At 37.5% G+C, this 144,179-nt stretch overlaps 1 protein-coding gene across 16 annotated transcripts; it reads left to right on the top strand.

The window, feature by feature from the left end:
• Positions 1 to 56,246: 56,246 nt before the first annotated feature.
• ATP6V0D2 (ATPase H+ transporting V0 subunit d2) lies at positions 56,247 to 125,513 on the top strand. 16 transcript variants are annotated; one of them, XM_072852270.1, is made up of 8 exons: positions 105,728 to 105,857; positions 112,577 to 112,748; positions 114,647 to 114,825; positions 117,575 to 117,654; positions 119,523 to 119,600; positions 122,924 to 123,100; positions 124,479 to 124,556; positions 125,086 to 125,513. In XM_072852270.1, exons 1-8 carry the CDS (start codon positions 105,728 to 105,730, stop codon positions 125,245 to 125,247), a joined length of 1,056 nt encoding a protein of 351 aa, XP_072708371.1. In that variant the 3' UTR covers positions 125,248 to 125,513. The 16 variants fall into 16 exon arrangements, 1 of the variants encoding a protein (XP_072708371.1); XR_012040820.1 differs by lacking the exons at positions 105,728 to 105,857; positions 114,647 to 114,825; positions 117,575 to 117,654; ... (2 more) ...; positions 124,479 to 124,556; positions 125,086 to 125,513 and adding exons at positions 56,247 to 56,478; positions 61,585 to 61,677; positions 62,800 to 62,891; positions 92,292 to 92,425 and having other exon boundaries at positions 112,577 to 112,712; XR_012040812.1 differs by lacking the exons at positions 105,728 to 105,857; positions 114,647 to 114,825; positions 117,575 to 117,654; ... (2 more) ...; positions 124,479 to 124,556; positions 125,086 to 125,513 and adding exons at positions 56,249 to 56,478; positions 61,585 to 61,677; positions 62,748 to 62,891; positions 92,292 to 92,425 and having other exon boundaries at positions 112,577 to 112,712.
• Positions 125,514 to 144,179: the final 18,666 nt, after the last annotated feature.

Below are 144,179 nucleotides of genomic sequence, written 5' to 3'. Positions count from 1 at the left end.
AAGACAAAGTTCAATGCAATGATAAACTAGGCCTGCAGTCCCAGAAATTCAACAGTGTAGCATATACAACATAAACCACCACTACTTCATAATCATGTATAACAAGGTACAGTCTTTGATTTCTAGCAGATTAGCAGCTCCTACTGCTTGTTCTCCACTTGCCGTTGGACTCTTGTCTGATCTAATTGGCTTTTGCAATAGCAACAACAGAGTTAGAGTCTGAACTCCAGGGATCTGTGTTAATAAAACAGGATTATGATCTTTACGGACCTCAGTCAAAAGCTGGGGATTACAACTTCAGATATAAACAGCATGCACAGATGAACTGTTCAAAAGCAAAATTTCTGTTGGTAATTGCTTTTAGCAATGAAAAAAAAGGAGAAGAAAATTACATGCCAAGGTGTCTGCAAGCAGAATGTTTCTCTCCGGCATTACCAGCCAAAGTTGTGTAGATGCTTCATTAAAAATTTAGAAAAAGCTATATAAATATTTTGTATATGAAACCACAGCTAATGTTACAGAGTTTAACTGTTATTGCCCAGCTCGCTGCTAGGGGTAATCAGCTAGACTTTCTCCTCATGGATGAGGGCTCCAAGTAGGGGCCCCAGCCCCTACTGAGCAGAGCAGGCAGGACAGGAGTCACCCCTTTCCCTATACCATGCTACCAATGACCAGCTCTTTGAGGTCACTTAGATAAATTATGTATCCTCTTGTGTACAGGAAAAGAAGGGGAACTGATGCCTGGCTCAGAAGCATCAAATCCAACTGAAAGCAGTGGGAGTTCAGGGGCTGGGCTCAGCAGAGAGTTCTGAAGAGCCTCCTTCGAGGTGTAAAAGGGTATTTAGCCAGAATTATGCGCCTATGGGATGAAAAGGGGTTCAGAAAGATTCTCTACAGCTCTCAACATGCCTAAACTCATCAGGGTTAATCTTTTGGCCTGCACGTTCCTCACACTGTCAGCTTCCCTCACCAATTTGCAAGGGCAAATAACGCGCTTTCTGCTGACGCCCTGCAACACCCTGCTAGGGCCAGGGGTTTAGGGCTTCTCTCTGGGTCTTGTCCTGCGTAATTTATCTTTGGTAATGCAGATAAAGCAGGAAACAGCATCCAGAAATACAGCAGCTAGTGATTTGGGGATTCTCCATTTTGAGTCCTGAAAGTCAGTAATCAGTGATCACAAGCTGAATATTTATCATCAGGAATTGCTTTTGAAAACTTGGCTTGCTCTTTTTTTTCTCCCTTTATGACTCATGCTCAGTCCTGCCTTCCTTTGCTAATACAAAAAAAAAAAAACAACCCACAGATCACCATTAAAAATCTGAAATGATCCTAAAGAACTTTTTTTTAATAGCTTCACAATGTTAATATACATTGTGGCAGATAAATTATAACAAGCATTCACTTGCCAGCATGCTCCAAACTAAGTAATCAAAAAATGTCCCCTGTCTTGATGCTAATTGCTTTATTTATTTGCTGACTAAAATCAGTTGTGCTGACATTAAGACAAGACAGAGACATGAGCTTCTCTGATGCTCTCTGCCCAGAAGAACAGTGAAAGTTTGTCTGAACATAGAGCTCTGTGTCTGAGCAGTGCAATGGGTCAGAAGAAGGCAGAAAGTAGCTATTCTAAAAATATGTATGTATGTGTCGTTAATAAAAACCACAAACAAGACGGCCTTTTCTACCAGCATTGAAAAAATATGTGAAAAAATATTGAAAAAATATTGAAAAAGTAATTTTTCCGTTGATCCTCATTAGATGCCGTGAGCAGTTGCTGCACTTACAGAAAAAGGTTTCTTCTCTGTATAAGAAGAAGTTGTGTGTGGAAAGCAGCGATAAAGCCTGAGGTACTTCTTTCTGAGTGCTTTTGCAAGTAGCTCAGTGGAGCTCACAAATGCCCCTTTAAACTATTTCAGCTTTGAAGACTCAGCAGGAGAATCTTAAAATCAGAAAACAAGCTACTGGACTGAATCTTTTTGAATGAGGGATTGGAAGCATATGACCACATGGGATTTTAAATTGCATTAAAATTACAGTATTGATGTAACTGTCCTTCCTGTCATTTTTTCAGACCTCCAGTATTGTTTCAGAGAAATAGTCCTACACAATGCATAATAATGCATCACAGGACCCTGTTCCCATAGATCTGAAATTTCTTAGTTTAATCTTCACCTAAACAAATATTCCCTTAAATAAAATAGAATAATATTCTCAGTGGCATATGCTGAGTATTTTCAGTCACTTGGAAGAGTAAACAGAGCCCCCCTGCCTCTTCCTGCTTCCTTTGACTCCTGCTTCCTTTCCCATGTGCTTTATTTCTCTAACTGTTTGACCCATGCCTGGGCCTTGCAGGTTCCATCTTCCTTTCTGAGCTCTAACAGCACCGCGGCACTGCGCGGCTAATGAGCCATGGAAACGAGCTTTGCCGCCTTTATTGGGAAAGTTTTCCACTTTATGGGAAATGATTCTATGTGGGTGTCAGAGAGGCACTGGACCCTCTCCACACAACAACACATTGCTTCTCTTATCTTGACCTTTCTGCCTCTTCTTTAACTCCCTGCATTTTTTTCTGAACTACTGGATTCTTGGCTAGTTTTACTGTTTGCTACAGAATATGCGTGTCTTAAGATTTGTTTTTTTAACTGACGTATTCTGAGGAAAGAAATGTTTATTTCAGTCAAGATATGAGCTAGTCTAAAAGAAAAATGTTCCTTTTGATTCACACCCCTCAAGCCCCTAAATCCAGACATCGTTTCTGAAAGCAGCTTTTCAAGAGAAAATCTATTAAAAATATGGTAGTTCAGAAAATTCTTCTCAGCTTGATTGCTGCTTAGATGATGTGTAAAATAAGTATTTAAAAATACAACAATGCCACACTTAGAGGAATTGTTCTACTTTGAAGCTGTATCTAGCTGGCACCTGTTTTGGTGTCATTGATGTCACAGCAGAATATCAGCTATGTTTCTCTTTTCCCTTATCCCACCTCTTTACCAAAACAGTATGATGTTCAGTACTCCCTACCCTACTTTAAATAAATTTTCACTACTATATACATCTGCCAAGGGTTTATGGTGAATATTAAACAGTTGAACATTAAATTAATATTAAATATTGAATGGCAAGTGTTAAACAGGTGAATATTAAACAGTTCAAGAATTATGCAGGAAGAAATGTCTTGTTGATGATAACTGATCATAACAATATGGCAAAAATCACAAATAGTAATTACTCCTTTGCATCTGAATACACATTATTAAAAAGGTCTTCAGAAATGACAAAGCCTTTTTGCGATATTCTGTGATTTTAAACATGCATGGGCCATGATACCAACTACTCTGAGACATACCATAGTTTATAACGTCTTCTCTACATCATCCAACAAGCTAAGAACATACTGATTTTTGCTCTGATTTTATTTACTGGGGCAGAAAGCCTACTGATTGGACCCTAGTAGCAGCCACATTCTAGTAGCTTCTGTTATGCCATTTTACAAATTCTTTTGATTTGTGAACTCCTACATATTTCTGATAGAGATGTGAATCCACACAGCAGTGTTACTACCAGAAGTGTTTGCATACCTGCCGTAGCATATGTGAATTTGCTTTTCTTGCTTTTAAAGACCTCCTAAGGAATAGTCCACAGAACTCAAGGATTTCCAGAGAGTAGGCTGAAAATCCCTGTTCTACAATATATCCTTTTGGGTATTCCCTCCTCTCCTGAATTAGACGTACTTCACAAATGCAGGGTATGATTATTTCAAGCCTGAAATAGAAACTAACACCTAGAATGGGGATGACCTAAAAAGCTGAAATGGCAATAAAGCCCACCAAGTTGATCAGAAAGTAAGAGGTTACAGCCCTCCACATGCAGAATGAATACCTGGTCCTGCTGAACTGCAGGATTCACAGAAAAGGTTGAATTTATCTAGCTTAATTACATCAAGAATAAGAAGAAATTGCAGTGGACAGCGATATCTAGGCTTTCCAGAAACCTGGAAAGACTTGTATTTGATTAGGAATTCTCTATTTGAAACTGGAACTATGCTTCTCGCTCTTTAGGCATGGGACACTGACTCACATTTATAGAGTAACCAGGGTCAGCATGAGACACCATGTTAACATTAACAATGGATAGTTAATATGAGATTGGGAAATCTTCTTTATAGCCACTATCCAAAACTCCCTGATTGGTGTCTGTCTAAGCAAAATCCATGGCAAAAGAAAGTCCTACACAAAAGTTTGTAACTACCTTTGGATTGGACCTTGTCAGCAGAAAAGCAAAGAAGAAAGATACTTCCTTTGAAAATTGCAGTTGGCCACAAGCAACACCTACAGACATGATTACCTGCTCATCTGTTGTCATGTCAGCTAATTATTGGTGCAACTAAGGTCAGGATAAGAAAAGAGGTGCTCAGTTTTGCAATAATAGCATGCTGCTAAGACAATTTCACGGGTGAATTTTGGATAAAGAAGGAAGAGGCCTCATGGTGTGCTTCTTTTAAGATCTCAGTGAAGGAGAAACAGGTGCTTGTCCCTCTCAACAAATCACTTTTAGTTTTGGTGGTCTGCGAGGAGCTAGTGAAAAGCAATTTAAGACATACTTGATGATGCCATCGTTCTTATTTAATAAGATACAGGCATTTGTTTAGAGGCTGAGGATAACAGAAATGTTTAACTAAGCACGCGAAACTAAGTAATGTTGCTGAAACCAAAGGCAACCATGAATCCGTTTTGGCACATTCCTGGGTAACCATCCATGCCTGCACACATCTATTATTAACCATTGCAGTTTTTTAAAAGGTACAGTTATTGATCTCAATTCACAACACTGCAAAGAAGTGAATGCACTAAGTGGAATAAACACTAGCAGGGAGACACCGACTCTGAACATCTTGCCTGTCTTTTCGAAGTAGTGGAGAAAGGCATTATAATCTGATCTGACCACACAGTGCCCAAATAGCCAAACAACTTCTGAAATGCCCAGTAAATTCTTTTGGCTTTACTGCACATTAATTTAGGAACTTTAAAAAAAGACTTTAAGGGTTTCCAAAGCTATGGCACAGCTAATTCAGTTCATCAGTTGTCATTGAGAAATATGGTGGGCAGTGAGCACCAGCAGCAAAGCAGGGATGAAGGCCTCTGCATTATGGAGAGGAAGCAAAAGCCCCCTCTGAGAGCTGATAGCATCAATTAGGTAGAGGAGTCACTTCCCGAGTGGAAGCTGAAATCAGATATAATTCTAACAATATCCACCAGGAAATCACAAAAATCTGCAGGATTCATTAGTTTCCCAGAAGACGTAGATGTTTCTCTAAATCTCAAAAGTTAATGTACATGGTATTTGTTTTCAGCAAGTTCAACAAGGAGTATGACAAAGATCCTGTTGTCCTTGCCTCCAAACTTATTCATGTTTCTTTATAAGTTGCTACCTGATGAACCATTTATATAACCGTGTCCCAAGTTATTTCCTCTGCTGTCTCTGCACCAACAATGTGTAATCTGACTTTGCTTCCTATGATTCTTATCCAGTGCTGCATTTAAATGTCAACATCCAGTCCAAAAATCAAAGTAAAACAAAAACAACCTGTGTCACCTAATATTTCTATGAATTATTATAATGTCAATAGTTGTTAATATAAATCTGGCTATGACAGCTCCCTTTCTGAGACATATTATTCTCTGTTGTTCACTACATCAAAGTTTTGGTCCTTAGTATAGTTGTGGCTCTCCCTACGTACCCAGCTTTTCCACCCTTTTCCTCCCTCCCACCTACACTGCCAACTACTCTTTCTCTTGATCCCCCCTGCTGCCTCTTTCTCTGCTTACATGCCAACCAGGAAATATTGTGCTACTAAAGAAATAATTTGGAGATCTTGAATGAAAGACCATATCACTTCAAGCATCTCAGAGTTTCCACTGTCCTCAGAATGATCACTGTCTTACAAGATCAGGTAGAAACTGTCAGGAGCCAATACGTGGTGTTTATGCCACCACTATTGTTTCACATAATCCTAACTTGTCTAATATCTAAATGAATTTCTTGTCCATTTCATGCAATGCTGTTATATCAGGAAATTGTTGGTACAATCATTATAGCTCCTCCCAATCCTGTGCATGATTTTTGCTCACATGAACTAGAATTAGGATGACAATGCACTCTGGTGAAGCAACACACACAATGGGTAGCTATGGTCCCAAACCAAGATATTATTTCTATTTACTTATTAATTGATAAGTGAACAGTAAATGTGGGAAGGGAGACACTTACTTAGGAGGCTTACTTATGGTAATGAGTCACTCTATAAATCGGTACAATTAGGACTAGCTACATAGAAACAGTGCTTTCCACCATGTAAATCTCTGCCAGTGTTCATTGTAGGGCAAAGGCATACTAAGCTAAGGATCATATTAGCAATCTTCACACCAACTTGAGAGCTGCACTTAATTTGTACAGTAGGGAAAAAGGTGCAGGAGTGTCTGCCTCAAGAGGATGATGTTGAAGTGGAAAGGATACTGAATTTAGCCAAATAAGTTAACCAGTTGGTCTCTTTAAACGTTCACTGTAAGCAATGGAGAGATTCCTCCAGAAAGTGATGCAGGGGATGTAAATTAAGTTCCTGAAGTAGGTCCCATTTAGAAGAGCTCCTAGCTCTTCATTGGCTCTTCAGGGAGTCTGTTTGGCTAGTTTACCTAGCCAAAGTTGGAGGGTATTAGTAAGTCTCTCACCTCAGCTGCCTTCTTCCCTCCCTCTGTTATGTCAGTAGCTGCCATTGACAGTGTTCAAGCTTCAGGCATCATCAGGCCCGTCATTAAAGACCCCAAAGTGCTGACTGCACTGTGTTTCCCTGCAAAGCTTTGTTTGCCCTGTGAGCTCCGTTTTGGCTGCTGATAGAGGTGTTTTCAAATAATTTCCAAGTCAAAAGATAGATATTTTCCAAGACCACAAGTTATAGAAACTCTTCTGAAGTCTTGTGCTGAATTTCTGTTTTCTAATATCAGCCTTCTTCTGGAACCATATGATCTATACTTTTTCACAGAAATATTGGTACTTCCTGAATAAATTTTTATTTCCTCTAATACAAAGTGTTTCTTTATTGTCATAAAACTTAGTTGTTCTCATCACACCTCACTGATTGTACATGCAGTAGTCCCAGAGTTCACTGATCCATGAGTGACCATAGGTGTAATGACCCCAATTGCCTGCACATCAGTGTGCTCAAACACACAAAGACAGGATTTGCATCCAAATGGATTTGGAAGAATACTTCATAGGCCATAATGAAGCTATATTGTTGTGTAACCACTGTTAATGTGCTTTTGTAATTGGTTTTGAAACTGTATTTGAGCATTTCAGAATCAATTAGGTGGAAGAATTCAAAACTTTTAGAAAGGTGCAATTCACAGCTGATGTCTAATTTAAGGTCTCCGAAGAAAAGGTGAAGCACTTGTCATCCCTTGTAACAGAACTTTGCACAAGGTATTGCTTTTTAGGTTTTGGACAGACTTATATATTGTTCTTTTTACATGAAAGCACTAATTTTCATATAAATCTGAGGTTATAATTTTCATAAGATCATCTCATTTTTGATTTAAATTTGGAATTGGGAAAGTATTACAAAGTTGGCTTTTCCTGGATTTAGTAAGGTAATACTTCTGAATGTCAGTTCTGAAACTCTACCCTCTGAAAGCCTTTCCACATGGTAATTATCCTGTTATTAAAAATTTTTGCAAGGCTTCAATTCTGGCAGTAGAAACATCAATCATATAGGTATACACTACTTTTATGCACCTGGGTTTCTCCTTTGCATTCAGTAGAGCTGCTTTTGTAGCTAAAGTTGCACCTGTGCATAATATGGATGAGGGTAAATGTCAGTGAATGATAAACACATCCTACATCTGAAAGCTAAAAACTTGAGCTGTAGGGAGTTTCTTATCTGTTATATTCTGTATATCTATCAAATACCTGACGAGCAGAAATGGAAATTTCCTAGAGAAAGGGTCTTCCTTCTGCTTCATGAAAGCAAGAATTCAAAACAGAGTTAAGTCCTGGATCTGTTAAATTCAATGCAGCTCGACTGCAACAATAACTTCCTGTGAAAAAGTGACTCAGGTCTATCCCCCCATCATTTTTTTACTTAAAGTTGCTCTATGAAATCCACCAAAATGAATTTAAGCAAACTGATTTTAGATTCATATTACCCTATGCTCAACAGTGAAATTTGTTTCCACGTAAAATTTGTTGTGTTCTTTGAAAGTTTACTGTTAACTAATTGTACTTTTATTACAAAATTCATCATAAGAGTTATCAGATTGTCACCAGTTTTCACAGAAATATTAGGAAACTTCATGAGTAACTGGCTTGTGACACTACTGGAAATCATATAGGGATTAAGGAAAGCAGCAATTACCTTAGGCTTCAGTCCAGTACAGCATTTAGGTAAATGAAAACTGCCATTACCTTCAACAGAGCTGTAGATATTACTACAGAAAGCAAGATTTACACACACACATAGATCATAGTCCAAGATCTTATTCATTTATACTGGACATAAGGATTGCATGAGCATTTCTAACTTTCTTAAATTTGGATATTACCATATAAATGACTTACATTTCAGCAGTCTAAGGAAGTGAAGTATACTAACATGAGTGATAAGGCTGACTGGAGGCTGCGACGCTAAGTACAAGCTAAATACAGTCTGCCCTCTTTTAAAGGTGATTCACTGTCTCCAACATGAGTATGGGCTGTTGGCACCCAGACTGTTGCTCAATTATGTTGCTTCCTGCAACTGCCTGAGCTATCTGCATAGACTCTGTGTGTGTGTGTGCGTGTATTTTTATCACAAACATCGGGCTATGTTAGTTCATCCAGCTTTAAGGAAAAAACATTATATTCTTTGGTGGGGTCTAAAATTAAATTAATTTAGCTGCTGGAACAGTACTTAAAGGATGCTTTTCTATGGGCTTGTTTAATGAACAGGTGCTTCCTATTAAGGGGTGGGTCGATCCCCTTTTTACATTTTACAAAGGAAACTTAAGATTAATTAGGGCAATTAATCTACACAATAATAGTATCTTTTGGAATTTTCCACATCCCTACGAGTTTGCAAGTCAGCTTTCATGCTCCCAAACATGGTCTCTCTCCTTTCCTTGTCATTGGTTTCAAAGCGAAAGCTGAGTGAATTCTTATTGCTCACTCTGCAAACAGAAGGATACACAAAAGAATAAGTTGAGCAAATCATATTAACAGAAATGGTCTTGCATAAAATGAGAATATCTTACTCTCAGAGTCATATTATAGTCAGATTGGTGAGTTAAAGTTATAACAGAAGTAATAGTTTAATGCCTGCAGAGCTGAACTGACATTTCCTTTCATTTGAACACACCAGACAAGTCCTTGTGAAAAGCGAAGCCTCGCTACCTTTTGAGCTGACTAAACAGGCCTTAAGGCTTGCATCTGCTTTATATTTAATTGTTCTTTAGAAATAATGCTATTTTTAATAAATCACCTTCAATAATTATGAAAGACTAATACATTTGGTTTTTTTAATTGCCCCAATACAGCTAATTGGAACAGTTGTTGCTGTGATAGTTATATTTTTTTTCCTACATATCTATACTACATTTGCTTTCTTGCATTTTGTCACTCTTAAGTCCTACTGATAGTTTGGTTAGAAAGCTTCCTGTGTGTCCATTTTAAAAGGACTATGCCAAATGGAGAGGATTACCTCTAGAAAAGCAGGGAAAGGAACACTGTCTTCCTCAAGAGTGAAGACCTTTCTGGCAGGTCATGCTTCAGTCAAGTAGAAGTTGAGCTCAGCCTGCTGAGTAAAAAGTCTGAGGATAGTGTTATACCATTATAATATCTAACGGTCCATTCCAGCTTTAAAAAGCTACACAACCATGTAACGTTCCTTCCATTGAAACAAGTGTTTCAATATCAGCCACATAATCTCCTTAGAAATTTTAAATAGCAAATGTGATAATTTACATTAATACTGTTGAGACTAAAATTAAATAGATTTGGTTTTCAAATCCAACAGGCGCCATTTGGACAGGTTGGAAAGGAGCAAAGTGGGACTTTGGAGACAGAGGACCTTAGGAGGTCCTATTCAGGCTTCAGGCCATAGAGAGACAATAGGTATTATTATAACCCCTTCACTGCAGTTTTCTACTCCTCTTCTCTCAGGGGTATTAGGATGTGGGCGGGAAGAGGGGAACTGCACAGTGCTCACATTATGGGACCACATGCTCAAAGGAGTCACCACTCAATGTTTAACGAGAAAAATTGTAGTTCCTCAGTCTCCCTGTAAAACATTATTTGCAACCCCTGTAGACTATGAGCTTGAGCAGTGTGATTGACTCCATCTCCTGGGCAGGTCTCACAGGCTCTTTTGGAGCTAGAGACTGTCCTGGAGGAATACTGAGAAGGCAAGTGCTGAATGGAGAATAGCTGCAAATCCAGCTGTCTTTTACAGGACCTTGTTAGAGGATGGGAATTTTTTAGAGACATCATCTTGTTTCTCTGGGCTCAGAGTACCAGCCCTTCCCCTCACTACTACCAAAAAAAAGTGAGAAGTTGTCAAAACTTCAGTTTGACTATAATAGCAAACAGGTTTGATCTGATCTGCATTCTGACTCCAAAGTGATGCTGTCCTTGGGCCCTCAAACACATGATTAATTTTGAGAAGTGTACTTAAACATCCACTAGTATTGTTTTTAAACTTTATTGTTTAAAAACTTTCTATATTTGTTTCACGGGAAGAAGAAAGCTCAGGTCTCTCTACAGGAAAGTGGTTGTCCTTAGCAGTCCACCACTTATGCAGCCCTCTAGACAAACAAAACTAAACTGGAAGGGGAGCAGGGAGAGTGCTCCCTGTTTCAAAGGATTTTCTGTTTTCTCTTCTCCTTCTTTCCTTTCTATTGTTCTGCCTGATTTTCACTGTTCTCGGTAGTGGCATTTCCTTAAGGTCAATCTATTGTTATTTAGGAGTGTGATAGAGATATCAGGCCGAGTCATGCAATATTTGCCAGCTCCACACCTTTCAGCATTCTGCTGCTGAGAGTGGAGGTAAAATAGCTGTTTGTGATTACTATTGTTTCCTAAATTAAAGCTGTTTTTTTGAAGAAAATTAGTAAGAAAAGGAGTTCAAAAAAGAAAATTACTTTTTAATGCATTTTCTTAGGGTTTTCATAAGCCTGCAATGAAACTGAAGCTGCCCAGGGCCAACAGCATTCACAAATAATGCTTAGTAACACATCTCTGTAGGTCTAAGAGAGAGAAACAGGAGAAGGAATTCAACAAAGAAGCATATTTTAAAGTCACTGAGGATTCACTAAGAATCAATGAAAAAAAAAGTCTTCCTAAAAATTCTGATAGATTAGTGAAAATCTGTTTTTCATTTCACAAATAGAATTTTACATTGATCATATGCAAAAAACCTCTTACCTGGAAATGAAAAAGTCTACATAAAGCCTACTGTGTGTGAAACATATCTGATGTGAGCCATTACGTAAAACACTAACCTTAATTTTCTTTGCAGCAATCTTGTACTTCAAATTATTGTGCATTTGCCTTTAACAATTTCTAACAACTGCATAAAACATCTGTATTGCAGCCTAAACACTCAAAAGGGGCATCCTGAGATAGTTGCACATGTGGTGAGATACTTGTTAATTCTAAATTTCTCCACTTGGCTGTCTTTAAGAAACGATTACAAACAAAATATGTTATACTTCTGATACGGGACAATGCTGCAGAGCTGCTACTGAATGAACTAAAGCTCTGACTAGATACATAGGCGTGTGTTTACATTTGCACCTTAGCTCCACAAAGCAAATTTTGATAAGTAAATCCAAACAGAATATTTTATTTGGTTTTTTCTTCCTTCCAGATTTGCCCTTGCAGTCATTGCTCAACATTTTCCCTCCTCCCTGACATAGTACAGGGATGCAGTTTTCTGGGCTATTCACGCCCTGCTATTTTAGGTGAGGTGCGTCAGCACTCAGAGCGCTTCCCATTTGCTGGGAAGGGGAGCAGCAGGAGTAACTCTACATAAAACGTAACCGCTTTCAAACTGGATGAATTCTGGTATCAAGACAGGAAAAATGTTGACCTAACGCTTCAGTCTGCAGCTGTCATGTTGAGACTTTGTTAAATCTGAGACAAATATCTTTCAAAATATGTAGGTTCAGACTACCTGCATTACTATTTCTATAAAATTAATGAATATAATAACTAATGATTTGCCAAAAAGGTCATGTTGGCCCATCTTGAGTGACTTATCACACAATGTAGCTGTAGATTTCACATAATAATTCCCACCTCAACCTAAATAGCTTGAAACTGAGCTATAGCTTCCAACTGAAATACAACATGCCTTTCAGAAAAAAATATACAGGCTTCTCCAGCTCATGGGAAATTCACCATGAGCCTCAGGAGTCTCTCCCAGGTGTTAACTAACTTAATCAACTGCAGTGCATTTCCAGTTTTGCCATTTTTCAGCTTTATTGGCCCAAGCCAGTCAATTTTGCTATGTCAGGTGAACCAGCGATCAAGGATTTTCTTCTCTAAGCGCCAAGTATGGAACTCACCCACACTCTCCCAATCTTTGTTCTCTAAAAGTTGGACTTCTAACTTAAATAAGTTGTATAGCCTCCTTTTCTAGCTTGTGAAAAGACATACACAGTTCATTTGATCAGTCTTAGACATCTAAACTAGGGCTGGATAAAGAGAAAGAGGCTGTTGCAGGACTCTATAGAGAAAACGTGGGCAGTTGAATTGGAGGCCACTTTTTAGGCCACTAAAATTATGAGGTGAGCGGCCAAAGTGGTCATGAGTCAGAGTTACCTCCTTGTCTTTGAAAAGCTGTACCATCTGAATTTCCTTATTCTCTCACTGTGTGCCTGCTTCCTAAATCATAGCCAGTTCTTGTGGGTTTTCTCTGAATTGTGTTTTGCCCTTCAAGCCCACTATGAAAAGCAACTTCTCAAGCAACAACAGAGTTTTTTTTCCTACAGGGAGAGCTCTCCTCTCCACTAGCAACCTCTTTTCTTTTCCTGAAACTTTTAAGGGTATACTTTTTTAAGAGACAGCTACTCTTCTGACATATTTGGTCACAACTGGCCAACGGGTTAGTAGTCCTTGGTTAGGCACACAAGTGTATGGATATGCACACCCATATGCATGCACATGCCCTCCACCCTGCCCCTGCACATACAAGTGATATAAGCTTGATTTCCCCATCTAGCAATTTTAAATGAAGACTGCAAGTTAATATTTGGGGGTAAAAATAAGTGCATGTTCTTGCGTTCACTGAGCAGCTGAGAAACATGAAATGACTGACTGGTAATGGGAAAGCTCTATATTTTCCAGAGTTTGAAAGCTGAGTCATAAGTCACACTGATTTAGATAAAAGTGTCCAGTGAGGTGCCTTCTACGATTGCTTCCCTTTAATTGATTTATTTCCTTTCATATTAATTGCCTCAATGACTTCTGTCTACTATACCTTTCTCATTGCTGTTAATGACCCCTGTAGACTACAGGGTTTTGCTCTCAACAACACTAAGTTTGTGTGAAGTTATCCTGAAGGAATCTATTCTGATAATAGAATGGAATTTCTGCCCTAAACCAGGGAAGATTAGGAAGAATAATTCTGTTTTTCTGGACAGAATACTCTTTCCACAACAGGAAACTAAATTCAGTGTTCAGCCTTCCATGTATAGCTCAAAAATAGCTTTGTGCAATACCTTAAGTTACATTTCACCAGCTAATAAATACTTGGATGGAGGACTTCTCAGGATGTGGTGGGGCTGACCACACAGTGGCATCTTGCTTCGGTAAGCACCAAAGTATGAGCATTTGCTTACTGAATATACTATGATGCTCTTGAAACTTAAGGATGTTTAAAATCCCATTGTTCTTTATATAAGAATAAGCTTTTAAAACACAGTGATGAAATTTTACCTTGGCAAATTAAACTTCCTATAGAATTTCTGCCTGATGAGAGAATCTTCAGTGTCCCATCCTACACCATTGTATATTGTTGGATGTTGATAAAAAGTTGCCAGGTTCCTTATGTGTAAGCAGCTACATTTCAGTGGTGATGTATTATATGTGTGAGGGTAAGTAAAACATTTGGGAATTCTTCTGTGTTACTTGCTAGGTTTTTGTTGTAGCAACATTGGTTTGTAGCAGCTGAGAAGCTTCTGGGGTTTGTTAATAAAAGAACACATAGACATAAGAATGGAAAGACTTGATGAGAGAAGTAAAATTAAACTAGCACTTGTACAATGATTGGGGACCAATTACTTTACTTTTAAATTTTTTTTACTTTTTTTTTCAGATTTTTTCTCTTTTCTGTGTTCTATTAAATGATTCTATTCTGTTAGCTCCATATAATCTGTGTGAAAAAGTTGCTTTTCTATATACAATTACACATTCACTTGCTGCCCCCACCCCATACAAATATACATGTTACTCTAAGACGGATATGTAATGGAGCTATGCCTATTTGCACCATATGAAATTCTAACACAGTACCTGAAACCTTTCAAGATGCTATGATCTTAAAAAAAGAAAAGTGTACGAACTATCTACAGCAGAGTAAATAATGTAAACAAACTGCTCTGAATATTCATTATAATTCTGAAGATTTTTTTTTTTGCCAATTGCCATCACTTTAATGTGTTCTTCCAACAGTTGTGTTCTGCTAAGAAATAAAGCTATGGAAGATGAATTTCATGGATTCACGCTAGGAAGATTCACATTGGAGTAGATGTATTAACATTCAATACTGTACTCTGCAAGAAATTCCAGTGACTGCATTAGGGATATTCATGACATGAGATGTAAAACATCATGGTTGTCAAAATATGTCCCTAATCTGGCATGCTCACGTAAATATGGAGAATGAATTAGTCCTTGCTTTTTAAAAGTATTCAAAAAGAAATGTGATGAAGAACAAGTTTGTTCAAGACTTGTTTTTTATATCTGCATTGAATTCTACCCACATCAATAAGTCCTTGTCAGGGAAAGTAAATGTTTCACAGACTGGATCAAACACTGGTTAATAAGTTATTTGAGAATCAATCTGTATTTATCCAGGTTCTGCCTGTTAATACACATTGTGGATTATTTTCGCTTTTAACTCCTCTACAGTTCTCTGTGGGTTTATCACTGAGTATTCCAAAAGCAGGGTGGTAAAATGCTCTAGTTGAAAAAACAAAACGGATTGGAAAAAGAAAAACGCAATAGATCTGGAAAGCTCATTTGAAATGTATGAGGGATTTGAATTTGAATATCTGAATTTGCCAGTCCACAAAGGAAGAAAGTAGGAGGCTGCGAGTGAAGAAGTTTCCTGTGGTTCTTCCTTTATAACAAGCCACAAAGGAAAGAACTCTGTACTCAAGCAGGCTTTGTAAAGCTGTTCAGGCTGTGCCTACATCAAGACAGCCGTCAGGATGGTGATGCAGCTCGGGAAAGCTTTCCGGGCATTAACTTGCCTTGCTCTTACATCTCTTCACACATCCACAGCATAAGGACCCTGTCCACTGACCTGCAGCTTCAAGAAAACAGAAAGGGTTTGGTACACTGTGTGTTCAAATAAATTGTAAGATCTTTTCTCATAGGATGCAGTTTGACAGTCTCTTTCAGTATTTGCTGTTGGAGGTAACTATATATAATGCATCCAAGACAGTTTTGCATAAACCAGGGGTTCTCAGTTTCCATAATGTGGATGACATCCAAACAGAGGGACTCCTTTTTAGTCTCAAATACCACATTCAGTCTTACAGGCAAATAACAATCCTACAACATCATTTTTTTAGAAGGAGTAAAATAAAAATATATTTTCACGATAATAAGCTAAAAAACAGGCAATAATACCTAGAACAAGGCAATCCAACAGACTGTTTCTTACAGAACACAGAAGTGCTGACTACTGTGTGAATTGTTCATGGTCTGTGGACCATGAATCATTGCATCCTTCATAAAAATAGACCTTGGAAACCTACATATCTGAATACAATTGGTATGTGCAAATAAGGACTGTATGTAGGGTAAGAAGGCAAAAGGACACAGAAGAGCTTTCAGACAGAATGATTGAGTTCAGGGAAGTTTTGTGACTCACGGAGTGGGATGCTGTTTTACTGAAGAGCATGTGTGTGCTTCTATGACAGTCGTAGACTAGGGAGAGCACTGTTTTTTGAAAGACACGAAAGTAGGTTTTTAGCCATTTGGGTGCTAAGAGCTCTCTTGATGTAGAAAACTGGGAAAATAAACCCACTTCTTAGAACTGGGGAAGCAACTTTAGGGAGGAGCTAGGGAACTGGAAAGAGCAGGTTTGAAGAGGAAGATTAACTCCCTGGAACTGTCAAGCTTGAGCTAGACGCTGAAATAAATAAGTATGAAAGCAATAGCTTCTGGCTAAAAACCCCTACTCTGTCTCTTTGGTGCTGCTCCAGAAAAAAAGCATAGAAGCCTGTCTGAGAAGATAGGTTGCCTTTGTCACGTCTTAGTGGTAAAGTTTGAAAAACAGACAATGCTGGCTCTTAGACAGCCAGCATAAAGAGCAGGGATGGAAGGACCTGTGCTGGCACAATGCCTCTTTTTGGCTGTGAAATGGTAACTATGACATGTTTCCTCAGGTTGGTTTAACTTCTAAGAGATAAACTGACCTAGTAGAGAGTGAAAGGAAATCAATATAGTTTATGACTGAGGACATGTCTTTTTTTTTGCAGGAAATGAAGAAGTAAGCAGCATACTTTTGAATTTGGAATAAATCCGAGTTCAGTGAACTGATACCTGGAAGGCTGGTGACATTCATGCTTTACACAGTGTATTAATTCAAAGGAAACCACTAGCAGCCTGAGGCCGGAATAGGTGCTTTTAACTCAAGTAATTTAATTCATTAAATTAACAAATGATGAGACTACAACAATAGAGCTGAGAGGAAATGAAGACATGATTATGAGGGTCAACATAGCATTGGCTAAGATAAAGCACAACACAGATGGCTTTTCAGAGATGACAGGCTGAAGGATTGCTGACATGGAAGATACAACAAAAAAGAAGTGAATTTAACAGTAGAGCCATATTGTTTTTCCATGGCCTTGAACTTTCTCTTCTTAAGCAATCAAAATTTGGCAGAGATTTTTAATAGCACTCATAGGTACCTGTTATGTTTCTTAATGCTTCTACTAAAAGAATGCTTCTACTACATATATTAAAATGTTTATAGTTTTGCACTTTTGCATAATTATATCTGTCTCATCAGAAAAATTTCTGGGCCACCAGGTGCTGTCACAGTTAGTGACAACAACTCTGATTAGGATCCACTAGTTACTGAAGTTAATGAAGAGTACCTGCTAATCAAGAAGTATCATTGGTATTTTTAGGGGGTTTTTTAAAGCTCTGTAAGGATGACTGAACTTTTCTGCTAAAGGAGCAATGCAGATGAAAACTAAGCATTACAGGAAAATGTACTGTCAGCAGTATTGGAGATTTTAACGTACGCATTCAAATTGTTAATTTACTAAAGGAGTTTAAATCTCATTCCACCTTGTTTTCATGGAAGACTTCAAACCATGTTTTCAACAAGCTGAGCTGTAAGATCAGCCTTGTATCATATGATGTGGGGATAGCAAATCATGAGCTTGAAAAAGGGAAGTGTAGAGCTGCTGTACAATTAACCATTTCCTCTTTTATATTTTGTGCATACATCTGAATAATGACTGACTGTAAATTCCACTACTTCCAATGGAAAACTAACACTAAATTTAAAAGACAATTTTTCTGCACCATGTTTGTTCCTGGCTTCTGTCACATTTACTAAATTTTCACATATCTATCTGTGCCTTAGGAGACCCACCCACCTTTACAAAAATGTATTTTTGAAAATAAGCCTTAAGAACCTTCCAAACTCAAGAGTAGAAAAGGAAGGAAAATCAGAATTAAGACAAGGTATGTGCTGGAGAGAAGAGGGAGTCTTCTGGGAGACCATAAATTTATCTTCATTTTACCAACATAGATTCATGTTGGTAATCCACATGGTTGCTGAATCATAGATTTATTTTACAAGTAACCTGTAGGTCTTGAAAATAAAAATTCAATGGTGTAAAATCATTGTATGGTCACATAAGACCTGAATGAATCACACATGTTTCAAATCTTCTGGTCCTGGAGGTGAGCAGCACAGAATCTGCAGATAAAAGCAATGACATCCAAAATATCATCACTTTTGGGTCTGTGGAGACAGTGGTGGGGATGTGATGTACTGGGGGCTAGAATGGTAATTTTCCATATGTTCAATGTTAAACAAGTCATTAAATCAAGGAGCCAGGGAGTAATTTTTCCTGTGTTCATTGTGGGGGACAGTAAGTGAAGCTTGTCTTCATAACATGTGAATGATTCATATTTTAGGCATTTTCACCATGTCGAAGATCTCACTTGCCTCTTCCCAATACAACCAGTACTCTAGAGTTTTGTACTGTAAGTAAAAAGCTTATGAAAAGGAGTTAAGATGATTTTGTGATTTATGAGAGTTAGTGACAAGTGTGGAATGGATGTGCTGTGACATCTTCGAAACATAATTCATCACCTGTGACCACAGCAGACCATTCTTGGTGATTACATTGTCCCTCCCAGTCCTCTCATCTATTTTTGTCCTGTGCCCACCAATGCTAGAGGCTGTGAAAAGCTGGTGTCTGTTTGCTGTCTTTAGGAAAATCTGTGGATTTCATACTTGTTTCACAGACATCTATGTTGCACCACTGATGATGCTAATTTACAAAGACAGCTAATACTGAGGGCTATCAGTGTATCTACTGATCATATGCATCTGGAGACTAAGAAAACATCTTCACAAGATGGAGAGAAGCAGTTTTCCATTTCCACCAGTGTGACTCAGTCCTGAATATATGGGATTTTTGCTTCACAGTTCAGCATCTGTGCTGCTTGCTGCATCTGAAGACAGTAAATACAGTCAAAAGTCAGCAAGAAATCTCCCAGCAACGTCAAGAGCAAAGAGAAAAGGTGCTGAACTACCACATATCATTCTCCCAATTCAGGGTTAAGCAACACAGTCAAAAAGAGGCAACTACCCTTGCCCATTTCATATTCTGTGCAGAGAGAATTTTTGTCTCCTGATCTCTTAATCTAGTTCTTATCAGTGTCTCCTTTCACTGAAAAAAAACAAACCACAGACAAACATATATCAGACTTAGCAATATACTTAAATGGACAGAGGAAAAAATTGTCATTTATAGCTGCCCATTTATCAGCATCTTTGTCATTCTGAGAAATAGAGATGAGAGGTTAACATCAGTGCATTTTAACTCTGCCATTCCTAGGATTATTCCTTCAGTGTGTACTTCTCTGCCTTGCAGGGTAAACACATAAAGCAATGAATAGACAAGAAGCACTTCCAGCAAAAGAGAATTTACAAATCTTCAAACGATGTTGAATGCAAGACCATGACAAAATGTTCACACCTCTTCATCAAATCTAACTAGTTTACCACTACATATTTATGCTATAAACTGTGAACTGGAGTTCCTCTGTGGGAGAGTAACCCAAATGAAATGACAGAAAGCAAAAAGACAACTGCTTTCGCAGGTAAGGTATAGGGCAGGATTTGCTGGTTCCCAATTCTGTTTATTTAATTGGAAAAGTCTTTAAGAATCCATTTCCATCATCATTTTTTTAAACGGAATCCTAATTTACTCTGAGAATTAGTTACATTTATTCTGGAAATACAATCAGTGAAATAACATCTTTAATCTTTGCCCTTTTTGAAATGGAGTAATAATTCTGCCTGTCTCAGTTACAGGTTGTGAGCTAAAACTGTGCGTGTATGAAAGTGTGTGTATTCCACAGTGGTGGGTACTAGTTCAGGAATGATGTGTTTTATGATCTTTAGACAGAAGTATCTTCAGAAGAAGATTTTTTTTTGTTAAAAGTAGCAGTACCATTACTTCTTGTGCTGATAATAAACTAATTTATGGTCATAGTAGTGCAAAACTTTCAAGATTTTCCAGTGCAGCAGGTTTGACTTTGAAATGCAAAGCATAGACATTTTATTTGTAAATCACTGTCTAATATTTACATAGAGATATTCTACCAAGACATCTCAATAGCATCTACTGTGTGGTTTTGCAGTAGTCATGCAGAAAAATGCTGACTGTTTAAAAACACAGTTATTGATTGTTATGATTCATTACTGTGTAGACTATCAGTCTGATAAATTTAAAATATTTTTGACAAGACAAATTCGATATTCAAGAGGTGATTGCAAACATGGATTCATCAACATAAGGGATCAGACAGAAATTTATTCCTTCACTTATAGCACCCTTGGCTGGCTTTCAGTTTCTTAGAAGTCAGCACTTGTTAGGTCGAACCAGTTTTGGGCCCCCAAGACAGGAAAGACACTGATAAGCTGGAGCAGTTGAGCAGAGGGTCCCCAAGGTGTTTAGGGCTGGAGCACTTGTCCTGTGAAGAGAGGCTACAGGAGCTGGGCTTATTCAACCTGGAGAAGAGATGGCTTGGGTGGGGGCTCACAGCAGCCCCCAACACCTACAGGGAAGGGACCGAGGAGTTGGAGCCAGGCTCTTCACAGCAGTGCATGGTGGGAGGAGATGAGACTATGGGCAGATGTTGAAAGACTGGAGATAAGGAGACCCTTTCACCCTGGGGACAGCTGGGCAGGGGTGCAGGCTGTCCAGGGAGGCTGTGCCAGCTCCATCCTTGGAAGCTTCCAAGCCCTGAGAGGGCACAGCCCTGAGCAGCCTGGTCTGAGCTCAGAGCTGATCCTGCCTGAGTGGGAGGCTGCTCTGGAGACCTCCTGACCTCCCTTCCCACCTGGGTTATCCTGTGATCCTGTGTTGGCAACTGTCAGGAGACTGCCCACCCATATGGACATGCATGGCAATGAGCCAGACCACACAGCCAGATCCTATATGCCACTGTTCCTAGGAGAGCCTGAGTGAAATTCTAACATCACCTAGGTCAAGAGCAAAATTCCCAGTGATTTGCCAGGATATCACCCATTGTATTTTGTCTTTACATACGGAGAAGAAACACTGGAGTTTTGCCATCAGATTCAGAGAGGTCATGTCACGCCGGATGAATAAGGGTGTCCAGCCCTGAGCTCACCAGGGAGCCTGGGCCAGCTGGAAGCTGCACTCAGCTCTTAGCTAAGTACCTAAAATTAGATGGACTGAATCCAGTCATGAGAGTTAAAACAACATTGAATATTTGGTTTTCTTTTTTTTTCACATGTACCTAAGTTGAGGTTGGGCACAGCTCACTTTTCCTAGGTAGCAAATATGTATGACTGATACTCAGTTTTCAAAGTTAAGCATGTACAATGTGTACATACATACATTTGCCTAAAGTGTGTGGTTGCCAGACCGTGAATACAACTGATCTAATTTTACCTGCTGACACACAGTTAGACATAGTCTTGTGTCCATAAAGAACTCCAGTCAGTGCTCAGATTAAATTCATAGCTTCTTGCATTGCTGTAGGAATGTAATACATATATATGAGACTTGAATGTGTGTCTGAAGTTTCCTCTGCTTCTCACTTAGAGAAAGTTAAAGTACAAAGTATTTGAGATCTAAATACTGCCATTACCTAAACTATTTATTACTTTAGAACACTAAATGAAATAATTCTGTGTTTGTCATCCTGCCCAGTCCCTGATGTGTGCTGATATATACCAGACTCAGTCACCCCCTACACTTCTGCACTCAGTCTCTCAGAACATGACTTTTTTTCTGGGAAGGCTAATTAAAAGGCAAAGGCATTAGATCAATGAAACACAAGGAAAATTGCTGTAAACATGTTGAGAATGTTAAGTCTGCCTATTGGCATTTTAACCTTTGGGGAATTGCTCTGGGTAGGAGCTTCTTTCTCAAGCTTCTCACCTCAGCTGGATCAGTTTCTGTATTTGCCCAGTTAGAGGTGCGTGTCTTTTGCTACCCTTTTTTCAATTACATCATTTGATTTAAACATTGTTGCACCAGAATGATTGACATACAAATTTGGCCTTCAATAAAAATCTGTTGCAGTGATGAAACATTTCTTACATGTCATTGTGTTATGTTATGAACCACTTATGCAAAGAACTCCAACAAATTTTACACTGACTAGGCAAAAATCTATGGCCTGATGAGGGCTACAGAAATACTTGGGGTTACATAGTTGAGAACCTTCTTTTTGTCAACATGCATTGTAAAAATTCTTAATTTTTGGAACTCCGAGAAGAGGTCTCTTTTGTATCATCTTAGACACATAGATTTATTTAACTTCAGGTGTAATGAGAGGTTTCAGTATCAAAACTGTCTTTTAAGAAGGTAAGTCTTCATTTTGAATGGCAGTGATAAACATGAATTTAAAATACACCACATTCTAGTTAAAAAAACAAAACAACAACAAACAACAAACAAAAATCCAAGAAAAAATATCTACTTTTCAAGATGTCTCCATAATTAAAGCTAATTTTACTTTCTGGTCTCTATATTACTATAACTGGATCTTTAGTCCCACACCCCTGTTTACAGTTCTTGCCGGCCTTTTGTTCTGCCAACAGTTTTTTTGAGGAAAATTACAGGACTGGCATGCTTATAGTTCCTCATGAATAAAGACCAATTCCTGCCTAGAAAAGATATATCTGGCTAAACAGTTATCAAGTGGTGAGGGTTTGGCATGCTTCATCTGCATTGTTGGCTCACATCTACTTTCTCTTCTATCCACAGGGTACTCCCATAACGAGGCAAAAAAGAGGCGAATATATTTACAGTTCTTTCACTGCTCCAAAGAAAGTTCACCAAGATGCTACCAGAGGTTAAAAATAAATGAAAATGTATAGCCATTTCCAAAAGCATACAATGAATAAGATTTTAAACATCACAATGTATGGATTTTCTCACTGCAGTAGTGCTTCTCCTACATGCAGGTGCAGGATATCAGTATTTGAATTCTGTCCTATGCTTCTTTTCAAGGGTTGAAGGAGTTGCAGATATGGGTGAAAACTGAACTCTGCTGAAAAGGATCTGAAAGTACTCACTGGTTCCAATGGGATTTGAATTTGGGCCCTAGTGCTGGTATCTGGACTTCCAGAAAATTTCCAGACGTAATTGGAATGGTCACCCTATTACCACCACAGCCAGAAAGATGGCACCCGCCTAGCCAGAGCATTTTGACTTCTTTCATTACAGATTACAATGGGATATTCATTCTGAGGGTCTCCGGCATCCTGTTCTTTAATAATGAAGTCCAAGTTTGTACATGTAGAGGCAGTTCAAAATCAATACCATGCAACTTACCAGTGAGTCCCAGCTAGGACACTGGAAGGGATGAGGAGCCTGGGTGGGATGGATGAAAGAGGCCAGGGACAGTCCCAAGTCCTGGGCCTATCTAGTGTGCACAGCCCTGCCATGGCACGGTGCCAACAAGGTTTCTGTAATCACCTGTCATTATGCAACTTCTGAATGGGTGTAAATTTGAGTCTGAGAAATGTAAACTTCGTCATCATAATGATTAAGTGAAGAGGAAGCTTTCCCTGGTAAATGTGTGCCTCAGATAAACAGAAAATGACTCGCATACGTGCGTTGCCTTGGCTGCTGGAACAGGCTGCTAAATGGCACCATTGCCAACTAAAAATTTGCACAAAATTTTGTAAAATATTTTAATGCTGTGTCTTTTAGCCGTAAAGCTTTATTTTGTGTTTGTTTGTTTGTCTTTAAAATAGCAGTCTGCAGAAACTCATGCTTGTAGTTTATTCCTCAGGCCATGATTTCACCCTTTTTTTCCATTAAATAATCTGCAGTCATCTTCCTTTACAGGTGCCAGGGTATCTTTTCAACTGAAACACATGTTGTTCTGAGAGATAGGACAGGTCACTCACGGTAACATTACCGAGTAGCCTTATCAGGGGAAAAAACCAGCTTGCCTGACATTTAGAGACTTCTGTTCCTCTGTGGGCTGTGGTAGAGATGTGGCTGGTACAGTGATTTCATACTTTTTCAGGTCAGGAGGGTTAGATTATTACTCAAATCTAAAGCAATGAAGTAAACATTTACAAATTCCTACTTTGCTGAAGTTTAATTTGAGTGGGAAGATGGTGAATATACCCAGAACGTGTGTTGCTCTACATGTTCTGGCTTCAGTGCTCACGCATAAGACCCGTGAATCACAGGCAGTTGTAAAAACTGTCTCAGGGAACAAGTTAACTTTAAATAAATAGTATCCTTTTTAAGGGCTTTGCTGAACTGAAGCCAGGAGGATTAGCTGCAGGATATTAATAGGAAGCAAAAAAAAAAAAAAAAAAAATTAGAATAAATATATTTTTTTCTGTGCTATATAACTTCATGAGGCATTTGTCATCAAAATTAAACAGGTCATGGGGAGAGGACAGCGCTGAATCCTGGCCTGTAAATGCCATTTATTACCACACTGATGAGGGAAAAGGAAAACAACTGCATTTCTTCTCCTAGAGTCTGTTGAAAAAGGTCCTCTTCATGATTTTATTGGTAATTTTTAATTGTACAGAAATGCTGCTTCTTACTGAGAGCCATACAAGTTTTTATAGGTGCTAATCTAACACAGTGGTACAAAGCCAGGTGACAGCTTTATCACTTCCTATGACTTCCATTTGCAAAACCAATTCATAAAGTAGTTCAAAAGCAATTTACAGTGCACTCGTAGTTGTGTCAGCAAGAAAGGACCAGAGAGCCGTTCCATGGAAAAGCTTGTGGGCTACTGTAGTTTCAAACAGCCCATTTTCTGCCACAGTTCACAAGAAGATGTACAATAAGCCAGGTAACCTGTAATGCTCTGGATTAGCTGTGTCTGTTTTTCGGTTGCAAAAAGAAGATCTTTCCCTCCCGATTACCACAGTTCTCTACAAACCAGAGGCAGTGTCTGGGAATCTCTGCTGAAGAATCATCTTCATTATACATGAAAATTGACTTGAAATTTGACTTTTATGCTGGCCCATCTCAGACTAGGTCTGAGTCCAGACTGACATCCAAAAATAGACAAGTGTTTTGAACAAGTGTCATTTTACTGATTAATATCCAGAACTTGAATTTATGCCTCTCCACTTTGCTTACAATTTCCAGGATAAAAGAGAACAACCAAAGCTCTAATCATGCCAGATGCCGATCATTCTCTGGGGGGCACCCCCCTCCTCTTTGGAGGCCAGTTACTGAATTTGCAGTTGTGATTTTTGATTGCTCCATTTGGGAGCCTGTAGGAGCAGACTATTCTCTTAGGAAGAAGTCAAACAAAACTCTGAGTTTATCTCTGATTCAGATAAACTGTGTTGTATTCTTAATTGACTCTCAGTGATACTAACTTCTATTTATGCCCAGAGCTTGATGAACACAAAATAGTGTCAACACATCCTAGGCTTCCTTCCACTAAGCTGGCAGAGGGTAATCAGTCCAACAAACTGTTTCTGTAACCTTGAGTTTTTCTCAAGAGGAACTGCTCTGTCTGTACTTGGATAAACACAAAAGTAAACTCACAGGCAACTGAATTTTAACAGAAAAAGTGCAATGTAACCATATCAATATAGTAGGATTATTTAGCCCCAGTCTCATTTTTTAAGTTAAATATCTGTATAAAATATAGAAATTCATATATATTTTCTCACCTAGAGATTAAATTATTCTAACAGATCCAAAGACATTGTAGTCTTTGCATTGTGAAAAAGAGGCAATGAGATTGGAGAACATTTTGTGCATCCAAAAGTATCCAGAGTATCACATAAATTTAAGATGCAAATACGTTACAGAGAGCTTTGCATCAGGGAATGAGTGCAGAAGCTGCCTTCTGGTACCACTATCCCTTGGGGCACCCTGCACATTCAAAGCACCGTCCAGGATGTTAATACTGGTTTCCCAATTGCCATGATTTACGTGCAACTGTCTTCATTGCCCTTCTCCCTTAGGTTCCAGGGAGACCAGAGCTGTAGCCAGCAAGGTACTGATGACAGAGGCTGGAGGCATAGCAGTTCCCTGCTGGAGGAAAGTAAGAAATGTGATGGGTTTTGTGTTAAACTTTCAGTCAATAAGAAGGGAGTTATCCTTGTTGGTAGAAATCACCAGTGGCAAGGAAAAATAAAGGTTCTACCCTGATGTACACAAGAATGCGGGTTTTGTCACCACCCAAAACACAAGCCAGTATGGAGGGCAGTGTACTGATTTCCACTAGCAGAGACTGAAGGGGGGAGTTATAGGAATCGCTGTGTTTATCAATACAGGGCACAACCTTGCTGCCCTGAAGGGTTAAAAAGTCCCTGGCATATTCACTGGTATACTGAGCACACCCAGCAAGGGTGACCCAAGCAGACAGGTGATCTCCTCACATCACGTCCTAGAACAGCATGGCTTGCTTCTTACTTAATGGTCCTCTTTCTGCCACACTCTGCCTGTGCTGTCCCTGTTCCTACTTCTCATTTGTAGTATCAAGAATAATCATTATAATCACCACCATTTCACTATTTGCTTTCTACTTTTCTGGTATTCTTCTATTTGCTGTCTGGTTTTCTACTTTCTGCTCTTATTTTTTGGTTCTTCCTCATGCATATCAAACTGAAACAGTGCAGAGGTGCTGACAGAGGTGGCAGAACTTTACTGAATGCTTTATGAGCAAAGGAGAAACACTCATGTTTGTCAGTGGCCACCTTAACCTGCATTCCCGTACACATCAACTGCTTTATAGGCTTGTAGATGACCTACTGCGATGGAATCAGAGGCGATCATAGGGGTTGTTCTAATGCAATATCCACAAGTCCAGGAGTACATCTGCATGTGCACAGGACGTCTGAGATAAGGCTCGGCAGTGAATAATGGGGAATGACAATAAGGAGCAATAAATAACCTGGACTTGGTTTCAGACAGACTTCTCTGGATGAGGTCTGTGGGCATAATTGCCAAGCACTGAGAGCTGCTGTGCTCTCCTAGATGCAAACTGTAGCTGCCTTTTCACCTAAAAATTAAAATAATCTTCAGTGTGGAGCATTGTGTTATCTTTTAACTATAATGAGAGTTTAGGTACTACTGGGTGTGCGAACAACAGCAGGTAGTTGCTTTAGTCTCAAACTGAACCCCTTGTTCTCTAGTTCTCAGAATACATGGCAGAAGAAATTAAAAACTCCTAAAGTTGCAGCACAAGATCCCACAGACATGTGAGCAAGATTATTACTGTTTTACCCCTAAACAGGATTACAAAGAGAATTCAGGGCAAAGCAAGTAAAATTAGTGACCTTCTAAAGAGTATAAGGAACCAAAGTAACCTTGCTTAAAGTAATTGGCACTCGAATAGTTCTCTAATGCCAGGGTCTAACTGTGCCTGGCTGTTCATTTTATATACACCTACATTGCTCTAAGACAATTTGCAAACAGTATGACAGAATGGAGGATTTCCTACTCTTGAAGTGCTCTATTATTAATGAACTCACAGCAGCTCTGTACCGCATTTCAGGATAGGAAGAGAGGAATACCATGTGCAAGTGAAACTGTAGGCTTGTTTGAGTAAGCAGCATGTAATTATCCAGACTGGAAGGTGGCCAGTGCACTGAAGCTGACACTCTAACACTAACCTCGCAGCATTCAGAACCCAGCATATTTGCAAACTGTTTGCTGCAGTTCATTTTCCAAGGTTCAGCATTAGACAGGAATATATTCTCTATTATATTCTGATGGCAGCACATCCTCCTCCTGATTATAGTCCCACAATCTACTTTTGCTGCCTAGCTCTAATTCTGATATCTTTAATTTTTCACTATTAGGGAAATGGAAGAATGAGAACAATAGCTTATTCCTTCCTTTCCAACAGCCTAGATACATTTAAGTGGCAGTGGAAAATTACTCCCCAGAGCCTTCTCTCAGGTCCAGACAACACAGGTCTCAAAATGGTGAGAGTCATGCACGTCAGGATGAAGGTCATGCACGTCAGGATGAGGGTCATGCACATCACGAGCACTTCACAAACAAAGACACTCTCTACTGTGTCCCAGGGAGTACGAGATATCTTTGAAATCACAACCATTAGCAAGCCAGCCAAATTTTGCTTATTTTTAATTTATCTGGTAAGCTGCTGTCAAAAGCAACGTTCTCTCTTTCCTCATTCCTCAGACAATATCAAATGACTAAAGAAGGAAGCTCAACAAGTCGCTACATGGAACAACTGGGAGGGAGTAACATTCAGTTTGTGCTGAGGTGGTAGCAGGAGCCAGTTCAGCTATGGGGTTTGTTTTGGAATGATGTGAAATGGGTGGGAGGTGCAGAGATTTGCCAAGACAAAGGTTGGTACCCGCAAGGAAAAGGCTATATAGGCTTGTTGGCAGAACTCAGTTTACAGGAACAAAATCTTTTATGAAGCATGCCTTACAAACTCTGCCACCTGGGATTCAGGCAGGGATGCCTAGTTCAATGGAAATATCATGCTTCCAGATATTGCATCAGCATCTGGAACCGGAACCAAACAATGGGTCTTCTAATAATCAAAATATTTCTATTATGAGCTACTTAGTTACTCAGCTTTGCATTTTCCCATAACAGCAAGGCTTTGAGCCCTGATGATTACATTTTCCAGAGGGACAGAACAAATTCACACAGTTTTTGATCTTATGTGTGTGGGAGGGGAGAGTGAGCCCCTTGCTGGCTGGCTCCAAGCCAGAGGAGCCAGCACCTAATTATAAAGCAAAATTGCAAAAAAACAGATCTAGCCATAGAAAGGAACACAGACCCCATTGTTCTTCTGAGCACTTTTCTACAGCAGGTAGAACACAGTAATGCCTCATGATTTAAATCTGTAGAACAGAATGACTGCTCGTTTGTTGTTTGTATTTAGCTAACTGATGGACACGCCATGATTTTATGTCAGGCAAAGTGTAATGCTTTTTTTTAATAGAACTGGCTCCTCAGAATAGTAATTTTTTTTTCATTAAGGCTTGTCCTGGGCATTTTCACAAAGTTGTGCTTTGGACACTTTTTTCATGCACCGTTGAAATTGTTGACATCTTTACTGAGCTCAGCCAAACAATAGAATAATTTTGTACTTCATAAATACTAGTGAGGAGGCTCACTAGACAGTGCCAGAACATTTTTGAAGACTAACTGTCCCAGAGCTGTCTACAGATGTTTATTTAACTAACTACTCCACCACTGAGATTTTGTCTTGCCTTATGTAACGATGTCAGCGTTGACTTCAAGACATATTGAACAATAAAGCTTTTTATCATCATTACTTCTACTTTAGGACCTTCTAAGCATTTATATTCCAGTGTTTCTACTGCCAAAGTGTTTTTGTACTATCTCCTTCTTCTGTGGCTGAGGCCTTTGTGAAAAAGCTTTAATTAAATGTTCCACTCACATTCTCAGTGACAGCAAGTGCTCATATTTTTTGCTTCTCCACACTCTTTATCTTTCTTCAAAGTGTGCTCTGTTCACCTTTATGTTGTTTCTCTATTAAACCAACTGTTTGGAAAGCTGTTACAGAAGGAAGTGTTTGGTGAACTCCTGTAGCAGTAATTTGACCTAAATAGCTAGAGATTTCCACTCAAAGGCATAATTGTAATAGCTTAATAATGAGAATATAAGTGACTACAGCTGCTTAGCATTAGCTGATGTAGTAGCTTGTTAGTTCATTGATCCCAGCACTGTTAAAACTAGAATTTATCATGGGATTTTTTTCTTTCTAAGATTCAATCTTACATGTAATGTTTCTACTTTTAACTTTATGAGTTTCTCTATAGCTAGATAAACATACTCATAGTATAGTCCTGACACTTGAAGTCTCTGTCAGGAACTAGCTTTTGAGGTGAACAGGTTGAACTTTCTAAAATGTCCACAGGGTTGAAAGTTTGCTGTTTTAGAAAACCACTTTTCTGTCTTGTCCAACCTCAAAAAGCACTTATAAACTCTAATATAACTCCTCAGAATGTAATTGAATATTAATATATTATACATTACATAAAATATTATTATGTATTTATATTCTGATCAAAATTAACACTATACAAATAACATTTGAGACATTATTTCAAATGGCCACGAAAGAACCATAAAATAAAACAAATGGTATAAATAATGGTATAAAATGCTATAAAAACAAATGGTATAAAAAACAAATGGCTAAATAAAATGAACTGCAATCAAAATGGTATTAAGTACTTTGTAAACAGGACAATAGTGTTGATTAACATCAGCAGGAATTACAGAGATAATGGGAAGGTCTACAGAGCTCTAAAATGGTTTTTGGTGTTCCGATCTGAAATAATCTACTGTGACAGAAACAGATCTCACACCATTTAGTCAGATCAGCTTTCTACATTGACTTGAGCTAGTGTGTTTTCCTCTATGGAAAGCACATGCCATGACGAAAAATAGAATATGAAAATTCAAAGCTTATTGAAAATTACTTTTCACTATTTCCTTTTTATTGGTTGTGGCAGTGAGAGTTAATAACAATAGCGTAATATAGGAGACTTGTATTTGCTTAGCAACCAGTAAGTATCCTTGAAAAGAGATAAAAGGATCTTGTAGGCTATTGCAAAGAAAAGTAAAGGTTAAAAGGGGGTTAATTTGGTGATAATACACTGAACATTACAAAGCATACAAATGCTGGTGCAGTATATAATTTTATTTTATAAAATGGAGTTTTTCTTTATGTGTTTATCAACCAGGCATCTGTTTATTAAAACTACTCAAGTTCAATTTCTAATGGACCTTTTAAATTTCCTATAAAGTGGGGTGACCTCCTTAGTAGTAATGAACATATGGGCAGCGTGACACAGTTCCTCAGACGTCAGAATGGGCTTTGCTTACCAGGGTGGATCTCAGCTATGCCTGGGTATGAAGTGGAACAATTACATACTGGGAACATATTGTAGAGGCAGATTTACTAATTCAGTCATCAAAATTATGAGCAAAATATTTACAGTTAAATTAAGGTCAGAAGTGTGAAACAAATGAACCCCTGCTGAATTCATTTTCAAAAGTACAGAATAAGATGACAGTGTTTCAGTTCTCAAGGTCAAAATATGAGCCTTATATCTGAAATACTGTGCCTTTCTCTTGTTTACCTCATAATAAAAAATGAACTATAACCTCTCCCTTTTATGCTTTTCCCTCCTTCCCTTTACACAAGGGCAATGGGAATTATAACCCTATCAAAACTACATAAAGAAAATAGCGTAGGGTAAAGTTTATCCTTTAGCTACAGCTGTTGAACTCATTAGTTCCATGGGACTAGGAAGATCCAGCAGAACAAAGAATTTGTCTCAGGGGGTTTAACTGAAGGGTCTAAGAAGGTCTGATCCAGCTCTCAGAGAAATCAATGTGAACTTTTCCAGTGATTTCAGAGAAAACTGGAGCAGATCCAACAGTCAGAGAATTCTGAGTTAAAGCTGAAATTTTTCCCATTTAGTCTTATGTGCTATTTCAGCTCCCTCCCCAGTCAAAAACTGCCAGAGTAAATGAGAAATTACAGAACAAAGCTTGGCTTAATATTGCTTAATCTGTGTTTTCCCACAGCTACTCCTGCATACCCTATTATCCTGAAAGACACAAAATGAAACAGATAAATATATAAAGTTCACTGTACACACAGTTGTTTGTTATAAATACAAGCCAGTTCCTAATGGGGACAATACAGATAAGGGGAAATGCATCTGTGTTTTAAAATCCGGTTTTCATATGCAAATAATTTTATTGAAAATAATTACTATTGTAACTTGAAATCAAAGTTATCAAAAATATTGCTGAAATTAATTCCCTGACTTTTATGGATGTTGATTTTAATGGAACTAGTTGGAAATCAGTGTTTTCTAAAGACAAACATCTGGCAAAGACCTTTAGTTCCTTTTTAGTTACCTAATTTCAGTTACACCAAATGAAGAAAGCTGAGGGTATATAAAAGCTATACTGATAACCTTCAGAAATATTACAGCATTAGTTCTATAGTGTGGGTATGCAATTGCCCTCCCTCAACCCTACAGATATTTTCCTTCACGTTTTCTGTTCTAACAGTACATACGACCTGTCCTTCAAATATCTTTTTAAAAGAAATATTAGTACTGGCAGCCAGTATGTTGTAGATGGACCTTGGCAGAACAGAAGTATCTTGCTTTAAAAAGTACCTGCCCTGGAGCATTTAACAAGAATGTCAAACCCTAAACTAGGTCAGCCTTGTAATTCTGAGCAGTCTTCTCGTGACAAGAGCAATGTAAACAACGTGCTAAGTTTTTCTGTGCAGTTATCACCCTCATGTTTCCCATATGTCTCTTGGCCTGTTTTTATAATTTTTTTGTTGCCATTGTTTGGTACCCAAAGCTTTTATTCATGGACACCGAAAAGTTAGAAGGAACTCAGAGCTGGCAGATGTGTCCACTCTGGCCACAACAGGCAAGAGATGCAGGAGGGCAGTTCTCTGGGTCACAGCCAGCAAAGTTCATCCTTGTCCAAAAAGGCATATCACTTGCATTCCTAGAATAACTTCACCCCAAATCTCAGGATTCCTTACAGGTTTTCTTCCTTTACAGCGAATGTTATTTACTTTAAAAGAGTCCAGAGGAATATGAATGCTTTAAGAGGCTCAGTACACTCTCTGGTGGTAGAGGTGGCTTTTGGGTGACAGCAGCCAGGAGCCTGGTGAATGGCTGAGTCCAGTGCAAGAAGCAAATTTTGGGACTGGAACGAGGACTGATAGGTGACATGTTTCCTTCTCTTTCCCTCCATGGGACATTTCCATTCTGGAAAATGGAATATGTCCATTTTCTTGGGACAAAGTCACTAAAGAACAATTACAAGTGTTCCAATTTTATCAGGATATATATAGCAATCTTAGCCAGATATTTAAGCAGGACTCAGATGCGGCATTGCAGCGGCAAGGGCAAGCAACTCTGCTGAATGGAAATAAAAAGCAACAAAGTTAGAAACAAGGAAGAATGCTTTATTTTAAGTAAGAGGGTAGGAAAACAATTCCTCTTAGAGTAGCAAGTATTTTTCTTTGAAGTGCGTATATCTCGAATAAACAGTTCATTGTCATATGCCACAAGGTGTTCTTTAAAATGGCTCTTATGAAGAGGTGTACTACATTTCAGCACACATTTGGGGATGTGTTTATTTTTTTTTTCATCTGTACAGCTGACATTTATTCAAAACGGACACACAGGACAATTAATACTAAGTAGATTCCTGCAATCTATTAAGTATGTTTGTACTAAAAATATTTTAGAGAGAAAAATATTAGTTTGCTCTGATCATAGCTGATTTCAACAAATGACAACCGAATTCATTTAAGAAGGTAAAGTAATGTCTAGATGTAACCAACCTTTTATTGGCCATTGGAACATTGTGCTCTGTAATTCTGCTGTCCTGAGTGTATTTTCATTTGCTATCAATAATTGACATTTTGTCTATGAAAGAGAACACATCATCGCAGCACACCTGTTAACGACATCAATGAAAAAAATAAACTGGCAATAAGCTTCCAAGTAAACACAGTTATTATTTAACGAGCAACCTCCCATTACTCCCATTACTAACCTCCTTAGTACTTAGTCTAATTATGTCACTGGAATGCATACTTAACATCACTCATAACAGTTAATGAGCTGATTCTTCCAAAGTCACCTGCTCCTATTAACCCATAATCTAATCAGGCTAACCCCTACATTTCAGGGAATAACCAATAAAGAAGGCAGCAGGTAGTTGTGAACTCTGCAGCCCTACTTTGACGCTCATTAATATTAGACTTGTGAACTAGCAGACCACCTGCCAGTACAAATTTAATCTAGATCAGGCATAAATCCATAATCACATTTCTGTCAAAATAACCAGAGCACACGATATGGTGTTTTGTCACCTTTTTGTTTGCTGCACAGGGATAAATAGTACTAATCAGGCATAAGGTCTGATAGAATGAAATTAAACTTTTACTTTCTTGTGTGTAATTATTTTACATCACACTTGAACCAGGAGAATGAATTTATTCCTGTTCAATTCTTAACGCATGTGGCCACACCATTTTTCACCCCAAAGACCATCAAAGTAACTGTTGCCCCAGAAGGTATGAGATTAAATTGGCCAGGTTTAGTTAGTAAGGACAGAGAAGGAATTGGGAGGGACATTTTGTGCCTCACTCAGTTTATGCTGCTGCACATGACAAAATGAGCAGACGTCAAAATAATTCAAGTGGAAACCCAAAAGCAGTGCAGTGAATTCTGCCCAGCAAGCATAGCCAATGCATTTCTCTGACATGTGGGTGGTGGCAAGGCAACAAAGCGGTGTCTGTAGCAGCTTAGCGGTCTGAGGGTGTGATCACTATGTGGGATGTTTGCATTCCTGTGATAGTTAATTGCAGTGCATCAGTTACAAATGAAGGACTCCATCAGAAAATAGAACTGGTGGTCAGGAAAGGACATCCAAAGTATGGTGCGGAGAAGCTGGCTGCCCTCTCATGTAAATAATTTTCACACAGGTATTCTTCAATCCAAACACGTGTCATTTGAACGATCTCTTATTTCAATGGGGACTCAGCTGTTTTACAGGTAGGCAGGGTGTACAATTTCATACTCACTAACTGCACAGATTGGGAAGGCAGATATATTTAAATTTTGAATTGTAGATTTCCATTTAAAAAAACAGGCAGAGAATGACCCAAAACCTGCAAGCTGTGCATTGCTAGATTTGTTTTAAGTCACTGGAATTAGAGGCAAAGTTTACAAGACAAAATAAGCAGTCAAACCTGTTCTTAGGAAGAACAGTGTTTCCTCATTTTTGCTTTCTTTGTGCAGTTACCTAGAAAGTTGTCTGTAATGGACGTATAAATGTGGTTCAAATATCCCCTCAAACAGCTTTCAGAAGGCAGATTGCTGTCAGCTATTGTATAGTACCTTCTTTGTATATATACATTGATATATTTCTACCAGTTATGTGGGGTTCTTCATATTAGCTCTTGTTCAAATCATAGTTTAGTCTTGACAACATATTGCAGGTTGCACTGGTTTATTCCCTGATGTGACATTCCTGTCACTCAATGACTGTCCAGGAGAAACAAAATATACTGAAGTGAAGTGGAAACAGAGACTGGAAATGAAGCCGAGTGCCAGAGAAATGGAAAAGCACAGATGAGGAAAGTAATTTTCACCACAATCTTCCACCAAGCTGTGTATTTTTTAGGTATTTTTGATTTTTATTTTTAAATATAAGAAGAAATGAAAGACTCTCCATTTAAAATAAAAGAAAACCAGGTCTTCCTTATTGTAACGTTGCTTTTATACCAAAAGAAAGATCTCATTACCATGACAAGATTTGCCATCACCTATTTTCTCCTTCTATAAGTGGAGAAACACAGATTTAGGTCATCTGCTAATAAAACACAAGGATTGTGACCCTGCTCTTAGTCTCAGCCTTACACTACTGTTTCTGATATGAATATCATGGATGTGCTTTAGATGAAAATTATCTCAAAAGTATTTATTTTTTCATATTTTAATGTGAAGCAGACCTGGTGTCTCAGATCATAAAAAGGAGTAAGAAGTAATCTAAAAAGTCAAATAATTGGAATTCGCTTCATTAAAACGGCGATATTACAGAGGCAGCAGGAACAAGTGCAAAAATGGGCTTATAGATAAAAAACTGACCAATCTTGTCATTTGGACTCATTATATTCTGAACAAGAACATACTTTCTTCAAATTTCAGAGTTACAGAGAGAATTAGCTTCTCTATCTCTGCAGCTAAGATAAATTCTGGAGACGGTAATGCCATGTCATAATGTGTTATTAATAGTGTAATCATTACAAAATATTTGCAATGAATTTCTAATCTTCAAAAAAATTGATCAAATGGGAAATATGTTCTATGCTTTACCTATCTGTGTTAGGTAAATAACCAATCCCTTCCCTGACCACATAATAACTGACTAAGAAAAATGCAGGCTCAGAAAGCTACGCTTGTCTTGCTCGGGGGTCAGCTGAGCATCAAAGTGCTGCCTGTCCTGTTAAATAGTTTGTTCAGTCCCAGGTTGCCTTTGCATTGCATTAACTAGCTCTCCTCAAGACAGATTTATTAGAGAAGGGGCTAGTCCAAAGAAGGGTGGACTTCATCACTTGGTGCTATTGGAAGCCAGATATCAGCCCTTCTCCTAGAGCTCTTTAAGGTGGTTCCACTCCTAAGTTGCCAGGTCAAACACACTTAAATTAACCCAGACAGATATTTATCTCAGCTTTTATTTAAAGCTTCAATTTCTGTGATTCCAATTCCAGCACTTCAAAGTTCTCATATTTAATAATTCAGATTTTTTAAAAATATCCAAACTACCTACTGAAAATTAGATTACTTCATTCATTTCTTCCTCAGCCAACATTTGGAACTGTTGATCCCATCCATTCTATAAACAACCCTTTACATATATAAAAGACCCTCTCACTCTATACTTTTTCTTTTCTAGGTTGAGCAAGCCTCATTTTTTCAACTTTTCTTCACATTTTATGTTTTCATAACTTTTTTCTGGTCTCTTTTCAATTTATTCCCCTCATACACTTTCAAAGTCTGGTAGATAAAAGCCAATGTGATTTTCAAGTGAAGAACTAGGCCTCACCAATGTCAAACAGACTGTAGTCATTTTTACCCCAGATATAACACACAACACTTATTAATTAACTAAGAGCTAAAATTAGCCTTTGTTGTTGGTTTGTCTTGAAAATCATAATATTGCTGGCTCAAGTTCAATTTGAGGAGCATAAAGGATTAGTTTGATATGTTTTGTTCTTGACATCCATAGTGCTTGCTGCTTAGCATTACACTTTCCCCTGAAAGCTTGCAAGTTTATCACTTAGTAATTTGTTACAGATTCTTCCCTGGAGCACCTTTTGTCTTCTGTGAAAAAATAGGTAGTATACTTGTCCTTCATGTACCCTGTGATGTTACCCTTCATTGTTAGTGGTACAGGCGCTGTGGTGACTAGTTCCTGAAGTATTTTAGCATGAAGTTTATTAGTTGCTACTGATTTGTGTATATCTTGCTATTAAATAAATGGTTTTTAGTAAGTCAGCTTGGGCCAAAACCAAGGAAACACAATAACCATTATTCAAAACACTCGTTTTGATTCCAAAGTGACAGAAACAGTTTTAGTCATTTTATGAACAACACTGAGCAATATCTTCAGCGTTTTCAAAAGTATCTGGTGAATTTGGGGGCTCCCTACGTAGCAGTCAAGCAAGTTCCATCACAAGGAGTGTAAACACCATGTAAAGAAAGAGGGAGAGAGAGCGAACTGTTTACAAAAATCGCACATAGGGAATTAGGTAATTCAAAATTGTAATCATCTTATGCTGTGTCTGTAGAAGTAAATTAAGCGTTGCGGGGGAAACAATTCTGGGCACTTGATTTTGTATACTGTATTTTGGCATGTTTTAGCCAGTCCAATTTATAGTCTCCCAGAGTATTTATGGTGATGGTTCAGGGATTAGCATAAGCCAAAGGCATTCTTGGTTGGCAATTGGCATGGAGCTACACTATTTGTTGGCTAAGAGTATGGCTGTAGCTATTTTATGCCAGAGCTAAAGAGCAATCAAATGCTTCCTTAGTTTATTATAATACATGTACCTATGTTATACCAAGAAGTTAAGACGTGGATTCAACCTTCTCCAAAGTTCTGTTTAGATTTGGGGAGTTTTGCTGCATTTTAATTTACTAATTTATTTGAGGACACACTGTCCAACCGGTTAGTTAAACCCACATCAAAGAATCACTGAGCCTCCAAAGTTTGTGTACATATGTAAACTGCAAATACACACAGAGAGACACATATACAGACAGAAAGTGCAGATAAAACTTGTTTAACGCAAACATTCAAGGTGTGTTTTTTGGAGAGCTTGCTATGTGTGTCTGGTAATATTTTCACCAAGGATGACTTTTGTTCAACAAAATTCCTTTAAACTTGGCTGGGAAAGAAAACATAATGAAACTTTGATGGCACCTGGACCAATATAGCAACAGAAAATCATGATTTTGATAATGGTAGGAGAGAACAAAGGCATTGAAACCCCAAGTAAATTTGACAGATTTTTCTTCTGTTGTGGGTTTTTTTTAGCACAAAAACATAGCAAATGTTGAGGGAAAGTGCAAGCAAAAATGAAGTAATGATCAAGCTCTGTTCTAAAATAATTAGAAATACAAAAAGATTTGTAAATTATATGTTTAATGTCTGAAGATGAAGTCCTTAGATTTACAAAAATTTCACTGTTCTCAGATAGGGAGTTGTCCCTGAGAAAAGGATGCAGGAAGGAGGTTACATCCCTGTGATCCCTTTTATTCTTATTAGAGAAGGCTAATAATTATCAGAAGAGTTACACACACACATATACACACACACACACAGAGTCTCAGTCTCCAGGATTCCTACAACAGAAGTTTGAAATCCACTTAAATAAACAGCAGAGCGTCAAATACCCCTTTCCTCACATACCAATGACCTGTCACAGACTCTTCTCTGCATTGCTCGGGTAAACAGAGGAATCGGGCAGATTGCTTTGAAGGGAACTGCACCTGAGCTGTGCTGGACCAGAGATAAAGTTTGTGTAGAGTATGGAGTCCCTTACTCACTGACCTCTGTTGTGAGCTCCCTCCGGGTGTTGCATATGCAGGATGTGAAAAGAAGGGAGACCCCTGACATAGTAAAATACCAACTATTCCAGGGCTTCATCAACCAAAACTCTTACTTTGGATTCAACCAGGAAATCTCAGGTTCCCGTTACAAACCATGAAGGACTGGGAATAAGGAGAAGGTAAGGTGATGAAACTGTGATTACTTTCATAGAGAGGATACATTTGATAATCATAGAGTCTTCAATTTACAGGTGAATGCAAGGTCAAAATACTGAAAGCTGGTGCTGGGCTGTAAATCTAACAACAGACTCAAAACAATGGAAATTAAACTGTGAAACAACTAAACACATAAAGAATGTGGTTGGTTCTCCTGTGCCATTTAAAAATCTAATTGAATAGATTTTAAAAGATATGCTCTGCCTCACACAGGAATTAGCTCAAGGAATTCCTATTCCTACAAGGTCAGACACAGATGATCACAAAAGTCCTTTCAGTTCTTATAGTACCTGAATCCCTGTTTCTCCATGAAGCAGTATTTCTTAATTCATCTCACCTAACTTAACCATCTACAAGAGAAGCATCTAGCCCTAACTGGACATTGGGAATCCCTCTACAATCTCTGGAGAGAGACAGGAGTCCTTAGAGGGCAGTTTAGCCTGTCTTTCTCCATAGACATCGGGAAGATGAAACTTATCTTTCATGCTGGTATTTTTTGAAGTAGAGGTTAGGAAACAACTTTTTCATCCAGAAATTGACAATTTTTTCCATTTGAAAAACAAAAGACTCTTTGATACAGGAGACATATTATAAGCAAACTCATACGGAGTTTGTAAACCTTCTTCCAAAACTCAGAATCCACATCCTTTCACATTTCACAGTCCCTTACCTTTCTTTCTTTCAGGCAACTACTTCATATCTTGTTTTAGTAAAAATTAAAAAAAGAAGTACCAAAACTCTGAGATGGCAACATTTGCAGCACATTGTAAGTCAGAATGTCCCAGAACTTGCAACAGATAAGTTTCTCAGTCAAAAACTTATCAAACATATTCCGATAGTTTTTTTGTTGAGTATCTGAGTGACTACACACAGTTTCAAACCATGGGAGCTTAGGTTTTCTCCAGTGACAGTTGTTTCTGCTAGTACATTAATTAAAAAAAAAAAAAAAAGAAAAAGTACTACTTTTTTTCTCAGTATTATTGAGCATCACTGGTGCCCTATGTGCTGTGTATACCCTAGTGAATATTCACTTTAAGAGCTGCAGATGTCAATTTTCTGGCTGGTAGGCAAGCAGACAGATATCATACATACACAAAAGAGACCAGTTGAGCACCGAGACAGCAGGGAGGCCTTGAACACTTGATCTCAAACAATTAGAGGAAAGCAGTAGCTGAAAGCATAGAATTAGGCTCTTTGAATTAAAGGATAGTGTTTCCAGTGAGAGATAAAATTCCAGCTTTAGATTCATTAGATGTTATTTGTGTTTCAAAACAAACTACATTCTGAATTTAATTGAAGCATATGGGGCTCCACATTTGTTTAACAGTCAGGCCTTACTAATCTGATTGCAGGATCAATGGCATAGTTTGCATGAGTCTCTGAAATCCAAGTAAAATTTACAGTAAGTTATTGAATCAGAAAAGAGCCTGTGTCAAACAAAAACCTGTACCGACTAGACAAACTAAGTTGTCTAAGTAGTTGGCCTATTTGAACAATTCTCTATTTGCTCTTTCTGTCTATGTTACTATTGGCCTAATTTAAGCTTTGATGTAAAACAGTACTGAAATAACCGATCTTTTTAGATTTTACAGGCTAAGACTTTTTTTTGTGCCTGTAGGCATCTTACGTCAATTATGGCTGGGGAGTATCCACAATTCCTCTTGATTCCAAAGCACTAAGGGAAGTCAGGTCTGGGCGATTTCTAAAAAAAATTCCTAAAAATGCATTTACCATAACATCCTTCAGAGTATCTGAGTTCTTCGGAAGAAAAATAACCGATATTCCGTGAGACTCTCATGATCAGTCACCTATATCACAGTCAAAATCACCATGATCACAGGGAAATCTTCTTATAGTTACACTTGCAGGGGGAGAATGCAATGGAAACTGGTTTGTTTGCTCTTATATTTTCTACATTTTAGCAATAAAACTAATAGAAATACTTATATCAGAATGTGTAAGATACTGGTGGCTGTTACTCAGAATGGAAAATTACAGATAGTACAATTGATGATGGTGTTGCCAGCAAGTGAAGAGTTACTAAACTCTGCTAAAATGCCCTGAAATGGGAAACTCACAGACTGGCTAAATCCTAAGTATTCCCAAAAGGAAGGTTTAAAAAAAAAGCAATTTAAAGCTCTGTAAAATTAGGTCTACTTTGCCTATATAATAAATATTCTGAAAGCAGGTTGAAAAAGTTAAATATAATATGGCCACCAAAAGGAGAAGAATGACCTAGTAGGCTGTAATAATGCATGAACTGTTGTGTTATTCTGTCAAAATATTTTCAGTAAATGCAGTAGCAGAACTAGCATCTCCTTTATGATTTATATGGATTTTTGTTAATCTGTAATGAGTTATTAAAATCTGAGACACAATGTAATTAATAGCAACAATAACAATAGTGCTTAGTTGCAATGTGGTAATTTTTCAGAATAAATTTCCTGGTATTTAATTGAAGAAACCACCATAGTAAATGGGCTCAGTAGAACTAATCTTATAGTAAAATCTTATTCTGATGTAGATTACTGTCAAATTAAATCATGACCAGCTATCCTTAGAAAACAGACAATAAATTGTATTGATTCTTTCAACTGAGTTTTGATTCTTCAAATGCTTGAGGCAAGTGGTACAGAAATAACTTTATTAATCAATAAGCTGTGTTTAAAGGGCAGTTCCAGATCCTAATAACTGGTTGCCCCCAATTGTACTGCTATTCTTCCTCTATGGAAAACAATATAACTGCTCTGGATCTACACCCTGTGAGTGCAAAAAAGCATTTGTCTCACTGACTACAATATTACTTTCCTCATAACAGCAAAGGCCAAACATTATGATTACCAGCCCTGAGCTATTGCTTTATGCTTGAATCATAGAACCATAGAACAGTTTGGGTTGGAAGGCACCTTTAAAGATCATCTAGTCCACCCCCCTGCCGTGGCCAGGGACATCTTCCACTAGATTAGGTTGCTCAAAGCCCCACCCAACCTGACCTTGAACACTGCCTTGAACACTGTCTTTAAGTCCAGGAGTTTATTTAGGGCTACATTTAATAATTTCTCCCTTAATGCTCCAAAAAATTTTTGGAGCTTAATGCTCCAAAAAAAGTTTATTTTCTCCTTTCTTGCCAGAGCACACGTACATTTTTAAACATATATTTTTCAATGGTTGCATTCATTCTAAAATGTTACCCAAAGCCCAATATTAAGCAAAAAAGAACTTCCCATAGGTTGGAATCAGTCTCTATTATTATCGGTACTTTCTTTGATGAACGAGATGAAACAATGGAAAAGAAGGAGGGCCTTCATAGCTAGAATGCCAGCCTGAGTCTAATGAAATATAATTTCAATACACTGATCTCCACCAATCCTTTTCTAAAAGCTTGGATATTGCTGTCTGACAGTATTTCCCTACCTCACAGGAGTATTATGAAGATAATTACATTAAAAGTGTTGAGCCAAAGGGCATCATGTATATAAATATTTTAGATAACTAGGGTTTACATGATATTCTTCATTAATAAGAAAATTATATTGGTATGTCTGGTTTGAATAAATGCCCAAAGAATTAATATACAGTTTACATCCATTAACCTAGTGAGGTTTGTATACTTAAGACACTTTAAGATATTGCTGATCCTTTTTGTGTCTGATTGGATCCTGAATACCATGATCATAGATCACCTCACCACACATCACATTTTACTTCCACATAAATGCAGCCAAGGGGCAAAGAAAAATGAAAAAGTCTGGCAAATAATTATGGCTAGGGTAGTTTATGCCAAGGAAGGACTTATTTCTACATCTGCCACTGTTCCTAATCTATTTTTGGGCCACATATTCCTTCAGAAAGAAATAAAGCGCAGCATTTGGCCATCTGGGCTTCCTAGCATTACTCAGATTATCATTCCTAGCATTACTCAGATTATCAACTACACCACTGGACACTATAATTCCTGACGAGCAGAGCTGGCATCTAAACAAGCAGTGTTACCAAAAAGCACTTGAGCCCTGAGACCTCAAGATAGACCATAGTCTTTCCTTTTAGTTTGTTTTATAATAAGATGCAACTCTAGCGTGACTGTAATACCTAGTCCTGATACATTCATGATCTTAAAGCATATATCTTTTTATCTTCATTTGTATGTAGGATTAGAGAGGTGAAACAATGGTCATCCACAGACTAGCTAGAGCTAGATTGCAAAGTATCCAGAAGATCAACTATTGCTCTATCTACTAAGCTGATGCATTTTTCACTGACTATAGAAATTGTTATATTTAATTTGTATTTGTGTAAGGAATCTGTATTCCTTTTCTGTGGATAAAAATGCATTTTTAGCTAGCATCATGTATTTCCTAACTGCCCATTTGAGCTGTTCCCAAGCACAAAGACATGTTTTTAAATAAGAAAACCTTATCTACCTTATCAATCATGAAAATCTGATAGCAAATATTTAGTTACTTAATGGCAAAACAAATATCCCTGTGTTTATTTTAAATGTGATGTAATTCTGCTTCCTGTACACAGAATGTAAGTGAAAAAACCATAAAGTCTCTGGAAACTATTAAGACCAAGTAAAATGTCAGCAGTGGTTACCTTGGGAATTGGTTCCTCAAACGCATGGAAAAAAGTATGGGCAGAAGGCACGTTTGATAAGTTACATCATCCTAGCTTACAAATAAAAATCTAAAGCTTATTAACAAAACTTATTCTGCTACCTCTTGTTGTTGGCCATGTCCAGTGATTGCTTGCATGGCTAACTAGTATCTTTTATTAACAATGCATCACAAAATTACTATTATTTGCCATCCATTATAACAATCAAAACCCAAATTTTTGAGACCTGTTATAATTTGAAACTAGTTGTTACAATGGTTTCCTCTAACAATCCGTATATTATCCTGTTTTATCAAAATGAACATTTGCTAATCAAGTCAACAAAGACTGGATAATTTCATATATTCAATAACAGATATTATTAGTAATAAAACTCTGAGTATTGAAATGTTTTGATGCATTTCAGAAAATTTAGTGATGTTTTATGGACTGAGAATGATGATACAGTCAAGCACAGAAGTACATTTTAAACATGAATATATTTTGTCCTTGTGCAGATCTCTTGATACAAAGCCATCAACTACTTAAGGAAGTGGTGGATTTTCTGCAGACCAGGATGGATGTGTTTGCTACATGCTGAAAGTCTCTACCTCTCTCTCTGACAGCTAATGGCAGATTAAGGCTAAAGATAGACTCTTGTTTTGTAGCTAGGTGTGCAGACTGCAGACAAACCCCCATTTCCCCAGGTTATTTGTTTCTCTCTCTTTGATGGAGGCCATTGTCCCAGCGTTCAGCTGGCTGAAGGACTATGTGTGTGTGTGTCCAGCTCACTTCAGACAATCTCAGATAGGTTTAACCTGGTGATAATGGTGAATAAGACCCTATTTTTTTGTATGAAGAACCTATGCAACCTTATACGAGCCCTTCAAGGCTCAGGAAAACAGGAACACTGTTTATAGCAGAAAACAGCTGGAAAAGATATGACCTTGCTCTGGCGACCTCACATCCCAAAGAGGACAGCAGCTTCCTCAACGCTGTCTGGCCAAACTCATGAAACTTGCCTTCTGCCTCTCTGATTTCTTCCTTGCAAGTAAAGGAGGAACAGATTGCCAAAGCAGCTCCTGCTGATAGTTTGCCTGGCCTTAATAGTTTCTAGAGACCATTTTGTCTTTTCCACGTGTGTTCAGTTAGATACCCTGCAATGTTAAATAGATTGGCGAACATACATATGGATGAACACTTTGGGAGCAACCTATACTAGCAGAAGTCTTACAAATGTAATAGCAATCACCAGGACTGGCTGTCATTACTCTCAGAGTACACAGAGGCTTTTATGTCTGGGAGGTTCTCAAACAACAGGTGCTTCCCAATATGGCCTATGAACAAGTTAACCAGTAGGTAAACCAGAATATGGATTTTCAGCATGTTTGCTCTTTTATATGAATGCTTTTACCACAGCTAAAGCAATTCAGATCGCACAGCACCTGTTCTCCGTGTAACTCAGGGAGCAGCCTTGGAGACCTGCCACGCTAGTAAATGTCATCCCAGAGGGAGGAGCACTCATGGGCCTGCAGAGCCGTTCACTTGAGTCTGCTTGAACTCAGTGTAATGAAATATTAAAAAGCTGGTCTGAGGGACATTAGGATTTACTGTATCCAAAGAGAAAAACCCAGGCACAGAGACAACAGCATGTGCTGCATTGTAAATTTGGGATTTTCTCCTTCCCTTAAGCCAAATAAAATGTAGTTCTCTACTTGCAACATAGAGTTTGGAGTCATTGTCTTCAGATTTCAATCTCTATTCAGAATTCCCAACAGATGAGAGTTTACAATTAGGGATGCACCATGTTATTCACGCTCACGGGAATGTCTTTATATATATATCACCTTCTTCATGCTCACGGGAATGTCTGCATATATATCACCTTCCTGCAGTAAAAGTACACAATATTGTCAATAACGATACCACTGGGCACAATTCAGTTACCCAAAGATAGTCCTTTATCACTAAAGATCCCTAGGGTTTCTTACCTGGTCTTCAGCTGTTGTTCCAGAAGGGCATGTGTCTTCTGAAGACCCTGTGTGACACAACTACTACTGTTGATGTCTCAAACATCCTAAGGCATCTCAGATGGCACAGGAATAATCAGTCTTTAGTTATTACTACAAAATCCATTACTGACCACCTGTCAAAATATGAGACACCACTGATCAATATGTAAGTAAACAGCCTTTCGTAAGTCATCTAAGAGCAAAGGATTTTATGAACAGCTGGTCCTCCTGTGAGGATTATGTCAAGCCTTCCTTTGCAGTCTTAAACTTGTGAGGCTTCTCCTTTATTTTTCTGCATTAGCCTAAAATAAACCTTGCCATCTACTGCTCACTGCTAAAGACAGTTACCTGCAGTGCAAAGGTTCTGCATAGCTGCATTTCACTCCAAAACAAGTGACATACATCGTGTACGTTACACCATGATCCAGAAATTGTGATTTAGCTTGACAAAGCTGGAATATTTGCCCGTGGATAAAATTTTTCCCTTTTGGGGGGGAAAATAACATTTAAAGGCAGCTAGTAATCTATCATTTCCATGTCATTGACTGAAACTTTCCAGAAATAACAGAGAGGTAAGGCACATACTATAAGTACTGCAGTAAAAGTGCAGAGAGATGACAATGTAATGAAGAAATCAATTCCCCAAAACAAACAGAAACCCACAAAGCATTCAGAGTGGATTTTAATTATGCCCCATTTTCATAACCATGTTGAATTGACATATTTCTAGGATAGATTCTTACCTTACTACTAAGCCCCCAGATTCTTGTTTTAACAGCAATTTTTAGTAGTTAAATAAAATCTTAAGTATTTCACTGCCTAAAGTAGGCAGTAACATGTGAATGCTGGAATCTAGGCTTTGCTATCATTTACATTAGTTTGTAATGCTTAACATTTTCTTTTTAAAATGATCACATAGAAAAAGCCAGTCCTCAAGTACAAATGCATGCAACACATGATTTTGATGGGATGACAGGAACATCCAAGAAACAAACACTTTGTAATGAATACGCATACCATCCAGTCCTGCAATGGTAACCACCACTGCAGCAGCTTGCTCTCTCATTGAGCCCCACGGACTCCCCAGTGCCTTGGGAGAGTGCATTTGGTTATGGTGCAGGCAACCTCCTTAACATCCAGCCCAAAGGGACAGCGTTTATTTGCTCTGCACTTGCTCCTACAGTCATCAGTCCAGGGGCTCTGGAAAACTCAGCATTCTGTTAATCCATTTGTGCCATTTACAGTTCAAATCAATGAGCCAGCAATGAATTTCTTTCTGTGGTTTCCCATCCCACTCGGTGCACTCTCCTGCTCAGTCCCTCCCCATGAGCAGCTCTGGGGTTTTGCTCTCGGCAGCAAGTGACATGCAACTGACAGCAACACTCAGCTTTTCTGCTCCCAGGCTTTTCAGCTCCTCAGCACATTTCTAATCCAGCCTCTGAGCTCTCAGGAGACATGTTTGGCCTCGCTGTCTGCCCTTGGCTTTCTGTAGACCTTAGCCCTTTCTTCTAGATGATCAAATACTTTTCATGGGAGAGTACTCCTTGGCATCTGCCAGCTCCATTCTTCTCACAACCTGTTCTTGCATGATTTAGGACTATAATCTTGTTCCAATAAACTAAAATTGACATTATTTACTGTTGCCAGTACTGCAGCAGCTGCAGCACAGAACAATTCCTGATGGGAATCACCAAGAACCTCCCAGCTAAACGTGACTATTTCCTTACCTGCAGTTTACTTGCTTTCTTGTCAGGAGTCTGAGCTTACAAACATGGGAGAACAACGAAAGATTTCAGACAAGAATCCACAGCAGTCCTATGAGCAGTAAACTGACAAGTCTTCTACATGTCTTTTCTCCATAATTTGGCTCTTTGCAAGGCAAATTATTTGTGACAAAGAAGGATTTCCTATATGAACTTGAGTCATGCACACCCACAACGTTGTACGAGTCATTCAATGTACAAAGTATTCTGAATAATAAGGAAAACAGATTCAAACTGAAAATCACTGCTCTCCAGATTATGAGGAGCTTGGTTGTAATCACGCCTTCCTGCTCATGTTGGTATATGACCTGGCTAGACAGGAGAAGGGTCTCCAGGTACAAAAGAGGCTGAGAACCTCTGCTCCAAACAAAACAAATCTTTCTATACCCAGCACATCACTGCTTCTTTCAGAGCAAGTCAGACACACTTCCAAAGAACTGAAGATTTATAATCTCCTTTTTCATGATCTCTGCACTTCTTTCTCTGCCTTTCACAGCTATTTGAAGATCATTGTTGGACTTAAAAATATGTATACATGTAAAAGCCTTTTTTTCTCAACTGACCTAAATCAGCCCTTTCAAGCACAGCACCTGGGTTTTTAGAGGCCAATCTTTGCTCTGGGGAGAATGGCCGAGTGGACCTACTGAGAAAGTAGAGACAACTGTAGGAATCTCAAACCCATACAAAGGGACTGGGTTTGAAAGAACACAGCACTTTCATTGCTTCTAGGACTTTGCTTTGATCTTTTTCAGGTCATTGGCAATAGAAAGTTACTCACTTCTGATGGTTCTGTGGCAACTCACAAAAGGGAATGTGGCCTGTTTATTCCACTTATCATGGGCTGATAACCATATTGCAAAGCCATAATTAGCAGTAATGATTAAAGTCTCAGCAGCCATACTTAAGGCTGAAATGGCTGGTGAATGAACTCTCTGTATGTTACCCTGCTGTGTCAAGGTTAGATCATGCTATTGGATGATCTGTCCCTGCTCCATGGACAGAACTCACCAGGGCTGCTAATCAACACATTTCATAGGCTCTATCTGCCCACGCAATTTCTCTTTAATCTCTTATTCCAGGACTGACAGACTTAATAGTTGTTTTTAAAAATGGAGGGAACACGTAGAAAGACCTATTTTCTAGCATGCATTATATATAAAAATATCAGTGTCAGCTGGCAGGCAACCTTTCCTTTCAAAAATACAGCTTTGCAAGCTAAAACCCAGCTGGGATAAAAGGCAACTTTACATAAAGGCAGTGCTGCTCTGCCTATCATTCTCTCCACTCTCTAAGTAGTGAGGGCTGCTCCCCACCTCATCTAGACCTGCCAGAAAGAAAGGAAGAAAGGAAGAAAGAAGGAAAGAAGGAAAGAAAGAAAGAGAAGTTGCTCACAAGCATTAACTGATGCCAAAGGAAGTTGCTCAGGATAATCCCTGTGCTTCGAAGCATAAGAATGACAATCACCAAGATTTGTTACTGTTGTGGGGTTTACTGGGAGATGCATCCTGTTGAGGCCTCTGGAAGCACAGGTTCTGCAGAGGTTACGTGCATGGCTACTCAGGCTTCAAAACATGGGCACTTCTCATGCTCCATTGTTCGATGATTTTCAAAAGTGTGTTTGGGCTGTATCAGTTCTTTGGTCTTTGGATAGGTTTGCAGTATCCAAGTTCAGCTCAAATGAGACAAAGGTCCTCTTACTTGCACATTTTTCTTTTCTTTTTCTTTCTTTCTTTCTCAGCAGCCCAGCTTCTGGAATTTATTTATTTGATTATTATTTTATATGATGTGTTAAACAATTCAAGGAATTAATTTAAGTTGCTCTCCTTCATTTAAACTTAAATCAAAAAACCTTGTGGTCAGTTTAGTCCAGAAGGACTGTTATTCTATCTAGTCCTGACCAAGTGTATCTATCTTCATTGTTTTCTCATTTGGAGTCCTCCATTTGGAGTGTTTGATCTCTCTTGTTTTCAAGTAAAGGTTTGAATTTTCACCATGGAGAATTTCTCCTAGTTTGTTTAAGATTAGGAAATTTAACATGAAGGCATCCATTATCAGAAGCTGTTTGACAACTACAAAATGTGCTTTTAATTCAATAATCAGGTTAAAATCAAGCTCCAGTCAGCAGGAGAACAATGTTCCATCAACAAATGCAGCACAGAGGGGTTTACTGTTCTCCACTTTTTTCCTAAATATATTCAGCTCTGAGGTAAAGCTTTACATAAACCTTGTAAAGAAAAAACCTCTGAAGGATCTGAATTCCTATCCTGCTAAGCACAGAAAGCGCTGATGAGTCACTGCAAAGCTTTTCCAAACTTATCTGAACACGTCTGATGTGGGATTTGGGTTGGGGATGCACAGGAGCAAGTGCACTCAAAGCATATCCTGGAGTTTCTGGCTGCAATCTAGTTGGAAGCATCTTAAAGCAGCTTTCTTTGGGGCTGCCTAGGGTTCCATCAGGCAGAAACAAGCACGTAGCTTTGCAAACCCTACTAAAAGCCAAGCCACTTCAGACGCTAAGTGTTTTGGGGTTTGGCTCATTTGTATTTCTAGTGAAGAATCATAATAATATCAGAGCATACAGCTTCCAGCTCAGTTGCAAAACTTGCCCATGACGCAGTGGGAAAGAGGTTGGCGGGTTTTGGCCCCATTTGTCTGCACCTTCTCTGCTCCCCCCGGGAAAGTGATGCTTCAGTGCCGCCTCATGGCTTCTTCCTCCACAGAGAGGGGCCTCCAGCAAGATACGGTACCACTGCTACCTTCCATTTGCTCTGTGGTATTGAACAACTATTCTGTTCTTTCAATATCATAAACATAGAGCTCTGGAAATGAGTTTGTGATTAGAGATAGTGCTTAGATCGGATAAACAGCTATGGCACAGCCACTGCTGAGCTCACTACAGTGCACCTGATGCCCCTGGATGGGGTTAGGCAGCTGTCCCAGAGAGACCAGCTTTGAGACAGTCAGTAAGGTAAGTGCAAGCATATGTCCTCAGCTTTCCCTTCTCTCCAGCTACAGCATCTTCGCCAGGTGCCAGCAGGTGCCTCCGTTCACTCAGGACTGATCCTTCTGCTAAGAACAGGCACCTGCAAAGGCCACGGGAGGAGGGAGAGGCACAGCCAGCCACCTCTTGCACAACAGGATGTCATGGATGTACGATAATAGGATGTAGGATATCATCTTGCACAATCATACTGAAGTGTCATGACAAAGGTGCAGTACTAGTGATGAATGGGGACAGGCAGCCAGAACAACCACCCCCTACTCTCTTCTTAGACATAGTCAAAATTATAGAGCCATACTTGTGTTTATGGAGTCTCCTCTCAGACCCCATTAATCTTCCATGTTTAGCTGAAACTGCAATGGCACACACCACCTCCCATAGCCTCTGCTAGCCTGGGGTAGCCTAGGGTAGAATAGCTCTACCTTAGCATACTCCGCTGGGAATAGCGAGGAAGAGGGACACACACGTGAGTTTTAACCTTTGAGGAGTGGCACATGTAACTCTAGTCAAAGGTCTACTTTAGTCCTCTAAAACGTTCTTTTCCTAAACTGGAACTCAATGAAGACTTCCGAGCGTTTCAAACTGTGTGAGGCTTTGCCCTACTTGGCTTCTACTTCTGTATTGAGCTCCAGGTACCAGGCAGGGCAACTCAAACTACTCTGACTCCCAGTACAAATCCAGGAAATATTGACTACTTCAGAAAAAAAGCACAAAAGGTCAGATGTGGCATTATTCAGACTAAAAAGATCTTGCTAAATTTTGAACTGTTTGTGTCTGTGGTGTCATTATGTGTATTATAACCTGCCTTTTTTAAACGAACATGAAACACCATCACTCTTTGGCAATGTCTGCTGGGAAGACGAGTTTGAGAAAAGCTGCTGCCACAAGCATTTTTAGGGATTTAATTGCCTGCTCTGGCAGCCAATCCAAAGTCTTGATTTAATTTCTTGTACTTTGTCAAGGTTATAATTAGCTTTGAACTTGTGACGAAGACCTGCAAAGCTGAGGTAAGCAAGTTGTTTGTAGCTGAGACCACAGTTTTGCTGGGTATCCCATCCCAAATCCTCCCAGAGACCTTGCCTATACAGTGACTTACTGTAATCTTCCCTGTGATAAAAATAAATTACAAAGGCCTAGCATCAATTAGTCACTAAAACGCCTAGGTTTTCCTTTCCTGTTTGCTATTTAACAGAGTCCTTCTAACATCCAATGCAGATACAGCTTGATTTTAGATCCCAGGATGTTAAAAACTGTCCTTCATCTCCTTTCCTAATCACAAGCATTTGTAACATGCCAGCCTGCTCCCAAACTCCACACAAACACTGTATTTTGAAGCTGTGAATTTCTGTACAACTCATTTCCCGCAAACTCGGTCAGACTCTAGGACGTGAAACTTGCTTAAAACTGCAGTGGATGTGTTTTATGTCAATATGTTTACACATCAAACAAAACTGAAATGTTATCTTGCTTGGGAAAATATATTCCAACTCAATTTACCAGGGAAATGTCATAGGTAAATATCACAGCACAACCTCTACACAAATGTACTTTTTTCCTTCAGTGACATGTTTGAGATTGAGCATTCTTTTGGGAAATGGTATTTCTCGACATGCTTGGTATCTAGAAATGATGCTTCTTGTCAAATAGTAATACTTTATTTCTGCTATTCAGCTATGGGTTTCTCTTGCAATGGGAGGCACAATAGAATGGTCTTCTCTGTGGTCTTCTGAAAAAAAAAAAAATCAGAAAAAAAAAAACAGTTTGCAGAGTTTACCATGACTATTAAGAAAATACATTTTAAGTATGACAAAGAGCTATGTAAAGATATTAACAACACAAAATGTAATTGAAGAGATTAAAAAAGCATAAATTTTTTTTTCTGCTTTCTTTCTGGTTTTGGTATCTTTTTGTTGTTTGCTTACTTTGCCACTATTTTAAAATGCCACCTATATCAGAGACCTTTCTCCAGGGAACATTAAGGAACCCTTTCTGCCACCCTAATGACAATAATTTCTATCCCTGTAGGTATCCTGAAACAATGTGCTAGGATTATTCATGGAGTTCCAGGGTGAAAAATAGGAATAAAAATATGAAAACTCTTCTGACTTCTCTTTGTGTTAACTCTGCTGTTTTTAAACACCGTGAGTGAGGAATCTTGTTTTATATCATATCTTGGCAGTATGAAAGAGAGGAGGTTGAGAAGAACACTACCTTGGGACTTACTTGCTTCTGTCAGTTTATGTCACAACACTACATTTATTTTAATGAGGGGTTGTTACTTTTCATGTCTGCCTATGATAACTAGATTAAAACAAATGGAAAAAGACATGAAAGCCAGCAACTTCTAAAGCATTAGACATTTTTATAGCTAATGAGACCACTTTATTAAATTAGAAAAGGTAATCTATTAAATTAGAAAAGATAAACACAGTTGCTTTATAAAAAATAAAATTAAAAAAAATAATCTTCATTAATCAGTTATAAACCAAGCCATGTTGGTTAAAGGTAGACAGAAGTGTTTATTCCTCCTCAGAATTTCCCTGAAGAATTTCCTCCGAAGTTTCTGGTGCTGGTTGCTAGCAAAGAAGACACATAAAGTCAAACAGGCCAATAACATGCTCTAGGTTGGTAGCTTTCATGCTTCCTTGTGAGAATGGCATGAAGAAATTTCAATACACTACCTATATTGTTAAGGAAAAAGATACTTTTAGCTGCTGAACAATACAGTCCTGGAGTTTACCCTCTCATCCAAGCCGTGTGTACAACTGTTGTTTGAGCAGAGAGTACTGTGCAATGCCATGCAGTGCATGTTATATTCTATTACGTCCCTACAGTGTTGGCAATTCTTGACTTACAATGTCTCCTTCTATCCTCCTGTAGCAGGGACTGAAAGGAAAGACAGCTGCCCGCTACTGTCTTTTAACCCAAACAAACTAAAAGGGGTTACATAGATGCCTTTGCTTCCATCTGACAGAAGGGAAAGAGCCATCTGTTTCCTTGGGACTGTATTTATCCCCAGATAAGAACTGTCAAAGAAAAGCTTTTTTTCTATTGTTAAACTTTGTTGTTAGACTGCATAACAGAGTGAAAAACAGAACAAAAGCAGGAGGAATAGGACATTGCTCCAGGTTACCCTTCGTACTGAATTTAGAGGATAAAAAAATTAAATCACAACTTGCTGTGAGACAAACTAATGCTACATAACAATTTTAAACTAAATACCACCCAGGCCATCATTCTTATGGCTTGATGTGACATATTAAAAACTACAGCTGGTAAAAAGATAATGATTTGAATTCAGATAAAGGATACAGAAAAATAATTTCCACTCAATCCTCTATCAACTTTTGCTTCATTCTATATTTCATAATTTATTTTTCCCTCAGCAAAATTATTTTCTTCATAGGTAAGGCAATTCACTCTTCACCTGGGCAAATAAAATTGCATGCATATGTATTCACTCATTAGATTTTTATATTGCTAAATGAGCTATTCAACACTTTTCAAACAACCCAATTAACATACTTGCTTTATTAAAATTCATTTATTTTTATATTTGCTTTATAAATCTGCCACCTGTACACCATTTGTTTATGGAAAAACTGTGAGGGATTTTAGTATAAACAAGACATGTGACTCTAATCTTTCATTCTTCATTTTCATCTCTCTCCTTGATAATTTTGCATCAAAGTGCTAATAACATCTTTCTGTTCTTCATCACGAACTCAAATACCACTTAGTTCTCTTTCCACCTAATCACATTGTTTATTCTTTTAAAAAAGAATATTTACATTATATGATGCCTTTTAATCTGTCAAATCATTCTTCTGTTCTACTGCTAACTTCTGTGAACTGTTAGCTGTATGTGTTTCTGGAAGAGTATGAACCATCATGTGAGATGTGACTCTCTCATAACCACCTGAAGACAACTCGACACATAGGTATATCATGGGTAGAGCTATACATGCTAACCAGCTCTATTAACCTAGCATTGTTAAGACTGTTAGCACTGTTGCCTGAATTTGTCCTCTAGTTAATCTCCCTAACTCTTGTTCCAAGCTTCAAACCAGATCCAAAGGCTTTAGGTTAAGCTGAGAAAAAAACAACAACCTTTTCTTCCAGGCACAGAATTTCCACCCAACACTGCCCACACTGCCATAGCATAAGGTCTGGAATGGGTACAATTCACTCACAGAGAAAAATTTCCTACATATAAGAAAGGCATGACTAGTCTGAGATTTTCTGTTCTTGGAAATCTAGAAGGAAGCCAGTGGCCTGGAGTCCACTCCATTCAATTCAAACTCATTTGTACAGCAGGTCCTGTCAAAGGTTTTCTTGGGCTGTGTCATGATTTCATAAATTCTTCTATGCTTCCTGTTTCCTAAAAAAAGGCAGAAAGAGTCTTGGCATAACTAATAGCCATGGTATAGCTGAATAAGACAGAGAGGACATCCTGGTCTCAGCCACTTGTCCAGCAATAAAACTGAGCAGTGTGAGGAGACCATGGTTCACATGGCCATAATGCGCTCTCTGCTCTTCATTGACTACCAAAAGCTTTGATTTCTCTAGCAGTGAAAGTGAGGACAGAAAGAGTCACCAGTTGTTTCAGAGTGTGAAATAATTATCAGGTGTTCATGCTCAAGTCCAACACTGGCTGTACACTTTGCCCCCAGGTTGCTCTGCAGTACAGCAGGGTCAACAACTCACCCTCCTTCAACATATTTCATTGATTTTTAGCTGCACACACTCCCTTTTGGTAGGTGCACCACAGCTTGAGACAAAGACCTCCATAGCACTATGTGCTGCAAGACATGGGACAAACGGAGGTTGGTGCTGTCGAGGAATGAACATTTTATTTTTCTTTCAGAATAGCTAATGCACTCTCTCAAGGAAACTTCCAGCTGCTCCGTTCCTGCTGTTTTACCCTTTGGAAGGATTCATATGTAACTTGAATCTTAAAATTGCACAGACCCATTTGGTTTAATTCATTGATAAAGTAAGTCTTTGGTGGAGCATTTTCTTTGAAGTTTCCATTGATTTCTACATTTGAGTTTCCAGTAACTGAAATTTATGTGCCAGGTATGCACACTCTGTCAAGATATAAATTTTGGTTAAAAAAAATCCAAACTAATAACTGTGTCATGTTTCATACTTGCTACATGACCTCTATGGCGCTCTCACCTCTATGTCTCTCTCTACGGCACATTAGTTTCTCTACATTTTATCTGAAGGAAATAAAAATAGATCTAGTCTCTCATAAAACTCCCTAGGCATGAATCAGTGCAGGGCCTCCTCCAAAGTCTAGTCAGGATGACATACAAGATCCACGGTGTATGTCACCTCAATCTGCAGAGACACAGAAATAACAGCTTTGGTAGAAAGCCAAGACAGCTACTCACTAAGCAAAACCTGCTAATTTTATCGTTTCGTTCTTTTCTCATTTCTTTTATTCAACCCCCATCTTTCACTGTGTCTTGTGATTCCCAAACCTATTAACTGCTTAGATTGGATATCACTACTTTTTTTACTACATTTGTACAATGGATTCTTCTATAAAAGGAAGCGTTTGGAGTGTTTTAGTCTTTTCTGACAAGGAAGCACAGGAACAAGATGTACGATAACTGTCTGAGCCACCAGAAAGTACAAATGCTGCCTCCAGAAAGCACGACTGTTTTACCATCCACACCGCACCTGTGATTTGGGACACCACACAACTTAGGGAAAATTTTCTCGAGGCAACATCCAAGTCACTTAGATTTCAAATAAGAAATATGTTGCTTGCATAGGCATTTCCTTCCTAGCTGACCACCATTAGGAGGTGTCTCTGCCATGTGTTATTCTGAAGGTTTGGCTTAAGCATGCTCTGTCCCTTGTAAGTGAACTGACACATGAGTATTCATGGCTCTTAACGGATGCAAGTCACACCAGCAATCTTCTGAAATACATTTCTAAGGCTGGCTCTCAGGAGTAGAGCTCTGTGGGGTGGTAGAGACCGAGGCATAACATGGACTCGGTGTCTGGGAGAACTGCCCAGTTTCCTGCTATCACTCGTCTCCAGCCGATCCATGTATCAGCAGCGCTGGCAGGAGTTTGCCTGTTCTCTGCTTGGAGATAACACACACCTCTGGGCGACATCCGCTGGCAGCCATGCCATCCCCAGCCAAGCACTCACACAACAAGGCAGCGAGGACTCGAGCTGGGGAAGAAGCCTGCTCTCCTCCAAATGACGGATAAAGAAGTCCTTGGGCATTACACTGAATGGTGAGGTTTTTATTTTCTTTTGTTGTTTTTTTAATCTGGCAAAGAATAGTTAACAACTGGAAACTGGCTGTGTAGCTCAGGCATGCACAGAGCATTATGGAGAGCTCAGGCACTGAAAAATTCAAAGCAGAAATGAGTAATTTACTAGGACCATTTTTAAGATGGCAGAAATACATATTTACACTATCTAGAATTTAATCAGTGGTTTAATCAGTCACAGATTTTCCACATTTTTCATGAGAGTTGACCTTTGTTCTTTCCCTGGTTTTAATTTTGCATCTTTTAATTCTTTGTTTGTGAAGCAAGATGTCTTTTGCCATGTGTTTTTTCTCCATGTCATTGTCTCCCTTGACATTTACCTGCTCAACACATCTTGAAAACTTTAGATCACTGCTTTCTCTAAGTCTTTTTATCTCTGCCAGTTGGCTTTTAAGAGACCCATCAACTAGTGTAGTGTTACCAATCGCCCATAGAGGTGATACATATTTTACAGTCACCTCTGGGTTTTTTGGACACGACTAATCTATTTCTTCTTTTAATTTTGTTTTTAATTCACTGTCCTTTACCCAGCATAGGATTTTGCCACTTCTTTTTTTGACACATTTTCTCTGGAGCTGAGGTTTGCTTTGGCTAGTTTCACACGGTTACAGGTATAACCATGTGTAAGTGTAGTTATTCCAGTATCTGCGATACTGCCAACAGAAAGGGCCATGACACATTCACTTCTGATCCTCACATCAACTAAAATGCATTTTTCACTTCTGTATCAAATTATTGATTTATTATCTGCTCTTTTATATACTTCGTAGGTATCCTTTTGAGAATGCTACTAACCCACCCATTAAAATCGCTGATACCAGGAGGGGGACTGGCTTGCTTTGGGGTGGTTGGGGCTCCTTACTCCCGATGGTCTCACAGTAATTCCTTTCCCTAGGTCGGGTAAGGCTCTGCTCCTATATCACTGCCATTTGCAGATAGGCTTATAATGGTACACCGGCACAAATTTCAGGTTACCTAAAGAAGCAAAATTGTAAATTTTGCTGGCTAAAATATTTTGCATGGGCAGCTGAGCCATCCATGCAGAAGGGGTAAGAAACTGCAAGAAAGGCATGGGGCAGAGAGCTGGGGGAAGGGAGCACTATTGTAGCTACTCTATAACCTGTCTTTGCTTGGGGATGTGAAACTGAGTTCTTCCCCTGTTTTGACTCCAGGATCCACAATTGTGCTCCTTTGTTATATCTCCATTTAATATTGCCCTTCCTAGCCTTGGCACTGCAGTCATCCATTACCAAACTGATGTCCTATTTTGTAGTACTTCAGTGAAAGTTTGTAGGCAGTAGTGGAACTGACTTTGACAATGATCTGTTAAATGTTTGGCAGTCCATAAGTGATTGTTCTGCTTTGGAAGGCATAATTAATACTGCTCCAAATGTGTGGGAGCTGTCTCACCTTCCTGAATATATTAAGACATTATATTTTCATGTTCAAACTTTTATTATCAGTTTCTGCCTATCAGTGTTGCTTCCATCAAGTATTTCCCACCAGATTACAAGCAAAATAAGTAATTACCTTTTCCTGTTATTCCAGCGTCATTTCTAATTCTTCTCCTCTGAAATCCCTTATTTTCACCACAGTTCACAATCTTTTCACTGTTTTTTTTCCATCACATGACAATCTTCCAACGAAGCTCTGAAGTTGGGCTACCTAAAACAAACAAGTCATGCAATACAGAATAAGTTTCACAATATCTATAGAGTATGAATCTATACCAGCCTCTGTTTACAGAGTCTTCCTCTGCTTCATATCTTCATTTTCATATATTTGCCTTGCTTTGGCTTTTAGGATCCCAATCCCAATCTTGAAGAACACATATGGTCTGAATCAAATCGGTGAGGTCTCATCCTTACAGTTAATTATGAATACAGATATTTATGAATTTTGTGCCATTGAAGAGCAGTTTGGGGGTTTGGTTTTGTATTTTTTTTCCAAAGAGCTACGAAAATGTATTGAATTGTGTAATAACAAATAAATAAATACATAAAGAGATGGGTAAAACCTCTGGCAGTATAAGGCTCACATCTCCAGAGAAAGCATCTTATGTGGGTTTCTTTGGTCACAGGAAATAAGACATGGAAAATCTTGGGAACTACAAACCAGCTTGCTAATATTTCTGCTGAGAATCTGACTATATTCAGTGTATCAAATGATTTAGAGTCTTTTCCCCACTTGTATAGAGAGGACTTCTGACATTCATTTACACTTTAGCCCTTTGGCTTGAAATACAGGTTTCAAATACTAAATTCAACAGAATATCACACTTCTGTTATATATATTTGACAGGATTAGATCTTTCCCAAGAGCAAAACAAAACCAAAGAAATATCCCTGAATCCCTCAGAGTGACATTTTCACTAGACATATTTTTCTGCTTAACACACATACTTTCAACAACATCATGCTTCAGCCATGAGAGAAGTGTGGTCTCCCAAAAAGTTAAGCCACTGAACTTTTATAGAAATAAAGGATTTTCTTTTCTTTTAAATAACATAAGAGCACTTATTTACTACACAGAAACAATTCGCTTTGAATTTGCATGCATGGTAACCAGACCTGCTGCTTTATTTATTTTTTAGTTTATTTATTGTTACAATTTTTAAAAGATTAAAAAATAAAAGATAAATTAAGATAAAAAATATTCAAAAAAATCTGATTAAGGTTGTATGGTATGTGTAATTGAATAGACAAAAGTATTGGTCTCTGGTCAAAACTATGTTTCATCAAATTTGAAAGCTTAGAATGTCACAGAGTTTGAACCATTCTGTGTTTCTAAAGTATTATAATATGGTTTTCTTTCAAATATTAGATTTTTTCCAGTTGTTTATATACAAGCAATTTTGACACAAAGTTTCACACATGCACAAACACACTAGGAGGCTCAATTTGTTCATCCTGCTCTAGTAGAAAGCTACAAGAAGACATGGCTAGGAGTGATTGGGCCAGATTACCGTACTCTTTTGTATAAAGATTATTTGTGTTGGACAGACACAGATTCTTTATGCAATATTTCATCTCTATAATGCACATAATGAGAGTGGTAACCATTGTAAAATGAGTGTTCAGTGCATCAGGATGTGTCAGCTATTCTGATTGATGGTCTCTCAGGCTGTGGTACAGGGAGAGTAGTCTAAGGTACTAAGGTTGGTACAATTATCCTGAAACATATTAAAGCTTCTCAGTTTAACAGTAGTTGCTCCTATGCCAGCCCTGAATTTTTGAAAGAAGAGAATAATATAAAGGCTCCAAGGTGCAGACAGAGGACTACATCAGAGTCACTGAGTGATGCCCTAATAGCCAAACTTTGAGATCAGTGAATTTTGCAGCTGGTCATCTCCTAGAAGCAGAACCCCAGAGCAGGTAATTCCTGAGATTACCGTTCTTCAGAATAAGTCCTCCCTGTTGATATTCCTGTTGGCATTATGTGGCAACTGGGATTGCCCCAGCTCATTTAGTTATTCATATCCCTTAAGCCCTAGAAAATATTACAGAATTGTACATGTCAGTATTTTAAATCCAATGTACTTCACTGTTTGCTGACAGTGCTGCTATTTCACATCTTGAATGCATGACTGGTTCTGTAGTCACGTAAAGTTGGTGCCCACTTTTCAAGGCAACAGAAATTTCAGCAGCCTGCAAATGTTTCTTCACCAGGAAGCATGCAGAGACAATAGATACCTAACTTGGGTTTTAGCCACAGAAATCATTATATCTAAGGTAGCTCTAGGGATTCTGGGTAGATGCAGAGTGTTTAGCATCTAGACATAACAATGCTGCCAGTTCCTGTAAGTTTTTATTAAGTTCTCTTTTATATCTCTATTTCCCATTGTGTTTTCCCTCCTTTCCTCTATTAGGGATGTAATTCATTGCCCATTTGAGAGAAATCATGTCATGACTTTCACGTCTGCAGTTACTGGCAGAAGGTATGAAGGGTACCCACACAGCAGCCTGGTCTGCAGAGGCATTGGCTGTATACAACTACACACATACTAGTGAACTAAAGAGGAACAGGGCATGGTCTTTGTTTCTGGCAAAGGGGCACAGCACGGCTCATGTCTATGCAGCTAAACCTTCCTCCTCCTCAAAACACACTGGTCTCATCCATACCATCTACTCTGTGTAATCCCTGCCTTGCAGTACTGTTGAGTACTTGTACTGTTGAGGACCTCAATTCAAGCATCCAAATTAATTTCAGGGGCAGTCAAAACACTTCTTTGCTTTCCTCCCTCCCCCCCGTCTTGATGTTTAAAATAATACATAATTCCCACATGCTTGTTCCTATCATGGTGTTTGGGAAATGAATGAGAAACAACAGGTAGCTGAATGGCATTTTAGAAAACCCCACTTTACTTTGGAGAATTCATTAATCTAAAAGTTTCACAAAGCTACTTAGAATTCTGATTATCACCTTGCTTCCCTCTTAGATATAATTCATTAATAATGATAGAGCTTTATATAGAGAGCTTTCCCTCCAAGGTTGTAACTAGTAATGATGGATGAATGTCTGCACCACCCCTCTTGTACTGGAGATTATTCATTTCACTTCACTCTGCTTTCTACCACTTCTACCTCTGCATCCCCATTTTTAAAGAAGAAAAGGAGTGAGTGCAGAGCAACAGAGTAATTTACAAGAGAGTAGAAAGCACGTGGCAGAGGTGAAAATACAGGAGTCTAAATAGAGCAAAAAGATAAGGATGAAAAACTCATACAGTGCAATAAAGGCAAAGAATTAAGTTTGTTCTTCAATATGAAGTAAGGTTTTCAAGACTGACAAAATATGGGAGAGTAACAACCAAGTACTCATTTCATAATATCTGAAGTTCTTTGCCTTTTTAAGTTATTCAGTGAATATATGCTAACCAAAAAAGAGAACCAAATAACTCACTTTCCAGAAGACCTTACCCTAACAGATTGCAAGTAAAACACAAAGACTTATAACATTTTGCAGATTGTGACAAAGATTTTCCTGAATCTTTTACAGATGTTCATCCCCATTGCCAGTTTTAAGTCTATAAATTCTAACATGAAAATGTCATGCCTTGCTTTTTTGTAGTAATAAGAGCCTCAATTCATGAAAATTCCTGAAGCACTGTGCTAGAAAAGAGAGTGCAGGAGAGCTCCAAGGCTTGTACAATAGCTCAGCAAGGTGAGTGGAGATCACAGAAGAACGTGTAAGTCAGTGTACTGTGTCAGAGTGAATGTGACAACTTGGCTTTGGGTCCCATGCTCATTCTTTTTCTGTCTGTGCTTGCCTCTATCCACTCAGCTCACCCCACATCTGTTCTTGTTCCCAGACCCAGGCTCATCACAACTGAGATCTGATCATTGCCTCTTCCCTGTCAGTCAAAGCTATCCTTAGTCTTATCCTTATCCTGAAGATAACAGGTCCGCTGAACTCTGCTGCTGTCTGCTACCAACCCATATCTACCCTGCCATCTGCTTTATACTAATCTAATCTAATCATCTAATCTAATCTAATCCTCAAAAAAAACCCCTTTTGCAAATTCCTGTTCTATTGCTCATGTGATTGCTAATGCAAAATCCAAGAATGTTTCTCCTGTCAGTCAAACCTTGGTACTGTTTGAAGGGGCTTCTCTTCTGACCTGCCAGCAAGGCTAGTCCTGGACTGGGTATAACTAAAAATATGTGTTAGAAAGGAATTAGCTTCCTGGCAAATGGTAGTTATATGATAATGGGACTTGAGTAAAGTCATGGTGGGGAGGGGAGGCTTTCTCTATGGAGAACTTCTGAAGGGGCGTGAATTAACTTTAGGCTACTTGTTTCTGAAGAAAATTGAGCATTGCTCTTTAGACACGTGAAATGAAAGCATAACTACATTGTGTATTTAGAACTTACTGAAATGTTTAGGTGTGATTGGTGAGTACTTCTCTCACCACTGTGTTTTGAGGAGTTCCTCAGCTACTTTGCAAAAGCAGAAAGTTGTCCCTTATAGCCCACTGAAATTACTCCAACTAAAAACTCTAAAGATACTCTGCAACAAGGTCAGAACTCAGCTCCATCCATAGCACTATGACAGCTACAGTGACAAACATGTTGTTTTGTGGTGCCAAGTCTTCCCTCACCCTCCATGGCACTTTCCTTCCTTCTACTCCCCAAAAGCTTCCACCACCTCTGCCCCCTCTTTGAAGGTGCTCCAGTCTTAATCACCTTTTTTTGTCTCCACCTTATTTCTGTTCGTCTCATTCAAAAACGTAGGTCAAGTGTTACCTGTACGCTACTTACACTGAGATCGACTTCTTTACTCCAGATTTGTCTCCTCGTATGCCAAGAAAAATGTTATACAATCTTTCTGACATCTCCTCATGTTTTTGAAAGAAGTTCAGGAGGCAGCAAGAAAAGGTACAATTTCATTGCATTTGGTTCCTGGTTATAAAAGTGTCTGGGTCTCCTTCTTATGTGACCAAGGATTGTGCATTTGGTCCATCGTGTCATCCCACAGTGTCCCCAACGTCAGCCTTGACACAGTTCCAGAATTGCTCCGGTACCTTTAAGAGCTTGAGGAAGCCGAAGAGGGCAGGCAGGCAGCAGGGAAGGGTGTTGATTAGATAAAATCAGTGCTCTGCACCTGAGCTGGAGGCCTTCTTTAAATATATCACAATACAGCATCCATTCCTTTCTAAATGAAAGCTCATTTTCAATTGTTACAGATTTGTATGAGATACAAACTATCCTTTCATTTTACTGGAGAATAATGTAGCTGAATATTAAGTTTAATTAATAAAATATATTCTTAATTTTCTAGTCTGTTATGTTTTATAGTTTAAAATAACTGATGATACCCAGAATTGCAGGGGCTAGCAATCTTCTTTGAGACAAATGCAAGTTACAGACTTTCTCTGGCTTCATTGCCTGAATTTAAAATGCTGCATTTAAGGTTTTCTCTCTATTATGCTTACCTCTATTAATATTAATTTAATGTTATCTGTTAATATTAATATATGTTGACATTTAAATATTTTTCTGTACTATTAGTATGCTCTTCCCTTTGCTGAAAGATGTAACTTGTTCAATGATTTCAACAGAAACTGCGTTTTTTTGTCAGGTAGCAAATTCACTACAAATGGCTAGTTATCCTTGGTATATTTTTAAAAAAGTAATGTCAAAGCAAAACTGGCTGAGGGAGAATTTCTTAGCATGCTCAGACCTCCCAATTTGACTGCCTGCCTTATCACGCTAGCACCGACTCCTTCCTGCTGCACCACTGTGCTGAACCTTGACCTCTAGAGATTAGCTCACCCTAGAGAAAGGGCTAAAGGGTAGTTTGGCCTCCCAGCCCTTTTGATCTAATCTTTTCTTCTCAGACTTTCAGGGGGATTACCAGAAAATCTAGAGTCTGCTAGTACTTTGGTGATTTTTTTGTATTTTATACTTGTTTTTTCCTCCAATAAAATAGTATTAAATGATACCTTCTGGAATGTGAAACAGTATTATTGGATTGTAACTGTTGATATGGTACTAGAAGATAATCAGCTGTCATTGAAGTTAAAACATTTGTTAAACTGATGGCAAAACTACAAGGGCATTACTGTACATTCTGAACGTACATAATCAAAAGACACCAGCATAACTGAGGACTTTAAATTGAACACGAAATCAGGTAATAATGCAACAAAACTGCTTGAAAAGAATCACGCAGATCAATAAAAGACCTTTTATTTCTCTGCCTTATATCTAATATTGCCATCCATTCAGGTACCAGTTATTCCCTTCTGGCTACAATGGAACACACTTTGATGTTCGCATGTAGTGAATGAAAGGATCATATTTATCACAGCAGTGGCAAGTACTTCAATGGAATGCTTTTGCCCAAAGCTACACAAAACTGTAAAAGAATAGGACAAAAGTAAATTACTTACAGAACAACAGGATCTGACACTCTTTGGATTCCAATTGTATATAAGAAAGATAAATTAGACTTTGCTGTTCTGAATGACTTTTAAATAAACATGGTGGATCCTACCTATATGCACTTACATCAGTGTGGATATACTTACTTGATTTCAAGAGAAATAAAACTGAGCCCTGACTGATGGAGCACGAGCAAAACTATGTGCCATTTTCTCACTTCCTTCGAACATCAGATTTGAACTTTTCCAGATTTTATTCACCAAAAGGGTAGATTTACTCCTTTTTTCATTTGCTAATAGGCTTACAAGTTTGCAAAAAGTAGGTTTTATTCCTCAAGAGGAACACAGAGGCCAATAGGTTATATGGTCATACAGGAAATCACCAGCAGAGCCCAAGGCAATGCCTACAAGATCTAATCCCATGTACAATATGCTAACCAACAAACCCCCATTTGAACCATAATCTCATTTCTGTGCAGTTTCGTAAGCAGTATAAGCACAAGATGCTCCCAAGCTCATCTGTATTCTAATGCCTATTTATCTCTTGTGGAGATGCTCAGACTGATGTATCCTCCTCCTAAACCTAACAGAATATTATTTAGCCCTCTTCTACCCCGATACCTGCACACACATTTCACTTTTGCACCCACTTCTGTTCAATCATTGTCATCTAATTATTCACCCAGTTCTGTAGGTTCAAACTCTCAACAGGTTTGAAAGTTACAAAGCACTGAACGCATCCTTTTGGCTACTTGCCCTTTTAAAATCCAGGTTGTGAACTGATTATCTCAGTCTGACCTTGATAAAATCCATGCAGCTGTGAGCCACAGCACCAGCTAATGGAGACGAATACCTCCCAGTTGCTCAGGTGACTTCTCATATGTCATAAACAGACAACACTGTTTATCACATATATTAACCTACCTTGCATTTTATCTAACAGTTTAACTGTGAATCAACAAAACATACATTTCTAGGAGGTGTTTGGGCCTCTAAGTATTTGCCAATTAATTACAATCTGCATGTACCATATTGTGCTCTGAATTCAAACATCTGCTCTGTGTTCTAGATGTTCTAGAAATCGTGTATTTTTAGTTTGCATTGTCACCCACCTAAGCAAAAGCAATGCCATGCCAGGACTCACAAGATTCCCAGACTTGGGCATTCAACTTTCTGTCAGGACAAATATACATACGTCCTCAATATCTGCGTGTGGGAGCCGAACCTTTCGTCAGACATACAGTTTCCTTTAATAAGGCTCTGAACCAGCTGACTTGACAAAGCTAATTGTTAAGTCTCCTCTCCACAAATAAAACGCTTTGCATTTTACCTTAGCTACAGTATTGTCCAGTGACTAAATGTGAATAGCTGTTATAATAAGCTATTATTTCTGCAGAGACTATTTGAAGTTTATCTTGTGCAGAACACCAGAATAGAGGGCTGCATGTGCTTTGTTTTACTGAAGCTTTTAAGTTGCTCAGTGAACTGTGATCTTTAAAGAAGCTTGACTTTGATAGCTTCATGTCCTATTGGATTTTCATCAAAACCAGTGCTAAGCAAGGATCCCATTACTGTTCAAATAGCTGTGTTCATGAATTATAAGCAATAAGAGATGACATGGCTGTGTCCCACCATTTTTTCCTTTTCTTCAAAGCTCAGTCTTCATTCCTTCTCCTGAAGGCCATCTGCAACTCCAAAGCCTTTGGTTAGCAAAGGGAATTCCAAAAGGATACCCCAATGTCACACTTCCTCAGGTTCATCCCCATCATTAGAGGACTCAGCCTCTGGCCAACAGTGATACCAGTTTGTACTCGCATTTGCAAAATTTAGAATTGTAGGGTTTTTGCAAGCTGGATTTTCAATGTGCTAAATTTGCTAGAAGGCAGCAGGACGAGATGGATTCTGGACTGGCCTTTGTGTCTGACTGGGCTTGTAATAGCCTTTCATTCATTTGGAAATTAGTACCATGAAATACCAGGGGTGCGGGGCAGGGTGTGTGTGTGTGACAGGGAGGGAGAAGGATGTAAATCTCCATAGAACATATTTGAAATGCAGGGTTAAGAACAAAAACCATGAACAGTTAAAATCAAAGGATGTGTCTGAATATGAAAAAAGATCGTTTCAAAAAACCCCACAAAAAATAAGGTTCTTTTTGGTCTTAGGTGGGTCGTTTAGGGCATAGAAGGAAACTTGCAAAGATCATAACACTTATCACAGTGAGTTCTCTGACAAGCATCTGTGGCTTTGTGAAACAGGCCATTTTTCACTGATGAAAATCTGCTGCTCTGATTCATCGCTGTGTAATGCGCTCCATCCTGTTTAAATACAGTTATTATCAAAAGTACAGTCTTAAGGTGGAGTTCTGTAGTGCCTAGAAGCTGGTACTGCAGGGTCCAGGCATGGCTTTGCACTCTTTCCAGCTGCCAAAGGGAACAGGGAACCAGATGCTGGGACATGGATTCTCTAGTGTTCAGCAAAAGGGAAATTAGCACATCCAGCCACAACTGATGTGTTTTCTTTGTCATTTCAGAAGATAACTTTGCATTTTTAGCTCTGAATTTGGTGATGTTCAATATTAGAGAGGACTTCCAACAGATCTCCTCCAAGAAGCTTGTTCTCAAAAAGCGTCAATGAGCAAAACAACACTGAAAGAGTATTTTTAAAATACTGAGCCCAGAGAGTTCACTCTAGAATAATCTAATAGAGAGTCTTTCCAACAGTCATATCCTTGTTGTCCAATTCAGCTGCAAATTTCAATATACTATAGAGTTGCAGTAGGCGAAGTTATCAATTAACCTACCCATTCCTTGCTCTATCACTCTTTTCACTAAATCAAATTTACTTTGGACACAATTATGAAACAAAATTATCTCAGGTGCAAACAATCCAGCCTTAGTGAGAAATGAACACACCAGTGTTAGCCAGGGAAAGGGCGAGGTTGGAGAGTACATGATAAAGAGTGAAAAGTTAGTCAGAACAGGGGTTGAAATTAAAACACAAGCCCAAAGACAAATAACAAATTCAGCAGAACAAAAATAACTAGTTTGACTACGTTACTGCAAGCGCAGGTCACCTTCTAACCTTTCTATCAATTGGCTAAGCTATGTGGCTTTCTCTCTAATGGAATGTTAATCTGGTTTAGTTGTAATTAGCAAAACCAGTCATCATTTAAATAAAAAACATGTAAGATAACTCTCAAAAGGGCTTGCATTTGGCCTTCTAATTACATCAATGAACTTGCACAGCTCTCCTTAATGGCAGCTGAAACTATTATTCAACAAGGTTTTAAAGAAAACATTAATAGGCAACCCATGCATGCCATCAACCACGTGCACTCTCACAGGTACAGCCTGAAGGTCATTTGGAACATCAGGTTTGTTTTTTTAATCAATATCTCAAAGGGCTTGTAACTCGTTGGCTTCCCTATCAGCAGAGCTAGCTGGGGCTGTGCTTTGTTCCCATGTTCTCTGGTGTGCCTCATGGTGAAAGCAGGCAGCATTGCCCAGCCAAACCTGATGAGTGCTGGACACCAAATATATACTCAGATCATTTTCTCAATTGCAAGAGTCCAGCACAGGCTCTCTGCCTCTGTTTTGTTTTTTTTTTTTCCTAGTGAGGGCATACCAAATGCTCTCTCAGAATGATGAGATCTTTATGGCTTAAAATAATTATGCACTAGTCTCTGGAGCTTAATACGTACTATTTAATAGTACCTTACTCCTTGCCTTCTGGCCACAATGGGTCTACAGTGACCCCCTCATGGCAGAGTGCTGTAGACATTCATTTTAACAGCACAACTCTTACACATTACATAACCTACATTATTCTCAGCAGTGTCCCATGAAATTAACTGCCTGGATAATTGCAATATTGCATGGAGTCATTAAAGTTCAGTTTAAATCAGTTAAATCAATACATAGTTTCACTGGGAGAAGTGGAATATTAGTCCAAGACCTGAAGTCTCTGAAGAACTTGTCAGCCACTCCCATGCCTTGTGTCCAGTAAAAATTAATTTTGTCACTTTGAAAACTAATGCTCACTGATAGCCTTGGAAGATTAAAATCCAGATTGCCAACCAAGCTTCAGCTATATTCCTGGAGACCCACTCTTCAATACTGCAGTCCAGAAGGTACTGAACAGCATCTTACCATACTTTATGTATCTAGATACCAGACAGATATAAGCAATAGTGAAAACCTATTGTATGTCCAGAGCTCCAATCCCACTAATATTTTTTGTTACATGTATTAAAAATTCAGAATAAGCTACAGCTCATTGCCAGGTTTCTGCTGCTTAAAAATAAAGATCAATGGCAAGAATCATAGGGAGGAAGAGAGGGAGGAAGGAAGGAAGGACTGTTCAGTGGATCAGAATAGAATAATTTCTGTGTTTAGTCTTCCTATTGGCAAGTAATTACAGATGACTAGAAATATTTCCACAAAAGAAAATTTCATTTAAAATGTCCCCACATCAAGCATGAGAGAATTTGCTCAAATATATTCACTAGCTCATAGGTGATGGATTTTACTAATGGTAAAAGGGAGATAAACTCTTTTGGTACATGCACCTTTTAATCATATGAATTTGAAAATATTTGAATCCACCACCTCGAAGCACAGGTCATGGCACACAACAAGTGTGTGTAGTAAGGGAGGCTCAGTTCTTGTTCCAAAGTCCATGGCTTAGGCCCTCAATGCTGAAGGTGTAAGAGTGCGGTAAGAGCAGAAGAACAAACAAAATTCCCATAAAACTTTATTACATACCTTGTTTTGGCTACAGTGAACTTTGGTAAAGGGTGACAGTAATAATCTGTTCCTTGGGCCACATTGTATTTACACATTTTTCATCTCACTTTTCCCTCCTTCCTCTCTGGAAATACTCCAGTAAGCATAATGAAAGATGTTCAGCAATTTTAAGAGTGATGAGTTACTCTTATCTGATGTGAAGACACAAAGTATCAACCCAAGACACTTTCTCAGCTGTGAAGAGAGAAAAGCTGAAACATAGGAGAAGATGCTGGTAAATACAAAACATTCATACAGTCCTATAAATTTGCATGATGCTTTTTGCAGAGACATGACAGACCATAGCTTTGCAGTGGGATCAGGAAGGGCTGGGTAGGCAGCAGTACGGTGCAGCTGGGTGCTAGCACTGACAGAGACACTTATGCTGACATACATTAGTACCTCTCATATCAAAGTGCGAAAGGCTTCAGGATTACAGAGATCTCCAGTCTGCTGCCCTGTAGTCCTTTTCCAAAATCTCTTCTCGCAGCAGGAAGAACTATAGCTAGATTTGCAGAAAAGAATACAGACATATCCTATTTTATAGTTACCTTTTCTAAGAACAGGTCAACATCCCACAAAACCTGAGATCCTACCAACATTCAGCTTTGAGAAAACTGAACTTAACCTAGATTTTGTCTAGGTTTAAGGGGGGATGCTGGTAACATCTGATTCTGGGTAGGTAAAACTTACACAGAGAAATGAACTCAGACACACTTTAAAGGGGCAGATAATTACTATTTCTGTGATATATTAGATTTGGCCACATCGACAGAACCAAAAGTGGCCATTTAATCAACATGAAGTCACACAGTTTTACAGTTTTAACTGAAATTATGCATGGAAACAACATTTCTCAAGAAAGTTTGTTCTTAACGCTATTTAAATAACTTGTGGTAACACAAAGTAAATCCTCAAGAATAAAAGCTATAGTGTTAATACAGATTGGCATGCTAAGAATAATGCTATAATTTTCATTAGCTCTGTTATTCTATTAGAAGACAACAGATTGTTGTGACTACATTAGCAAAGCATTATTTGAAAGGAGATATCTTTCTTTTAGCCAACTGATGTAACTGGGAGAAAAAAACCAACCAAACAGGTACACTTCAGGCAAAACTGCAACCTTCAGTTTAGCACAGATTGAAAAAAAATCTGCAGTGAGTTTAACTAGGTTATGTTAATGAGCTAGACAATCTGAAAGAGAAGATGCTGACGTCCGTAGAGAACAGTGGAGTTTAAGAAGAGATCTTGAGATTTCTTCTCTCAAGATCCTGAGAGATCTTGAGAAAGAGGGAAAAATCATGATCTTCAGTGGAACCTTGAAGTGCTTGTGGGCAGATGGGATGGGGAGGCTATGATGTACCACAGAAGCAATAGCCCTCCTCTGTGATTTTGAATCCCATCAGAATAATGATTTTTTTTCTTCCTAGATTCATCTCTGGAAGGTGCTTCATGTCTCCCTTCAGGACCAGAAGCAGTTGAGAGATGTTGTGTTTTGTCTGTGAAAAATGCAAGACTTTATGTCACAGTATTTATAAAACATTAGTTATCTATCTCAACTTTTCCTACTGGAGAAAAGCCTGATCAAATCAAATCAAATCAAATTCAGTGATAAATGCTCTGTTAAAAAACACTGAACTGAGTAAAATATCAAAGGCAACCTGAAACTGGCTGATCCTGGGGATTCATGTATCAATGCAAATTATTTACTGTGTTACAGCTGGAAGGTTATTTCACAATATCTCAGTGATGTGATATCTCAGTCTACATGATACTCACTAACGGGTAAATACCGGTACAGAATTCATGATGAATACCCAACATGGCTGGTTAAAACCTAGCCCAGGCATGGCAGCGCCAGGCTGAATTCACCACGGTTATCTTACCCTTACTCACATTCCAGTAAAATCTGTGAAGCATTGCCTAGCCTAGCTCACATTTGGGTGGAGGCTTTTTTTCCCTCTTGAAGCAATGTTAATACAGAACATGATTTCCAAAAGTAGCTTGTGAGATACAGTCCTAGGTGACCCTAAGACAAAAGGATAGGAGCCATATTTAGCCTCCAGTTCTTGAGTCAAAGGGAAGTCACAGCAGAAGTGTGAGAGTGATAACAATTTGACTGTGCAGGGAAGGATGGAGTGGTACCTCTCTCAATAGTTTTGCAAGTTCCATTCAGGAAATCCCTACTCTCTGAGATGAAACATCATCACTCGCTGAACTACAAAGTTAGTTTTCCAATATAGTGCCGGATATCCTATATGAAGATATCCTGTGGAAGCAGGATGAGCCTGGAAGAAACGGAGTGAACATTAAGTCTGTTTGACTTCACCTTGGAGTCACCCTTTACAAAATATTGCAGTTCGGAGAATGTTTCTAATGGGCTACATGGGAACAATCAGTACTTGACAGCATAGTATTTACGGAATGATCTAATTAATCTGCAGGTAATAGAGAATGTTTCTTCTAGTATAACAGTAAGGATTTAGAAACCAATGCTACTTACAATTACCTTCACAAGGAGTATAATTTTAACAAGCATTTAAACCTGCACACACACACATAAAATAGAACATATTTAGATCCAAGCTACTCACTCTCAAGAATTGAATTAATCTGAAAACATGGTATTCCTGACTTCCTAAAAATAAAACCTGACATTTAACTTCCCCCCCCGCCTTTTTTTTTTACTCCAGGAGATTGTTATAGACTCAACATCTCCACACACTGGTAATTAGAACTAGGAGCAAAATGTACCTCTCTTTTCCTTTTTCCTGAGAAAATAGATCACACTAAACTGTTTTGAAATAGGTAATAACATGTTGCTATTATTCTTTACATCGCATAAATACTTGCTCTGCTATGCCATATTTTAAAGTGATTTTCCAGGTGAGAGCATTGGTAGCAAACAAACATCAGCAGGTTTCCTGTATGGAATCGCTGTCATACACAAAACAGAATAAAACTGGTGAGGTTTAAATAATGATACAACTTGCTTAAGGAAAGCAGATGAATTGGATATTTTATTTGTGTTTTGGGGGACTCTTTTCAGTTGTCTTTTGTGCAGAAATTTTTCTTGTGAAGAAAAAAATCCTGAAATAAAGCTTTTGTCTTGTCTCCAGACCTCAGTCTCCCATGTTGGTGCCAATTTGAAAGTAAAGTACAGAAGAATTTTCTTCTAAAACCCCTGTTTGTCAAGTATTTTCATAGGTATATTAGCACTTGTTTTCTATAAGCAACGTATTTTTTTTGCACATCATTTCTGAGAAGTAGCCAAGTCAAGTGGCTGAAAAGTGCCATCTGCTGCCTCCAGGAGAAATAGCTGAAGCTGAGCAGTTGCACCATGACTGGAAGAGCAAAAGAAGTTCTGGCATGGTCCTTGTCAGGCCACTACAAGAAAGATTAGGAACTTGGGAAGAGACAACAGCAATTTCTCCCTTAATTTTTGTGCTATATCAGACCCATAGGTTTTTATTTGTAGCAGCAATAAGATGTTTTCCACTTGGAGAAATGCACAGTGGCCTTTTTCATAGAGCACGTCATCTGGTACATCATGATTATGGCTTTAAAACCCACTAATGCATATAGTTAGCTCTATTTTGTATGTACATATATACCTACGTATTGGTATATACGCATAGATCATCCACTATGTTGCTTTTTTGGCCTTGGCATACTGGAAATAATTTCATATGCACTTCCTTAACAGCATAGTTTAATTTAAGTCAGTTGTCAGACATTAAAATTATGGATATAAAGCTGGTTTCTACAGCTGTTTCCTTATTCTTTTTGCTCTAAAACTCCTTCTCTCTAATGACTTTCAGACCCCATTTCCACACAGCAGACAAAAAACCGTAGCTCATATCCCTTTGACCTTCAGAGGAGTTATCCCAGTATGGCTGTCCCAGTTCATTCAGAGAGTACCTCTACCTGTGGTTGTTTTTGCTGCTCTATTCCTGCTAGTGTACTGACATCCTAAATCTGCAAAAAACCACTTTTCCTTCTTATTCCAAGAAGAACTGGTATCTCCTAAAATAGAAGATGTATTGCGTGCAGATTTTGTGAAGGCTGGGTGGCAGCGCATTAAACCACTGCAGTTATAATAGTCTTTCCCAGCTCCTTGAAAGCTGGAGGACTTTCCAATTCCTAAGGATGGTAAATGAGAAGAGGGGGAAGCAAAAGAAGAAACAGAGGAAATGATGCTGGGTTCAGCATTGCTGCAGGACCTAACGAAGGAACCTTAAGACTCCAAATTAGCTATGAAAGTGTTGAAACAGACGTAAATCCACCAAATTTGTGTACTTGTCTTTTGTCAATGGTTTATTTTTAGCCACTCTAAACATATATTAAGTCTCAAAGAGATATGGTTGACAATTAGTTGCTAACAGGAACATATTTATCATGGGAAAAAAGGGTCTGAAGAGGACCGACTCTATGAAAAAACTTAATGAGAAATTTTGGCTCTTATATGCAGAGAATTATCAACTACTGCTTAGATCTTGCTCCAAAATTTGGTGACATTCAAAAGTACTGGATTACTTTTCTTAGAGGAGTATATGTATATTCAGTTGAAAGGAGCATGGGACGGCCCGCATAATAAATCTCTAAAGTCTTGGATATGTTGGGCAGGCGGTTCTAAAAAAATACATAATTTTTTCACTTTACCCCACCATATGCTATTTTAAATACTTCACGCACTGCATACTTTCTTGAAAATGTGCCAAATGCAGAAACTAAAATAATGATGTTCTCCAAATTAAGTCTGTTGTATTTATGCATCCCAGCTGAATGCAATCAAGAGTTCACATCCTGTAAAAGATAAAGCTACTTATACAGCATATGATGTGACAAATACTTCTTGTCATGGTAGAGGGACTTGAGACATCACCATCAGTCAGTTCAGCTTATTTTTCCCACGGTGGTTGAAGTGAACCTGATCTACTTCATTTTGGAAGAAGGTGCTCAGTCATTTACTGCCTTGTACTTGAGCTTCAGTATTCACTTGCTGAAGGGGCAATACCTTCCATCTGAGGCTACAACAATACTTTAAGTCAATTTGTCTAGTTTAACTTATAATCACACTTTAAACTAAATGGAAACAACAGATAGATAAGTCCTGTGAGAGAAAAGGTTTGACATTTAGATGATGGCTACATTCAAATTACAGAATTATAGCATTATCTGTCTGATACCCATTTCTGAAGGAGATTTTATGGTCTATAAAAGGATAAAATTCAACCTGTGACCTCTTTAGAAGCTGAACTGTGTTTATTCCCCCCCCCCCCCCCCCCCGTTTTCTTATATGTTTTTATGTACTCAACATTTCTCTCAATATCCTAACCTGAAAAGTATATATAATGTGATTAAAATTTACAACAGGGGAGAAAAGGAAAAAACCCACCATTAACATTTCTACATATACAGTTTAATCTGAAAAAAAGTTGGAGGCATTTTTTCTTGGCTCAGAGAACTAAACCAAGAATAAGCTCAACTGACAGATGATTTTTGCTTGTTTTGTGGCAAAAAAACCCCACTTTTTTTAATTGATAAAGAATTTAGAAGTCATTGAAGTTGCAACATGAACTGCAAACATCAATGAAGTGTAAAGCCATTTTTTTCTCTTACTTATCTGCAGGATGTTTGTTACAGCCATAAAACACTTTGCAGCTCTTGACACATGAAGAACTTTCCCGTATGACCTGATAAGCCAAATTACTTATCTCCAAGATTCTTTGGATAAAAGTTCCTAGTATGTTGATGGGTATAGGAAATAGTTCATTACCCTATTGATAGACACAAAAAAAGTGATTGTTTTGTCAAAATTAATAAATGGACTACAAATAAAACTGCAAGTCAGAGACAGTTATATTGGTATACTCCTCATATGAAAAAATAAAGATATTTGGAAATACATTTCAATATTATTGTTACTCACAGTTTGGATTTGAGAATAAAATCACTGAAGATGCTGACTGGGAGAGATTTGCAAGGAAGTCCCTTGAAATATGAAGGGGAATGAGACTTTTTAAAAAATTCCTTTTACCTTTTTTTTTACAAATGCCATTCCTCACCAGTGAGGGAAAGAATATTCAGTGTGCTTTCCATAATGACACAATAGGTTGTTCTGGAGTCACACAACTCCAGGGCTGGGAACAACTGTGTCACAGCAGACAGAAAGAATAAATGCATTGTTACACCTTGGAGAACAGTATACTTAATGACTGTCTTTCTGCTGATTTCCAGGCTTAGCTTGTTTAAGATCAAAATTAATCTATGAAAGGCTACATATTCCCTTTATTCAAAGGGGAAAATAATAGAGAAAAGTTCACTTACAAAGATATCTGATCTACTTCTTCTCCAATATGCACCTTCAGATGTTGCCTACCAACAAAGATATGCATAACACAGCCCACAGCAGTGATAGTTTTGAAAACTTGGGACAATTATAAATAAGCCTTTCTAAAAAATTTCCTTTGCGGATGAACTGAAGCAACCAGTGCCACTGTCATTCCATTCCCACGGTCAAAATCATACCATCCTTTGTTGGGTCTTTTCTCCCAGTATCTCAAAGCCTTTACAGGCTGCTTGCATCCTACAGCCTTTCAGAAGGATTATGGAGGTAATTAGGAGCTCTATGTTCATTTGGTTTCAGATATAGATACATGTTTCTCATGTATGTGTCTAACTTCTTCAGCAAAATGAAGAAATTAAACCAAAAAAAAAAAAGAAGGAAACACCCCCAAAAAACTACTGTGTTCCCTACATCCAGGATATAGGATCTCACTGCTTTTCAACAGCTAACAAAACATAAGAAATAAAAACCAGATGAAAGCCCGTAGTATATCATTCCTTGGCATCTGTTAAAATCCAGGAAGAAATTACTATAGCTGAAAACTAGATACTAAAGTCAGAATTTTATCTGATCAAAGACTGGTTGTTGCTACTGCCTACACCTGACATTGAAGCAATTCTTTAGAATAGTTTGGGTGACAAACTCCATTCAGTCAAGCTCAAAGACACAGACATTTTATATATTCCTGCTTTCTGCCTCATACACCATTGGGGTACACAACTATGTTGCTCTTTTTGCATTATTCCTTCCTTTGCATCCCCCAAGAATCAGGTAAAAAAACATTGTAAGTGAAAGAGAACATCCATGATTGGGAAACTTAGTATGAAATTACTGTAGAAGTGGTCTCATAGAAAACGAGATGTTCTTCCAACAACTCTGATGAAAAAGGAGAAAAACTATCTTCATCATGTTTCTAAAAAGCTGCTGAATAGTTTTGCACCACATGTTCCTCTTTAGTAGAATAAAACTCTCTTCCAAACTTTTCTAGCACATAACGTTCTACCCTCAGAGAAATCTACTTCTGCTTTCCAAAAAATGTAAGTAGCAAATTGAAATGTCACATTGAAAAGTTACTAAGAACTATTTTAAACATCCCAGCCTGAAAAGCAGTGCAGCATTTATTGAGTGCGTGTTCAATATAAAATGAAATCTATTGAAAGCATATTTTGGTGGTCACACAAAAAGCTCCAGCCCTTCCTTCTGAGAAGGCAGAAACACAAGTGGAAAGTTTTTAAGCATTTATGGTAGGTAAATTTTTTTAACAAGAATGCTACCATTGATTGTCATGGTCCCAAGACTGGAAGAGCAATAGGACCGCTTAGGGGTCCACTTTGGAACTCTGGCAACCAAAAGGGTTGTGCAACAACACGGTGGTATCAAGAAGTAGCTGTTAATCTGAACACTGACTCTTGTTTCAGTTGCCAAAAAAGGCATCAGAAGCGCAACGTACTGAGAGGTTCAACAATGGCACACTGAAAGCAGCAAAGCCTCAGGTAGCCTTGCGAGTCTGCAAGGAAAAAGGGACCAAGAACAGAAAATGAAGAGAATGGCAGGGAACAAATATGAGTAGAAAAAAAGGAAAATTTCTGGAAGAAAAAACAAATCAAAACTAGCAATGTGATTAGCCCTACCCTTTCCTATCCATGTCTGAATCTAACACATCACGTTTTCATCCCTATTTCCTTTTATAGACACACACATCATGTTGTTGATTATATCCCACGGTAGGTGATGCACCACAAATCTATCCAGTTTCTAACTAACTTCATCTCTGAGATTCAGTTTCTCCCCTGGTTTTGGTGATGCGTCATAGTAACCTTGGCTACAGGGCAGCTATTGATTTGAAATACAAATACAGTGTGAGAGAATTTCACTGCACAACAGGGTTATTGTAACTGATCTGAACAGCCCCTGTTTCAGCAGCAAATGCAGAACCCAAGTATCTGATCACCTTGTTATATGTTTTGCACTGCAGTTTGATTTCTTCTTGTATTTGTCCATGAACTTACAACTAAGATATAAAAACCAGAATGTACATGCAACAAACTATTCTATTAGTGTGGCACAAACACAGTACTACAAAACTGTACCACCAGAATGATGTCTTTGTGCAGTGCTGAAGAAAAAAGAATGGTATAAAAAATCACAAGACCTACAAAGAAAAAAATTGCCACCAATGCCACCACTGCAGTTGTTGCCCAACATGGACAGAACTTCTTAGCACCATCCATGTTCTGCAACTTAGTTCATCCCACCTACTACCATAATGACTGATGTGCAGATATTTTTCTCCAACATTTTTATTACTTCATTTTAACTTAATCGTAATAATAGTTCTCCCTGCTAGTAAGACTGTGCTGCTGATTAAAGACAGAGCTTTGAGTTAAAAATTTGGTTCAGATGAATTATTTCTTTTGAACAAAAAATTGCCTGGACACAAAGTCATTTTGCAGCATGCCTATGATTTTTAAAATATTATTAAATACTGCTATTTAATTATGTTTCTACACTTTTTCACTAGCATGGGTTGTGGAATAGTCTATTCATTGCAAACTTCATGTAGAAATAACTTTTTTTACAGCTGAGTGTTATTATATAGTCATTTGTACTTCAGTGGAGTGGAGGGAGGATGCAAAATCATATTCAATCAAAGCAAAAGCATCCTACCTAAATTTGAATAATGAGCAAAGACGCAGCGCAGCAGTGAGTCATGCCCATGGGAACCTGTGTCTCCCCCTGCCCGCAATCCCTTCCAGGCATGAGCAGCTTTCCCCTGTGTGCTCCTCGCAGTCCTCTCTGTCTGGCTCCTTACAAATACGGACGCCTTTCCAGCCGGCCACCTGTGGTAGCAGTAATGCCAGTAGAAGTGGAGCAGCATCCAGGAGGATTTGTACATATGTACCCCTATGTGGTGTCTTCCTCCTTAAGCAATACTCTGGCTGCGCTTCTTGGATCAACGAGACTTGGTGCTGTGGGGAATTGAATTTTCATTAATTTTCTCTTCATGATGTAGCACTCATGGTTTGGGCACAATTTTTCAATAAATTGTACAGATGAAAGGATAGTCACTCATATAGCATATCAAAGCAATCACAATATTATAAAAAAAAAAAATCATACACTTCCTCACATTTCATTCCCCATGTTCTTTTCTCCAAAAGAAGTTTAAAAGCTGATATGAACCCTTTCAAATGTCTGTGAATTCTTCCAAAATTACTTTTGTAATTTCCTCCTTGGAGATCAATTCTGAATTGAACCATGTACACAGACCTGACTTTAAAAACATATGTTCAAAGTCTTTGTTACAGAAGTGAGAAAGGTAGAAGTAAGTATTTGTCAAATAACAAACCCAAATGTTGGTTACTTCTCAGCCAAGTGACTGCTCTATCTGTCAGGCTATACAGTCAGCTCCTGTCACCAATGCCAAAAAATACTTTCTATCGGATCCCGAGCAATAAAACCCTCATCTGACAAATGCTGACAAGGCCAGTTACCTGAAAAGGGAGATCCCAAGGAAACTGCACTCTGCTGGAAGTGTATCCTTCATAGCAGAGCACCGGGCTGGGGAGGTAAAGTCTTAAATTTACCCCAACACAAATGGGCAGAGCTCTTTAGTAGTCAAGTTCTCCAAACCAGGAGCAATTCATACTTTAGGAATAGTGAATCTCAGTCACGAATTTCACATCCATCGAAAAGGCTACATATATTTCTGAGTGAGTCCTGGACTTAATGAGTGAATATTTTGAAATATTATTGCAATAATTTTCTCTTTTTTAAAAATTTAATTTATTCTGGTGAATGATTGTTTTAGTACCTATGAATAAGAAAATTGTGTAAATTTATGTTATTGTGAAATTTTAATAATTTAATATGACATATTGTACATCCCTGTCATTGTTAAAGAAGGTGCTGCTTTTCCGCTGTTGAAAAAATGGGGACACAGACTCCACGTTCTTATTTGCATGATAAGGACTTTATATTATGTATGTAAAATAACTTCCACAGGAATACATATTTAATTTGCTACATTACTAAGTACATTACAATTAATGGAAATTACACATTAAAATATTAGTGCAACTTGCTAAAACTTCAATGACTTGCTTACAAATTGCCTTTTCTTTTTTAATGCAACGAAACATAAAACCACAGGATAAACTTACATTCCCACTTCTTCCCATTTTACTGGATCCTTTCAATGTGTTTCTTTGCCTAAGACTGTGAAGTCATAACTGGAAGATGTATTTTTATAGAATAAAATTTGTTTGCAGCAGATATGTTAGCAAGTCTTGGAATGCATTACATTTAAATGCCCAACACTTCCAACAGCAAAAAAAGAGATGTGGCACTGTACACTCCGTGATTTCACACTAACCACAAGCATCTGGCTGGACTTCTGTAGGAGAGGAGGCTCAGACAAATTCTCACTCTTTTTCTTCCCTCCCCACATATTTTATGTTTTAGATTCACTAAATGAATTTGGTTTGAATGTACTCCCCCGGATCATCTTGCTGCCCTTCCCACAGCAGCAAATCTTTGTGCTAACTTCATACCGAGAAGTATGATTACAGTTTCTAGGCCAGGTAAGAGGAGAGAGGCAGAGGAGAGGAATCCAGACTTACTGTTATCAAATAAAACCACAGATCCGAACCCCACTGGTACTTTGGAAATCCTTAGTCAGTTTGAATCCAAAGAGAGAAATGTAAATGAGTTTAGGCTTAAAAAATACTCTTTAACTGCTTGCTCATGTTCTGTCAGTTAACCCAGTTACTCAAATTTGAAAGATAAAAGTGTTCAGACATTATAGCTGAGGCTTTAAAATATTTTCATCAGTGGCCTTATTTTATTTCACTTTGAGTTCACGTTTAATTGACTTATTTCACTGTGAAAAGGACTCTAAATGAAATGCTGAGCATGTATGAACAGATAATATTTTAATATGAAATACAATTTTAATATAATAATAATATTGAAAACAAATTTAAATAAAAATATTATGAACACACAGAATAACCTTTGCTGTAAAAACCTATTTTTCTTGCTATAGCAAAATAAAATTTTGTATCAACAAAAGGCCACTGAGAAGGCCTTATACTTTTATACAAACTTACTTACACACAAAGTGTTTTCTGAGGAAAATTTGAAAGTTGAAGTAATGTTTCCATAATGGAAAAATATAGTCTACTACATTCAGAGCAGTATGGGAAATACCAGCAGCAAGAAACTGGAGCTGGGGTTATGCCAAATTATTTGGTTGCAGTAATATGAGTATGCCCTAAAGCCTACTCTGTGAATGAAGGATTTTTCATCACACTTATATGATGTAGGAGGTAAAAGAATTTTGATAAAATTATTTCTATCAAAACAATTTGGACATGGATCTTGATTTTCATGTACATTTGGGAACTGACAACGTCCAGGTGCAGACTTCAGTGGTTCTGCACATCTGGTGCCCTCTGCTTTGAGCAATAAATTGTAACATTTGGCCTTCAGGTACAATTACTAAACCTACTGCCTACACTAATGAAAGTGATCTCTTTATACTTTGAACTGCATGATCAGCCAAGCAATGACATACAGCTGTCTTAATGGAAAACCATTTTAGGAGATATGAATTAACATGGAGGATTGAATGATAAATAAAAAAGACTGACAGATAACAGAATATATTCAAAAGGCTTCATATATTCAAAATTCAGTCAAGAATTTTATCATCGGTCATCACAGTTTCAAAGGTGTTTACTCTAAACTACATTAATAATGAAAAACAACAAATATTAAGTATATATCCTGCCTATCTATAGGCATCACTTTGCAAAGCCAGACACCCACAGGAGAGTAAGAGCTGCAACATCATGCTGTAGACAGGAAGATCCTGCAAACATCTTGGTGAGGAGCTCGTATTCTACAATGAGTCTGGGCTTCCATTCTAAAACTTATTTAGAAGCTCCAGTTCTGATTCAAATAACCGGGTTGTTTCCACAATGGGATATAAACAGTGGAGTGTGAGAACTCTCTCTGAGGACTTTGTAATTCACAAACTTAAAAACATTTTTAATACACACTGCAAATACATTTATGTTTTGAACTTCTCTCCATCCCAAAGTGATACTCTGTCTTGCCTATCTCATGCTTGTCTCAGGCAGTTTTTAAACACTTGCAAAAGGATTTTTTCAAATATTCAAAATATCTGAAGTACTTTGTTTTTTATAGAGCTAGGATCACTGGCATGCTGCATGGTAACATGTTGAATAGCTTTTATCTCACTTTTGATGGAAGAGCAAATAACACTTTTATGCAATTTAGTTTGTACACCAGTATTTTGAAGTACCAGACAGTAACTGGAACCAGTGTATTATGAATCCTAAACAGTTTATCAATTCACTAGTTGGACTGGAGATACCATTATTATTTTGTTATCATGTCTGCTTTCTCTTCACACATTTGTAATGAGCCAGTTGTTCATATTAGCTATTAATATTCTTAAATTAGGATAATGTGTTAAAAATGTGTATATGCTCATGTCCCTAAAACCATGTATTGTGCTCATAAAAAGAATCCCACTTAATTGTGATAACAAACCTTTTGAATTCACGTGCAAGGAAATGATTTTGAGAAGTTACTCAAAAGATCTACTATCACTATGTCCTTCATATTAAAGTAATCACAATGAAAACCATATATTCTATAAACACATGCATATTTAGCAGTTAGATTATGTAAAATGGCTTATAATAAATAAAACGAATAACTAATAATATTTAACAAAGGTGATTACGAGTCTTTGTTAATTAAATTTTGCAAACTGTTATGTCCACTAATGAGCCCACAAGCTGATTTAGTAGAATTAGTCCTTTGTATTCAGTAGAGTAATATATCCCTCTTTGTATTGCAAGCACAAAAGAGAAGTGTCATCAGGGAGCTGCCTGCCTGCACACACAAACACACTCTATAGAAATTGCCATGTTATTGGAAGCATGGAGGAATGTCACTAGGAAAACACAGGAAACCCAAGCCAAGATTTGACATAGCTAAATTCAATTATCAGACATTTTCATTCAGATTTGAGAGCGGTATTTCAAAAGCCACTGTCTTGTTACTGCCTGTTAAAAGCCCCTATGGCATTCTTTATGATTATTAGTGAAACAGAAATTAAATGGCAACTGACCCGTACAGTGTTCACTGGAGTCACATGTTTCAGAGACCTAGATACTGCCTCTGCATCACTGTGTGATGAACAGCACGTACATTCCCACTAAGGATCTGCTTTGCAGTGCCAGTATAGCTGAACGAAGGAAATTTGATGAAACTTCTTAAACTGATGCTACACTAAGAATGAATGTTCTTGTTTTCTGTTTTAAACTATATATGATTGGTTTGTAAGCTTCTGTTCAATAAAAAACAAATGAAGATGTCTCAGTAATGTTTAATAGAAATAAATTAATTAATACAGAAGCCAGAAAGATTCAAAATGCCTCTTAAAAGAAGACATAGGAAATATTGCCATTAAGTAGGTATACATTGACTATCTCAAATATTGAAAAAACATAGCTATGCACTCTTTAACACGCAAAAGGAACAGCAACATCCTAATGCCAGACAACATAAATCTGCTAAAAGGATTATGCAGGAAGACTATTGTTTCTTGGGCAGAACATCCTGAATTACTGTTTGTCAAAAAATACCTCAGTGCCACCCATAGCTTTTAACACAAAGTCAAACTGATGGCAAATTGTGAATGATATCAACCACTTTCTCTGTTTTCAGCAGCAACCTATACACTGCTAGCACTAATTTCCTACTGTTCTGGTTCAGGCAGCAATCTGCCCTTTTGCAGCAATCTAGAAGACCAGAAAAAGAAGTCTGCTCTTTGAAGATGCCCAGAAATTGAATTGTTAGTTATAATCCTTTCTAATATTTTTAACTTGTTGAGTATGTTTAACTGATTGAGTGTGTTAAAGACAGCCAAAGGTTATTGCTATTCTACATATATTACTTCTGCCTAAATATATGCTGCCACATAATGTATGTCATAAGTATTAATTTCATCCAGGCTTTCCAAATCATCTTTTTTTGTATAAGATATGAAAAGTAGGTTATAATTTCCTCATTTCTTAACGCTCTCTAATAAATCAGATTTGAAAACATTCTGTTACAAGCATTTGAGGACCACTTGGTATCTTTTCTTCTTCTCCTTTAGCAGAAAAATGGTATCCCATCACACATAGACCAAGCACACACACAGTGGATCTGGGAAGAATTAGTCTCCAGCCATTAGTTTCTAGCTGTAACAGTAGCTCAAAACTTTGCATGGTTGTTTTATATAACAAAATGTATAAAAGTCCTGTTTCCTAATACGCTCCTGTGCGGCCTGCAGAACTAGTGCCTGCACAGCTCCGGTATCAACTATATTTTCCCAATACCATCCCTTTGCAGGGCCATGTTTTTCACCAGCAGAGAAACATTCGCTACTGCTTCTCCACACACAACCTAGAGAACTCTTTTTGAAAGCACCTCCTCTGCTTCCAGAGATGTTCTTTTCTGCAGAGCTGAGTTCTGCACTTGCCACTGCAGAACCAACCACAGGCTAAGCCTTTCCTAAAGGTTTCTTTGTCACAATAGAAAAGGAACACATAGGAACCAAAATCAGATATCTGTTAGTGAAGGGCCCGCCAGCAGCTTGAAAAGCAGTTGAACACCGGTCAGGCATAAGGCACTTCCATTAAAACTTTGTGAAGACCCTATTCAAAGTCTCTCTGCAAGGAAGCCCAATATTGCCATTGTTCAGCAGGATTTAACATTTTTCTCTGTTAGGCTAGATGAGGGAGATGGAAATTGGACCTCCCTACACCAGACAAGCTCCAGTGAAGACTGTCTTCCTTTGTTACCATCAAACTTTCCAAAATGAAGTGAACCTAAAATATAACAGCATCTTTATGCAGACAAATGAGAGTCTGGCCATTGAATTTTCATTCATAGAGGCTTGTCCAAATAATAACCCTCTGTCTGCAGTCACTTTCTTATGAACAACATAATTTAAGATGATTTCGGGAGCAGAAAATTAAATCATTCACAGAGGATAGATCTTCTAATAACAAGAGACTTTTATCTCACAGGCAGCAGTGTTGTCAGTACTTGGGCATAATTAGGACTAGAAATTGGTAATTTTGCTGTAAAGCAGCTTACTGAACAACAGAGACTATTTAAAACAGACTTCAGTTAAAATCTTTAATATTGACTCAGATTGTTTACTTGAAAACTTCCACATAGCTATGTGACATTTTGCTTTGCTAAATATTAACATGCACAGAGTTTAAGTTAAGTCTTGTTTTCTAACGAGTCACTTGCCCTTTGGATTTTGGATCCATAGTTATTCATATCCCCTTAGCTGACTGGTGGTGGAAACAAATTTATCTTCTGGGATTTTGGAAAATGTAATCATCTAATGGAATGTTTAATGCAAAACACAATCCTCTCTTAACCTAAATTGTAGGGGAAGATAGTGTGGGAAGCTAGCATTTTTAGTAAAATAACTGAGTACCATAAAAAGCCCATAGAAGTGTGAACGAAACATAATAAACAAAATATATTAAGTGATGGAAAGGTCAAAGTTAAAATTAACATTTGAAAGTAAGAAACGTCAAAGCAACACTAAGTCAGCATTTCCCTCTAAAATGCATGTCTCCTATCCTTTTTCTTTTAAAGATGAAGGAAACAATATATACGTAATCTACCATACAACTATATACTGTGTTTGGTATGAAATTTTTAAATTTCTGTTACCAGTCATGATGCTTTATCATCCCACAAGCCTTTTACTTCATTTCATAAAAACTTCATTCTCATCAAGACTCATTAGCTATAAATGACTTTGAAATTTCCTTTAAATCCTTTCCCTCATCATGGTTCCATTAAAGGTATTGCATAGTGTCCCACAAGCTTATCTTGTAAGTGGTTCACAGGCTATTTAGAAATATTTAGAATATGCAAGTTTCTGGGCAGTCCCTCCTGAAGAGTTTACTGATCTCCTCACACAGAGAGAGATTGACCTAACAATACAATTACATCATCCATATTACTCCTATTTCCTAGTTTTTATGACTTGCTTTATCTTCTGATCAGCTATAACAAAAAAGAACAGTAATCACCTAATTTTCCTTTCCTAGTTCTTTTTCCTTGCCAGATATTTACTGTCTTTTAACTCACTGTTATATATAAGTAAAACAAAAAGAGGGCTATTTGTTATGTTCTGAAGCAAAGTGTGGAGCATGGTAGCAAGCTTAGGTGAAATAAAAACAAACCACAAAGAATAACTGCATGACTGTTGCATTTCATCATTTCCTTAGAGCTCCTTCCACTGGAGAAGTTACTTTAGATGATACACCAACCAAGTCAAAATTTGTCTAAAAATAATCAGAAGGATTCATTGATAAGGAACATCAAAGACTATGTTAAGGATGCACAGGCCTTCATCCAAGCTCCATGTCAAAATTCAGCAAAATTCATGAACTACTGGAAGCTCTGGAACAAATCATATGGTAGTGACTGGACCAGTACTCAAATGATCTGTGTATCTCCCAAGAATCATGTTATTTTCCAGTTATCAGGGGGAATACATACACTGACCCTTTACTCACTCCCATAATATGAAATAAGCAGGAGATTAGAGATGGACAACCAGTTTTCTTCAGATGGTTCATTTTTTGTTCCACCTGGAAATTTTGTCTGAGCAGAAAAATAAAAGGATTTCATTTGTTGCGAAAGCCAGACATTCCAGACTGGAGCAGTTTCTCTGATGGTGCTACAAAATTACCGAAAATCTTAGATGAACAGCCATTCATAGACCTGTGTTGATTCTGCATCCCAGGCTCAGATTTCTCTGGACCCACTGAACATCCATCACTTGTATATAAGCACTAAGTCCAACACACATAGAATGTATCAGATTCTGCTGGCAGTTTATGTGCAGTTTTTCTGACATATACAGGATGTGCTGGATCCACTCTCCTTGTCCTACATGGTATGTATACCTACATTTCCATCCGATGTCTTGTGTAGGAGTCCAGTGGATGATCAGAGACATATTAAAGGAGAAGAAACCTGGAGAGGCTGCTGTGTAGGAAAACTCATGTAAGGCAGTAAAACTTTTGACCTTATAAAAGGCAAAGGTAATATAGGAAAATATTAACACTACTCCTTTCTCTTGAAAAGCACTTTTCAAATACTGATCTCTGATCCTTCTTTAAATTGTGCTTTTTGACATACTAGTCTGGGAGAGGAATTTGGCCATTTGGCCATTTACTGACATTTCTTTCGTGATTTTTATTTATCTACTAGCCTGGGATCCAAAGGTATGCAAAAAATATTTTGTTGAAGGTTAAACTGATTTCATATAAATTACATGGATTTTAGTATTTCATTATCTTCCTCGGTGAATGACATTTCAACACTTACAGAAACTAGTAATTCTTTTGTATTTTTAACGATGTACATCATAGGATATGACAGTCATAGAATGTGATGGTACATGACCGTCATGTACGTATATCATAGGATTTTGACATTTGTAAATTGTAGTTTCTGTTGCTGCAATAACATAAAGCCAAGTATTTAAACAAAGCATGAAACGCCAACTTCTTGAAGTTTTATCTGTAAACTGTAGTCATGACATCACGGAATCCTTTAGGTTGGAATAGACTTCTGGAGACTATCTATTCTGAAACCCTGCTTAAAGCAGAGCCAATCCTGACATTAGATCAAGTTGTTCCAGCTGAGTTTTTAAAATCTCCAAGGATGGTGTAACAGGGGAGTTGGGTAGGGTAACCACAAAAACAGAGCCATACATCTCATATAATCCAAAACTTATTAACTTTCCTATTAACAGGATGGATGTAGCAGCTGAGCAATAATTTCTGTTCCAAGATTTCTATCCTGCCGCACGCATTCATACCACACACTCACAAATCAGATCCCAGCTCCTCCAGGCCAGTCAGCATAGACCTGCACCACGAACCAGGGGGAACAGGCACTCACTCTGATCACTCAACGCATGGGGTCCTGGCTGGCACCTTGGTCCTAACACATAACTGTTCCACTTCAGGCTCTGCCTTTTACATGTCTGGACATCCTTTCATGGTGTTTCCTTCTCTTCCCAGCCGCTAGGGACTATTGTCTTAATTATTTATTGCTTTCTAAATTAGATTGCAAACATAAGCTGTCCATGGCCTTGCTAATCACACAGCCCCAGGCCAATCTCTTTGACTTTCTCCTTATCTAAGACCAATTACTGATTGTCCCTAGTGATTCTGTTACCCTCTGGCCCCCCAAATGTTATAAAATGTGTGAAGCCAGCAGCAGTTGCAAAACAAGGTTCATCTGTACTTCTTTGTTTTCCAGTTTATACTGGATTAACCCAGTCAGAGCTGGGCAGATGCAGTCAAGGTCCTTCTGGTTATACTTGTAAATTGCTGTTTGGGTTTTTTTTCTCCTTATATCCAGTCAGAATTTCTCTTTGTGTAATTTGTAGCGTTGTCTCTTGTCTTTTATTGCGCACGTCTGAGAAGAGTCTGGTTTTGTTTTCTCTACAAATTCCCATTTTACAGTTGAGGACAGCAAATAGATTCCCCTTACTGTGTTGGCCTTCTCTGCTGACTCATGTTCAGTTTGCTTGAAAAGTAAAGAAAGTAAAAGAAAATCTAAGATGCTATGAAAAAGCATTCTGCATTCTCCAGAGATAAAATGGCAATTTGTGTACATAGCAAAATTTGATCTTAGAAAAATATATGAGGAAGAAAACTTTAACTGAGGGTTTAGGTTTCTTTTGACTTCTTTGTTGTTCATCTTATATGTAATTGCTTTGTATATTCATGAGAATGTCTAATTCTCAGAAGTCTATGGGAGGCCTTTAAGAAACCTTTCAAGAATGAGAAAGAGTATGGATATTCTCAAACGTACAAATTGCGTTGAATCCATCTAAAAATCATACAATACAATCCTCCAAGAAGAGGACATATACAGCCTTTGTACAAACACTTCCAGTAAAGATTGACTAAGAGGCAATTTCATTTTAGCAGCTGCTGTAGTGCAAAGAGCTGAAATTTCAATAGAAAGCATTATTAACCCAGACACATCTGCCTGAAACAGTCAATTAGAGTCAGAAATGTAGGATACTGCAACCCTCATGTTTTTCAGATGTTTTCAAAGTTTACTGTTTAATGGAACTTACTTAGGTTGCTAATGCGTATCTTCTATGACGGGGGTAAAATAGGCAATTGGTTACAGGTGGGAAGCCTTATATATACACCAAATATGATAATCATTCCCAAGTGACCTCATCAAGCTCTTTAGCTTTCTGCAAAGCATTTCCTCTCATTGTGAAAAAAGGTTGCTAATAGTTACTAACTTTACTGTGGCACTGTGAGAAATAAATAATTAAAGTTAATTTACTAGTTTTGAAAACACAAGTTGCCATTTAAGTGCTAAGTATATTATCAACATTTTCAGTCTCTTAGCGCTGAAGTAAAGTCCATCTCTGCATAAATTTATAGGCAAAATACCCTAATATTTTCCCATCTCTGTCATTAAACCATAAGGTTGACAGCAAGAAATAATACAATTTACTTCTGCTTGAGTTAATGAAGCCAAATTTATGTGCCAAGTTAACCTGGAAAGACAGTTCTGAAGGCAAGTCACAACAAGCCACAGGATTTCCATAAGAAGATTCTGGAAAAAGATGCTTCACTAGAGAAGTTTTACATTGGATCAAAAGTGTTATACCTAAGGAGTTATGTCTTGAATCAACATGTTTGGTAGCTACAATAGATTAAAACAATAAAATTATAAATTTTTAATGAACTTATGCTGTGATATATGATTGAGTGTGCGGACAATGATTAAGACCATAATTATCTGGAGATAGTTAAGGAAACAAACTAGTCTGAAATACATTTAAATTAATCTGAAATACCATCTATTCAACTTTTGGAAATAGAAAGATGACATTTCAGAGAATTATTTTTATCTCTCCAGGAGCATGCCAACCAAATGAGATCTGTGGTCTGCCTAGTCCTCCAGCAGTGCCAGAATCTGACTATGCAAAACATTTGTAATGCCCCTTGTCCACAGGGGATAATGTCAGACTGTTTGTAACTTGTAATCTGAAGCAAGGCATATAGATTTTGATTTAATTTAGATTTTATAGATTAAATCATTATCAATTCTAATAACAGTTATTTCCTCCTTTTATTTCAGGGTGTAAGTAGCCTAAAATGGGACTCATTTCACTCAGACAGCAAACTGAAACTTCAGTTTGTGTGCTGCTTGTCTATATGACAGAGAATAGATACCCCAAAGAACAATCTACATTTAGAAGGCAGAAAAAAGATTTAAGATTCTCATTGAGATTCACTTTAAATAGATATAATTTAGTGTAAATGGTGAAGTAATCATTGTTTGCTGAAAAAAATAATCATACCACACATGCAGGATCACAACAATGCTTGTACAGATTTCCACATGCTTCTCACCTCTGATTACAACTGATTATATATTTTAAAAAGTCCCTAATCTCCAAATCATGTAAAAATTTTGTAGAGTCAGTTGTGGGGTCCTGTCCTGCTCAGTTGGATAGCTTCTTAGTTTACTATGCCTTGGAACCTGACATTAGAGCATATCCACAACACAATATAAGGAGGACAAACAACTGTTTAGATCAAGTACTAAAAGCAAATTAGCTTTGATGACATGGAGTTTTGTTGCATCTGAAGCTCATGCTGCTTGTGCTCTACTGAAGGTATTTGGTAGCTAAGCTAGTTCCTTTATGTCTACGTGAACTGTAGCACAGCTCTGGAATGGAGAAGCAGAGATAACATTAATTTATCTTGTGAATATTGTAATTGGCCAAAGGTCAATTTTTGGAGCCTGAATATTCTCCAAAGACTTGAGACAATAAATGTCTTGAGACAACAAGAGTATATAATAGCATCATAAAAACAGTCTTATCAGAAGGTTACCATTTATAAAATCCAGAACTTTGGAGTACACTTAATCATACCTTAATCCATCTTAGCTCAGACAGAGGCAAAGCATTTACTTAAGTTCTGCTGCACTTCAAGAGAAATATGAAGCAACTGGAGAGAATCCAAAAAGAGCAAAAAGAATGATCAGAGGTCTAAAAAACATTTACTGTAATAATATATACCTAATTACATAACAATAATAGTAATACTTATTCTAGATGTCTATACCAGATAAGATAAACAAGCAATAAATTCAAATTACAGTAAGGAAAATTTGTATTAGGTATTAAGACAAGCTTTCTATGGACAGTTCCACTATCGACAGTGGAACACAGCAGCAAACTGCTTATGAAGTTTTTTAGGAATAAAACAGACAAATATCTGTCAGAAGTCACAAGCAGTTGATCCTACCACAGACAGGGAGGGGTCCAGATTATCTTTCCAGGTTCCTTCCAGCTCTGCTGTACTATTACAGAAGGGAATTTTGCAAGGATGCAGGTATGTGCTCTTGTCTTTTCTGGAGTAAAATGGTACTTTACCACCTAGGGCTTGACTAAACCAAAAATGGACATTCAATTTAAAATTTTTTTGGTAGATCTATAATGTTTTAATCAAAGGTGATTCTTTGCATTTTCAGAGGAAGGAATGGCATGTGCAAGGGATCTTATGATGGTGCAGATTTATTTGATATTCTATCTTACAATTTTCGAACACCTTGTAATCATTCAGGATTTGATGAAAAGGTGAAATATTATAAATTAGCCCATTTGGTACCATGCATTTATTTCAGATATTTTTCTGACACTGCTCAAGCTAGAGTGTTTTGGAATGTTTTCTGTTAATTCAGCATGTTTTACATGTGGTGCAACTGGATGAAGTATACGCAATGCAATTGAAGCCTCAGGTCTCTGCCCTAGTAACTAAACATACTTTTGGCCTAAGAGACTGATCAACATAAAAGTCAAACATACAGAAAGATAGACAAGGGGAGAACAGGCAAGGAAAGGAACTGCAGGGCCAGAGTTTCAGTTGCATTCACTAAAGCCATTAGTTTAAATCTTAGAGGTCAGATAACAACTAAACTTGTTCTCTTTCCCTGTCTAGCTACTTAAATTTTTAGGCCATTCTTTAAAAGCTCTAATTATAAAAGATATGAGTGATTTATTTTGTATTACTTTTAAAAAAAGTCTGTGGAAAACGAGCATTAATTAGACTAACTGGAAACCAAAAGAACTCCTAGATAACAAAAGGGCTTAAAAGAGAACTCTCCATTTTTTCAGATGTTCCTGTAGCAATCAGAGCACAGCACAAAAACAGTCTAGTTTTAAGATCTGAACACATTTCATTTCATATGAAGGCCATTTTGCCCCAATTTTAGCTACTGAAAAAGCTTATACATAGGTCCACTCACCACCTATGAATGTACCATCAATAAGGCATACTCTGCCCAAAGAAAATGTTGACGTGATAATCAGGATGCTAAAAGGCAGACAAGTAGATATGCTGATTTGCAGATGACAGTCGAGGTTAGGTATACCTGACCTTAGATGCCTTTTTATTCTACACAATTCTACACAACTAAGCTGTGCTTATCCCCTTTGAAAAGTTAACTTTCCCATAAAAAGCTAAAATCTTAAAAAAAATCAGAACTGTTTTTATGGTAACATTTAAAGATTTTACATAAGCAACTTGCTGGTATTTTTGCTAACTGAAGGCAATATTTTTCTACCTCTTAACAGAAAGGGGGAGAATGTGACACCATCTCCAGAGCTAGAAGAATAAGACCAGGACGAGAACTGTAGAAATGAACCATTCTTTCCTCTGAGCTAGTCCTGCAGGACTTGTATAGATTCCGTCTACGGAAGTACTTTATGTATGTATTTGTGTGTGTGTTTGTATCAGATGTTAGTTCATGGAAGGTGTGTTTGACCTCTGTACAATGACTGTGCTGCTATTATAACAGGAATTCTCTTTTCAGGAGATGATTCAGCTAATTATCAAACACAGCATTCATATGACACTTAACATTTCTTCTCATCTCATTTTTTGATGTTTATCCTTAGTGGCACTTCTGGCAATACTACTAGCAGTAACTTAAGTGATACAAAATGTGGCCAACTTGTTATGGCTTAACCTCAGCCGGCAACTAAAGCCCCACACAGTCACTCGCTCACTCCCCCCTGGTGGGATGGTGGAGAGAATCAGAAAAGTAAAAGTGAGAAAACTCGTGGGTTGAGATAAAGACAGTTTAACAGGTAAACCAAAAGCCGCGCACACAAGCAAAGCAAAGCAAGGAATTCATTCACTGCTTCCCATCGGCAGGCAGGTGTTCAGCCACCTCCAGGAAAGCAGGGCTCCATCATGCATAACGGTGACTTGGGAAGAAAAACACCATCACTCCAAATGTCCCCCCCTTCCTTCTTCTTCCCCCAGCTTTACATACTGAGCATGACGCCATATGGTATGGAATAGCCCTTTGGCCAGTTTGGATCAACTATCTTGGCTGTGCCCCCTCCCAACTTCTTGTGTGCCTAGCAGAGCATGGGAAGCTGAAAAGTCCTTGACCAGTGTAAACATTACTTAGCAACACCTAAAACATCAGTGTGTTATCAACACTGTTTTCAGCACAAATCCAAAACATAACCCCATACTAGCTGCTATAAAGAAAAATAACTCTATCTCAGCCAAAACCAGGACATGTTTTACTCAGTAGTTTGTATTTTTATTTGATTCATGAGGCAGATATAACTGTAAAATCTTATACAAAAATCTCCAGAAAAGGCCACTAATTTGAGGTCGCTCCATCCCAGACACTCTGAGGCACATTTTCCAGAGACAAGTGGAAATTAGGACACCAATCTCACCAATGTTATTTGGGAGACAGTTGCATTACAGACTCCTTTAGCCTAGGAACCATCCTCCATGGATCAGATTTTCAAAGACATTTATCATTTATAGCTCTCCACACCTACAGATAAACTGGGTTTGTGAAATGGAAAAATGAGTAACCATTTTGGAAAATTTGGGTTATATATACATTAGAGTTGTAAAGTATTTAATGGATTATCCAGTTCATCTTCCCCAAAGTTTTGATTCTCTGCCCTTTGCTAGGGCATCTGAAATAGGCACCTGACATCATTCTGAAATAATTGTATAGTCTATGGTTTGTTTTTCTGAAGAACAGGTTAGAAAGGAATGTATTTCTCCCCGCGAAATTCCTACAAGCCCCTTTCAATTTGCAATTTTAAATCCTCACCTTTACATTCAATAGCTCAATTTTTAATTGTTTAATAAATAAAAAAATATATTCAACTCATAGAGTTCAAATTCATTCTTTTAATGTGTAAATAATCAGGTTCAAATAATTGACTGCTAACATACAGTGAACAGACTCACTGACTTCAGAGGGCTTACTTAAAATGTTTATTTGTATCTTTAATGTAAACAAGTTCTTTATTTTAATTGCAAAGCAAAATTATGAAATTATGAAGTAACTCATTCAAAATATACAGTTATACTAAAACTCTCTTTATGAAAATGTGTGGTTTTATTCTAATTAATACCACGCTTGAGTGCACAATTCTAATTGTACATTCCTTGACAGTTGTTATTCATAAAACTTGTATGAGAAAAACTTAGCTTCTAAAGAGTCTGCCAGCAGGTGAATCTGATCTAAAGTCTCAGCCCTGCAGCAAAATCTACCCAGAATTTTGGTCCAAGCACAAAGAAATATTTTTCTAGTTTTTATATAGTTTTTTATCATTTTCTATAGTTTTTCTATAGTTTTTCTATATTTTTATAGTTTTTATATATTTTATAGTTTTTAAATATAACTGTATTTATATAGTGTTTATATATTTTTATAGTTTTTATATTTTTATATAGGATATTCTGTCAGCTTGCCTTCTGAGTTACAGCTAACGTTGGGAATTTCAAACTGAATCTGAGTTAAGAAGTCAACGAACTCGCAGGAGGCCAATCTGCATTGTTATGTCCGTGGAGGCTCACTTAAAAATAAACAGGACTAATGTCTTTGGCAGCTATGAGCAGACACTACACAAGCCAGACGAAGTGAGACAAATTCCCTTCTATTTAAGAACCTTTAAAAAAGAAAACAATTATAAATTCGCTCAGATGTGATATAACCATTGCAGGAATAGAAAGACAGCTCTGCAGAATTCTTGCAAGCATTAATGCATAGCATCATGAATTAGAAGAAAATCAGTGAACAGAAGCCTGCCAGAGAATATGAACTGAGCAGAAATGTACTGAGGCAGCATATTAAGAAGATTTATTTGCTTTGCAGGAGAAGGGAAGGAAGAGGAAGGAAAACATGAACGTTTTTAAAAAACAAAGCAAAAATTACAATCATTCGAAAACTAATCATGGTAACTTCTGGCATGGTGTCTTGTTTTACAGTCATGAATATTTTAAAGTCATTGAGAAGTATCATCTTGTGAATATCCCTTGGAAATTCTGTGGGTCATAGTCAAATTAAATTCCTTAAATCAAAAATATAGTAGCAAAATTAATGTACCTAACTAATATATCACTTAGCAAACTAGGCTGAAAAATTTCATATTTTCTATGAATTTAATTTTAAATTCCAGACAATAACCAGCTACTGTTCAGCAGTACCTTTTGGTTACACTGTTTCATACTTACGCACCCTAAGTGACTCCTTGGGAATAAGTAGAGCTGAAATTGCAGTGGTAGAAGATGTAGAGAAGTATAAGTTAAAGCAATTTTTACTGTGAGAAGGCCAACCTAAATTTTTTTCCAGTAAGTTATCTTCTCTATGATTGGAGTTCTTTCCATATCTAATCATTTGTTCACACACGTACCAGACAGAGTGAAAAGACTGTATGTACAGTACCAGCTTAAACCTTCGCTGTATTTTGCTTTTGTTCATAATATCAAAGGCAAGGAACTGTGAATGTAATTTGCACAAGATAATGTATAGAGCACATGAGACCAGGCATTTCACGGTGTTATTTTTAAAAAAATTCTTTACCTGTCTTCTATGACTGTTTGCATAAAACCATCACATTTTGTTATAAAATTTAAAGTCTGAGTTTCGGGCATCTGCTTTTATATATGCAGGCAGGAATGTGCTGGTTATTTGTATTGTGGACCAGATCCTTTACTCTCAAAGTATTTTAAGATTTTCATATATATTTATTACAAATTACTGTTGTGACAACATCAGCTACTTTACTCATTTAAGTAAGAAAATGATGATATTTAGACAGAGACAAGTACTTTGAAGTTTCACAGTTTCTTTCTCTACTTGAAGTCAGACAAAACTCTGATCTGTTTGCTGACAGTCATCCTGTCCATAAGGCTGTGAAAAGTTTGCTAACTCATGATACCTCATTTTCTGATGCTCTGGGTCTGGGATTAAGAGGGTCAGAGATGCAAAACTTCCAGATGTTTCATTCAATAGTCCTGGCATTCGAGCCACAGAAATCCAAGTTTGTACTTTTTAACGCTAAATCAGATCCTAACTGCCCAAGTAATGGGGTAAAAAATTATTGTACTGTCTCTCCCACCTGTCCCATGGATCCCTCTACATATGGATAATCAGGCCCTGGCATTATAGAAGGGTTAGCATCTATTTTTCAGTAAAGGAGGCAGCGCCAGAATATTTACTGAACTTACATTACTATTACTATTAACATTTTTTGCATTTTTTGACCGAAGTATATGACTCTCTACTGGAAAAGATAAAAATGAAATCACTGTCCCGACGTAATCTCTCCCATGACTCATGTGCTCATTTTGGTTTGTAGGAAAATGCAGTATTAAGAACTTTTATCCTGAGTAGTACTTGCATTTCTTCTGGTGTTTAAGTCCTTAGGATGGCGTGCTCTGGCAGCTCAGTCACCCATTGTACTGCAGAGTGCTGACGTACAGTTTTGTTTAAGCAGGAATTAATAAAGGGGCCCAAAGAACTCTACATCCAGATGTCAAAAATACACAGTAATTGTTTAAAACCAACTCTGCCTCTTTACTGAAGACTGAGATTAATTTATGAATGAGATTCCAGTGTGTCAGAGAGAGAGCAATCTATCAAAAAAAGAGCTTACACAGCTAGTAAGGCACTTATTAAAATGTAACAGAATATAATTTCTATGTGCTTTCTTTCTAAATTTAGGAATTATTTTATCAGCCTTTCCAGCAGCAGTCCTAAGCTGTCTTTATTGTATCTGATGGTTATTTATTTTCTACCCTTTTATATAATTAAACAAACACCATTTTAAATCTGCTACATGTGGAGGAAATGAAGAAAACAAATGCATTATCAGACTAAATTCCTTCCTCGGTGCGAATCAATATCTGATATATTGATTTAATTTTATAAATTAATTCTGGCCATTACTGTAACCAATTGGTCTTTCAAAAAATGTCAGACACTGAACAAATGCAAGATTGAAAAATAACAGTAATTTCATAAATCATCAGCATAACATCCGTTTGGGTATTACTTTCTAGGTCTGAAGCCAAAGAACTGGGATAACATAACAGGAACAAATCAGGCTGTGAACTGAAATGTATGGATTAAAATGCAAAATAAAGAAATAAATACTATTGAGCACTGAATAAAAATTAAAAATCTATCACCTTGACTTTTCTTGTAAAATATTATTGTCATCTTTCTTCTGAAAATATAGTCCTGTAGAAAAGATTAATTAATCTTTTGATAAAGAATCATTATTCATGCAGGTATCAAGAGCAGGATCTCTTTGCCATAAATGCCATATCTTGAAAAATTCTAAACCTTACCACCAATATTTCTTGAATCAAAAATCTTGAGAAGGTAGACTGTGATTGAAAGGCTTCTTAATTTATTTTTTAATTTAAGCATCACTATCTTTTAAAGTAATCTACCTTGAAAAGAGATTTTTCAACAAAATGTACAGAAACAATTGCAAAAATTTGCATTTATGTAAAATGACATTTTGAAGAACTGTAACTACACAAATATCTATGAAACAAATGAACCAGAATTTGGGGTTTTTTTATTACATATGCTAAACAAAAAAATACTTAAGTACTAAGTTGTTATCTGCACTGTTTTCTATGTTACTTTTTCCATCAGTTATATACCATTCATGAAGATAAAACAGAACTAAAATTAATAATCATACATTTGAATAACTCTTAACAGGTATCAGAGCTAGCAAAATGCTTATTGGAAATTGAAAATAAATATTCTAATTGAATAAAAATATATTCCCAAGTTTAAATGCCCCATTTACAACGTATACCGATTTAGCTCAGAATGTCCTTGCATATTTAAAGTTCCTGGCACAGCAGCTCAGTGAACGGCTAGGATTTTAAGAAGGATACTATTGCTCCATCTAGTGAAAAATTTGTAACACATCAGGCTTCAAGTCTGAAGCTGAACAACGTACTTTTTGAATCTACGCAATTCATGTAGCCAGAAAAATTATATTCATCCTTGAGTCAAACCCTATTCATCCCTCTGTTAAAAGAGAGTTCTGATTTTGCAGTACATCACAGGTTTAAGACTTTATTCACAGTCTTTTCAGATAAAAGCCATAAATGGAAAATTGAACTGTAATAAAGATTACAAGAAATAGGATGTAGGAGATGTTCTCCATCCCAAATGACTGAAGTCATCCCAGTGTCCATCCCATTCCTGCTTGCTTCCTCTTGCAATAAAATCCTCTGTGTTCACTACTGTTTATCTAGTATTTCTACCTTATTCTTCCAGTTATTCTTGAGAACTTTTAATGACGTTTCCATCCTTTGGTAGAATCCTTCTTCCTTTTCGAACCCTATTCAAGTTATCCTCACAGTTTTCAGTAACAGCCATCTTTCTCAATGTCCTCTTCCCATATTCATTTTCTTAAATTGTGCTTTTTCATTTTCAGCAATACACATTCATATCATCTTCACGTACTAAGCAGTGGGAAAGTCAACAGAGCTAAAAATGCTAGAAAATCATGCCCTCCAGAAAGATGGTTGTTTTTTTATCTTCCCCAGGTGCTCCATTTGCAGTCAGGTCAGGAAGCGGAAAAAACAGCTGCATGGCTCATTGATTTTCAAATTCATTTTTGTGTTGTTTGTTCTACATTGAATACTGAAATGAAAAAACCCCAACACATTCATTCTGGACCCTATCTAGTATCTCCCATCAATGGAAGTTTTTTTTTGATTTCACGAATCCCTTTTTAGCCCATGTGAAGAGAGTTATCTTGCATTTGTGCATGTTATTTCTACATGATGCATTGTACATTGTCCATTTGTACATAATGTCTGTAGAATGTAAAGTAACATAAAATGCTGTGAAAACTGGCACAACAGCCCATGTTTCATAAGTGAAGAAATAACAGGAGGTCTCTTCATTGTCTGGAATACATAGCTGTTCTTTCCCATTTAATAATTATTTAACAAGGACCCAATGTAGTTAGGAACATGTTACTATCCAGTAGATTTGAAATCAAGTTTAAAGTGACAGCATAATATGAACACAGCCAAAAGTAAGAATTTAATGCTTCTAATTTTATTCTCTTTCATTCTGGATCTGAATATTTAATAGGTTTCACACTTGCAGCTTTTCTCTCAAGTCATAATCAGATCCAATCCATATTATAATTTGAGTTTTTATCCTGTTTTCTGGAATCCATTTGCAAGAATATGAATTAAGATAGGTCGTGGTGGCAGCTAGCAAAAGGAAAACAACAAATCATAATAACAGTAAGAATGTTCTGCATTTAGTAAATTCCTTATATCAATGTTTAAAACTGAAGGAGCTCAGAAACACCAAGACCACCAGAAAGGCCATTGTCACTAAAAGTAATTATCCATTTGTTCAATGTTTAAACTTGAATTTTGACAATACCTGTTACTACTTTATCTGAAACAAGATTCTTTTCATATATAATGTATTAAATGATATCCAAAAGTTAATATCTTGCAAGTCTACCCTTCAAGGAACTACCATTTAAAAGTACAGTAAATTCTACGTTTCCAATTCCATTTGTCTTCCAATGAGGTTTGTAATTATCTGCCATAAAAAGACAGCTAGCAGACATCTGGTATGATACACGGGGTAACACCAGTACACTCACAGTTGTGTTTGTTGCTTCAGAGTGCTTAACTCCCATGTTTATAGTGCAAGAAATAAAGGTTCCTTCTGTAATCTATAATCAACTTAATGTCACGTTAACAGAATGCTACATTTTGCAGTCATATACATCTTCTGGCTGTTTCTTGAAGTGGATAAATTTGACAGTCAAAAATAAATAATAATGGCCAATTGGTCTATCAGCAAAAAAAAGGTGTAGGAATTTGTATCTGTGTTAGAAATCATTAGGGAGATGAGGAAACCATTCCAGTTATGGTCCTCAGAGCAGAGGAGTTGGTACAGGAGAGAAATGTAACCGTGGAGAAGTGATGGACCATTTGCACTTCACATTGAGTTTTTTGCACTTCATATTTTAAAATCTTATTATCTTCCTTATTTTTCTTTCAGTATGTATCAAGAATAAAACCTTCATGATACCTGAAGGAATCTGGAGATACTACCTGTTGATTTTGAATTTTGTGACAGTTAAAGAATAACAGATTTCTGAAGATGAGAAAAGGGTACTCACCTGCATAAAAACTTCTCAGAAAGTGGACTAAAAATTACGATAACAGAAAAAAGACCTGACACTGTGCAGAGAAAGGCTTAAGGGCCTTAAAGATAAAGACAGGATCTGAATTCTTGCCATCCTCATTAGAATTAGCCAGAACTTGAGTCCTGAGCAGAAGGCTGCTGAGTTCATGTGAATGTCAGCCCCCAAAAGTAGAAATTATTCACACTAAAGTAGCCCAATTTTGTAAGTGAGTGTATAGATTTTACAAAATTCCAGCTTCACTTCTGAAAGCATTCCAGAGCTTTGTTAATTCTCTCAAATCTACTTTTCTCTAGGTTTATATCTCCTGATAATGATTTTCTCCTGGCTTCTCTCCACAGACTTACCACTTTAAGTTTCTGATAAAAATCCTTCTTATCACACTGGCATGTAATTCCTTGAACAAAGACCAAAAAACCAAAAGGCTTGCTGACCTACAAAGCTGCTAGATTATCTTTTGAAGGCAAGGGAGGGGCAAAAGGAAGCTCTTTGATATTTTATAACATCAGTTAGCGATGTTTGAGAACCTAATATCAAAATAACACTTCTAATAATGAACAGGAGTAAAATACATATTTTATGTAAATTCAATCAAAAGCTAATCAAGTGATAGGAAAGTTGGGGGCGCATAATTGCTGTGAAGATTCTCAGCAAAGACAGTGTAAATTGGCGGGGGGAGGGTTAGCACTGGGTGTGCCAGCTAGGTACAACATTTTTGTTGGCATGAGATTATTGCCTCCTGTGCATAAGGGCTTAGCTATCGATAAGATCTGCACCTTTATCATGCTTTAAAAATAGCTAGAAAGCATGGCAGCTGGATTGTGTCTATACAGGTATAGCCCATTATCATTCTCAATTTTCATATATTTTATGAAAATATTATATATATTATTTTATGTATTCAATATATTTCATTTTTTAAGCAGTCACAGATACTACTGGTTTTGGGCTGTTTCTTCATGGCTGAGAGCAGTTCAGCAAAACTCAGAAACTGGGACAAACATAACTGTGTTAGCTGTAGTTGAGCTACACTTCTGCTACCCATGCTAGCACACTTCTAGCTAGAGTGCTAGGGTCCATGGGGTATCTAATTGTGTTTGATATTCATCTTATAAGAGTTGCAGGTACTCAACACCTCAGAAATGCTGAATCTCAGTTTACATATTGCAATCAGAATTGTCCTACTATTATGTCAGAAAATGAGGGATTTCAAAAGATCAGATTTTGGAAGGATTTTTAGGAATGGGCCACACCCATCAGAAATTTACAGAACATTCCAGAATTTGCAAAGCTTAAGGAGTTTTGATGTCGTTGCCTTTCAATGCCAGTGCAAAGATACGTAACAAAAAACCCACTAGAAACATTCCATTTCAGAATTCTCTAGATCAGTTTACATACTATTAAGTTGCATTAGAAAATTAAAATAGTTTTAATCTGAATAGTGCACACAGCTCATAACAATTTTTGCCTAGCTGATCTGAAACAAATCCTTTTTTCCTGGGGGAGGAAACAGCTGAAAGAACAGGTTATATTTTTAAAAATACTTCTGATTTATAAGCAAGGGAGGTGCATTTTCCACTGACAGGATAGGAAGTATAGAGCCAGTGTTAGGTCAAAAATCTCCCACATCCAACTAAAAAGAGTCAATATGTACCCAGATGAAATCTGTTTCACCCACACATTGAAGCAGCACTATCTACTGATAACAGTGAATCTGGCACACATAACGCTAATTATATGCATAAGCAATTGCACAGTGAAGACTTGAGTGAATTTTGTTTCTGTATAAGCAAAACCACAATTTAAGCAGACATCTGCCTGGCTCAAGCTGTTATAAATAGGCTTCTAAATGAGATTCCAAGATGAGTAAAATAGCATCTTTAAGTACTTCTAATGAAAAAAGAGTAACTTTGAATTCATGTGATTTAGGATCAACACTCCACTGGTATATCACCGCTTACTCACTCTTCTGCTGATTCTTTGTCATTTGTTCTCATTATTAACCTCGTGGCTAGGAGCTGTCAACACTATTAAAAAAAGAAAAAAAGAGGAAGCTCAGAGAAAATCTGTGGATATAGCAAAAATACAGGTAAAACAGAAATATTTTGTTTGTCACTTCTGAGTGGAAAATATATGTGGTTTTTATTGGTAACTTTAGATTAGCTGAAAACAAATTAAAAAACCCAGAACTTTTTTCATATTTCTTTCCAAGTTTTTTTTCTTTCAGTGGAGGGGAAAAAAACCGAAGGTGGTTTACAGCAGTGTTGTGATGACCTCTTGTGGTTAAATAATATATACATTTTGTTTCACAGTTTCTCAAAAACTGTCAGTATCAAAGGTTAAATTCTGCTCTTAGATCAGTTTTGTTTGGGTAATTCTGCATAACTGAATTAACTTCTCCTCCCAAACATGCTATCAGTATTTGTTTAGCTCACTGCTAAAAAATTATTTTTAAAATATCTCAACCTTTGCAATCCCCAAACTTAACAGGTGAGAGTAACGTATTTTCTCACATGTTAATTTGTTAAAGCCAATTCACAGCTCTATATAAATAAGTTCATTAATATAAAGAGATATAATTTTTTTAAAAAATTACCCACTACAAAATGTTAAAGAAATCAGATGGTACTAGCCACTCTTAAAAGATTAGAACAACAGATATTGAACATGATATTTATAGATTACAACAATAGATACTGAACATATATATTTTTATATAAAATGTTAGTGCATTAGCTAATTATATGTATCATGTCTAAATTGCTGCTAGAGCTGTCTCCTTTCATCAATTTTTCTTGTAACAAAAATCAGAGAACTGAGCATTTTCTGATGTTGTTGAATGCAGTCTATTAACCTGGATCATATCATCTGACAACTTAATAGATAAAATCACTCAAGACTTTAGCCTGATTTTGCAATTTCCTGAAATCATGCAAAATGACACAGATTTCATTAAACAACTTCGCTGAGTGATTATACTTCAAGTGATGGTCCCAACAGTATTTATGGATCTCACGGTAGCACTTTCTCACTGGAGGATCACCAGTGGTGGTATTTGCACCTGCCAGGCAGTATTCACATGACCCCCCACCTTACTAAATTTAGGACCAATTGCAAAGCCATTTCTGCACTGGCTCTGCTGTCTGAAGTTTTGGAATCTCGTTGGCAGCATAACCTTGGACTGCCACCAGCTGGATATGTGCCACATTCTGATACACTGTGATTGCAGCTGGGGGAGGCCTGAATTCAGCTGCTGCAAGACATTACTTGTTTATGTAACACACACTTTAGAGATGTGTGGGTTAAAAACAAACATTGCTCTTAGTGTACACAATAATGAGTCCCTCGTATTATTACCTCTCCTCGTTCCTTTTCCTTAAAACAATTGATATCAGAGGCTGTCGAGTGAAACACGCTAGAACAATGATGACAACTACAACAAAAAAGCAGGTTTAAGTTAAAATGTGGTTATCTCCGTGTATCAGTAAGGAAGCACTGACAGTGGTCACGTATCCTGAAAAATCTCCCTGGCTTTTGAAACATCAACAAACTTCTTCTGACAACTTCTTGCATAAGGAGGGTCTGAGGGTCTGCTGGCATGCAGACTTGGGAGACAAAACCAAATTGTTTGGGGGGGGAGCTATTTTATTTCTATTGTCTAATAGGCCTAATCTGTCTCATTCTTGTTTAGCTGGGTTAACCCTGCAATGCTAAGAACTGACCAACTTAAAACTGTAAGCCTAATTCACAAGGAGCAAACTTCAATACTCTAGGCACCATTTGAACTCTCAACTAATTACAGTTTGCATATCTGAGCAAGTGATTTTTTAAATGTCTAAATGCTGTCATTATTTCCCCTGTAGTTGGTTACAGGCATGGTAATAACCAGCCTGAGACAATTTTAATTTGACCCTCAAGGTGCAGTAGTATTAGTGCCTTGGCTGAGCCTAGCCTGCCAGGTAGCTCATGGCCACTTCTTGCCCATTGGAGGCTCCTGGCCAGCCAGCCAAGAAGCCAGCTAGCTAATGACCTTCTTCCTAGAGGAGGTAGCGGGTGGTGATTGGGCAGCAAACACCCAGGCGCCTCATGTCTCATTGTATGGCCTACAAAGCCTTGCTGTGGCCAGCAGCGAGGCAGTATAGACAGGAATCATCTGGTGAGTACCAAGCTGTCATCAGTCTCTCAGCTCCCAGGATAGGGATGAACGTCTCATAGTCGCAGCCTTGTCCTCATGGCTGCCAACTCACAACTCTCGCTGCAGCTACATTTCAGTGCAAGGGATCAATAGAAAAGCCAAGCCGCATGTCTTCAGCCAACACAATACACCAAATGTGTTCAAAGCACTGAAAACTGAGTCTAAGTGTTGAGATGCAGATGGCAGACAGCTATTGTAGTTTCTGTTGCTGGTGTTAACCCTCCAACCCTCCATTGCAACATTCCCGAGTTCCACTTAACTACATATCTAAATATCACCTAGTGTGTGATAAGACTTTCCCTTCCAGCAAAGCTTGCAGACATGTGTTGCATACACCAGTGAATTTAGGGAGAAAAAGGACTTTCTGTGTTGATTACAGAAGCATAGCCACTTTGAACTGTCAGCTTCGGGGCACCTAAATCTCAAAGGCAGCAGACTTAACAGTTCAGTATAAAAGTCACTGATAGATTTAGCAGTTTCAATTGAATCAAAATCAGGAAGTCTAAAAAGGCTCTAAATCTGCATTATTGAAATCAAGATTCCTATTTTACAATCCTCATTTTGTAAGAGGAAAAATATGAATTATTTCCACATCTTAGTGAATATAACCAGAGTATTTTGATTGGAACTTGGACAAACTATAGTTTTGAGGTAAGTTCTGGATACTCACTTTAAAGGCTAGTGAAAGTCAAACTCTTCAAAGACCTTTCACCTATGGGCATGATCTAATGTTCACTGTAATTATTAGAAGGTTCTTATAATTCGTATACATATTATTGATAGAGATGAGCAGCAGCAGATTTCCAGCAATCAAAAATGTTTAAAAAAAAAAGGTATACAGAGACACTAAAAAACCACCTAGTTCCTTGAATAGGCTGTGTTCTACCACAGCCCACCATTTTAGTGCAGAAATATTTTTTCAGTAGATATTCACAGATAACTTCCTTTTTATAATACATTCAAGAAATGTGAAAATGCTATCAGGCTTTGTAATATGCTTTCCCATTCTCCAATCAGTACAGAGCATTTTTGTAAGCAATGGTTAAATCTTATACTTCCTTTTTGGCTTCTCTTTCAACAATAATAGGTTCATTTTCTGGCTCTGACAGGAGGGAGTTGGATTTGCTGGCTGGCTGTTGTGTAAGCATCAACTATACTGGAACTACGCTAGGAGCAAGAAACAGGAAGAAACCAGTTGGTAAAACACAATCATAGGCTGGCAGGAAATCAGTGACTATTTGTCACTCCTTCCAAAGAGGACAAAAACAGTTGGTGGCAAATATTCAGTACCATCAAGTATCCAGCAGAGAGATTAAATCTCCTTTTCTCCATGCCGGGATACTCAGAGTTTTACTTCAATGTAGACCATGGCTATTTGGAGGGTCTGGTCCGAGGGTTCAAAGCCGGGATCTTGACAAGTGCAGACTATGTCAATTTAGCACAGTGCGAGACACTAGAAGGTAAGTCTGCTAGTTTAATTTATTTAGAAAGAAATAGTGTTGCTTAGACCTTTGAAGAAGGGAAGGTAAAAGACTGAAGTATTGAGAGCTTATCTTAAAAACCACAGATAACCTTGATGTGCTTTAAAGAACTGTTCTCATATTTAAGTTAATAGCTTTCCATAGAAATTACCCTAGGATTGTACAGACTGTGATTTGCAAAGCAATCCAGATGATGGGATTTTCTAGTTTACTGATAAAGTTTGGAAGTATCATCCATAGAGTTCCTATGGAGATTGGTAACCTTCTCACAGATTTTAACCATGCTATAGAACTGTTCAAGTATAGAAGTTTCATATCATTTCAGTTGGATAAAATAGTTCACAAAATCTTATTAAAAGCTTACAATTTGGCAATGAGTTTCTCTATAAAAGATATAATTTTAGTACTTTATTACTTCATGAGTTTTAGGGCAGTGGGGAACATTCCACTTACCAGGAAGAGAAAACTAGACTTCACAAAGATAAAACTGAACTATTCTCAAGCTTAAAAAAAAAAAAAAAAAAAAAAAAAGCTTTTTTCAAGGTGACTTTGCCACAGTAATAAAGAGAACACACATTAGTTTCCAAAACAGCTTTCTGCGTCCAAGACTGGTCACAGCCTGATGAAGACAGACTTGTACAAAGAATCATATGACATACCTCTAGACATTTGGCAGGAAAAAAATGCGACAGAAAAAAAATCACCTTTCTAAGGGAACATAAACTTTCTCTCCCTGACTCCAAATAAAAGCTATGATTGTACACTGAAATGATTTCTATAACATGCAGTATATCAGATTCATTTGAAAAAGGAACAAGGAGAAATAATAAGCTCACTCTGTTTTAAGCATTGGTTACTTCGTATATGCAGTAATGGATTTGGGGAAATGAGAAGTGCAGAACCTGATGATTCCCATATACGACAGAGTTTTGAGGCTGTCTAAACTATCAATATAATAACAACATAACTCTGGGAAGGTTGCATGCCATTCACCTTGCAGATTAAAACAACTACATTTCAATAGATACATGTAGGTATTTACCTGTCAGCAGGATAAAGTTCCTCTCATAGTTAAAGAAGAGATTGTCAGTACAGTCAATGGGATCTAGAGACTATTCAACTGACCAAGTGCATGTACCTACTTCAGCTGATAAGCTGGAGAGCTGTATCAGCTCTGCATTTCATACAATAGCAGTTTAGACACACAGAACACATGTATACACTTACTCCAAGGACTGAAATCTATTCCTTATTGTCCTGGTTTCAGCTGAGATAGAGTTAATTTTCTTTATAGTGGCTGGTGTGGGGCTATGTTTTGGATTTGTGCTGAAAACAGTGTTGATAATACAGAGATGTTTTAGTTGTTGCTGCACTACTCAAGGACTTTTCAGCTTCCCATGCTCTGCCAGGTGCAGAAGAAGCTGGGAGGGGACACAGCCAGGACAGTTGATCCAAACTGACCAAAGGGCTATTTCATACCATATGACGTCATGCTCAGTATATAAAGCTGGGGAAGAAGAAGGAAGGGGGGGACATTTGGAGTGATGGCGTTTGTCTTCCCAAGTAACCATTACGCATGATGGAGCCCTGCTTTCCTGGAGATGGCTGGACACCTGCCTGCCCAGGGGAAGTGGTGAATGAATTCCTTGCTTTGCTTTGCTTGCGTGCGCAGCTTTTGCTTTACCTATGGCTGTGCCCCCTCCCATTTCTTGGGAGCTGATGATTGTTGGTTTTGTCAGCTGGACAAAACCAACAGTTTCTGTAGCCTGTTTGTACCAGCAGTTGTAATCTATGCAACTTAAATATTCTACAGACACTCTTGATATTGTATTTAACTGTTGAAGTCAAAAAGTCCTGCTCCATGAATGTACATACTTCAGAAAAAGCTAACAGAGCTTCAAACATCTATAAAAGACATAAAGGACAGAATAATTGAATTATTAAACCTTGCTCTTACTCCACTTGCCTCTGCTGAGGAGCTCAATAAATGATGTCATCAAAGGCTCCATGAAGAAAAAAAAAAGCCCATAAAATCCTGGTTACTTCTGAATAAGATGAAAATATACAGGTTTAAATATTTTTTAAAACTTACAAGAAAAAAGGATTTCCCTTATCATTCCCAGAAGAATAGTTGCTCATGTTAAGTTAAGAATAGTTAAGAAAAACTATCTAAATTTTAAGTCATGCTACAAGAAAGTTTTTTACAACCAGGAAGTAGTTTTCAAACATTTCTGAGATATATAAATATTCAACATTATTAAGAGCATGCAACAGATGGACGGATCACAATAGAGAGCTAAAATCCTTTTCTGAGTAAGATTTATAGTAGAAAGAACAATTACTTTATTTTTGAACTTTCTTCTTTCTAATGATCATTCAATTTTAGAATGCAAATTATTTCAGCAAAGGAAGCAGCAGCCTTCATCAAGGCCTGCCTACAAGCACATCTCTACTACCCACTATCAATTCCCTTTTTTCTCTATTCAGCTACACCTCTTTCTCCATTGTAACATTTTCTACTTCTTTTAGACAGCTAACAGTTTCCCACCAGTTATCTACCAAATGTATTATTTATAATGAAAATATGAGAAGTATTGGGTTTGTACACGAGGCTAAAGACACCTCTCTCTCTACACATATAGGATGCTGTAATATTGAACTTGCACCACGGGTGTACGGTGCACCAAAACCACAGACCCTTACCTCTAAAGTAAAAAATGGAGCTTTATGCATACATTGTATTTTGTTTCCAATTAAAAGATCCAGCATGTGGATTTGTACTGTAGTACTATTGTGCCTGTCCAATAGTGCCTTCAGTTCATGTCTTCACATTAGAAGGTAATAAGTTTACCCCATTCTGCATTCTGTGGCATAGCACCACACCACAAAAACTGGCCTAAGTTAAAAGTATTATAAATATGCTAAACCAAACAAGTAGAAACAAAATCAAAACAACCCCAAGTAACCCATAAATAGAATCAAAAATATCTTTAATTTCAAAGTGGTTTTGATATCTCTAGAGGGGAAACCATAATGTCAGGACAGAAGAACCACAAGAAAAACTGTAGGTTAGTGCTTTACATCTGCTTGATAATCATAGAGTAAGTATAACAGTGAGAGGGAAAGAAAAAAAGGAGGATGCTAATTGACTTATGATACCACTGTGTCCTCTAAATTCAGGGCCACACAGAGAGAAGAGGCCTTCAGCTTAACTTAGACATCCTTTTGGGCCTGTTCGAATTATTATAATTTCCATGGAGCTACCTTGTGGGCTGCAACACTGGCTGAAACCTCTGAAACATGGCATGCTACTAGTTTGGCCCTATGTCATCATCTGTTGCAGGGGAATGGGGTCCTCAGAGGAACCCTGCTGACAGTCTTTGAAGTAGAATTGGGGGGGGGGGGGGAGGGGGCGCATAAATTCAGCGCTTTATTCTTTCCTTGCTTTCTTGTGTGATGGAAAGACTACTGCTCTCCAGAAGGGAGACTAGGTCACAGAAGGACAAGCAGCCCAGCTCTGCTCCCACCAACATTACTGAAATAAGTTCACTTAACTTGCCAGAGCCAGGACACGCCAGCACGCGGTGGCTGAAATAACAGTTTAACTGAAAACTGGGGGTAGTTGGCTGTCAAAGTGAGGAGTCAGACAAGACTCCATGTGCTTGATGCCGAGAGACAGGTTAACGCTTTGTTCAAGTTCTTGCAATCTTCCTTCTTTCTGATCAGCGTCATTCCTGTCTTAACCGCATTCATCTTAAACTCATCTCCCTCTGTGCATTAATTCCCTTTAGGCATACTGTTTATTGTGTTTGGTTGCTGTTCAATTGTAAGTAAAATCATGTGATTGAAAATCACATTATTTAAAGTCATACATTTCCTACATATGATTTTCCTGCATATAATTGTATGAGGAAATACATGATGCAGATGGATGGCAAAAATACTGACAGCTGAAATACAGGAATTTTCTTTGCTAGGGATCTTGTGGACATGCTGAAAAGCCCAGGGTCTTGTGCAGGTCTCCAAGAGCCCCTGAGAAAAGGAGCAGCTACTATCACTAAAAAGTTTTGGTGAACAGGAATGTCTGAAGCCCCTGTAATGCTCAGCCATCTAGTCCTGCCAAGTCATCGGGTCACGTTACTAGTACAAGTGTCTAACTGTGTTAGTCCCCAGGTTTTATTTATGCCAACAGCCAAGAGAATATCATTTAAGACCAGCAGAGCAGTCTCTGAGCTGCACTGAACTCTGTCATGGTGTGAACTCTGATCATGACATTCCTGATTGATATTATATGGTATTGGAGCTTGTGGATGACTCTTTTCTCAATTGTTTTGGCCAAGGCCATGAGATAGGGTTGAATATTGTTTCTTACACACACTATGCATGCTGGCATTTATTAAATTGTTTAGAGTAAATACTTCTCTAAAGCAGGCTGTGGAAGTGACAGGGTCATAAATCCAATATTCCTGGGCGTAGTATTTCCTCCATAGCTTTTGAGAGCCAGGTGGGGCTATTTAATGTGTTATAGCTAATATTTTTCATGCTATACATTAGGGCATGGATTTTGAAGCCACTCAGTCAATAAGGGAACTGAGGAAGGTAACACAGTCTTGTCAAACTACTCTCAATCAGTTGGGTTTTTTTTCTGTTCATTTTATGATGAAGTTAAACACACTTCAGAATGGTCAGTACTTAGGGCTGATACTTGGGTTTTGCAGTCTGCTTTAGGTACTAAACCCCTGAAAATCACCATGTTCAGAGTGCATTTACAGAGTGTGAGTCAAGGTAGATATCAGTGGTTTGTCTGAAGAGGAATTGAGGAAAGCTGGAATTCAGCTCCCTGCATGCAATGAGGTAGTATTATCTAATCCCACCATATGCCAAGTATTTTTACCTTCTTTGCAATAAAAAGAGAAAATAAAAATCAGTTTTCACAGGAAATGTAGATGTTCTATGAAAATATTAGTGATTTTTTTTAAAGTTGTCTTACATATTCAGACTCATTTCTGAGCATAATTCAGTATTTTTATTTATTTACCCAGGCTGGGGTTAAACCACAACAATCTCTTAATCTTTCTTACCTTTCTCTCTTTCTTGAGTTAAGTGGTTTTCTTTTTTCATATTTGGATTCTCTTTCTTCTTCCTATATGGAAGTCTTTACTGAAACTATGACTATTTCTTAGTATCTGGCTCTGACCATTGAAAGACCAATTACCTCTGCCTTCTTTTGTCAACAGTTTTATGACAACCTATATAATTTTAAGAAGCAATTAGTTTACGCTGCTAGCATAATTTCAGTCTATTGCAGGAAGATCTAGAGAAATGCTAACAGTTCCAGAGATCTAGCTGAGTAAGGCTGTCCTAACCAAGAGTCTGTCGATGTAATTGCTAAAGTGAGCTCGAGTGGCAGCTAAACCGTAGAGAAAACTCTGAGGGTTATCTGTCTCAGTAAGCTAGAGTGCCAGACGTAGGAGTTTGAATTTGCAATGTACTAGCTCTTTTGCTTTAAGTCTCAGTGTAGGCAACCTTATTGCATACTAAGAAAGTATAGACATGGGGAACTAGGAAAGAGTAGGTACTATACTGATAAAAGCACACCTTGCTAACCGCATATTAACTTCCCTTACAGGTACACGTTTTTTGCAGTCATTGGGAGTATTGCTGTCCTTTTCCCTAAATATCACTTCAGATTTTACCTGGAAATCTAATCATTATGAATGCCCAAACCATATAACATTATCCTGATCTATAATTTACAGTAGTTCTAATATAGCCCTTGAATATAATTATGCATTATAGCAGAGGCTTTTCTAAAAGGAAATGTTAAACTGCTTTGAACACTAAGAACTGATTCAAATCCTTACTTTTGCCTCATGGTGGAGAATAGCTAGCAGAGGAAATTTGTCAAATGAATTCTTTGATATTACGAAAGCTTCTTCCAACTTTGTTGTTTAATCAACCCATTTTCCTCAGTTATCAAGGTCGGGAGCTCAGACAGAATATGTCATGATAACCCAAGCTTCTGGAACAGCTTCTCAGGATCTGATAGTAGCGGCCACAAATCAGACAAAGCCAAACCAGAAATGTTAAGAGAGTGTAACTGTGCCCTTTCAAGTACTCCAACTGCAGAAGCCATTTGGAGCTCAGAATCTGAGCCAGGCAAGATGTGTTCTCTCCTCTTCTTCGGGCAGCCTGATAACATAAGATTATAGTCTTACTTGAGATTTAAATGTTTCATATGAAAATTTAAGGTCTTAACAAAGTTAAAGGATGATCCCTATTGATGCATAACAGTCCATAGGAATGCAGGAGACAAAGTAACTGACATATTATAATGGTGCAAGAGTGGTGCCCTGAATAAATCAGAGAAATCAAAACATTGAACAAACCTGATTGGGAAGGGGCTCGGGACAGCGGTAATTAACACTGTGCCTGGTGCTGCTGGAAACTAAGGTTGACAGTGAAACTTCAACTTTGGCACGCAGTAAGTCTCACTGGTAGTAAGGCAGTACAAATTTGCAGTAATTACACATTTACTCTATGATAAATCTATGGCAAAACCTTTTCAGTAGAGTATGATCAGACCCTTAATATGAAAATATAATGTTAGAAATGAACATTTAAAAAGTTTTTTGATTTGGTTTGTAGACAATATAATGACAGTTTATTCTCATGATCTTCCTTGAATCTTATTTCAGATCTGAAGTTACATCTACAGACTACAGACTATGGCAACTTCTTGGCTAACGAAACTGGCCCTCTCACTATTTCCACCATCGATGATAAACTGAAAGCAAAACTACTCACGGAATTTCATTACTTTAGAAACCATGCTTTTGAACCACTTGCCACTTTTCTGAATTTTATCACGTAAGTAATGTTACCCCATAGCTTACCACACAGAATTAATGCAAAAACACAGCTACAAGTTAAAACAGTGTAAATGCATAGTACTTGAATTTCTATTGTTTCAAAAATAGCAAAATTACTTTTATACTGCAACATTTACATACTTTATTTGCTAATATAAGTTCTGAAAATATATATATGAAGAACTGTTGTCTTTGCAACTACTTATTTTAGAACACAAGCAGATTTTTTCTGTGTACAGTGGCAGGAGGAGTGGTAGAGATGATTGAGAAAAATGATTATGATTTTCAAACATCGTTTAAGTCAAAGAACTTGCAAAACTAAAGTTTGTGGGGGTGACTCATGCAAGATTAGCAATTTCATGATGTAGAGGGCAGTGATTTAATTCCTAGGCACATGGCAAGTTCCAGACTTTTTTTAAAGGGGGAAAGACAACATATCATACACCTGCCATATTTTTTATACTATTTGAACATTAAAACCAGAAAAACTTTTTGTTGTGTGTAGCAAGATACTTAGATCCAAGTAGCTTTTTTAAAAAGTACAAGTGCTGTTTGATGCCAGATGAAGAGAAAGTTCTGATCTCAATACAATTATAAACAGCTAAAAATTGTCAATTAATGGCTTAACGTTAAAAACAAGGATCTGCTTTGTAACAGTATAACAACATGGATTAGTGAAATGCCAGCAGGATATGTTATCTAATTCTTTACTCCCCTTGATCTTATCTTTTTAATGTATTATAACAAGAACACTAGATTGTTCAGCTTACTTTTAAGGAGTATTTTTATCATAACAGCAAAACAAAGTATCTTTTTTTGGGGGGGGGGTGGAGGTCAAGTGTAGCTGACCACTTTTAGGCGAATATATCAACATGATCTTAAAGGCTGCCCTACGACAGCTGTGACCTGAGGCATACAATGTTTACCTTTTGCTTCAGAGAAATGAAAGTGAAAATATGAAAATTATGGTAGCTATTTTCTCACACTGATTGACATGCACGTGTACACGTGTGTGCACAATCTCTGCACACTGTTGTTTTTTAATAATGGAGATACTAGTTTAAGATATTTAATCCAACTATTAAATCATTGAACTACATTTCACCAGGTCCCTGAGCCCCCTCCCAGATTTTGTGTGAGATCATATTAATTCCTATACGTCTCTAGCTGTGTTCTGAATCAACAATGCAAGCTGAGGACTGGCAGCCTTGCTATAAGCATCCCAAGGGAATAGCTTTCAAATTTCCAAGTCACTGACAAAACTCTTATCATCAGCCTCTCTGACAGTAAAACTAGTAAGAAGCTGATAAAAAACTTCTACTGAAATGAAAACTTTTAGCAATAAAGAAATCTGTGAGAACCTGTTCTTAGTCTCCTCATGGCAGGATGTTTAAAGTTGAGTGAGAAGCAAGCCCTAATATTGGTCTATCTGCATGAATTCTGCAGTTTTAGTGCCGAGATTCCCACGCACTTCTTCTCTGTTCAGATGGTCTATATGAAATAACAAAATCCCATACTAGAGAACCTGCTAGCTCAGGTGATTTACTTTTTGATACCACTCATTGTCACTTGTTACAGTGAATCTACATTTCACAGCTGTTATGCTTATTATATTCATGTTTCAGTTTCCCCTTCTTTAAAAGTGTCTCTTTCCCAAACTCAGTCATGTGTTCAAAATTAATACTGTGTGTTACCTACTTGCTATTTAAAAACTTTTGTTTGTTTTTGATAAATGAGATATTGATGCCGAGTGAATGTACAAACCTACAAATACTGTGGTCATTTCTGACTTTAGTATTATTACTAATTTTCAAAAATCTTGGTTTTGTATTTTTCCAAAGGAAAATTCATTATAAAGATAAAGTTAATTTCTTTTACTTTTTCTTTCAAATACAGATACAGCTACATGATTGACAACGTAATTCTTTTAATAACTGGTACATTACATCAGCGGCCCATAGCTGAACTTGTTCCCAAGTGCCATCCACTGGGCAGTTTTGAGCAAATGGAAGCAGTCAGCATTGCCTCAAACCCCACTGAGCTGTTCAATGCAATTTTGGTTGACACACCATTAGGTAGGAACACTCAATTATTTCTTATTTGCTTCTTGAAACTACTCATCCTGTATTCTTAAGAATGTCTCAGAGTAGTGTGTTTTCCACTGGATATGCTGTGTTTTGGTAACACAAAACATGAAGTGTGGATCAAGCACTTCTGAAGCGGTGTTCAGGACATTTTCTAGTAACATTTATTAACAGCTTCTATATCAACCTTGGGTAGCAGACACACAGAAAACATGCTGCTCAAGAAGTGTAATAGGTATCTTTTATACCCAAAGTAGCCACTGATTTAGAGCATCTGGATTTTTATTTCAACACCTGCATCTATACTTAAAAAATGTAAGATGAAATCTTGCCTATCCCTCACTAAGGATCAAGAAGCAGACAGTTACTAATAAATATTAGATGTTGTGGTAGAACCTAGGTTCCCTCTTGGGATTTGGGCATGATTCAAACACAGAGAAAATCCCTATTTTGAAGAACTAAATCTAAAAGCAAAACAGAACGACGCCTGGGAACATCGCATTCTGAAATTGGGATGAAACTCTGCTCAATGTGCTGCAGCTGCCAAATGAACAAACAAAAACTAACCAGCTGTGGAGCACTGCTGGGAAGGGTACTGAGAATAAGATGGAACTGGATGGATTTGAACATATATGAAACCACTGTGTGCCCTCATCTTGAGTACTGTGAGTGGATTTGGGTTCTGCTTCTCAAGAAGGCATGGTGGGTTGGCCCCAGACAGAAGCCAAACTCCCACCCAGCCACGCACTCAACCCCTGCCCCCAGCACAATGTGGGGAGAAAACAGGGGGGAAAGAAAAGGAGCTTGTGAGTTGAGGTCACCTACCAAGTACAGTTGCAAGCAAAACAGATTCAACTTGGGGAAAATGAACTTAATTTATTGTTGATTAATACTAATATATTTAATTACTGATTCAGGCATTAGGAAACAAACAAACAAACAGAAAGAAACAAACATTTACAACCTTAGGGAAAACACCTTTCCTCCCCCCTTTCCCACTCCTTTGCTCCAGGCTCCTCTCCTCTGCCCCCTTGTTCTCACCGCAGGCTACACCCGGTCCCTTTGGAGAGGCAATGAGCGGCACAAGGAGCGGGGGGAGTTTACAGTCAGTACGTGGCGGTTTCTCTCTGCCGCTCCTTCCTCCTCACACTTATCCTCTGCTCTGGCATGGGCTCTCCACGGGCTGCAGTTCCTGTCAGGAGTATCTGCTCCAGCGCAGGTCCTCCACAGGCAGCAGGGAGTACCTGCTCCAGCGCCATGGAGTGACTCCTCCTCCTCCTCCTCTGGCCTTGGTGTTTCTCAAAATTTTCTTCCCTCCTCCTCTCTACATCCTGAGGTTTTTGCCCTTTCTTAAATATATTTTCCTAGAGGCACCACCAGCTTGGCTGAGGGGCTCAGCTGTGCCCTGTGGTGGGTCCATTGGAGATGGCTGGAACCGGCTGTGTCCGTCACGGGGTAGCCCTGGCCTCCCCTCACAGAGGCTGCCCTGCAGCCCTCCACTGCCAGCACCTGGGCACCGACACCCCGTACAGTGAAAACAGAGAAGGTACAGAGCAGGACAGCTAAAATGAACAAGGGGATAGTGCTGCCGAGTGTGGACAGACTAAAAAGGCTGGACTGCAGTTTGGAGAGGACAAGGCTAAAGAGAGATATGGACAATGTTTACAAAGTCCTGAGGGCAGTGGTTTGTCCCCAGTGAGCTGCAAACTGCTGCTTACCAAGTCTTTTAGAAGACCAAATCCCAGCAGGAAACTAGTTTTAAAACAGTTAAAATAAAACATTTTTTTTTTTTACACAGCTGGTAGTAAATTTCTGGAACTTTTTTTTGCTAAATAAGTTTGTAAAAGCAGAGAGTAGTATCAGATTTTTAAAAAGATGGGACAAATTCTTCGTCAATGAATCTACAAAGAGATACTAAAGGGAACTGTCAGGGCTACATCCTCTAATATTGTTCATCCAAAAACCGGTCACTGGGAGAGTATGGAGGGAGAAGGCCACAAAACACAGCCAGGCTCACACGCTCTCTTTAAATACCATCTCCCATTGCCGCTGTCTGAGACAACACTCTGTCAGGCAGCACTGGTCTGTCCCACTGACATAGCTTAGGAACAGTGAGGCATTGGCATACTTTTGTTGGTTATGAATACAGTATTTTTAAGTGGTCCAGCTGCACAAATGAACTTCATCCTCTGCCTCCCTGTTCAAAAGCTTGCTCTTTAGACAGTTCTGCAGAGGACCTGGAAGCACAGATGGTCAAGGTCAAAGCTTGTGACCCTTACTAGTTGCAACCTGTTGCCTTTCCCCCACTATAGACATACCCAAAGAGGAAGAGGGAAAATAGGAAAGAGAATTCTTCTTAAAAATTGCAGAATACCTGCATGATTTGAGACAAAAATTATCTCATGTTCCTCACTAGAAAATCTCCCTAATGCCCAAACCATATACTTCAGAGAAGATTAGGGCTTTCATCATTAGCATTTCTCATCTGATTCTCTCTGGAGATGTGGACTCTGGCTGTGGCACTGATTGATTCCCCTCACAGCAGATTCTCATTAAAAAGGGGGGAGTAGGAGGATAAGGGGAAAATCAAGAGGATTTCTTTTCCTCTCTGTTATATCACTCTTTCTTGTACAACAGAAACCTCAGACCCTTGCTCACACACTGGTGAATGGCAATAGACAAGAGATGCATATTATCAGGATGTAGATTTACACTGCAATATAATAAACTCTGCTTTCAGCTGCTTTCTTTCAAGACTGCTTGTCTGAAAATGACCTGGATGAAATGAACATTGAAATAATGCGCAACAAGCTGTACAAGGCAAGTTCTTGCAACATAACGATAGTACTTGGGGTTTTTCAAAGTGTCTCGGAAAAGGAGGTCAGTATCATTAACCCTGTTTTCTGAATGGGGAAACAGAAGCATGGTGAGATAAAGCAAGCTGTCTAAGGTCACCTGGTTGATGACAAGTCCAGGAATCAAATCCAGCTCCCTTCATTTCTACTCCACTGTTTGGAGAGTTTTCAAATTTTAGGTCTGCATCCAAATTCTAATTTAATATATCATTAATGAAAATGCTTTAGATGTCAGGCTAATAACCAGATGCATTTGTTTATGAATAACTCAGTTATCCACCAAATGCCACAGAACTGTTAGCTCCTAAGTGAGCCTAGATAGGCTTTTGGCTAACATTTATTTTTATTTATAAAAGGTATATGTGATTTGAAAAGGTCTAATTGCTTCAATTCTAGCCAACATTTTTTTTTTACTAAATTGTTTTGTATAATTTTCTTCCTTTTCAAATTATCTTTACCATTGCTACAGCACACTGCTGTAAGAATATGCAACTAACGTGCCTTGCATTTTGAAAGTACTTTACAAATATTAGCACACAGGTCAATATTCTTAGGATGGTCTCTTTAAAGGCTACACATATTTCATTCCATTAATGGTTCCTTCTGGCACATTCTCTCCAAATTCTTTGTTATCTTTCTTGCACAGTGGATACCCCAGACTGCAGGAATTATTCTTACAGTGATCTGATTGCACTAGGGGGAAAGTGAAAATTCTTCTGTTTGTCTTATAAATGATATTTGTAAATTCCCAAGCCAATATTTGATTCTTAAATATTCTGCTACTTCCTCTCATTCAAAACAATACCAGTTATGTCCAAGTATTTTAATTATTTCACAGTACTACTAAACACTACTAGACACTCTTTTTCCATTTGATAACATACAGATTTGATTCGTATATCCTATGTGGATAACCATACATGTACACTTATTAAATCTAATTTTTGGTTTTTTTCTTCTCTTCTAAGTATCAGGGGGATCATTCTGCAAACACTTCTAAATTATTAATATATCCTGTCTCCTCTCCTTCAGCTGTCAATGTGATCAATTATGTTTCAGCTCTACTATCAGACAGCACTATACAGAACCTAACGCATAATCCCATGCAGCAGATCCCCCTTGAGATGTCTCTACTTAAAATTCACTTAATTGCATAGTTAGTGACAGATTCTTTTAACAAGATTGTGTGAAGTTGTAGCAAATGCATTTTGATAACACAAATGTTCCCTAAGACAGTATTTTGGGGGATGGAGAGGCAGGGGGAATAGCATCTTTGAGATACTTAGGGTCCTTCCTGCACAGGTATTTTGAAATGGGTGCAAAGGCCAGAAACCTTAATAGACCAGAGGGCTCTGCAGTCCAGTATTACAGAAGCTTTGTCTGATGTTCTGTCTTCTCCTAATCCAGGGTTCAGGGTAGAGCAGTAGGGATTAGTTCGTGTATCCTCATAGTGCTGGCCCAATAGCCATGGCATGTTCCCAAATCCCCTCCTCCACACTATAAATGCAGAGTTTCCTTCAGCTATCTGCTTATTACGCAGTGGAAGCTCAATGGAGCTCAAGCTGTTTCTTCTTTAGACAGCAAAGAAAACATAATATTTGTCATATAACAGTTTTTAAAAACATTTGAACCCATATTGTAATAACAAGATATTTGCATTTTATTACTTCAACTTTCAATCCAGCAAAGTAATTAAGCACATACTCGAATTTAAATTCATAGGTAGAATTATAAAATTTAATGGAAGTATTTAAAAATGAGGTTCATGACTATGTGCTGTGTTGGTCCAGGTCTTAAGTAGCATTTAAAACATTTCTCTTCTTCTTTATGTAGTCTTATCTTGAGGCATTCTATAAGTTTTGTGAAAAACAAGGTGGTACTACAGCAGAAATCATGAGACCTATTCTTGAGGTAAGAAAAATTCAGGTTTTGTACATGAAAGTACTCCACAATGTTTTCATAATTAGGTTACTTTGTTTTTCCTGTTCCTTCTGTCTCCATTTGCAAAGTTATTTTTCAAATGTTTGCTCTTCCTCTGAATAATAACTGTTTTTCTAAGATGTAATAAACACTTTATTCTAGGATGACTTTTACCTCTTGACTAGAGAAGCAGCTAGTCCATTACCACGGAGGAGTTAGCCTCAGTTAATATTTTTCTATAATAGAGAGCATAAATGGTTCACGAATTTCAAACTGTTGCCCCTTAAAATTTTTCTGTATTATGTAGAAAAACTAAAAAAGTGGATTATTCTTACACCTCCTAGCTCAAAATTAAATTTGGGATAGCTAAGGTCTGGCATTACTGTATATTTACTAATCAATAATCTTTAAGCTTCATGGCACTATTATGTTTGTTTACTCTCCTATTAAAATTAATGGTTGAAGTTAGAGTTGAGTGACCTTTGGAACTAGCGTTATACAGAAAAGTCCAACATTACATGTTTTATTTTTATCTCAACTCAGAAGAATTCAATATTTATTTTTTCCATGCCATACAAAATTCCCAACGTCCTCCTCCCCAAAGTATACCTGCAGCATAGTGAATGATATTTTTATAGCTGTTATTGTAATAAAAGATACAGAAATTCCTAAAATTGAGTTCTCAGCATTCAGCTCCATTTTTTTTTCACATGGTTTATCACAATTCTTTGCAGAGTTTGAGAGCCAGATCACTCATTTGACTCCAGGAGTCTTTTTTTCTGGATAAGCAAAACTTATACCCTGGAAACTGACTGAACAAAATTCGCTGAGCTCTGATGACATCATACTAAAAGTTTGCATTATAGGAGAGAGATAATAACCCTGGGAGCTCACGCCTGAAGGAAGAATGAGCCTAAATTACATCTTACGAAACAATGTCCTAAAAGGGAATGCAATTTCATATTTTATTTAACCAGGTCACATGTTTCAGTTTATGTTCTAAAGAAAATATTCTTAATCAAGTTAAACTGACTAAAAATTAAGTATTTTGACTATTCTTTTCTGAAATATAAAAATCAAGAGTTTGGCTGGCAGAGGTAAAGACATTTTGCACAGTTGATTCAGATTTTTCAGAAAGTTCATTTTTAGCTAGAAATTCATGCTGAGAGAAGATTACTTACCAACATTAGTTTAAGCGTGTTGTAAAACTCCCTTTATACCAGTTGTAACAGTTTGGTCTGTGATAAGCTTCTTTAAAATCCCTATCTAATGTCAATCAGCTAGGAGGATAAACTTTTCTGTAGAAGATTTCCTTTTCTATAACATTTTAATAATCTGAAGACACACAGAGGTTGCTAATGGCTGAATTCACAAAAAGCCAAAGTTTAATTATTCAAAAGAATACCTGCTATTTATTCCGTAATCTTATATGTAAGACTACCAACCTGACCCTATCAGAATGAGGCTGAGGTATTTAGCTCCCCAACTCCTTGACCGGCAGTCACGGTGCCAATCTGCCACATTAAAAGTACTGTTGATCTCTCTTCCACCATGGACAACAAACGTTGCATGTTTAACCCTGAATCTGGCAAGAAGCTGCAGGACTGCACTGCAGCGAGTGCTGTGCCTGTTATTAGGGCCCCATGCTAACTCCCAAGCAGCAGACATGCTACTTCAGTTTCCCCTATGGAAACTAAAGCACTTAGAAAACGGTCATCCCGTGACTCCACCTCTACCTGCAGCAATCAAATGGCCCAAGTCACCAAGTAACTGCCTCATGGCCTTACTCACTATGGACAACCTCATGTGCCAATAATTTGATGAACTGAGAGGTCTGTATGGATGGGACTGATCCTGCAAATTTTCTCAAACTGGGAGCTAGAGAATTAGGCGCCAAACCTGCTAGCATTAGTTGCAATTGCATCTGAGCATGCTTTTTCCCAATAAAATATTACAAATCTAACAGCTAGATCCTACATGGCTTTAACAAGTTAAAAAAACCAAAGCATTTATCCTTCCAAAACAGTTTCACTATGCCTGTTCATATTAATAAGGCAAGTGAAATTTGGCCCTGTTATTCATTAGCTAGAAATCTTTTCAAGCACACTTATTTTCTTCTCATTATTTCTCTATTGTTTACTCATTTTCCTTACTCTGAAGTCAGTGCCAAAGGGTAGCTGGGTCCCTGTTACAGTGTGTTCTAGTACACAGGAGTAGGATCTATGAATACAGGAGTAGGATCTATGAATATGTGCTTAACTGCTAAAGTTGTAGAACTGTGTTGCAACTGCAGTCTTATTCAATAGAAAAGAGTACCTTTCTGCTTAAAACAGTTCACAAATTCAGAGCATAAGAAATTTTGCAAGCTGCCTAAAATGTGCGTATACTGTATATGCTTCACTTGGAAGATTTTCCTGCATAATCCCTGCAATTAGCAAGGGTTCTGCTGTTCTTACAATAAGAAAGTAAGTAATAAAGGAAAGAAATAAAACCATAGTCAATTTAGATCTCAAGACAGAATAAAAGATTTAAATCAGACAGAATTGAGTAAGATTATTTTTATTTACCATTACATTTTTAATTCATACTGTAAGAATGGCAAGTGAAATTTTGCCTTGTACTAAAGAACAACCTGAGATCTAGACATTAGAATGACTTTCAGTCTACTGCTGCAGGGAAAATACAGATACTACAGGCATCTAAACCTAGAAGAAGAAATACAGCCCTTGATTCTATGTGTTAAAAATTAACTGTTATTTGAAACACTTGAAAACTTTAACTTGGCAAGTAAACAGCCCCCTCCACCTTATTAAATTACCGTTTTAAATATATGCATTCAGAGGTTGGCTTTGTTTTTTTTTTTTTCAGAATTTCCACTCAACCTTTACTCTCAACAGCACTCTGAGTTACCCCAGACAGTAATATTGATTCTTGGTCATTTCCTGTATTATTATTATTTATAAGAATATTATTTCATAACTTCAGAAGGGTGTGTGAGGAGATTTTTTGTTGTCACCATCTGGGCAACTAAGTAGGGAAATGAGGTAGTAGCAGAGATTATATTTTCAGTACAAAAATCACAGAACATAAACTGTGCTTGCAAAACACTGTTTGATCTTCTAGTTAAAATTTAACAAGTATTTGCAAATAAGGATCTACAATTTTTTAAATAAGGTATGTTTCTAATGCTCTGAAGTCCACTTTTTTTTAAAGTTTCCATAGTTTAGCTTACTGAAAAAAAAAACATATCCCCACCTTAATTTAGAATAAGGTCTCTTAATAACACCTCTTTATTCTTTGTTTTGCATATTAAGTTTGAAGCAGACAGACGTGCCTTTATCATCACCATTAATTCATTTGGCACTGAGCTGAGTAAAGATGACCGAGAGAAGCTGTATCCAACCTGTGGAAAACTGTATCCAGAAGGCTTACACCTGTTGGCCAATGCAGATGACTACGAGCAAGTGAAGTGTGTTGCAGATTACTATGCAGTATGTAAACTAATTTCTTAAAACAAAAAGCCAAAATACAAATACTTAACATCTCCTGATGTCAGAAAAATTTTAGAGTATTCATATAAGTTAAAAGCATTTTTGAGAGAGAAAAAAAATCAGTGAAGATACGAAAGATCCCATAAAGAAGTATATGGAATCAAAGGCCTTTGATATGAAGACATAGGGTATATTATCACCTTAGTGCAATACAAAGTTCCTCTTACAATGATGTTTAAATAAGACCAAATTACATTCTAGTAAACAAAACTCTTCCTAATTCATTAACCCTCCCCCAACTGAGTTTCACTTCACAGTTGCTGCCTTCAAGATTTTGAAGCAAAAGCATAAGTCATTTTAAAATGAGCTGACCAAACAATTCATGCCACAGATGAGTGCAAAACTGATTTATTGCTAGTGTACCATAAAAGTGCCCTTCTGTAAAGTTTTCTCTAAATCACTGATTGAATCAAAGAAGTAGATGAAGTTGTTAATATTGATGTGAATAGTGCTGTTATTAAAGATGAACCAATATGCAACACTTGCTCTACGAATTAACTGTGGTACTCTGACTACCTATAATATTTAAGCTACCTCCAAGTAGGTACACAAAACAAAATAATGTCTGGTCTGCTTCTTCCACAGAAGAAACAAAGCTGGAGATGCACATCTGTTCCTGTGCATAAGCAGAATGTTAAAAGCACATGTCACCATGTCAATGTGGTACAGAGCAAGTCTATTCACATGATGGTGAGATATTTAGATGAATATGGGAACCATCGTACTAGACCTATACTGCACTGCTACTTTATAGGAAAAACAAAACAAATACACAGAGAAGCAAATTACACAGAAATGTAACACGTAAGAAATGAAGTCAAATATATCTGTGCAGAATATTCCAGGATAACATATCAGACTAATGGATTTAGACACAATATTAATGCAGATAAAGCAAATTCAGCTGACTACTGGAAATAAAATGAGCAGCCATGTGAGGATCAGAGTTCAGGGTTTTGGCTCCATTTACAGCTCTGGCTCTGATGGATACTATTTGCACAAGAAGTTGAGTGCTCTCTGTCCAAAGGAGTGAAAGGTCATGTGTCATTCTACAATAAGTCTCTTTTAGTGCCTTCAGTAAATTACTTTAAGTTGTAGGAAATGATGGTAAGAAATACAAGAACAAATGTGATTTTTCTTTCTTTTGCTGACTATATGCTTTTAACTTTTGATTTATGTAGAACTGTAATCTATACATGAATTCTTCTATACAGAAAGATTACTTAACATAGATTGATTAATTAATAAAGTAATGTATCTGTGCTGCACAGAATGCAAAAGTACCTTATTTCCATTGGGTGGTTGTCTATGCTTTTAGGAATACAAGGCTGTGTTTGAAGGTGTAGGGAGTGGCACTGGAGAAAAGACACTGGAAGATGCATTTTTTGAACATGAGGTAAGAGCCTCCAACCTTAAAATATCAAAATGAAAGTTACCCACCTGGAATAACACTTAAAACAAGAATGAGGTACTAGGCTTTTGATTCTACTGCATCCTTCAGCTTTGTATTCAAGAACACAGTATTTCTATGGCTGTCAACATTTGGCTGAATTAAAATGGAAGGATTTACCTTTTTAAATAAAATAAATCCCAGGACATTCTTCTGAAGACTAGTTATAGAAATGTCAACCCTGATAGCCTATCCAAAAGCCATGTCATATAAACTGCTTAATGAAATTTCTTTTGAATAGTCTACTGAAGAAGTTATTTCACCACTGTCTTTTACTTACCTGTAATGTTGCTGTAGTCTACTACCAAAATTAATCCAGAGATGACATTTCAATTACATTTATACTCAAAAGACTCCTAAATATAGTCATGGTTGCAAAGTTACATAGAAATCCTGATCATAAAAGCTACCATAAAAAAATCACATCTGCCTTCTTTAATATTTTATCATAACACTTGTTTCATCTTTTCCACAGGTAAAGCTGAATGTGCTTGCATTCAACAACCAGTTTCATTTTGGAGTATTTTATGCCTATGTAAAGTTAAAGGAACAAGAGTGCAGGAATATTGTATGGATTGCTGAATGCATATCTCAGAGACACAGAACCAAAATTAACAACTACATTCCGATTTTCTAAATCTGAGAATTTATAATCCTACAATGCCTGAAAAGATGCATTCTTTCATAGAAAAGAAGAAAAATCTTATTTCAAACATTAACTCTTATCAGATGTTTTAAATTGTATTAATGATCCTCCTTATATACAGCAGTGTAAGAAAAAGTAATGTAATTAGAGATATGAGTACTTTATAAGGAAATATTAATAGGCTTATTCATAGTTTTGGTTGGTAGATTTGTTCCCCACTGTGCCCATTTTAATTTAATTGATCAATAAAAACTCCCTGCAAGGTCTGACATACATATTCTTTCTCTTTTGTGGAAGCAAGCTTTCTATCAATGACATTTGAAAAGCTCTTTAATGGCTTAATTTTGAATTAACAGTTTTCTCAAAGGGCCAACTAAACCATTACTTCTGTCTTACACTTATGGACTTCTTCATGGCATACAAGATTGTATGAAGGACTTAACACACAAATAAGAGAGAAACGTTAGGGTTACACTGAGATTCCCCTTAAGGAATCTCAAGAGAGAGCTTCCTGAACCTTTCTAACTGTAAGACCTCCCTGCAGCTAAATGTAAATAAGGAATTTCATTTTCAGGAAAATGTTTTCACTTATTCCTTTATGGTCACATGAGGAGCACCGTGTCAAACAACAGGTGTCTGATCTACTCCACAGTGATACAAAATACCTCCTCCCAGCACACCAAAGACACTGTCTTCATGTATGCACTAGGGAAGATTATGAAACATGAATGAAAATACCAGCCAAGTCTGTATCGGTTTTGCATCAGACACAAACAACACCAGCTCTGAGCTATTTGAGAACCTGGCTAAGATCAGCAACTAAAAATAGAGCAAATAGTTGAAGCCAGATTGTAGCAGGACAAGATTAATTCTGCTGAAGAAAAAGGAAGGATTTTGAAAGCCATATCAACATTCTGCCTTCCTACTCCATTCAAAATATTTGCCCTCTTATCTCTGATTTTCTGCATGACTCCTTAGTTTCAGGCTGCACAACAGCAAATCTCAATCTTCAGCTGACTATGCCTCCAGTAATACGATACAGAAATAAAATCCATTTCCTGCCGAGTAGACAGAAAAATAAAATATATCTGATGTCAACACCTCAGAGTTATGAAAAACATTCAGGGATCATGGTTTTAAGAACTGAGATATAATATATCTTTCTCTATAATATATAGAAGTGCACATCCATCCATCCATAAAAAATAGAAAACGTTACCATTTTTATAGCTAAAAACACAGTTCCTAAATTGTAAACGTAACCAAAGGCTTATATCCCAGAACATTTCATACTGATTTAATAGAGAATTGAGAAGATTTTTAATATTTTGCTTTATTGTGAATCACAGAGAACCTTACATTATTACTTTGAAATATACTATCAGAGAGTTTTCTTTAGAAATAATTTAGTAGGAATTTAGAAAAATTGCCTAAAAAGAAATAAGTGTATAAGGAAATAATACAAATCTTATCTCTATATTGAGGCTTCTTTGTTTAGTAGATCTAGTAATTGAGAAGGGGAAAAAAAAAAAGAAAAAAGAAACTGAACTGTAAGATTTGTGGATTGCAATTTCATTTTGGCATGTGTAGTTGCTTCCTTGCACTGCTTTTACTATCTTGCATTTCTTATTTGTATTTCCCAGCCTAATCTGTGACCAATGCTTTCCAGTTCACACCTGTATCGCTATCTACATCACAGACTATATCACGAACTGCAATGAAGAAAGTAATAGGGCTACATTCTCTCAAATTTGCATTTTTTTACATTTTTTAGTAATTGCATTAAAAAAATTTGTTGTGAGCAGAATAATAACAAAGTCAACTGGTCTGGGACACAGAAACTGAATTCATACAATTCAGCACAGTGCATGAATACTTTTTCTGTACTGATAAATCAAACCTCCCTCCCTACTTGAACAACACAAATCAGCTGGCTTACTGCCAAGTATTTTCCGAAGTGATCTGAAGGGGAAAGAATCTGTTCTCCACCCTAAATCATTCTGTGCCAGGGAAGATATGCAGCTGCTATCGCTACAGTCTGTGGATACTGTTGGCTCAGAAAGAAATGAGCATGAATTGCAACTTACATGACTGTGTTGTCAGCAGAACTGGTCTTTAGACTATGGAAAGGACAGCATCAGCGTTGATTGATGCTTTTTTCAAAACAACTTTCTAGATATTTGCGAAGTAAAGACAGGATGTACTAGGCGTTGATTATATTAAATTTAAGAATAAGCAAAAGAAGCAAAAGGCTAAGAAAGGAATTAGGACTTTAAAGTTATAAGTCCCCAAACACCTAGCTTTTTCTCTTGTCCTGGTTTCAGCTGGGATAGAGTTAATTTTCTTCCTAGTAGCTGGTATAGTGCTGTGTTTTGGATTTAGGATCAGAATAATGGTGATAACACGCTGATGTTTTAGTTGTTGCTAAGTAGTGCTTACACTAGTTGAGGACTTTTCAGCTTCCCCTGCTCTGCCAGCTGCACAAAAAGCTGGGAGGGGGCACAGCCAGGACAGCTGACCCCAACTGGCCAAAGGGCTATTCCATACCATATGGCGTCATGCTCAGTATAGAAACTGGGGGAATTGGCCGGGGGGCAGCGATTGCTGCTCAGGGACGGGCTGGGCATCAGTCAGTGGGTTGTGAGCAATTGCATTGTGCATCACTTGTTTTGTACATTCTTTTATCATTATTATTGTTATTATTATTTCTCTTCCTCTGCTGTCCTATTAAACTGTCTTTATCTCAACCTATGGGTTTTACTTTCTTTCCCCGATTCTCTCCCCCATCCGACCAGGGGCAGGGACGGTGAGTGAGCGGCTGTGTGGTGCTTAGTTGCTGACTGGGGTTAAACCACGACAACTATAAATAATACAATTTACATCACTCTCTTGTTAGTAAGTTAGTCTTTATGCTGGTGTATAAATATATAGACAGATATATGTTAAAAAAATGGTCATATATCATCTCTAACAAGATGTTATAGTGCAAGTCCAGATCACAGAATCACTACCACGAGCATCATTAACTTCTTAATGATAACGTCAATTTGTAGGACAGGGGAATGTGAGGCAATGAGCTACTTTTCTTGTTCTTCCTTATACCTCTCAACAACAGGAACTTGTGTTCATAGTCTTAAATGGCTAAGCCTATCCAGACAAATTTGTTCAATATGATTATGCTGACTATGCCCCTTTGCCTGTGTCTTCAATGAGAGATGAAGAGCAGAACCAGGAACGAGCTCTGGTGAGCTCTGAGAGCTGTGAATCTTTTTTTCCCATCATTTGCTGTAGCTCAGGCTTGAAGTGCTTGCCATGTGCTTGCAAACAGCTGAGCAGCACGGAACTGTGGATGGACCGGGCTGCAGTGTTTGAAGCACTTCCCATGCCCAATCCCTCCTTCCTGCACAAATGACAATTTGTGTTCATGTTAGGAAATTAATATTTGTAGGATGAATCATATCAAGAGTGTGGTCCTAAGACTAGCTCTGGACTCACAGTCAGTTGACAATAGTAGACTCTCTTATTCTGGTTCCATCAATTCCAGCATGACTTTCAGGTAACACGTAAAACAATCCAATACCATACTTGGCTTATTCTGCACATTTACGGATAGTAAAGCTAATATTGTGTAACTTAATTTTCTTTAATACATGACAATATGATGCTTTCTGCTTTTACTAAGTATGCCTAAATTACAGAGTCTATTTAACACTTCAACAGCTCTAAGACCAAACCAGCAGATCCAAAGTATGTGAATGGAGTGATAGCTGTCCATCATTTGGATTTGCATCAGAATTATAAAGCTGTTAGCATGAAGATTACTATAATGGTTTAAACAAGAGATAAGACAAAGTCCAATGATGTGCTGGACAACTGGATTGCTTTACCATAGAGTGTGGAGAAATGGTGTAATATAAATCACAGAAAAAAGACATGATAAATGGCAGTAATATCTACCAGGCAGTTAAAACAGTTTACATGACACAAAAACTCATCTCAAACACACAGAAAATCATTCAATATATTGGGATATCTCCCAAATGACAAAGACAAAATAAGAAATGGGATTCAAGAAATAGCAAGACAAACCTCTCAAAGAACCCAGGTAAAAGTTTTTGTATCAATGACACACAGTGAGAAATATTTGACTATTTGGAATCCATATTTATTGGGACTTTCAATTAAAAAAAAAAATTCCAACTCACATAACTCAGCTGGCAGTGTTAACGCAAACATTCCAGATGTGGAACACAGTCACTGACAATCCCATCTTAGTGTGCAAGCCAGAAAAATGAACGCCGTATTTTCTATTAGTGGAGGTTCTCCAGGAGTAAAAAGAAGAAAAACTAATTGCTCTGAAAGTATGCAACAGGTAACTGCAATAAATATAAGTCACAAGCCTACTGACAGATGCCATTTTTATAGCATAACTCATCTGTTAAAATGAAACTTTAAAGTTGTGAGTCTCTGGGAAGATGCAGGCGTGAAGTACTAACCTTAAAAATTATTAAAAAGTATAGTCTCATAAGGAGGTGATTATCGCAGTATTTCCGTTTACATTTTTTTTTTTACTCTGTCTTTGCAATTATTGTCTGATATCAAATGACATACCCAGGGGTGGCTCTCACCTTTGGACATGGTGGAATCTGTTGTCACCAGCATTTTAAAAAGCTCACTGAAATCTTTTTTTGCTGCCCTAACACTGATATGTAGCAGTGGCATAATGCAGTGAAGTTTAAGAGGAAAATATCATACAAAACAGTATAGGTTATTTATTATCAAGAAAATACAAGATGAAACTAATTGTTATATTTTTGAAATGGAAGGAAATGGTCATTTCCACACAAAGGACCTTATAACTTTGTCCTATGTGCTCCTTTTCACACTCGGCCCAAGTTGGTACATGTTTACCTCTGTCAGCCTTGGGACAGCCAATTAAACCCTCACTGAGTTCTGCTGTGCAGGCACAGGGATACAGGGAACTCAGCAATGCTTTTAAGCGTTACTTAAGAAAAACATAATCTATGGAAGTTCATTATGTGTTCTAACTTGCTACTTACAACATGTAACAGCAACTCAGACTGAGCTTGAAAAGGAGCAGGTAGAAGTTGCAAGGTCCTTGATAACATAATGGACATATTTTCTTGTTTTACAATTTAGAAAAACTAAATATTCTTGTCTCGTTAGTACTATATTGAAAATGTATATACTGTTTTTCTTTTGTGCCGTATTATTCTCTTAAACTTGTTATATGCACATGCCTGTACACACACACACACACACACAGGTGCACTGAATACAAAATTTTCTATTCAGTCATACACCAGCTAGAAATTGAGAGAGCCAACACTGGGTAAATCAATCTAGAACAAATTAAAAAATGTTGCTTCATAACACTTTTTCCCAGTGAAAATGTAAAGAACAATTAAAACATTTGAAAGATCTGTAATAAAATCCATTAAAGTCAAATAAAGAAAAGGAAACTCTTTTTGCATTTTCAACTAAACTGATTTAGATCACCAGTTCTTTGGGAAAAGTACTGCATTCTCTTCATACCATACAGCACAAGAGGCAAATGAGAGCACTCAAATAATTACAGGCCTGATATGAGCCTTACAGGCTCATAAAAATTCTTTATACTTTTAACAATACTTCAGTCAAGTTCAGCTGAGCCCTGTACTAGTGTTGTTTACAACCTCTGACTGTATTAACCAAAAAACCCAAACAAGCTTGAGTATGGCAGAGTTTGGAGACAAAAGCTGTCCCTTATCTGGACAAACCAAGAAACAAAGACAAAGAGGCCACATATTCTCTGCCATTAGTAAGGAAATTTTAAAAATTCAAAAAGCTGAAATTATTCTTTTAAAAAGTCTCCCCCCTCAACCAGAGCTTCGACAGAAATGGCTTAATGAAATATATATCTATTTTAACAAAAGATAGGATAGAACCATCATAACTTACAGAACCAAAGTGTTTTATCTATCATCTGTTACATGAAGAGGGAGTACTAACACTGTTACAAATGTGCAGAAGCCAAAGGAGCCAAAATAAAACAGATGAAGTTTATTTATAGCAAATATTATGACTCTCGTAGATGTATGAAAGCCAAAAACAAATTCCAAATTACTCTAAACAATATGTTATAAAATAGTTTTATGGCACAAAAAATAAACAAATGATTTAACAAAAGCATACAAATACATACACTGAAAGCTACTGTAGGTAATAGTCCACTAATCTGCTCTCATGGAAAAAAATGCTAATGCTCCTACTGAATTCAGTGGGAGCAGGGTCAGAACCTCCAGGGTGAGTAAGCTGGTGTGTTCGTGTGAGCTGTATACACAAGGTTCATGAGAAAAACCGAAACCTGTCCTTAGAGCTGCTCAGTGTGGTAGACTGCTGTACAGTGTCCTGCAGCAGCCAGGACACTGAGAAGAACTATTGTGCTGGGTAGTTAACCAGCATGGTCACTGTGCCCAGCACAGGTCACAAAGCACTGACTGAAAAAGAGAACATTTTCTTAGAACCCTTAGATGCATTCGCATTGATGGCCGATGCTATCAATTTCTTTGAGCACATTTCTCTACCACTCCTCGTTGGCAGGAGACAATAACTGAGAAGTTCTGCCAACACTATTATCAGTACTTCCCTCTCTGGTCTTCATGATCTACAATTAGAGCACTTCTGAGTAGGTGCATTTCAGTTTGGGTTCAGAAGTTTGACTATCTGACTAATTAAACAGACCTATTCAATTTAGTATATTGGGAACCAGTTGCATGAACCCTCCTCATTTTCCTCAATATAAGCATGCAGAAACCAAACAGTGAAAGCCACTGAAACCAGTGAAAGCCACTGCTATTAAAGCATGCTAATAAAAGTGACTGCATAAAATCATGTCATGACTTGCATATCAAAGCCTTATTTCTATCATTCTAATGCAGAGTCCGTCATTTCAAGGTGTGAGCTTTAGTATTTTTCTCTTAAAAAGCACAGTAACAGTTTACAACCTCCATTGTGAAACAGAGGATATCAGTCTAAATGTAATCATATCAATGTAGCTTTTTTCTCCTGTGGTTTTTAGATCAGTCCTTGCTATTGAATCATGACAAATAAGTTATAGTTTGTAGTTTATCTTAATCTCTCAGGACTTTATCCTTACCAAAGCACAAGCCAAGTTTTGCATTAAAACAAACCCTTGCCAAAATGCCGGCCTTTCCAATCAGACCTACTCGTTCTAATCACATGTACACTAAATGCTATTTTATCTAAGTGTCTCTCAGCAAATCAAATGTTTCATTGCACAAGCCTTCAAGAGGTGTGGGCCAGACCTTGAGCAAACATTCCATCCAGCTGTCCAGTCTTGTCCTTGAAGTGGGCAGTTCCACATTTCTTGGAACTAACTCCAAAAATTTAAGTTACTAAAACAGATTGCAACCATTCATTCAAGAACTCGGAGAACTTTAAACTCTACAGCCCTGAATGGATTTGAGATCTAGCAGGAAAACAGGATAGCGAACAGGAAATCAAGAAACTAGAAAGTTCTTTCTTATAAGTATTACTTAGGATGCAAGCTGCTGTATTCCATATCCACTGGAACAACTTTATGGATGGCATATGCATTTTTAGGAGTGGGATATTTAAACTCCAGGGATATAAAACCAGTGCAAATACTAGAATCAAACAGAAAGACAACTGAAGGTGGGAAGAGTGGTTTACTAATGGGCATTATTGACTGGAATTACACTAAGTAGTCCGTATGCTGCTCTAACGATCTCGAGAATGAAATAAAAAGTCTGCTATCTTCTTGAGGAACTGCATACAGGATTAATCTCAGAAGCCCCTTTATTGTCAGCCAGGACTTACAGCTCCAAAAGAAAATCACTGCTATGGGAAGACCCATATTGTTCTTAAATATCACCCAATGAATGGTATCAGACATGATTTGCCCCTACAGGAGAGTTAAACAGTACAGACCACTAGGCAAACTAAGCTCACCTGATGTTTCTATGGTTTATTGGCAGCAGGACAGGCAGTGAATTGCCATTTTGTGAGAAATAACAGACAATTAAATTTTGTAAATAAATAGCAGCCCAGAACAATAGAGAGGCCTTCATTTTTGGGTTTGAAGTATACAGATATGGTTTAATATCCCAGAGTATTTTTAAGCAAAACGCCTAATGCTGAGGAGTTTACTGCTGTTAGTTGTAACTATGGCTATACACACTGGGAAGGGTGGGAACAGGAGTTTAAAGTAGCGACAACAACCAGGGAGGTACAGCATCCACGCATGTACAACCATAATCAGCATTACCTTAATCATGGTTAGGTTCAGTTTTAGCCAGTTGCTGCTTTTGTTTAAGTGTTGAGATCGATAATATGGGGAGTGTACCTTCTGAGGAGAATGACAGAGGACAAAGTTGACCCAGCTCTCTGCCTTCTAATAGGTTTAAACTACTGCAACATTTTTTCTTCTACTTAGCCTTTGTGCTCTTCGGGAATAAAAGTGATAATATAGTTCCATATGAGTAATGAGCCTCTGAAATGCTGCAGACAAAATGTATTTACCAAACAATACTCACTTGTATTCTAATGAAGTGATAGCAATTAAAATGTAGGAGCTTTCAAATATGCTCTACTCTTTGATTTTACTTACAAAATAGGTGAGGTAGGTAGGTATGTAGGTATGTTTTAATTTGTATTACAATGCCTATAGCTCTTAATCAAGATAACGAGTCCCTTCACCCACCGTCAGAGTATACAATCTAAGAGCTAAAAACTCAAAGACTGCCAGGTACATGGTCACTTCACAGGGTGCCCTAACATTAAGATTTATTTCTTCCTATGTGTTGTCTGGACAGCTTAAGCAACTCAAAGTCAATCCTGCACACTGAGAAATGAGACATATATTGCTAATCAACAGCAAATGCTAAGCGCAGGGCACAGCTACACTTCTCAGGAGCATAAGTGGGCTATCCAATGCTGGAAAAGGAGGCTGCTCCTAGGCATAGATGCCAACAACTGCATTAACTTACCAATTAAATCCCTCAGCAGGGAGATCTTGGGGTTGGTCTCTGCTGCCAAAACCACCTCTTTATCTATAGCCAACAGTGAAAGAGCTGAAATAGTTTTGGCTGGCTGCTGAACAACCCAGGCTCAATTAAATGTCCTAACCAGCATAATTTTTAAGCATGAACTTGCAAGTCTGAGACACTGGAAATCATATGAAAGTGGTCCCTGAAACCAACAGATTTTAGGTCTCTAGACTTCTTGCAGATGTACGGAGTGACTCTGCATGACAGGAAATAACTTGGAGTTGCACCAGTTCCTGCTCCTAAGTGAGTTTAAGCAAGACTTAGTCACTAACTTGTTCAGACCAAGATAATGCTGGGCAAAAGGCAGAAATACAGCCAACCAACTGGAAAACTCTGAAATCAAATGACAGGTGAATTTAGACATTTTGAAGACTCAGAGGCTGAACAAGGTTTGCTTGGAGCAATTTTAGAATCAAAAGCTCCAAGCGTGCCAGAGTTCTGTTTTCAGTGCCAAAGTCCTAATTGGTTTAAGCCCTATAAACAACACAGAGTGGAAAAATATTAACACGTTAGTGCTGGCGGATCAAAGAACAGAGTGATTTCCCAAGGCCACTTTGGCAAAAGAGACAAGAACTGAGCACACACATTTCTCAAGTCCTAGCCCAGCATTTCCATCAGAAGGTTCTTTGTAAAAGATTTATTTCCCAAATAATCTTACCAATAATGCATAGTTCACCCCCCTAAGAGTAGGTCAAATTATCATCAAAGAATAACTACCCTGAAAAGACTCTGTTTTTTCTTTCGTTGTGCTAAACAATCTAAACAAACTCAGTCTTTCCTTGTAGATCACATTTTCTAGATGTCTGATAAAATCTGTTCGTTTGCTCTGGACTCTTTCCAATTAGTACACATCTTCTGAAGTGCACCAATTAAGATTAGTTTTGGCACAGCACCAGGCACATTAATGAGAATGATGATTATTAAAAACTCTCTCAAAACATTTCAGTTTGTGCACTTATGAAGTACACAATATAAGCAGAAAGAAAAATAAATAAAACCTTTTGGAAATTTAAGTCTCCCGAGTTCTATCGCCTACTTAAGGATGCTGGTAAACAAAGTCAGATTACTACTCAGACAGTATTTGAAGTCACAGAAAGAGCAAATAACTGACATATTCTGGCAGAGTCACTCAGCATCCCAAATGGGGACAATGATCTAATTCCACTGAGAGGAAAACAGTTAGACAGTCTGTCTCTATGAAATCAGAAATTCAGAAATATATAGACCAATACCAAAACCTGTTACTGAAAAAGTACAATGACATAATCTAATTGTACTCTGATACCAGTTCTGAACTGTCCAACTTTATAGAATTTTGCTTGAAGACAATATTGTATTTATCTCAAGTAACGTATATGAATGAGAAAAAAAAGCTGTTTTTCAGGAGGTATCTGCTAACATACACAAAGTTAATACTAGCTGCTATAGGATGATTTTTACAAGATAAGTAGTAATGCAGACCAAATCACATTTTGTCCAAATGTGTTCGGGTGCAGTTTCTCCTTGGCTAAGAAAAATTATGCTCACACTCATTTCAATGGCTTCTCTACCTGTAACACAGAAATTTATGAATCCTAACATAACAAATACCAAAATTTCAGAAAATAATCTATCAGTTCCCTGTTACAAATGGGTTCCACCAACTTAATGGGAGTTTTGACAATTTGAAATGGTCATGTATCTGTGTATACAGTCACGGTGTGTGATATAGCTGCACTCCTGCCCTCCACAGTCAGGCATTGTCTTACATTCTAAATATAAGAAAATACTCAATAGTGAAAGGATCCTATCTCAGAAAGAAGACCAGACAACAGTAAAGTTATTGCTAAGCTGAAAAAAACTTGTTCTGTGGCAAAAAACCTTCTGTCAAGATGAAACTTAAGTTGTGAAGCAAAAACCAAAACACTGTCTTCTTAAAACAATAGCAAAACATTTTTACCTCCTCCCTATATAAGAAATTCAGGTATTTATGGCCTAGACAAAGACACGAGTTATAATTATCAATAATAACAAACACAATTAGGGTTGCTTTTTGCCACATTAATACAATATCTTGTTCCCACTTTCTTCCAGGCAGCAAGCAACATGAAATTAATTAATGAGCTGCTTCCAACCTGTAAGTGTCTTACTCCCATCCAAAAGCAATGAAAAATTACATTTATCATATTTCATGCCCTTATTCTCTCAAAGTGAGCATTGAGTAAAAGTGAACTTAGAAATGTATGTAAAACAATGAAGGTATAAGACTTGATGAATTTAAACTAAACTAACCTCTCTCGCTTTTGAAAGCCTCGCTGGCTTTTGAAAGCTAGATGCTCAGGAATTATAATACCTTGCCAGACAGAACTACATTAGTTAGAAAATGAGTCCTCTAGCAAAAACACAGAGGGAAAAAAAATCGGAATAAACTAATTTTGTCTTAAAAGCAATATTAAAAAAAACCCACTATTGCTGCACATCTTGATAACTCCTTATAGAATTCTTCATAAAATTGTCAACATTTCATGCCATCAAGTGGATTAGATACATAAGAGAAATTACAACCAGTCAGTTTACTGGCCAGGTCTAAGTCAGTTCTTTTCCTCAGTATGTGAATGACTGAACTCAGTCGAAAAACCCCCCATACAGTGACCTTCCCTGATCCACTTCATACTTGCTCTAGAATCTCCTAACACTGATTTTCAGAAGTTTTTTTGATAATAAGAGAAAAACAACAAAAAATTTAAATATTTTTGAATTTTAGATGGCAGGCTTTGCATTAAAACATGCAGAAAAATAATATATTCACTCACACTGACCTTCCAGGCCAGCAGTACAAGAAGACAATTCTTGTTTACGGACAATGCTAAAGACTAGAAGAGATTTTAATAACTGATCATCATGGGACAAAGAGTCAACTGCACTAACTAATGATTACAAAATTAAACTCCTCACAAAGATCATTTGGCTTGAGTCTTCTGATTGGAGCCTATCCAGCTTTGTCAGTTATGTTGGTTGCAATAAGAAAACACATTGCTTACCACTCAGTCTTGTTATCAACTATTTATTTGCAGGTAATTCAGTATATTAAAAATTACAGTGAAACTTTAGAATCCTTTTAAATATAAAACATTTGTAACTTTTACACTAAACCTGTATGTTCAAGCTTTGCTTTTTAAAAGAAAATGCCGTCTCATCTCCATTACAAGGTAATCCAGATTGAATGAAGATGGAATTACAACATCTTAGTGGTTGTCTGAGTCTTACATTTGCTGTTTGGCCACTGGTAGTGCAGAAAGCACAGCTGCTGAAAAAATAGCAGTTATACCTTGGAAACAGCAAAGGCTAAGTATATGGATCACTCTTATGCATAACACTTTAGGAGAGAAATCTGACTCAATTACTACCAACAAGCTAATGTAACTGAACAAGAACAGATTGCCATAGCTTTGCAGAAAGCCCAAACAGTTGTTTGCTATGAGCGAACTATTTCAGAATAACTCTGGATTATCTCTGCCTTAGAAGGGATATGACTTATGCAGAAATATCTACACTTCCTTCTGCTTTTCTTACCATTTCCCTTTCAAATAGTGACTGACCCTGAACCATCATGAGCTCACTCTGATGAATCACTCAGATGCAAGGCAAGTTACCATTAAAAAAAATTACATATCCAAAATCATATGAGTTCTCACTTTGTTGCTACATGAATCTTTTACCCCTCTTGTTTCACTGAGTTCCACTTTTGTTAACTTCTCTCTTATTTTCTTTGCATTTTACTTTCATAAAATAAGTATGAAAATAAATTTGTATCCCAAGACAAATCAACAAAAGTCTGTGACTTCCCCGAATACAGCAAGACTAGCACTCTCTTTAAAAAAGTTGATGTCATACATTTTGGGAAAGAGGGGAGAAAATAAGAGACTTGTATTTGAGAAATGCAAGTTAACCCTCTCCTCTTAAATATAGCTTTTCATTTAATTCATAATAAAATCTGTATCATTAGGGAACTTGGGCTTGCTAACTGACATTTTTATATTATTATAGGTATTCAACACAAGTTAGAATGTTTCAGCATTTTCAAATAAACTGTTATTTTACTGGAAGTAAATATCACGAAACATGACTGGATATTGCTGGAAAACCATTTTTGAATGTTGTGCAGACTTAAATACAGTAATTAACTCTCTGAAAAGAATTACATCAGTCAATATACCTTTTTTCCTAGTAATTTTTTGGAAAAGGGATGAAAATGAGTCATGTCTTTGGGGTTATGAAATTATTATTTTTTGTAGGTAACACTGTTCTTAAATTTAACAAATTCCATGTAAATACTACTCCCTCTACTTAATCATTCCTTCATGAATACCAAAGCAGTATTTGTCTTTTAATTCTAGAGAGGAAAAATAACACACCTTAAAAAGAACTATGCTGGTGCATCTTTCATTGCCATATGCTATATATTGTTTCTCCCCCAGAAACAGTTAGAATTGTTAGCAGGAATAATAGTAATAGTAATGATGATGATGATGATGATGATAATGTATACAAACATTAATCTTGCTGTTATTCCAAACAATCCACCTCCCATCACCTTTCTCCTTTCAACCCTGCTTTCATTTTTCTCCTACCTACTACCCAGTGAACGTAAGAAAGCCGATGGGTAGTACTATTTTCTGAAAATAGGAGCCATCCCTGAGGTCATATTCATAAAGCAGACTTTTTGTGCACAGTATCTCATGCCAGTTCTGTAATTCACTCAGTGCTTGGCAGAGAGCCAAAGGAGATGCCTACAGTTCATACACAGAGATGTGCAAGATGGAACTCACCCTTTAAAAACACAACAAAACAAATCTATTTGAGCTTATCTCCCACAGATATCTTCCACATACCTTTGCATATAGGAATCTATGCACTTGAAAATTCTGAACTAAGCCTCTTCTTCAAAGTCTTACATCAGACAGAGAAAGAGCTATAGAAAAACCTGTGTTTTCTGAACTAAAAGTCATGGGCTTTCACTCAGGGCAGAAGCTCACTTCCCTCCACTATACCGCAAACAGCTGAGACTGCAGCAGGAAATACGACTTGGACTTCATTGAATTACATGTGACATCATTGCCAATATTTTAGGGACCATGTCACAAACTGTCCCACCAAAGCAACCGATGCCATCTAAGTGAATGCAGAAGACAAAAGAAAGTGGAAGAGCAGCTCTATTTCAAACCTGCCTTTTGTCATTCCATCAGATTTGTGCTAAAAATTTTACATGTTATATTGAATGTGCAGAATGTGGAAGAAAAACTGCAATGCATTTTTAAATGCTTTTAAAGAGCAACAGTAGACTGATTTCTACAATGAACATGCAAGTGTTGTTCCGTATTAATATTTAATTGGTTAAAACACTCCTATATAAGTCATAAGGAAAAAAAGTTTTAAAAATATTATTACTCCCTTTTGTGCCTAAAAGATTTTAAATAGCAAATTAAGTATACATAAGTATAAATTTTATCTCATTTTAAAATATACAACATCAATATACAACTAGCACAAATTGCTAGCGAAACTTTAATAACAATCTGGGGACAATGTCTCATAGCTGCATTAAAACAGAGAATAATAAGAAAGTCAAAAGCGGAACGTTAAACATTCTCTAGTCTATTCCTATTAACAGTTTAGTCATGGAAGGAACCATTTACCAAGATTACTGTGTTCTACCAAGAATGTGTATTGCCTTAAGTTTGAAATGCATTTAACTTACATTAAACATTGAAATTATACATAAAGAAACAAAACAGTACTATACTGTAAATACTTGACAAAAAAAGACTTTCACAAGTTGTTAAAACACATGCATGGATCTGTGAGTCTATTTTATTTACTGATACACATGCAGTACCATGGTCTAATTCTTATCTCCAGTTCAGGAAAAGAAGAGAGGATTTCCAGAGACAAAAGGAGTATGAGGGCTTGAGAAAAAAAGGTGTGCAGGTAGGAATCCAAGAAAGGTCAGAGGCAAGTCAGGAGAAAGCTGAGGTTCAAGATCTTTGTTTTTCCTTAGAATAAAAGAAAGTCATGGCAAGAGTTCTGCACAGAAATGCAATATGCACATGTTCTATATTAAAAGAAGAGAGAGTTCTCAGCTCTTAAATAACCATGAACATTATAACAACCACTGTAATGTTAAGAGAAAAAATAGATGGTTAAGTTTCAGAAAATATCAAGTTGAAGATTCAGATTTCTTAGTTCTCTGATTAAGGCTCAGAGAAGGATCAAAAGACAAGAGTAACTGGCAGCTAAAACTGATGGCTGACTCTGGTTCACTTAGGCCATGCTCTTACGAAGGACGAACACAAATTACATCCACTTGAGCATTTTCAGTTATGCTACCTAAATAGGGCAATAAGGAAAAAAGGACACGCGGTCTCTTACAACAACCAGAACCTTGATTCTCTGACTGTGGTCTCTAGACCACTACATTTCTTAACCTTTATAATTGAAGGAACACTTAACCTCTGGAAGAAAAAACAAACTCAGAAACCATCTTGTGCTTACTGGGCTGAAGTAGTCACAATGACCTTCTTCTAGAGATAAAAATAAAGATGAAAAATTTATCCTAATTTTTATTCTCGTCTTCCATTTTGCTTGCATGTATGGGAGAATACGGCTGTGCAGGAATTTCTGGTTTTGACTTGGTTTTTGAGCTCCCTTTTGATATTTTATTGATCATCAATTATCCGCAGACTATGGGCTGCATAGCATTGCTTTAGGTGGTGCTGCAATTAAATCACATCACTCAGGGAGTACTGGAACTAATGAAGCTTGGTTTCTTAAAGATTTGTTTTTCATGGTTGATTGACTTTGGCGCCTAAGAATGCAAACTCCAACTGAAGTCTTCTCTTATGGCAGGCATTTATAAGGGGTGGCTGGCTTATTGTTTACTCTTTCTCTCCCTGCACCCCATTCTTCAGTGGTTAATAGTGTGCAATTTAATGATGTAGCTTTTTTTTTGTCTGTAGCCCTTCCAGGAGACATTTACAGAAGCTTTCTACTATACTCTGCCATCTATTTGCTCAAAGTTTGCAGGAATTTATCAGTCTTTGTAAGACATGTTTGAAGTTGGCCACTGAATTCCAAAAAGTTATTATGGAGATGTAGGGGTAATTGGTCACTGAACACACACTCCGTAAACAGCTATCCTGCTTCCATAGGGAGTGAGGCTAAAATAATTTGCCATACTCTGATTTTCTGTTCCAAAACTCATTGTCCATTTACCGGGGAGAAAAAAAACACAAAATCTTGCTACTGAAATATGAACAGAACAAAAAAAACCATTCCCCTCCCCTTATTTAAATGCCCTCCCCATACGTCATGCCTTCTAGACAATCCTGTTCTCTTTCTTCCTCCAGCCCCAAACTGAGCTACTATGCTCCTAAACTCTTCCGTTGCATACCACTTACTCGTATACGCTAGAACCAGAGTCCCTCATTCTCCATTACCTGTGTCTATACTCTATCTCCTCAGACATCTAAGCCACACCCAGCCTACTTTATTATCTGCTCCCAACCTCACTCTATCTCAGCCCCACTTCCGAGCCAGAAGTACAGGCATGCTTGAAAACAGTAACCCTGTATGAAGCAAGAGACAGTAGCTCAACATTTACCTGCTACAATTTGAAGACAGAGGTGAATTTACATTAATAAATTTCACGCTCTTGTCAGTGTGAACACAGTACTTGATAAAAAGATAACTGTACGCTTTGTCTGCCTTTCAAATACATTCCAATATGTTCACATAAAAACTGACTTTTCTGAGTTTAGAGAAGACCTTGCAGTACCAGACTTAAAGCAAATGTTTGTGTTCATTAGAACAGGAAATGAGACGCACTAGTTTGTAAATTTTTTTTTTTTCTTTTTCACAAAAGAAGTCAGACATCCTGTGCTGCTAAGAGATAGCCCACCAGAAACAACAACACTTTGACAAGTTGTTTTCATAGATTTTTAGGATTTGTCACACAAACCTCTAGGCTTACATGAAAAACTAATAAATTAATTGCTGATTCAGCAGTGCCTCAATGATGAATAACAGATCTGAAAAGATGACAATGTCAAGGTATTGAAATAATTGTATTTTCAAAACACAGAGCCATTTTGGAAGATGTTTGTACTCAGGAAAATACATTTTATGGAACTGTAGATAAAAATCAATGGTTTTTACCCCTCTCAATCATTCATTCATCCTTTAAAGTTACAAGTTTTGAATTAACACTTTTTGGTCTAGGAAAAAGGCGTAGAAAAAAAGATTACCCTTATAATTCCAAATTTCTAGATAAAGAAACTAATATTGTCTAAAACCAGGGGCAACAACTTTTATTGATTTCTATTAACTGGAGTCAAGTCTTTACAATTTGTCATTTTTTAATTTCTCCACAATGCTGCTTAAAAAACCTAATCATTTTAATGCAATCAGACACCAAATTCTTGCAAGGTATCAAGTTAAATTAAGTGTGCCCAAGGTGATTACTGTTACGTATTATTTACACTGCTACATATGCAAAAAACTCATATTACAGACTAGAATCTTATTGTGTCAAATATTGCATACATAATAGTAGAATACATATCTCATACCTTAAATGAGAAGCAACATATGCATACCTCAGAGAGATGGGAGGAAATATGGGACAGTAAACAATTGGATGGTGCAGTACCCAAGTTCGCTAACCACTGTAAAACTATAGACTTTAAATTATACACAGTAAAAAAAATTACTACAGTAGGATTCTACTTTAAGTATAATATTAAAAAAACATATAAAAACATAAGGACAAATCCTTGCCCCTTACTTACCATATAAATAAGATATTTTGTAATGAAAATATATATTTAAGGTATAATTTTACAGACACAAACATATATATGCATACAAATAAAACATATACATAACTATACTCAGTCTGCTTTCAGAACATAATAATAATGGAATCAGAGAGAGAAATATGAGGAGACTCTGACCGAATGCCAACAGTGCAGACATTCAGTTGTTATAGGGAGTGTTTATTGTCCTGGAACAAGAGCCAATATTGTGCATTGAAAAGCCATTGGTTAAAATGTCTGAACACTGTTGGGAAGAAGGACCAGAAACTAAAACTTTCCAGCTGCTCCAGCTATGTTCCCTAATTGCTGAGTTGTCCGGTAATACTCTCTCGCACTACTTCAGTGTGCCTTTGTAAAGCTACACAGACCTGGCACAGGAGGGATAATCCTGATCCCAAATCAGACAGCACTCATTGATCATAGCCTGCCTTGAGAGGAGAGATTGCTTTGAGCTTAGGAGGGCACAGAACACAGGTTTTCTAGGTCCCAAGTTCTCTAATAATTATGATACTGTAGGCCTGGTGTTCACTGCTACCATGCTTCCCTCTGCTTCTGTCCTTACCGCAACTTCTGTACTTTGTGTTGATCTCAAATCTTTCGTTGTACTGGATATACCCTTAACCATGCCTCTCTCATCCACCCCTCTATGGATTTCACATCATATACTACCCACTGTCTGGACCCCAAACAAAACAGACATAAGCCAAGCAGCAATTCTTTGGCTGCAATGAAGACATCAGGTGCCAACTGCATATGCTTATGGAAGCCAAGTTCATCTACCAGCAGACTTCAGTGCCTGTATCTACAGGGTTTTGTGGCTTGTGCTCTTGAAGGTAGAATTTAAGTTCTACCTAAACAACATTTCAGGTGCCTAAATGCTTTTTGGAATCTGGTCCAAAGAAACTTATGCAAAAGTTTTCTTACTCTATATGAGTTTTGTAATAGTAAATCTCCAGGTAAAAAACAACAATTACCAGAG

This window comes from Ciconia boyciana, chromosome 2, assembly GCF_034638445.1.
Source record: "Ciconia boyciana chromosome 2, ASM3463844v1, whole genome shotgun sequence".
Classification (NCBI taxonomy): Eukaryota; Metazoa; Chordata; class Aves; order Ciconiiformes; family Ciconiidae; genus Ciconia; species Ciconia boyciana.
Note: the sequence above shows the minus strand (reverse complement) of the source record. Positions and strands in the feature narration are given on the sequence as shown.

What these genes read in the sequence shown, in the direction of transcription:
- ATP6V0D2 (XM_072852270.1), top strand. Translation starts at nt 105,728, where the DNA reads ATGCCGGGATACTCAGAGTTTTACTTCAATGTAGACCATGGCTATTTG. An exon ending in ACAGTGCGAGACACTAGAAG is followed by an intron (nt 105,858 to 112,576) that starts GTAAGTCTGCTA and finishes ATCTTATTTCAG; the next exon opens with ATCTGAAGTTACATCTACAG. An exon ending in GTGTTGCAGATTACTATGCA is followed by an intron (nt 123,101 to 124,478) that starts GTATGTAAACTA and finishes CTATGCTTTTAG; the next exon opens with GAATACAAGGCTGTGTTTGA.